The 144,179-nt window shown below is 36.6% G+C and overlaps 2 protein-coding genes and 2 long non-coding RNA genes across 4 annotated transcripts; 2 read left to right on the top strand and 2 right to left on the bottom strand.

Annotated features, from left to right (window-relative positions):
- Positions 1–45,128: 45,128 nt before the first annotated feature.
- Positions 45,129–46,824, bottom strand: LOC123383394. The gene is made up of 2 exons (XR_006593082.1): positions 46,109–46,824; positions 45,129–45,422 (listed from the first exon to the last, which is right to left on the bottom strand). It is a non-coding gene; the product is annotated as an uncharacterized LOC123383394 (long non-coding RNA).
- A 523-nt stretch (positions 46,825–47,347) lies between these two features.
- FAM133A (family with sequence similarity 133 member A) lies at positions 47,348–99,137 on the bottom strand. The gene is given in 6 exon segments (XM_023249049.2): positions 47,348–48,184; positions 48,187–48,331; positions 48,333–48,717; positions 62,808–62,893; positions 98,139–98,208; positions 98,981–99,137. Coding segments are annotated over 3 exon segments (666 nt in total). The 5' UTR covers positions 48,588–48,717; positions 62,808–62,893; positions 98,139–98,208; positions 98,981–99,137; the 3' UTR covers positions 47,348–47,918.
- Positions 99,138–99,349: 212 nt separating this feature from the next.
- On the top strand, positions 99,350–120,929 carry LOC102899601. The gene is made up of 3 exons (XR_442479.4): positions 99,350–99,488; positions 106,437–106,524; positions 120,801–120,929. It is a non-coding gene; the product is annotated as an uncharacterized LOC102899601 (long non-coding RNA).
- Positions 99,487–101,850, top strand: NAP1L3 (nucleosome assembly protein 1 like 3). Its single transcript, XM_004000694.6, has one exon. The coding sequence runs from the start codon at positions 99,567–99,569 to the stop codon at positions 101,001–101,003; it is 1,437 nt and encodes a 478-aa protein (XP_004000743.3). The 5' UTR covers positions 99,487–99,566; the 3' UTR covers positions 101,004–101,850.
- Positions 120,930–144,179: the final 23,250 nt, after the last annotated feature.

The following is a 144,179-nucleotide window of genomic DNA, read 5'->3' as shown; positions in this document are numbered from 1 at the left end:
AGGAGGGGGAATAAATGTCCATTAGGCAGAGAGGCTAAAAGGCTTAATCCAGAGAGAGAGAAAGGAAAATAAAGAAGGAGGCGGGGAAAACAAAATGAAGATAAAATTACCCGGACAGAGAAACTATATGGCTTGATTATTGCAGAGAGAGAGAAAAGAGTGTAAAGATGGAGGTGTTGAACCTGTATCAAGACAATGGATTAAATATGCCTGTTAGGCAGACCAACAACCAGAGTGAGGAGCCTAGGGGAGGGAAGAGATAAGGAGGAGAAATCACAGCGAGGGGGGGTGGGTGGGTGGGGAAGAATATATCTACATATCCAGAATTGACCTAGAGTTAATCCAGGCAATCCTGTAGCACTTGTTGGGAGTAGCTGTCTGCAGGGTCTGTGCCACTCTGATGGATAGGCAGTTACCCAGTGCAAGGGGGCTTGGTTTGGCCTATTCTGAACCCACCTCCATTATGAGCCCTGGGAGTGATCCCTGAGGCCCGCCTTACTTGTGGTGGTGGTGGTGGTGGTGGTGGGGTAATGTTGATCTCTCTCCCAGTCTCTTCTCCATGGAGCCAGACACTGTGGACTCTGTTTGAGTTGTCTTCACTGTGCCACATGCGCAGAAGAGGCAGTCCTTCTTGCTCCACCAACTTCTCTGACCCTGCACTTGGCTAGGATTCAAAGTCCCGCTCCCTTCGCTCTGGCGCTGGGGAAGTGCCTCTCAGTGTGGCAATATGTGGTCCCGGCTGGCTTTGTGCCGTTGCACTTCAGGGAGGACCGACTTCTATTGCGCACTGAGAGCTACTGCCCTTGCGTGAGCCCCCAGGGTGGCAGATGCAGGCAAGCTTTGTCTTTTCCCACAACACTCCAGGGAAATGGCCACCTTATCCTCCTGCAGACTGAGCCTTCGGCCCAGCCACTGTGCCCTGGGGTGGTGGACACAAGCAGGTTCTGTGCTATCATGAAGCCCTCCAGGGAGGGAACCACTTTCTCCAGCTGCGAACTGAGCCTCTGACTTACCACCGCACCCAGGGCTGGCTCCCTTCCTCCCCAGGTGCACGAAAAAGGAAACCAGTTCCAGTCCAAAGAAAGCCATATAGTTAGAGATCGGATCCCTCTCAGTCTCAGTCCAAGGTCTTTCTCTTGTCCAGTTATGGTCTTGCCTGGAAATTTTGAAATTTAAAGAATGTCAGTTGTTCCTGATGTATATTTGTTTAAATATATTTACTGTGCTTTGTGGTGTCGCAACACCAATTTAACTCTCATAACTTTTGGTGTCTGTTCCTAATAAATACAGCAAGTTTTTTTAAATTTAAATTTTATTTTTTCAATCTCTTTATTTTCTTTAACTTTGGGGAAGGAGGAGAGTTTTAAAAAAAGACAGGAGAAATTAACATTTGTTGGACATCTACTATATACTAAGCACATACTTAGGAAACTTACATACTTTATCTACTTTAATCTTCACATCACTCCCATAAAATAGATACCAACTCCATTGTACAGATAAGAAACTTAACGCTCAGAGAAATTAAGTAAAAGTTACATAAGTTCTCATCACTAATAAGTTGTAGAGGCAAGATTCAAACCTGGGTCTTGGAATGAACCCATATTCTTTCAAATGAAACCTGGTCTTTTCACATGATAGCTTTGTAAGGGGATATATAAATTATGTGTCTCAGTTTCCTTAACTTATGTCTCAGTTTCCTCAACTTTGGAATGGAGACAAAAGTATTATTTTACCTACCCCTTTGCGTTACTGTAAGGATGGGGCAATCCGATCCATGTAATAAGTGCCTGGGACATAATTAGTGTTCAATACACAATTGTTATTATTATCATACTTATTGTTACTGAAAACATGTTAGGAGAATGAAGTCCATTTGTTTGTTTCAGATATTTGTCAGTGCTACAGAAGTGGGGTGGCTTGTAACTTTTTTAAAATAAATAGTAATTGATCATTTTCTTTGTACCACCGTTATTCTAGGCACTTTTGCATATGCCATTGATAAAATATGGAAATGAAAAGAAATGGGGCTAGAGATAACTTGTATAACCAGATGATTACTATATACTAGTAACTTATTGAATCTACATGAACTTTTGCCCTATTCACATGACAAGGTGTCTAGCACATGAATTCAAAATTCCATTATTTTTTTACTTTCATTTGGTAACAATCATTTTATTCATTTATCTGAAACATTTCAGAACCTACCTCCTGAAGAAGTGCTCATCCCAATGCATACATTTTTCATATGGAAAACTGAGACTGTTTTATGAGCTTTTTTTCCATAAAAGAAATAATCTGTTGGAGCGCCTGGGTGGCTCAGTCGGTTAAGCGCCTAACTTCGAGTCAGGTCATGATCTCATGGTTTGTGGGTTTGAGCCCCGCATCGGGCTCTGTGCTGACAGTCCGGAGCCTGGAGCCTGTTTCGGATTCTGTGTCTTCCTCTCTCTCTGCCCCTCCCCCAGTCACGCTCTGTCTCCCTCTGCCTCAAAAATAAATAAACATTAAAAAATATTTAAAAAAAGAAATAATCTGTAATTAGCTTCATTGTGTTTTCTCTACTTGCTTTATGAACAGGTTTAGGAGAATATATCTTATATGCATGAGAAAACTCCTGCCATGTACTTGAATTTTAATTAAAAACATCTAGTAATAAGCATCAAAATATATGATTTATGCTACAATTATTTCCTTTAAACTTCCATAAAGATGCTGGTTTAAAAAACCATTTGAATTACTATTTTTACACCTGAAACTAATATATCACTGTATGTTATCTAACTGGAATTAAAATTAAAAAAATAACTCATCTGAAAATTGACCTATATGAAATAGATTTGAGAGTTCAGAAATCTCTTAGTTATCTAGTTGTAAATAGTTTTATCATCCTCTGTGAGTGAAAAACTAATTATCTAGCTTATTTTTTGTTTGTTTGATTACTATCTGTTTGTAAACACCCTCCATCCATATCCCAGACTAACCTCCATGAGAACAGTGTTTTTGTTGTGTTCAGTAATGTATCCTCTGAGCCTAGAATAGTACCTTAGCAATAGTAGAAACTCAATACCTACTTGTTGAAGGAATTAATCCAATGCCAACATACTAAGAATGTTTCACTTTCTAAAATGCATTACTTCACCAACACTTGTACTAAATGCCAATACTCAATTATTCTATTATCAGCCTGCATATCACAGTGTTTCAAAATGCTTGGGCACCTTGCATTTTCCTTTGTGACTTTTCATTGCCCTTTATGTATGGGAAGACTCATCTGGAAGATATTGAAAAGAATACAGAACTAGGAGTTCACAGAGCATGATTTCAGTTCTGATTCCATTCACTGCATATCCTTAGGCAAGTCACTTTTCCTCTGTGTCTTTGTGCATCTGTAAAATCTGTAGAATGAAAGTTTTTCTAACACCTTCTCCTGATGCCTATGGAGAACAATGAAAATATGAGAGCATCCATAGGTGGCTAGCATTATGTCCGACACACAATAGGCACTTAATATTATTTTCCTCTCATCCTTCTTCCTCCTTTCCTTTTTATGTAAGAAATTATTAGTTCAATGTGCAACATTGTAAATATGTTGGTCTTTAATTGACATTTGCAACAACTGGCAAGGTTTGTGACTTGTTTTTGACCCATCAAGGTGTCATTATCTATATAAATAACCGTTTGTATTCTTATGAAAATTTGAAGGAGGAAGAGGTTAAAGGCATATCTACTCTCTTTTTTGAGCCACAAAAATACTGGTTTCAGGTCCTCAGCAAACAAAATAAAGCCTTGTTGATATTATTATTCTCATCTTCACAATCAAATAGCCTCCATAAATGGAGTACAATATAATGGAAATGTGTACTACATTGGGATTTGAGTAATCCTAATTTGGCATTAGTCTGGCATTTACTGGTCATATGACCAGACAAATTTGTTAATCTCTCTGTACCTCACCTTCCTCCTCTGCAAAATAGATTATATCTTGTGTCTAGTTAGCATCTCTACAAGAGAAATAATGAAATAATATATGTAAAATCATTATTATGCCACATAGATGGAAGACATTACCAGTCTGAATATATCTCTGTTCAGCAGTTAATTTATGCTATATTTCTCTTACCAACATTTATTTGTATATAATGTTTCTTTAGCTCTTGTCTCTGTCTACCCTTCACCTGCATTAAAGACTATACTACTTTATGAAAGAGATTTTAATTTCAATTAAATAAACTCACTATATATCCCAGTTTGGGTGTCTGAAAATACCACAAGTAATCAATAAATTGTTCTATAACATGTAGCATTTACTTGTTCTAAAATATAAAAATTGTAAAACATTATAACTAATATATATAAATAAATTTCTTATAATATATTCAAATATTGATAAATTTACTATATATTTATTAGTTGAATTAAACAAAATAAGTTTCATGGAATTTTCTGTCATAAACTATACATACTGCATTTCAAGATATGATACTAAGCCATTTGTTAATCAGAAAATATATTTCAAGAAGAAAATATCATCAAAGTCTATACAAGATATATCCATTTGAAAATATAATCCATTTAATAATAGATTTATTTACTGCCACTTTGTTTTGGACAAAAAGTATAAATTAAACAGACAGTGTTTCCTCATGGCCATATTACATGACATTTGCTCAAAATCTGTCCAATACTTAAAAATAAGAAAGGTCATAAAGAAATAAAAGCAAAATTCCAAGAGGTTCAACTCAAAAGTCAACCTCACTTTGTTTAGTTTAATGAGTCCATATTTACCTATCAGGGCAATTCCTTTCATTTAAATTGTGGTGTTTCCCAATCATTTTTAATGTTACTATGTAAATTGCTAAGATTAGGTCCAGAAATTGCACTACTAGGTATTTACCCAAGGGAAAAAAATACATATTCAAAGAGGTACATGCATCCCGATGTTTATAGCAGCATTACCAACAATAGCCAAAATATGGAAAGAGCCCAAATGTCCATAAAATGATGAATAGATAAAGAAGATGTGGTATTATGTATACAATAGAATATTACTCAGCCACCAAAAAGAATGAAATCTTGCCATTTACGATGATGTAGATGGAGCTAGAATGTATTATGCTAAGTGACATAAGTGAGTCAGAGAAAGACAAATACCATATGATTTCACTCATATGTGGAATTTAAGAAACAAAAAAGATGAACATATGGGAAGGGAAAAAAAGAAAGAGGGAAACAAACCAGAAGAGACAATTATAGAGAACAAACTGAGGGTTGATGAAGGGAGGTTCGTGGTGGATGGACTAAATGGGTGATAGGTATTAAGGAGGGCACTTGTTATGAAGAGCACTTGGTGTTATATGGAACTGATTAATTACTCAATTCTACTTCTAAAACCAATATTACACTACATGTTAACTAGAATTTAAATACAAATTTGAAAAAAAAAGAAAATAAGTGAAATACTGGTCCACAGTCTTTTGTGTTTAGTGAAATAATTATGCAAATATTGCCACATCTTTCTAATATGGTAAATATAAATTTCATGATAAGTAATTCTACAAAAATCTATTAATATTTGGATTTCGTAGATTTTTCAGAAATATACAGAGGAACTACGGGCATAATTTTATTGTAGAAAAAAACTAGCATATAGCACCACTCCCAATTCAAAATCTCTGCTTTTCTATTTCAGCATATATTACGAAGTTATTTGCTTGCTTGCTGCAGGAAGTAAGAGACACTCAATTATTGGTAGTGATTTCCTTAGCTGAAAAATCTAAAATAAATTATTAAAACATTTGGCAGAATTCTTAAATGAGTTTGTGTATTACTGATTTATTTTGTACTAACACCTTAAAGACACATACACAATTGCTATTCAAATCATGGTTAATTATAATTATACTTCACAGATGTTTAGGAAAAATTAAAAACTGTAGTAATTTGGGGTTGAGCTGCCATGCAGATATTCTAATCCTTTGACTCTTTACCTTTCTTGCAAAAATAATTATCTAGTTTAGTATTTAGATGTGCAAATGCTTAGGCAATACTAAATCTTGCTTAAATACTAACAAAATAGGATAGACAGACTTATTGAAATTTGACTTTAAATATGCAGAAAATGTTACACATCAAAACACCATTTAATTAATTTCAACTGAAAGAGCATAGCAGTACTTCTCACACAGCAATGTGCATATTAATGAACTGGATCTTATTAAATTAAATTATAGATTCTGTTTCAGTCTGAGGTGGGGCCTGGGATTCTGCATTTCTAACAAATTCTCAAGTATGCTACTAATCTTGACACTTTGACAATGGACTAGAAGATAATATTAAGTGTTGTGAAAACAAATGTTGGCAATTATATAAGCATCTGGACAAAAAATAAGACAATCGTACATATACTCACTGGATTTTCCATCATATATAACACAGATGTGGGTTAGCTTCCAAGTTGATTGGATGTTTTGGTTTCATGCCTTTCCTCTAGGAAAATAATGAGATGCAATCTCAAAACCAAGACGAATGAGTCAAGCTTTACCAAGAGGACACACAGGTATAGAAAACTGTGGGAGTTTTGGAACTCAAGGGATCTGAGTTAGAATTCTGTGTTCTAGTTCCTAGCCAATGGCCTTGGGCAAGCCACATATGTTTTCTTATTTTTTTAATTATTTTAATGTTTATTTATCTATTTATTTTGAGAGAGAAAGAACATGAGCAGGGGAGGGGCAGAGAGAGGAGAGAGAGAATCCTAAGCAAGCTCTACACTGCCAGCACAGCGCCCGAGGTGGGGTTTGATCTCATGAAACATGAGATCATTACCTGAGCTACTTTCAAGATTTGGATGCTCAACCAACTGAGCAACCCAAGCACCCCAAGCCACATATGTTTTCTGAATAGCTGATTTTTATCCTTAAAGAAGAGATAATAATACCAGCTGAGTGTGTCAAATTTCCAGACACAGATCTAAGTTTTTTTTAAATGTTTTTACCTCATTTCATCTTTACAACTATATGAGATAGGTACTATTATAATCTTCATTTCATAGAATAGGAAATTAAAGGACTGAGAAGTGAAGTAAAAGGCTCAAAATCAAAATGCTAGTATGTAGTATATAAGTGGCATTCAGAGTCCAGCAGTTTAACTCCACAGCCCACTCTTAATCACTAGGCTATGTTGCCTTTGCACAGGTGCTGCCAGCATCAAAGCTAATTAAGAAATAGGGGCAATGAGGTGCAGCAGATAGACATCGAAATATCCCCCTCAGGAGCTAAGATGATGGCATAGTATGAGGACACTAGGCTTGCATACTTCCTTCAACACAGCTATATAACTATCAAATTGTTCTGAAGAACCAAGAAATCAACCCCAGGACTGATAGAACAAACTGAACAACCAGAGAGAGAGAAGAGGCCACACTGAGGAAGGTAAGAAGTGCAGAGATGTGGTTTTGGAGAGAAACAGATTGTAGGTGCTGCTGAGGGGAGGGAGCTCTGGTCATGGAGAAAGGTGAGAGAGAGTGGAATACACAGGGAAATGCACAAAGACAACACTTTCCCAAAGCTATTAGTTGGGGGAAATGAAAGGGACTGATTTTAGTGAGTTTTTGCAACAAGTGGAGCTCATATGCTGAGGTTTTAGAGATCCCTGGGCTTGGCTGGGATACAGACCTAGGTACACTACATTACTTCTGGAGAACAGGTAGGCAAGCAATCACAGGGCAGACTGCACAATCTGAGGATCTCCAAAGGCACACAGGGAGAGATTGATCTTACTTTTTGGAGGACATGTGTGAGAGGTAGCATTGCCTTTTGGGGTAAAAAAGAACCAACGGGTGCCATTTCTCTCCTCCACCCCTCAGCATAGGTGCAGAGACACCTGCTGAGGGTGGTTAGCCTGGACACTGGCTAAACTGCTTTGCTCAAAATCCCACAACTTTGCTCTCTGGTACAACTCTCCTTCTGGGTCAAGCATGCATCAGTCCCAGCTCAGTAAGACCCTTTCCCAGAGGATTGTGCAGGTTCTTGCCACATGAGTTCCCTAAAATTTGGAATATTAAAAGTCAGCTGGGATAGGCCACAAGGTGTGCACTGCATTGCTCCAAGCAGGCAAGTGACCCACAGGCAGACAGTGTAAAAACAGCAATCTGAAAAACATCTGGGATTAAAAGAGGAAATTATTTGCTCCTCTGAAAGCACTTCCCTGAGAACAGCAAGCATGGATTCCCTTATCTGGGACAAAGGAGCAGGCTAGCACCATTTCCCTCCCCCACCTCTCAGCATAAACCAAATTCAGTAAACAGCAGAGTACCAACACTGGCTGCCTAAACTGCTTACACCTAGTCTCATGTCCCTGTGCTCTGTTGATTCTGCTATTCTTGGGCAAGTGTGCCTAAGGACCAGTACAGCAACTCCTTCACCAGAAGATCACCACAAACCCTTGCACATGCCATGTCTACCAACCATAGTTCTGCAAAACTTCAATTCTAATGAAAATAGCATCAGTTCTCCTTTAACAAACCAACCAGACCAGATCTGGTTGAAATTCACCACACTCTGGCCAAGGTCCAAACACTGCCCACTGCAGACAAGGGGAACCTCTGCAAATGACTGACATAAGGGACAGAGCAGTCAGAACATAAGCAAAGTGCACACAGCATACACTAGAGTCACGTCCTGAGGGCCAGGCCCTGGACATTATATGCCCTCTTCATAAAGCCACTACTCTCAGGAACAGGAAAAATAGCAGGCCTTTCTAACACAGAAAAGAAGATAAAGACTTAGACAAAATGCCAAGACAAAGGAGTTCATCCCAAAAGAAAACAAGAAAAGTTCATGGCTAGGGATTCAATCAAAACAGATATAGGTAACATGCCTGATACAAAATTTAAAGATACATTCATATGGATACTAGCTGGGCTTGAGAAAAGCATGCAAGATATCAATGAGTCCATTACTGCAGAGATAAAAGAGCTAAAAAACAATCAGACCAAAATGAAAAATGCAACAACTGGGATTCATAATTGACTGATGTAATGACCACAAGGAAAGATGAATCAGAGGAATTAATAAGTGATATAAAAGATAGAATTATGGAAAATAATGAAGCTGAACAAAAAAAGAGAAAGATAAATTTGGGATCATGAGATTAGACATAGGGAACTCAATACTCCATCAAATATAATAACATTCATATTATAGGAGTCCCAGGAAAACAAGAGAGAGAAAAGGGAGTAGAAAGTTTATTCGAGGAAATTGTAACTGAAAACATCCCTAATCTGGGGAAGGAAACAGACATCCAAATCTAGGAGGCACAGAGAACTCCCATCACAATAAACAAAAGCAGGCCAACACAAAGACATATTACAGTTAAATTTTTAAAATACATTAATAAAGAAAAAATCCTAAAGGTAGCAATACAAAAGAAATCCCCAACTTACAAGGAAAGACCAATGAAAGTAGCAGCAGATTTCTCCAGAAAACTTGGCAATCCAGAAGAGAGTGGCATGATATGTTCAAAGTGCTGAATGGGAAAATCTACAGCCAAGGGTACTTTATCAAGTAAAGCTATCATTCAGACTAGAAGGATAGATAGTTTATGAGACAAACAAAAACTGAAGGACTTTGTGACCCCTAAACCAGCTCTGCAAGAAACATTAAACAGACTCGTTGAGTGGGAAGGAAAGACCAAAAGTGACAAAGACAACAAAGGAACAGAGAAAGTATCCAGAAACAAGGACAAGTAATAAAATGGCACTATATACATATCTGTCAATAATTACTCTGAATGTAAAAGGACTAAACACTCTGTTCAAAAGACATAGGATATCAGAATGGAATTAAAAACAAAACAAAACTAAACAAAAACAAACAACAACAAAAAAAACAAGGCTCATCTATATGCTGCTTACAAGAAACTCATTTGAGACCTAAAGACACCAGCAGATGGAAAAACATTTATCATGCAAATGGATGTCAAAAGAAATCCAGAGTAACAATACTTACTTCAGACAAACTAGATTTTAAACCAAAGATATAACAAGAGAGGAAGAGGGGCACTGTATCATAATAAAGGGGACTATTCAACAAGAAGAGCTAACAACTGTAAATATTTATTACACCAACTTTAAAGCACCAAAATATATAAAACAATTAATAACAAACATAAAGGACTCATGATAAGAATACAATAATAGTAGGGGACTTTAACATCCCACTTACAACAATGGAAAGATCATCTAAGCACAAAATCAACAAGCAAATAATGGCTTTGAATAACACACTGGATCGGATGGACTCAACAGTTATATTCAAAACATTTCATCCTAAAGCACAGGAATACACATTCTTTTCAAGTGAACATGGGACATGGTCCAGAACAGATCACACAATAGGCCACAAATAAGGCCTCAACAAGTACAATAGATTGAGATCATACCGTGCATATTTTCGGGCCATAACAGAATGAATCTTGAAGTGGACCACAAGAAAAAATTTGGAAAGACCAAACATACATTGAACTTAAGGAACATGCTACTGAAAATTGAATGGGTCAACCATTAATTCAAGAAGAAATTTAAAAATACATGGAAAAAATGTTAATGAAACCACGGCAGTCCAAAACCTTTTGGATGCAGCAAAAGTAGTCATAAGAGGGAAGTATATAGCAATACAGGTCCACCTCAAGAAGTAAGGAAAATCTCAAATACAAAACTAATGTTTCACCTATAGGAGCTAGAAAAAGAAAAACAAATGAAGCCCAAAGTCAGTAGAAGAAAGGAAATACTAAAGAATAGAATACAAATAAATGGTATAGAAACAAACAAACAAATAACAACAACAAAAACAGACTTCTCAAAATCAAAAGAGAAATAAAGTCACAAATAAAAAAGAAGAAATAACAACCAATACCACAGAAATAAAAACAATTAGAATATTATGAAAAATCATATGTCAACAAATTGGACAACATGGAAGAAATGGATCAATTCCTAAAAACATATACTACCAAAACTGAAACAAGAAGAAATTGAAAACATGAACAGACCCATATCCAGCAAAAAAATTGAATCAGTAATCAAAAATCTCCCAACAGGTGTGTCTGGGTGGCTCAGCTGGTTAAGTGTCTGACTCTTGGTTTCAGCTCAGGTCATGATCTCACAGTTTATGACATAGAGCCCTGCATTGTGTTCTGCACTGACAGTATGAAGCTGCTTGGGATTCTTTCCCTCTCTCTCTGCCCCTCCCCTGCTCACACACACACTCTGTCTCTCAAAAATAAACACATAGGGGCGCCTGGGTGGCGCAGTCGGTTGAGCGTCCGACTTCAGCCAGGTCACGATCTCGCGGTCCGGGTGTTCGAGCCCCGCGTCGGGCTCTGGGCTGATGGCTCAGAGCCTGGAGCCTGTTTCCGATTCTGTGTCTCCCTCTCTCTCTGCCCCTCCCCCGTTCATGCTCTGTCTCTCTCTGTCCCAAAAATATAAATAAACGTTTGAAAAAAAATTTAAAAAAAAAAATAATAAATAAATAAATAAACACATAAACTTAAAAAAAATCTCTCAACAAACAAAAGCCCAGGGCTGGATGGCTTCCCAGGGAAACTCTACCAAACATGTAAAGGAGTGTTAATATCTATTCTTTTCAAACTATTCCAAAAATTAGAAATGGAAGTGTTACTTCCAAACTCATTCTATGGGTCCAGCATTACCCTGAATCCAAAGTTTCCACTAAAAAATAGAGAACTACAGGCCAATATCCCTAATGAACATGGATGCAAAAATTCTCAACAAAATACTTGCAAGTTGAATCCAAAAGTACATTTAAGGAAGCATTCATCACAATCAAGTGGGATTTATTCCTGGTTTGCAAGGGTGGTTCAGTATTCACAAATCATTTAATGTGATATACCACATTAATAAAAGAAAGGATAAGAACCATATGATCCTCTCAATAAATGAAAAAAAATTGACAAAATATAGCATCCATTCTTTATAAAAACCCTCAACAAAGCAGAGACCCAGAGAACATATTTCAACATCATGAAGGTGATACATGAAAAGTCCACAGCTAAATTATCCTCAATGGGGATAAATTGAGTGCTTTTCCTCTATGGTCAGGATAAAGATGGATGTCCACTGTCACCATTGTTATTTAACATAATACTGGAAGTCCAACCCTCACCAATCAGACAACAAAAAAAAAAATAAAAGGCATTGAGACTGGCAAAAAAAGAAGTCAAACTTTCACTATTTGCAGATGACATGATACTCCACATAGAAAACCCTTTAAAAGACTCCCCATCAAAAAAAAAAAAAAACTGCTAGAACTGATACACAAATTCAGCAAAGTTGCAGGATACAAAAGCAACATACAGAAATCTGTCACATTTCTCTCCATCAATAATAAAGTAGCAGAAGGAGAAATCAAGAAATTGATGTCTTTTACAACTGCACAAAAACCCGTAAGATACCTAGGAATAAACTTAACCAAAAAGGAAAAATATCTGTACTCTGAAAAATATAGAACACTTATGAAAGAAATTGAAGATGACACACAAAAAATGGAAAATAATCCATGTTCATGGCTTGGAAGAACAAATATTGTCCTATAATGTCTATACTACCCAAAGCAATCTACACATTTAAATAATCCCTGTCAAAATACCACCAGCATTTCCCACAGAGCTAGGAAAAGCAATCCTAAAATTTGTGTGGAACCACAAAAGACCACTTATGTTGAACAAGATGAATCTTGAAAAAGAAAAGAAAAGCTGGAGGCATCACAATTTCGGACTTCAAGTTATATTACAAAACTGTAGGGATCAAGACAGAATGGTACTGGCACAAAAACAGACACATAGATCAATGGAACAGAATAGAAAACCCTGAAATGAACCCACTACTATATGGTCAATTAATCTAAGACAACGCAGAAAAGAATATCCAATGGAAAAAGACAGGCTCTTCAACAAATATTGTTGGGGAAAACTGGATATCAAAATGCAAAAAAATGATACTGGACCACTTTCTTATGCCATACAAAAAAATAAATTCAAATGTATGAGAAACCTAAATGTGAGACATTAAGCCATTAAAATCCTCAAGGAGAACACAGGCAGTAACCTTTTTGACCTTGGCCATAACAACTTCTTACTAGGTATGTCTCCTGAGGCAAGGGGAGCAAAGCAAAAATAAACTTGGGACTTCATCAAGATAAAATGCCTCTGCACAGCAAAGGAAACAATAAAATTAAAAGGCAACCTTCAGAATGGGAGAAGATATTTTCAAAGCACATATCTGATAAAGGGATACTCAAAGAAATTATAAAACTCAACACCAAAACCCAAATAATCCAGTTAAAGAAATGGCCAAAAACATGAATAGACAATGTCAAAAGAAGACATACAGATGGCTAATGACACATAAAATGATGCTCAACATCACTCATTATCAGGCTGTGGGAGATGCAGGAGAGAAGCATCAAAGGAAGAGACTTCAAAAGGGAAGGGCTGGAGAAGGTGCAAGGCCTTAGGACATGTTTACACAGCTGAAGGCAGCTAGCTGCTGCTTGTAAGGAAGGCCTAGAGCCATTAACGTTGTCCAGGGCCTGATCCTCCTTCACACCTGACCCTTCCTAGTGTTATAGAAACCAATTAACTTGAAATTCAACCTTGAAAAGCTAAACCATTAGATTGATTAACACACTTGCTTAGCTGACTTTATGCATGTGGTCTTTAGCAATTATCCTAATAAAAAGGAGCTTCATTCTGGAGAGGCCTCGTTCTGACTGGAGTATGAGGACCTTCACTTAACTGCACTTTGCGGACTTGCCTTTTGTGACTTCGACCATACTCCCTGCAACATCAGGTAAATACAAGTCAAAATCACAATAAGATATAACCTCACACCAGTCAGAAGGTAAAATTAACAACATAGGAAACAACAGATATTGGTGAGGATATGGAGAAAGGAGAACACTCTTACACTATTGGTAGGAATGAAAACTGGTGCAGCAACTTTAGAAAATATTATGGAGGTGCCTCAGAAAGTGAGAAATAGAACTACTCTATGATCCAGCTATTGCACTACTAGGCATTTTCCCAAAGGTTACAAAAATACTGATTTAAAGGGATAAATGCCACCCAGTGTTTATAGCAGCATTATCAACAATAGCCAAATTATGTAAAGAGCCCAAGTGTCCAGTGACATTTGGATATGGATAAAGATGTCCAGTGACTGATGGATGAAGAAGAGGTGATAAAGAGGTGAGGTATATATACATACACACAATGGAATATTACTCAGCCATAAAATGAAAATATCAAATAAAATCTTATCATTTGCAATAACGTGTATGAATGCAATAATGTGGATAGAGTATTAGGCAAAGCAAAATAAGTCAGCCAAAGAAAGACAAATACTGTATCATTTCACTCATATGTGAAATTTAAGAAACAAAACAAATAACATAGGAAAAAGAGAGGCAAACCAGAAAACAAACTCAACTATAGAGACCAAACTGAGGGTTCCTTGAGAAGAGGTGTGCTGGAGGATGGGTTAAATGGGTGATGCATTAAGGAGGGCAGTAGTAGCTGTGAGCACAGGGTGTTGTATATAAGTTACCAATCACTAAATTCTACACCCGAAATTAATATTACACTATATATCAATCAATGGGAATTTAAATAAAAACCTGAAGAAGAAAGATCTTCTTTATACCTTATAAAACTGATATTGAATACTATGGCCTCCATGAGAGGTAAAGTATCGTTCTTAGCACTGAATCCCTACTTAGACAGACTCATGTGCTTGGGTAACAAGTAGCCATAGAACGTCTAGGCCTTGTACAGAGGGGCTTGGCCTTACTGCAAAGCATATGCAGACAGAACCCAAACAGGATAGGTGAAGTAATCACTGAGCTACACACACACTCAGTTCCTTCTCCTAAACTCATTATTCAGAAAAGTGACTAATGGAGTTCCCTCCACATGGAAGAAAACAAAAGAGGTAGGGAATAAATGTTCCCCCCCAACAGTAAGATTCTACCCCTTTCTGCTACCAATTAGTCAGCCATTTATTACGAACAATCAAGAGAGATAACTGATCCTGAGTAAGGTACAAAATGCTAGCAGGAAAATAAACCTATCTAATCTTACACACAATTAAATGATCTGCTCAGTTTTAAAATTCAGAAAGGATGATCTATTAGCAAAATCTTTTGCACTTTGGGACTATTAAAAGTGTCATTTGACATCATTAATTAACATTCCTACAATGTGTTTCTAAGCTTTTATAACTACTCTAAATTTGAGGGGAAATTTTCTATTAAGAGAACTCATATATATATATTTTTCCAATTAGAAAAGAGTAAAAACAAATGAATTGGTAAATAAAGTCTCAGAACAATATGAAGACACTGAGAATACGTAAGCTAACAAGTTTATTTACCTATTGGTTGTTATACATTGGACCTTATCATTGTTCAGGGCTGCTTCACTGAACACTAACCTGTCAACATTGCTTTGGGTGTTTTTATTTCCTTATTCCTACTATATTTATTCTTTAAGCTTATCTAGTTCTCTGGTCCCTTCATCTTTTCCTTTTTCCTCAAGTCATCAGCCCCCTTCTAATATCACTTTCCTCCCTATTCAATTCTAACCCTAGGATCCATCTCTTCAACTACTCTCATGTTAGCATCCTCTGCTACCTTGTTTCTACATATTTGCACTGATATTGACCTTCAAATTCCAAAACCTGGATAAATTCGACATATTAACTCACTGAATCCTACGTTAGGTCACTGAGATTGGCCATCTTCCCATAAATATGATTATTTGTACAATTACAAATACATAGATTCCAACCACAGCTGAGCTCTCAGCAAAGCAGGTTAATTTGTTCAAGTGTCCCTGGGAAGATCCTTCTTCCATTTCCCACATAATCTATTCTTCACAATTTTCTACTCATCTCAGAGAAGAATGGAAATCATCACAATTCTCTATTCATCTCAGAAAATAGATGTCTTCAGGAAAAACTACTGCAATTTCGTGTTTCCAACCTGCAAACTTATCTGTGCCTATGTATAACATTATTTCTATTGGTTCAGTCTTTTTCTTTCCAAGATGAATGTTTCTGCCAATGCTCTGAGATATATTCTTTCTTGTCTCCTCTGAAATATTGCTTTAACTACTTTTTTTCCTTTACTGTATCTTCAACCTATCCTCTATTTTCTGTCTGGTTTACTTTGGCCTATAAATATTTTAAAGTCTCTGTACACCAAAAATATTAAGTCCTTGAGCCTTCTGTGCCCTCTTCTAGTTACTAGTCCCTCTCCATTTTCCTTAACTATTAACCTTAAAAGGATTTTCTATACTCACTCTTAATATTCCCCTCACCTTTCATTTGGTCTACATTTCCATATAGTCTAGCTTTTCTCCCACTACTACATCAAACCTGTACCATTCATCTTCAATATATCAGTCAGGGACCCAGCAGAAAATAGATAGCATCCTAAAATTTGATAATTTAATGATAACTCAGTAAAGGGATTATTTATAAGGATATGGGCTTAGGTGTAGGGAAACAACTGTAGAATCTTAGGGTTAGTAATAGTGTGGTCACTTTACCACCCTTCTACCTGAAGAGGCAAGAGAAGGAAGCAGTTCCTAAAATCCTGGAAGTGGAGAAAACTGTTTGCAGATAGACACTGGGCAGAGGCAGTGACTTTCCATCATTTTTCTGTCATGAAAATGTCTAGTATATTCTGACACAGGGAGGGAGGGAGTAAGATGAATAAATATCCAAATCTAACTCTTCTCTTTCCCTGAAATCTCCTTCAAGGGCTCCCCAGCATTTGAACCTAAATCAAAGTCCATTGATGAGGTTTATACACATCAGACACCCAGGCACAGATCAGAGTGCAATGGAGAAAGGTAAATGATGGATCTGGAGAGGCCTACAAAAGATAATTTAGCACATCTATGTTCCCAGATCCAATGACCACCTTGTAATTCTTAACTTTTTAAATATCTGCAACATTTGACCCTGTGGTTTTATCTGATCATTTTAAAACTCTCCCCTCCAATGATTTACAAATTTTTGCCCTTTAATATATATCTGACCTCCCTGATGGCTCTTTGAATTTTTTGTCACCTTTTCTTTCTTTCCCTTCCTACCTCTTACCTATGGTATATCCCAGGATTTTTCCCTCAGCCTACTTGTCTCAAAATGTGGTCCTTAGTTTGATCCCAGTCACATATAATATTTCAACCTGTGTGCTGAAAAATCCCAAATCCATTTCTCTTGGACATAATTTTTCCTGGAGCAACAACCTGTTTTTAATTCTTAATAGTCTAATTTCAACTTTTCCATTTTCAACAATTTTCAGTTCCTTATTGGACATTGTTTTCCAGATGTCCCACAAATAACTCCATTTCAACAGGTCCAAAATATAATCTTTATTTTTACTGAAGTAAAGCTATTCGTTTACAAACCAGCTCTTCTTCCTGTGTTCCCTATTTCAGTCAATGGAAACAATTATTCCACTATCTGTCAAAGCCAAAAACTGGGTGATACTTTGTCAGTTCCATCTCCTTTACCCCACATGCCTGAGCAATTCTTAGGTCATTTAGACACTACCAATATAAAATTTCATATCTATTTTCTCTTCTCTATCATACGGCTACTCTCTTACATTAAGTCCTTATTTCTCCCCTGGACTATTGTTGTAGTCTTCTGATTTTCTTGACTTCAAATGTCATTCTCTATTTATTGTGCTGCAGAATTATCCCTTAAAAAGGCAAATATATTCATGAAATTGTCCTTTGGGAGCAAAATGGACAAGGTCTTTTCTGATTTAGCCATTGCCTATCAATATAACCTAATCACCATTCTCTATGCAGATGTTCAATGAATATTTGTGTAATAAATATATAATTAATGACATTCAGCTGCTTATAATAATTGCTACCATATGTAGAGGAATTACTAGGTGTTAGGCACTGTGAAAAATGCTAGATGTGAGGTTTATTTCACTTAAACCTTATGACAATTCTGTGATACACATATAGTTTTCCCTGTTTTACAAATGAGGAAATGCAGCTCAATAAAGTTATATACCTAAAGTAATAAAGCTGGGAATTGACAAAGGCTGCAGTGTAATCCAAGCTGTCTGAGCCCAAAGCTTATGTATCTGGCAGTATACACATGGCTTTATAGATCCATAGCTTTGGAGTCAGATTGCCTAAACTTTGTTCTGTGTTTGGAAACCTTCTAATAGTTATGATGATTAAAAGAAACTATGTCGAACCCTTATAAAAGTGCCTGTCACTTGGTAAGTATGCCAAAAATGTTAGCTACTGTTATTAGACTGTAGGCTTTAATGATTTCTGGGACCTGAAAGAGTTAATTGATTTCTAAAGCATCTACATTGATTACTTTTCTCCCCTTATTTTTCCATTGCTTTTCTGTAGGAAACTTGATCAAGAATGGTGCTGATCCTTATTCTGCATACAAGGCAGGTTTTGCCTGAAAAGGGACTGCATGTAGTCTCGTTAGGAATTCAAGACCACATTCACCTGCAGCCTCACAGTGAGAACTTATCTTTTTGAGCAATCAATTTGCAAGACAACTTGAAAGCCCCAAGTCCAGGTATAGTTACTCATTTTGTAGGTATGGGGAGGGGGGATTGCAGTTTTTGTTAGTCTATTTGTTTGTCTTTGAAGGAAAGGAAAGGAAGTGCCAAACTGTCTTTATGAATATTTGGAGAAAAGTATAATACATCAATATTAAATCAATTTGTGGATAGTATTGGACACACACACACACACACACACACACACCTCCTTTCTTTTTCTTAGCCCACTCTGTCTTTATAGCATGAATTAATCATCTACCATCATGACTACTTACACAATACAGAAACAGCAGTAGCCTGTGTCCTTCTGTCACTGACAAGAGCTCTGGATCTCCTGCTGCCTAATGAGAGGGCAGCACAGTTGAATAACCGTAACATTTGCTTTTTACCAAGTGCATATTTGTTTTCAATGCCTTGTCCCAGAGTCTCCTGAAAAATGGTGCGCTTCAGTTTTTACTAATGAAATAAATTAACCATGCATACTCCTCTTTCTTTTTCTTTTTTTTTTTTTGTTTGTTTGTTTGTTTTGGCTTAAGAATTAAACCAAACAGTTTCCTAGCAGGTTTTCAGTAAAATCCATTTCTGGCCAAAACTCATTTTTTAGATATTATTATTCCCTTTTATCCCTCTCTCCTGTAAGCTCAAATAAAACAGTTAATTAAAAAAACATTTCTTGCTCCCTTCCATTATGCCAGACACTGCACTTGTCACTGAGTATTCAGGAGATTGGATCTACTTCCTGCCATGAAGGAGCTTACACTTTAGAAAAAACCAGTTGCTGTCTCTTAGGTAGCTTAATACCCAAGGGATCAGTGAAATCAGTCATCTTGAAGTCACTTAGAGATAGGTGCACCCAGAAGAATACATCATCATATTGCTTTACTTTTAATTGCTTAGGAGATAAGCACCAACCCAATGCATTAACAACATAAAGTTTTTATAAGTTGAATCAGTATCATTATAATAAGATGAGCCATAAATAGTCAAAGTTTTTGTATGACTAGAATTTTAAACAATTCTTATTCCATATCAGTGTAATGGTTACTTCCACTTATCTCAAAGAATAGACTGGAATACAATGATGTGCTAATACATACTGTGGTGTTCACCAGAAAGTTTTGACCCAATTCAGTGTTTCATCATTAAAAAGTCCATCATTCTCCTATGATGAGAATGTGTTCCTTTTCATATATATTTTTATGTTGGTTCAGAGTGATTCTCAGGTGGATAAATGAGATGGAGGTTGGATACAGTTGCGTGGGTACTCCCCTTTTCTTCAATTCCCCATGTTATCCAAGAAAATGTTTTTGTTTAAAGATAGCTAGTTTGTATCTTTACCATTATACCATCTTTGGTCCACCTTTGGACCATGAACCAAAGCAAAAGTCACTAGGTTAACAGGAAAATAAATTGAACAGCTTCTACAACTGGATCTGAATAAAAATATAAATTATGTCACAGTGACCTTTGACACAGCTTATCTTATCTTTTTATTTTTTTGGAAGAAGGATTGGAAAACTTTATTTTATACACCTGATTAGCCATACTGCCTAATTTTCAATAGACTATTATAACTTATATTTTAAAGTTTTTTTTAAACAGCCTTTACACCAGATTCTATTTAATGTTTATTTTTGAGAGAGAGACAGAGACAGAGACAGAGAGACAGAGCATGAGTTGGGTAGAGTCAGAGAGAGGGAGACACAGAATCCAAAGCAGGCTCCAGACTCTGAGCTGTCAGCACAGAGCCTGATGTGGGGCTCTAACCAATGCACAGTGACATCATGACCTGAGTTGAAGTCAGATGCTTAAGAGACTGAGCCACCCAGACATCCAAGTTTTAAAGTTTTTATTTAAATTCCATTTAGTTAACATACAGTGTAATATTAGTTTCAGGTGTACAATATAGGGATTCAGCATTTCCGTACATCACCTGGTGTTCATCACAAGTGCACTCATTAATCTTCCGTACATCACCTGGTGTTCATCACAAGTGCACTCTTTAATCTCTATCACCTATTTCACCCACTTCCCACCTGTCGTAGACTCAAAGTCTAAAGTTCTCTTTTGACCAGCAAAAGAGCAGACACAGGATTAAAGCGAGAGATGGCTAATGTCTGCGGAAAGACAAGAGCCCCAAATAAGGGTCCTTGCCCTGTATTTATTCATATCAGAAGGCTTACAAACGTGATGGGCATGTACAAAGAGACAAAGAAACTGGAAACATTAACTTGGGGGCATGAGGGAAGTGGGGGGTTTTGAAGATATACAGTGTTTGGAGTTTGGGTCAAGATAAAACAAATTCCAGGCACCAGGTAGTCAGTAGGAAGGTTTCCAGCAGACAGAAGGCAGCACCTCTGTTTATCTTAGTTAGCCTAGGGGATAAGACAGATAGGGGAAATCACCTCAGGGTTAATAAGGCACCTTTTCTTTTGTTAACTGTCTCTTCTCTGGGCTGCTTTGCTTGCTGCAGCACAGCAGTCCATAGTCCAATTCACCAATTTACCTAACCTGGCCCTATTCTCCTCTGAAAGCAGATTTTCTGCTATAGTACTAAATTGGGGGTGCTTCCACCCTGAATATCTAATCTTGTTTATTTCATATACCTATGTATTGGGCACCTTTGAGCCATTCCTATTTTAGGACTTTGCCTCTCCCTCTCTATTCTGGGGGCTCTTCACCACCTCTCTATTTTGGGGTGCATTTGTACCTCCCTATTCTGGCACCTTTGAGCATCCCTATTCTCAGTGTGCCTTTGCAACCCCTATTCTTGGGGTGTCAATCTGATTTATCCAAACTCGGGTGTGAGCATTTTATGACTTTGTATTTCTTTATGCCTTGTTAACCCATTGGTGTAAACCCAGGGGATTCCTAAGCTTATCCCCCACACTCACCCACCTCTTATATTTTAAAATATTTGTCAGACTTTATTTCTCTTATATCATTAGATATCAAGTGCCTTCCTGCTACACTTATTGCTCTTCTATTCCAGAAAAAGAAAGCATCGTATATACTCATGAATACCAATAAAGAAGTTTTATATATCAATAATTAGATTTCAAAAGAAGAATTTTCAGAAGATACAATATTTAACCAGGTGTTTCTCATACCACATCATGCAGCTGGCCATTTTTCATTAGGTTAGTCCTTATAACATATTAGATCTGGGTTCTGACCAACAGTTGTTTAGGAAGAAAGTCTCTGGGCTGCTGGACTACAAAGCACTTATTGGTCCCTAGTGAGTCAGGCCCAACTAGGATACAAATGAGTTGGTGGATATAAGTCTCCCTTCCTCATAGAAGCACACCATATATCTGATGGTCATGCAGAATGAGGATCTGACCACATCAGATGCACACCAAAACACAGACTCTGCCTTCTATCCCATTATATTTGGGAAAAGCCATATTGAAACTTTAAGATGTATTGCCAAATAAGTCCCTGGCATTCAAACTTTCAAGTTTTTTTATTGAAATCTATAGTAAGAAATATATTTTATATCTTGAATCATTAAATACACACATACACAAAAAATTAAAGTTCCACAAAGGAATACTTATCATTATTGCTTAAGATATACTCATATCTCATTTTTAATTTTTATTTAAAAATAAAAAAGAATTTTCATGACCTACTAAATTGATTTACAATCTACTAATAACCCCAACCCACATTATTAAGAAACACTGATATTACTAATATGAGGTAATTCCATTCCACACAAGACCTACAAGTTTCCTTGTTCTCTTTCTTAGTGAGTCATGAACCACACAGTGGCCCTGCTCATTGATTACTAAATATCATGACTAAAAACTGGAGGTACCTCATTGACTACCTGACTTATTACTAGGGAATTAGAAGAACAAAAGTCTCTTAATTACAAGGCTAATTATCGCAGACTTATTCCACCCTATGTTCTATAACATTATTAAGGACTATGATTCTTTTTTTTTTTTGTAAATCATCTTAGATAGTAAGAAAATACATGCTGAAAAGCTGTTTTTTTAAGTTTTTGAGGTAAAATTTTTGTAAAATAAAATTTTCCCTTTTAAGTATAGAGTTCAATGAGTTTTGATAAATGTATACAGTCAACAATGTAATTAGCATCATACACAATATATAGACTATTTTCATCATCCCAGAAAGTTTCCTTGTGCTCCATTCTAATAAATTCACTCTATGAACACCCAGGCTCTGGAAACTGCTGCTCTGATTTTTGTCCCTACAGTTTTGCCTTTTCTAGAATCACATATAAATGGAATCATACAGTATTCAGTCTTTTGTGTCTGGCTTTTATCACTTAGCATAATAGTTTTAAGATTCATTTATGTTATCACTTAGCATAATACTTTTAAGATCCATTTATGTTAAAACGACAATGAGATACCATGTCACACCTGTCAGAATGGCTAAAATCGATAACTCAGAAAGTAACAGATGTTGGTGAGGACGCAGAGAAAGGGGAGACCTTTTGCACTGTTGGTGGGAATGCAAACCGGTGTATCTACTCTGAAGAACAGTGTGGAGGTTCCTCAAAAAATTAAAAATAGAACTACCCTATGACTCAGCAATTGCACTACTAGGTATTTATCCAACGGGCATAAAAATGATGACTCAAAGGGGCACATGCCCCCCAATGTTTATAGCAGCACTATCAACAACAGCCAAATTATGGAAAGAGCCCAAATGTCCATTGACTGATGAATGAATAAAGAAGGTGGTGTGTGTGTGTGTGTGTGTGTGTGTGTGTGTGTGTGCGAAATAAGTCAGTCGGAGAAAGATATCATAGGATTTTACTCACACGTGGAATTTGAGAATCTCAACAGATGAACTTAGGGGAAGGGAAGGAAAATAAGATAAAACAGAGAGGGAGGCAAACCAAGGGAAATAAGATAAAACAGAGAGGGAGGCAAACCATAAGAGACTTTTAAATACAGAGAACAAACTGAGAGCTGCTGGAGGGGTCATGGTGGGGAGGGGGGTTAAACACGTATGGGCATTAAGGAGGGCACTTCTTGGGATGAGCACTGGGTGTCATATGCAACAGATGAATTCACTGGATTCTACTACTCCTGAAGCCAAGACTACAATGTATGTTAACAAACTTGAATTTAAATTTTAAAAAAGAGAGATTCATTTATGTTATTGCATGTCACTGCTGACATTGTATGAACATAACTCAGTTTTTTATCCATTATCCACTTACTATTGATAGACAGTCGGGCTGCTTCCACTATGTGACTATTATGAATAATGATGTTATGGACATTCACATAAGGTCTCAGTATGGAAATGTGTTTCATTTTCTCTTCTGTAATTACCTACGAGTACAATGGCTGGATCATACGATAAGTATATTTTTAACAATTTAAGAAGCTGCCAAAGTGTTTATCACAGTGAATATGCAATCTTTCATTCCCACTAGCAATGAATTACTAATTACTCCACATCCTTGCCAAAACTTGGCGTTTTCTGTCTTTTTAATTTTAACCATTCTAGTTGTGCATAGTGATGTTTCATTGGGAATTTTGACTAGTTTTTTATAATAGTATTTGAGAAAGAAAACTTAATTAACATATACACTACAATTGTCATATTTAAATAATTGAAGGCAGGGTGCCTGGGTGATTCAGTCGGTTCAGTGTCCAACTTTGGCTCAGGTCATGATCTCGTGGTTTGTGAGTTGAAGCCCGGTGTAGGGCTCTGTGCTGACAGCTCAGAGCCTGAAGCCTGCTTCAAACTCTGTGTCTCCCTCTCTTTCTTCCCCTCCCCCACTCCCACTCTGGTCCTCTGTGTCTTTCAAAAATAAATAAACATTTAAAAAATGTAAATAATTGAAGGCACTCATTCCATTACAAAAGCTAGCCAGATGACAGAGCTTATTGCTAAAACATCATTCCAAATCTCTCTTCTTATGATGCAATGGCTTTGAAGCCCCAAAAAATACATTGATTTTCAGTACATCTCCTTTTTGAATACTGCATTGTTAAATCTTAAATATTTTGCAGGTGTACAATTAAAGCCTGTGATCTGCCTTTTCAGAATGTGAGGTTTGTTGTTGTTTTTAATATTTGATAGGTTTAAGCATGTAATAGGGAATAGGTCACAAATCTTAGTCCCAATTAAAACAAAACCACACCAAAAAGAGCAAAATCAGAACCTAATAATTGTTTTGTGATGAAAATGCTATCTAAATTGAGAAGGTTTAGAATTGAAGTGGATTATGGAAAATGAAATTTGAATGGAATTTTATCTTAAATGCTAGGACAAGGAACCAAATATTGAATGACTTTTAAAGCAGACTCCAGACTGAGCTATCAGCACAGAGTCTGATGTGGGGCTCGAGCCCACGAACCATGACACCATGACCTAAGCCAAAGTCTGACCCTCAACTGACTGAGCCATCCAGGCATCCCTTACTTGTTGATATTTGTGTATGCATACAACTTCATGTATTGCTGTCCATATTTTGTCTGTTACTGGCTTTGCCCACATAATAAATATTTCTTTAGCAAAATCTTCTACTGAAAATTCCCCCGTCTGTAATTTCTTGATGTAGCTACCCCCTGATCACTATTTTAACCTTATCTATGTTATTTGTCTCAGCACAGACATTACTTGACCCAGCTCCCATTTTGAGTTAGGTGGCCCTCCTCTGTGATCCTATAGCTATCTGTGCTTAGCTCATCACACCTACCAATACTGTTTACCTTGCACTCTAATGGTATATCTACTTGTCCATTTCCCCTACCAAACTAGAAATTCTTTGAAGACAGAGACCCAGTTATTTTTTTCACCATTGCACCAACTAAACCAGGTACAGTACTGAGTGCATAGTGGATACTGAATAAATATTTGCTTGGTGAATCAATCATTTCTACTCATTTATGGCTGGTGCATTTAACAGGAGTATTCAATGTCTTGCAAAGATGTGTTGAATACTGAAATTTTAATCAGGCCATGTATTGAAATAGTCCTTGGATAAGGTATCAGTTACTTTCTTATCCAAGAGTAATCCTGCCTTCACACCCTACCCCACTTCCTCTTATGTCTGCCTTAATGTTTTAAGTGTCCATGGAGAGTTTTAATAATGCACTTAACTCAATCTCAGAAAGAGAGGAACTTGATCCAAGGTTTCTGTAAATTTGGTATCAGTCACCCTTAAATATTTCAGATATACCTTCTTTGACTAAGGTCTTTCTTTCCTCTATATTTATTTGTTCCCCAGGTCCTATTTTAAGATGCATACAATCCATTTTGTATCTCTAAGTCAGCTTTGTGTTTGTCTATAATGTCTCTGTGTATAACTTAGAGTTTGCGGCTTGACGTGGAAGAATGCAAAGAAAGCATGAATGTGAAATTTTTAGACTCCTTCTATATCCCCTTAGGTCTGTATATTTGGCACACAACAGAAGTCATTGTCTGATTATGTGAATTCTCCTTAAGAACTGCTTCTCTCATTTCGGCAAAATCTTCTTTCCTGCACGGTGTTCTCCTTACCAAATAATTGTCAAACTGAATAGATTCTTAGAACTGAGACCATTTAGATAAATGTGTTATTAAAAAAGCAAAAAAAAAAAAAAACAAAAAAAACCAAAACCTCCCAAACCCTGAAATTCACAGAGCTAAAAAGAAAATTTAGATCATTTTTACTTTAAAATCTGATAAACAATGTTACTTCCATTCATTTAAGAAGCTGATGTAATCAATGGCCAGAAAAAAATTGATTCTAAGTCTCAGTCAATAGCAGCTAGCAAATGGTTCTAACAAGTACCCTTCAAAACGTGTTGCATTTAAAACAAACTTTTCTTTATGATTTTTTCTTTCAAATGATTACATTTTGAAGCAATATTTGCTGTTGATATAAACATAGTTAAGAAACTGCTTGTTATGTGTGTCAACACTCCAAGTGGTTGTGTCCTAATGTATCAATCAGAAGAATAAGGAAATAGTGGGTAAGAAACCAGAAGACTTACAAATTAACTAATAGGATATTTTATATTACTATGGCCTAATTAGCACAAGAATAAATATCTCAGCAACTGAGTGATAGAAGGTAGAGGAGGGTTAGTAATGAATCCACCAGACTGAGAAGGTGCTTTGAGACGAAAAAATAAAGCAAGCCACCGCATATCATTTACACTGTATTTATTTATTTATTTATTTATTTATTTATTTGTTATTTTGTTATGTATTAATTATTTTTTTCTCAAGTTAGCTAACATACAGTGTAGTCTTAGCTTCAGGACTAGATTCCAGTGATTCATCACTTACATACAACACCCAGTGCTCATCCCAACCAGTGCCCTCGTCAAGGCCCATCACCCATTTTCCCCACCATTCCAACCCCCATTCCCATCAACCCTCAGTTTGTTCTCTGTATTTAAAAGTCTTTTATAATTTGTCTCCCTTTCTGTTTTTATCTTATTTTTCTTTCCCTTTCCCTATGTTCATCTGTTAAGTTTCTCAATTTCCACACATGAGTGAAATCATATGATATCTGTCTTTCTCTGACTGGCTTATTTCATTTAGCATAATACCCTCCAGTTCCATCCACATTGTTGCAAATGGCAAGACTTCATTCTTTTTCATCACCGAGTAGTACTCCATTGGGTGTGTGCGTGTGTGTGTGCGTGTGTGTTTGTGTGTATCACATCTTTTTTTATCCACTCATCAGTCAATGGACATTTGGGCTCTTTCCATAGTTTGGCTATTGTTGATAGTGCTGCTATAAACATTGGGGAGGATATGCCCCCTCGAATCATCATGTTTGTATCCTTTGGATAAATTTCTAGTAATGCAATTGCTGGGTGGTAGGATAGTTCTATTTTCAATTTTTTTGAGGAACCTCCATACTATTCTCCAGAGTGGCTGCACTAGTTTGCATTCCAACCAATAGTGCAAGAGGGTTCCCCTGTCTCCACATCCTAACCAACATCTGTTGTTTCCTGAGCTGTCATTTTAGCCACTCTGACCACTATGAGTTGGCATCTCAGTGTGGTTTTGATTTGTATTTACCTGATGATGAATGATGTTGAGCATCTTTTCATGTGTCTGTTTGCCATCTGGAGGTCTTCTTTGGATAAGTGTCTATTCGTGTCTTCTGCCCATTTCTTCCTTGGATTATTTGTTTTTTGGGGGTATTTAGTTTGGTAAGGTTTTTTTAACAGATTTTTGATACTAACCCTTTATCTTATATGTCATTGCAAATATCTTCTCCCATTCTGTCGGTTGCATTTTAGTTTTGTTGGGATTGTTTACTTTGTTGTACAGAAGCTTTTTATCTTCATGAGGTCCCAATAGTTCATTTTTGCTTTTATTTCCCTTGCTTCTAGAGATATGTCAAGTGAGAATTTGCTTCTGCCAAGGTCGAAGAGGTTGCTGCTTTGTTTATCCTGTTCGATTTTGATGGTTTCCTGTTTCAAATTGAGGTTTTTCATCTATTTTGAATTTATTTTTTGTATGGTGTAAGAATGTGGCCCAGTTTCATTCTTCTGCATGTTGCTTTCCGGTTTTCCCAGCACCATTTGCTAAAGAGACTGCTTTTTCCCCCACTTTGGGTACTCTTTCCTACTTTGTCAAAGATTAATTGGCCATATACTTGTGGGTCCATTTTTGGGTTTTCTATTCTGATCCATTAGTCTATGGGTCTGTTTCTGTGCCAATACCATACTGTCTTGATGATTACAGCTTTGTAATAAAGGCTAAATTTTGGGATTGTGATGCCTCCAGCTTTGGTTTTCTTTCTCAACATTACCCTGGATATTAAGGGTCTCTTGTGTTTCCATACAAATTTTATGATTGTTCTAGCTCTGTGAAGAATGCTGGTGCTATTTTGATTGGGATTGCATTGAATGTATAGATTGCTTTGGGTAGTATAGACATTTTAACACTATTTGTATTTCCAACCCATGAGCACAAAATGTTTTTCCATTTCTTTGTGTCTTCTTCAATTGCCTTCATAAGTTTTCAGTGTACAGATCTTTTACCTCTTTGGTTAGGTTTATTCCTAGATATTTTATGGGTTTTGACACAACTGTAAATGGGTTTGATTCCCTAATATTTCTTTGAGTTGCTTCATTATTGGCATATAGAAATGCAACCGATTTCTGTGCATGGATTTTACATTCTGCAACTTTGCTAAATTCATGTATCAGTTCCAGCAGTTTTTTTTTTTTTTATGGAATCTTTCAGATTTTCCATGTAGAGTATCATGCCATCTGTAAAGAGTGAAGGTTTAACTTCTTCTTCACCAGTTTGGGTCCCTTTTATTTTCTTTTGTTGTCTGATTGCTGAGAGTAGGAGTTCCAACACTACGATAAACAACAGTAGTGAGAGTGGACATCCCTGTCATGTTCCTGATCTCAGGGGCAAAGCTGTCAGTTTCTTTCCCATTGAGGATTATATTAGCTGTGGGAATTTCATATAGCTTTTATGATGTTATGGTATCTTTCAATACTGACTTTCTTTAGGTTTTTTATTAAGAAAGGATGCTGTATTTTGTCAAATGCTTTTTCTGCATCTATTGACAGGATCATATGGTTCTTACCCTTTCTTCTATTAATGTGATGTATGTATCATGTAGATTGATTTGTGAATATTGGACCATCCCTGCAGCCCAGGAATGAATTTCATTTGATCATGTTGAATAATTCTTTTAATATACTGTTGTATTTGATTTGCTAGTATCTTGCTGAGGAGTTTTCCATCCATGTTCATCAGGGATATTGGTCTGTAATTCTCCATTTTAGTGGGGTCTTTGGTTTGGGAATCAGGGGAATGCTGGCTTCATAGAAATAATCTGGAAGTTTTCCTTCCATTTCTATTTTTTTTTGGAAGATTTTGAGAAGAATAGGTATTAACTCTTTTTTAAATGTCTGATAGAATTCCCCTTGAAGACATATGGCCCAGGACTCTTATTTGTTGGGAGATTTTTCGATAACCAATTCCGTTTCTTCGCTGGTTATGGTCTGGTCAAATTTTCTAATTCTTCCTGTTGCAGTTTTGATAGTGTGTGAGTGTCTAGCAATTTGTACATTTCTTCCAGATTAGCAAGTTTTTTGGCATATAATTTTCATAATATTATTTAATAATTATTTGTATTTCTGTGGTGTTGGTTGTGATTTATCCACTTTCATTTGTGATTTTATCTACTTGGGTCCTCTCTCTTCGTTTTGAGGAGTGTCGCTATGGATTTATCAATATTCCCTTTATTCTTTCAAAAAATTAGCTCTGAGTTTCACTGATATGCTCTACTGTATTTTTAGATTGTATATTGTTTATTTCTGGTCTAATGTTTATTATTTCTCTTCTTCTGCTGGCTTTGGACTTTCTTTGCTGTTGTCTTTCAACTTTGTTGTAAGTTTTGTCATGAATGGATTTTGCACTTTGTTAAAAGCTTTTTATGCATCTATTGAAATGGTCATATTGTTTTTATACTTTCTCTTGTTAATGAGATGTATCACTTTGATTGATTTGCTAATATTGAACCACTTTTTCATCCCTGGAATATATTGCACTTGATTGGAGTGCATATAGCAGTCTATATTAGATTGAAAGTAACTTAAGTTTGAACCCATTCTAAAAGCAATACATTTTTACTCCTCCTTCCATGTTTTATGTATATGATGTCAAACTACATATCTTTTTATTTTGTGAATCCCTTGACTGATCTTTATAGATGTAATTGATTTCACTGCTTTTGTGTTTTTATTTCTTTCTGGTTTTATGTGATTAATCTACTAGTTTTATTATATTGGTTGTACCTGTGAACTTTCTCTTTCCCTAAATGTTTTTACTCTTGATTATGGCCTTTTCTCTCCACTCAAGGAATTCCCTGTAACATTTCTTGTAAGGCTGATTATTGGTGATTAATCCTTAAACTTTTATTGGTCTGGGAAACTATCTCTCCTAGTCTGACTGATAGCCTTGTTTGATAGAGGATTCTTGGCTGCAGGTTTTTTTGCTTTAAACACTTTGAATATATCACACCACCCACTTTGTCCTGCAGTTTCTGATGAAAAATCAGCTGATAACTACGGGGTTTCCTTCGTGTAACATTTTGTCTTCTTGCTTTAAAATTTTTCTCTTTATCACTACTTTCTGCAATTCATTATGTGTTTTCCTGTGGACCTCCTTAGTTTGATTTTGTTGGGGGCTTTCTGTGCCTCCTGGATCTGGGTGTCTGTTTCCTGCTCCAGACTAAGGAAGTTTTTAGCTATTCTTTCTTTCTTTTTTTAAAATTTTACTTATTTTAATTTTTAATGTTTATTTATTAGAGAGAGAGAAAGAGAGAATGAATGGGGGAGGAGCAGAGAGATAGAGAGACACAGAATCTAAAACAGACTCCAGGCTCTCAGCTGTCAGCACAGAGCCTGATGCTGGGCTCGAACTCACAAACTATGAGATCATTAAGTGAGCTGAAGTGGGATGCTCAACCAACTGGGCCGCCCAGGGGCCCCAGCTATTATTTCTTCAAATAAATTTTCTGTTCACTTTTATCTCCCTTCTTCTGGGATCCCAAAATATGAATGTTATTATGCTTAAAGATGTCATTGAGTTCTCTTAACCTATTCCCAATTTTTACTAATATTTTTTTTTGTTTTCTTTTCACTGTTCTGCTTGGTTGCTTTTCATTACCCTGTCTTCTAGCTTGCTGATCCATTCTTCTGTTTCCTCTAGTCTACTATTTGTTCCGGCTGGTGTATTTTTAATTTCAGTTATTTAGTTCTTATCTTTGATGGTTTCTTTTTAATGTTTTCTATACCTTTTTTGAATGTCTGAGGTCCTCCACTCTTTTCTCAAGTACAGAAAGTATCTTTATGATCATTATTTAGAATTCTCTATCAGGAATATTGCTTATATCCATTTCATTTAGCTCTTTTGCTATGATTTTGTCCTATTATTTTATTTGGGACATATTGCTCTGTCTCCTCAGTATGTCTAAATCTCTATGTTTGTTTCTATATATTCAGAAAGCCAGCTATGTCTTTTGATCTTAAAGTAGTGGCCTTATGAAAAAGAGTTCCTATAGTGTCTTGTAAAGTATCTCCTCTTCACCACAACCTGGCACTTCAGGACTATCTCCTATGTGTGTTATGTGCACTTTATAGTTGTCACAGAGTCATCTTTGCCTTCAGTCCTGTTGACTAAAATGGTCCTCTTCGACTTTAATGGGTAGTATTTGGTCCCTGTGCTGTTAAGGGGCATGTCTGGGGCCTCCTTGGTCTTACAGTTGGGTCAGATCAGATACGTGTCCTCCATCCATTTGCTGGAACTGCATTTGCACCAAACTGTAGGGCTTTCTCCCAATGTTGTTCCCTGAGGGGCTTTCTTTGGTGGTCAGGGCCTTCAGCCAAAGTAGATATCTGCCCCCAGTCTGTCTGCTGTATTCGCAGGGACCCAAAACTGCAAGGATTTCTCCTTGTAATATCCCCTATCAGGTTTTTGTTGGTGGGCAAGACTGGCAGTCAGAGTAGATGTTTATCCCTGGCCCACTGCTTGGCTGTAGTGGAACTGTTATTTGTGGTTATTTTCCCCTTTCCACAGGGCAGGAGTCCCTTTGGAGTGGTATTTGTCACTTGTTGGAGCTGCTTGCAAAATAAAATGTGTCAAGCACCACTTTCGTGGGACTCCTGCCAAGTGGGGCAAGTTGGATGGGGCAGTACACAGGAGAAAACAGGGTTGTGGTGTGTAGTGTTAGCAATGTATGTGCCAGTCCCTACTGTGGCTGCTTGCAAGATAAGGCCTGGATGGAGCTGCTCTGTGGAGAGTCCCAGGGAATGGGGCAGGTTAGATGGGGAAGTCCACAGGAGAACATGGGTGTGGGGCACACAGTGTTAGCAAGCTATGTTGACAGTGTTCCTGGTGGTTCCCACAGGTATCTGGCTATCTAGTCTGAAGGAGGAATGGAATGGCGCCAACCAGCTTTTTTGTTTTTGGAGAAGCCTCCTAAAGATTCCTGTCCCTCTCATGAATTTTCTTAGATTAGTACATAAATCTTATTCCATATACCCCAGGAGCTTTTCAAATTGCTGCTTCTATGCTGTATCTTGGCAGGGTTGTTTTTCATGCTGTATTTTTAATGGCGGGGACTAAGTTTCTAGTCAACATCCAGCTCCTCCAGAGTCAAGCCCACTGAGTTTTAAAGTTCCCAGCATTAAGCTCCACTTATTATAAGGTAAGCTCCTCTGGTTTTCAAAGTCAAATTTCATGAGAACTCATCTTACTAGTGCAGGTCCCCTATGTCTGGGGTGCATGGTGTAGAGTATGTTCCTTTCCCTTCCTTGTATTTGTAGTGTCCCTCCCATTTGTGATTATCCTCACTGGTAGTTTGGTTCTAGACTGGGACTCTGCCCTTCCTCCCATTTTCAGTGTGGCTTCTTTTCTACAAATAACTGTGGACGGTCTGTTCTGCCAGTGTTCAGTTCATTTTCTGGGTTAGTGACACTGATGTGGCTCTTTTCTATGTGTATCTGTGGGATGAGGTGATCTTATGATCCTCCTACTTGGCTATCTTCCAGGGTCCATTAATATCTTTATAGTTGTAGCCTGATTGGCTTTTCTACAGGCAAAGGCTTATACAAGTCTGTGGAAGTATCCACACAGGTCAGCACATATTTGCTCCCTTTAGATACTGGCAATGGGCCTATGTAATCTTTTCGCCAGCAAGAAACAGGGTATGTAGTCTTCCCAGTGTGTCCTGGAGTGTGGTACAGTGGCCATTGCCTGAGGCAGCACTGTGGCCAGTTTTTGTCAGTGCTTGTAGATTGGAATATTTTAAAAGCCGATGTTGTCTTTTTACTATTTCCCAAGTCATTTTGGGACAGTGGTGTCTTGATTTACAGTGGATCCATTTCTGCTGCATCAGGCTCAGCATTTCCTCCAGCAGAAGGGCTCATGCCTGGACTAGAGCTTCTGCCTAATGATTGCCTGGTATTGTGGATGTGGAGTTGAGCAGACACATGCCAGAATTAGATGCCTGAATTGGGTTTAGGTCATACTTCCCAATTCCCAATTATCTTCACATAGTTCCACTCTCCACAGGGGTCTATTTAATATAGAGCAGGCTTCATTGTGCCACTGGAGCATGCATGTTGCTAACCCTTTCCACACTCCCCAGCTGTCAGTAGCCAAATTAATGGGCATGAGTTCATTCATCAACAAAATCCATACTGCTCTCAATTTTGCCTACTCAAACCAAAGTGCATAAGAATCCAGTTGTATAGGAGAGGAATGCCAAATAGGTGGGTTTTCCTGGCAACTGCTGTCAGTGTACCATGTGCCTGCTAGAGGTAAGACCACCCCTTTCTTTGCTTGGGTGAGGGGAGGCATAATGCCGGCAACTTCTGGAAGTTGGGCTTGGTCAACATAGGTGACTTGCCCTAGTAATGAGTGTAGTTCATGAGATAGTAGGCTGATGTTGTAATTTCTCTTCTGCTGTGTAAGCATGCCATTTCTTTAAGGTGATTACCTGGGTACACCCTTAGGCTTGCTGAATATGTCCTTAATATATCCTCCTACCAGCAAAATGATTCATATCATCATGGGCATGTTGGCAGTCAGTCCTTCCATCTGTTGCAGTGCAAGATTATGCAGCTAATAGTTGTTTCTTGATTGGACTATACCTGGCTTCTGTTCTCTTCCATAATTGAGACCAGAATCATAATGGGATTTGTTTCCCATTTTGTGATTGCCACAAGCCCCAGTTAAACCCTTGTGGATATGAGCTTATATCTAATTAACAAACTACATCTAGCATGAATATCCCCAGGGCCTGTACTTGTTTCACTACCATTTTTTACCTTTAAGAAAGCCTCTTGTTGGTTAGAACCCCAATCCCATCGGTTTCCCTTTTGTAACCAAGGCATATAAGAGTCTTAATATCTGTGCTAGAAGGGAAATAAAAGGTCTCCCATAACTTAATAAACCAACAAAACCTGTAATTCCTTTACCATTTCAGGGATTATGGAATGCTTCTTTGTATTGGTAACTGCCTCCAGCATCACTTTTGTTTTACCTGACCAGATGATGCCCTGGAACTTTACTGATTGACTCAACACTTGGATCTTGTTGGTATTTACCTCTCATCCTCCTGTCTTTAAGTAGGCCTGTAAAGACATAACTGTTTGAGACAGGAAAGATAAGTTATCACCAGTTAAAAGCACCATTTCCTCTGGCAGTACCATTTTCTCAAATCTCTGGCTACCATCCTGTGACAAATTCGGAGATTATGGAGATACCCTTAGGGCAATGCCTGTAAGGTCGATTGTTTCCTCTTCCATGGGAAGGCAAGTTGGTTTTGGGATTCAAGTCCTAATAGAATACTGAAAAAGGTGTTAGAAAAGTGTAGTACATACTGATATGTCTTAGTGGATGTCCTGTTTTTTTTCTAACCAAAAGGATATATTAGGTACCCCATGGGGCTGACTGCAAGATATTGTCTTTCATACAAGAGGAAAATAATTCTTTCTCTGTTCACATATAATTTCTTGTAGTTCTTCTACTGAGATCCAGCATAATGGAAGGGAGGGAACAGCCCCTTTGTTAGGCTGGGTTATCTTTTTTTTAACTTTTTAATTTTTATTTTTTTAATATAATTTATTTACAAATTGGTTTCCATACAACACCCAGTGCTCATCCCAACAAGTGCCCTCCTCAATGTCCATCACACACTTTCCCCTCTCCCCCACCCCCTATCAACCCTCAGTTTGTTCTCAGTATCCAAGAGTCTCTTAAAATAGCCAAATGATGGAAAGAGCCTAACTGTCCATTGACTGATGAATGGATAAAGAAGATGTGGTTGATATATACAATGGAATACTACATAGCAATGAGAAAGAATGAAATCTGGCCATTTGCAGCAATGTGAATGGAACTGGAGGGTATTATGATAAGTGAAATAAGTCAGTCAGAGAAAGACAGATACATTATATTTTCACTCATAGGTGGATCTTGAGAAACTTAACAGAAGACCATGGGGGAGACTAAGGGGAAAAAAAGTTACAGAAAGACCAGGTTATCTTAATGCTATCTTAATGCTCCAGTCAGTCAAATTAGCTGAGCACCTGCAATTCTTGGCTAGGTCCGGTTATCTTAAGGCTAGCATTTATCCAGACAATCAAATTAGCTGAGCACCTGCATTTCTTGCTCATGCCTGTGGCACATATCAGCTGCAGGGTAGACTGAGTAGTGACTGAGGCCATTTCTAACATCTCAAACCCATTTAACATAGTACCATCTCTCCCAGAATCCCATAGTTGCAACATCCAATCTGCCACCACCTCTCAGCCTCCCTTCTCAAAGTAGCTGGCTAGCTACACCAATTCAGTGGCAGAATATTCCCTCATAGTCATCTTCTAAATGGTGGGAACTTCCTCTCGGCCATCTCTTGACTCCAAGATGAACTTGGTCTTTGTTTGACTCAAAGGATATGCCTGAAAATCATTTTCCTCCTATATTATAATGTCTTCCTCATCAGAGGAGTCATCATTCCAAGGATCTTATGCCTCAGGGACACAACTCTCCTGAGATACAATAGTTTTCACTTCGATGTGAGTCAGTTCATACCCATACATCCCTGCTTTGCCACATGCCACAATCTCTAAGTATTCCTCCCTGTTTTGTTCCAATTTTCTCCTTACTCATAATTGTCTTCCCATGACATCTCAAAATGTTTAGATCAATGGCCAAGCTATTGCCACAATAGTTTGGTCACTTTCCCTTCTCCATTTCTCCCCACCTTTTTGGATAGGATATCCAACAACCCCTTGGGCATTTCTAGGGCATCCCCCTAGTCATGCACTGCTCCAAAATGCTCAAAAGACCTGGCCAAATTTCCCCACACAGTGTGACTAGCCAGTTTGGGATTTCCCCCATGGACAATGGGCTTTCCTTCAGCACACCCCCTTTACCTTTGCTTGTTTCATTGTTGGTCTTCTGGCTGGTTCACCAATTATTAGAAGGTGGAGGAGAGTCAATAATGTACCCTCCAGGGTCACCTGGGTGGCTCAGTCAGTTGAGCTTCAAACTTTGGCTTGGGTCATGATCTTGCAGTTCGTGGGTTCGAGCCCCATGTCAGGTTCTGTGCTGACAGCTCAGAGCCTGGTGTCTGCTCCAATGGGTTTAAGCCTCATGTCAGGCTCTATGCTGACAATTTGGAGCCTGGTGTCTGCTTCAGATTACATGTCTCCCTCTCTCTCTGCACATCCCCTGCTCATGCTCTGTCTGTCTCTCTCTCTTTCTCTCAAAAATAAATAAATGTTAAAAAAATTAAAAAAATATAATGTACCCCCCCCGAACTGAGAAGATACTTTAAGACTGAAAAATGAAGCAAGCTATTCAATACACAACTTTATTCAGGATAGCTGGCTGACAGGATAGATCTGGAAGCAAGATATATGATTCAGGAGGTACAGAACCATTCTCTGACCCATTTTACATGGAGTCTGGGCCTTAAACCTCAGCTTTTATGGAGTGAGAGGCATGGTGGTGTGGTCACAGGGCAAATATCTAAAGCAGTGCAATCTGTGCACCAGGGAATGTCTAGTAGTTATATAAAGTGGGGCTTTCTATGTGCCAGTCATCTCTCCTAGTTATCTTAAGTTGGGTCTTCTGTGTGCCAGTCAACTCTACTAGTTATCTGAAATGGAGCTTTTTAGGGATTAGAACAAGACTTAGTGCATTCCACTCAAGGCATATATTAACCTCCATGGGGCCTGGGAAAATAGCCCTAAGTGAAGTCATTGCACAGGCATGAACAAGATGGAGGGCCAAAGATGTAGTCAGTGTTGTCAGCACTTGTGCAATGAGTATGGAAAACAAACCTAGAAAACGGTGGAGTCCAACAGAGTAAATAAATTGTGGTGTGTGTGTGTGTGTGTGTGTGTGTGTGTAGATTGTCAAGGACAAGAAAAGAAGAAAAGTTAAAGAAAAGCCCACAGGTTTATGCTAAGAAGAAATGGTCTAAAGAGCAGCACATCATGAGGGGAGATTTAAGGAACAGAGCTTGAGAGATCTTGGAAGATGGCAGTGTTGGAGGACGCTGGACTCACCTCATCCTGCTGATCACTTAGATTCCACCCACATCTGCCTAAATAACCCAGAAAACTTCCAGAAGACTAGCAGAATGGACTCTCTGGAGCTAAGCATAGACAAGAGCCAACAGAAGAGGCCAAAATTCCAAAAGGAACCAGTTCCCCTCAACGAACTTGCTTGCACCACACAAATGCCCAACACTGTGCTTCTATGGATCCATCACTCCAATAGGCCTGCCTCCCTCTGGTGCTGCAGGGTCCCTCCCTCAGGGGACCACCTATGACAAAGCGAGCTAAGCCTGCCCTCCTACCCCTGTGCACCTTTGGGATACACCCCAGCTAATACGGCCTTGGCCAGATCCCATCGAAGCAGCACCACAAGCCTGGCAAGTAGCTCAGATAAGGAACACACCACTCCACAGTAACTCCTGCTCCTGGGAGAGGGGAAGATAAGGTACAAAGCAGACTGACTGTGGCCCCAGCTGTGAGCTGGGGGCAGACATCTGGTCTGACTGCTGCCCCTCCCACCAACAAAAGTTACTCTGGACAGCACAGGGGAATTCTCTGCAGTTTGGAGCTACCGCAGTGACTACCCAAAATGACAACATGGGGGAATTCTCCTCAAAAGAAACTCCAGAAAGTAGAGACAGCTAACGAATTGATCAAAACTGATTTAAGCAATATAATGGAACAAGAATTTAGAATAATAATCATAAAATTAATGCTGGGCTTGAAAAAAAGCATAGAGGACAGCAAAGAATCTATTGCTACAGAGATCAAGGGACTAAGAAATAGTCATGAGGAGCTTAAAAATGCTGTAAATGAGGTGCAAAATAAAATGGAGGCAGCCATAGCATGGATTGAAGAGGCAGAGGAGAGAATAGGTGAATTAGAAGATAAAATTATGCAAAAAGAGGAAGCCGAGGAAAAGAGAGCTAAAGAAATACAGGAGTATGAGGGGAGAATTAAAGAACTAAGTGAGAAATCAAATGGAACAATATCCATATCATAGGAATTCCAGAAGAAGCGAGAGAGAAAGGGGCTGAAGGTGTACTTGAACAAATCATAGCTGAGAACTTCCCTGATCTGGGGAAGGAAAAAGGTATTGGAATCCAAGAGGCACAGAGAACTCCCTTTAGACATAACTTGAATCAATCTTCTGCACAACATATAGTGAAACTGGCAAAATACAAGGAAAAAGATAAAATTCTGAAAGTAGCTAGGGATAAACAGGCTCAAACTTACAAAGGTAGACACATAAGAATAGTAGCAGACCTATCTACTGAAACTTGGCAGGCCAGAAAAGGAATGGCAGGAAATCTTCAATGTAATGAACAGAAAAAATATGCAGCCGAGAATCCCTTATCCAGCAAGTCTGTCGTTCAGAATAGAAGGAGAGATAAAGGTCTTCCCAAACAAACAAAAACTGAAGGAATTCATCACCACTAAACCAGCCCTACAAGAGACCCTAAGGGGAACTCTGTAAGTGAAATGTTGCAAGGACCATAAAGTACCAGAGACATCACTACAAGCATGAAACATACAGACATCACAATGACTCTAAATCCATATCTTTCAATAATAACACTGAATGTAAATGCACTAAATGCTCCAACCAAAAGACATAGGGTATCAGAATGGATAAAAAAAGCAAGACCCATCTATTTGCTGTCTACAAGAGACTCATTTTAGACCTGAGGACACCTTCAGATTGAAAGTGAGGGGATGGAGAACTATCTATCATGCTACTGGAACTCAAAAGAAAGCTGGAGTAGCCATACTTATATCAGACAAACTAGACTTTAAAGTAAAGGCTGTAACAAGAGATGAAGAAGGGAATTATATAATAATTGCAGGGTCTGTCCATCAGGAAGAGCTAACAATTATAAATGTCTATGTGCCAAATACGGGAGCCCCCAAATTTATAAAACAATTAATCACAAACATAAGCAACCTTATTGATAAGAATGTGGCCATTGCAGGGACTTTAATACTCCACTTATAGCAATGGATAGATCATGTAGACACAGGATCAATAAAGAAACAAGGGCCCTGAATGATACATTGGATCAGATGGACTGGACAGATATATTTAGAACTCTGCATCCCAACGCAACAGAATATACTTTCTTCTCTAATGCACATGGAACATTTTCCAAGATAGATCACATACTGGGTCACAAAACAGCCTTTCATAAGTATACAATAATTGAGATCATACCATGCACACTTTTAGACCACAATGCTATGAAACTTGAAATCAACCACAGGAAAAAGTCTGGAAAACCTCCAAAAGCATGGAGGTTAAAGAACACCCTACTAAAGAAGGAATGGGTCAACCAGAAAATGATAGAAGAAATTTAAAAATACATGGAAACAAATGAAAATGAAAATATAACAATCCAAATGCTTTGGGATGCAGCGAAGGCAACCCTGAGAGGAAATTACATTGCAATACAGGCCTATCTCAAGAAACAAGAAAAAACCCAAATACAAAATCTAACAGCACACCTAAAGGAAATAGAAACAGAACAGCAAAGACACCCCAAACCCAGCAGCAGAAGAGAAGTAATAAAGATCAGACCAGAAATAAACAATATAGAATCTAAAAAAAAAAAAAAAAAAACTGTAGAGAAGATCAATGAAACCAAGAATTGGTTTTTTGAAAAAAATAAACAAAATTGATAAACCTCTAGCCAGGCTTCTCAAAAAGAAAAGGGAGATGACCTGAATAGATAAAATCATGAATGAAAATGGAATTATTACAACCAATCCCTCAGAAATACAAGCAATTACCAGGGAATGCTATGAAAAATTATATGCCAACAAACTGGACAACCTGGAAGAAATGGACAAATTCCTAAACACCCACACACTCCCAAAACTCAAACAGGAAGAAATATAAAGCTTAAACAGACCCACAACCAGTGAAGAAATTGAATCAGTCATCAAGAATCTCCCAACAAATAAGAGTCCTGGACCAGATGGCTTCCCAGGGGACTTCTACCAGACATTTAAAACAGAGATAATACGTATCCTTCTCAAGCTGTTCTAAATACATTTGACTGAGAACAGAGACAAATTAATTGCAATGTTGGTATACAACTGTTATTCATTCTACACTTTAATAAAACAGAATATTAAAATATGGAACCAAAGTGAGTTTCTAATGAACGATTAGGCCACCCACGAAAAAAAAAAAAGCTCTTTGAAGCAATTCCATGGGAGTCAAGCTATCAGGTGATAGTCTGAATGATGGGAACTCTAACCTCATAGTCTGTGTGACTATAACTCAGTAGGATGCAGAAACCAAATGCAGAGACTCCAACTATCCAGGGTTTTCTCCTTGTGTGGAGAAAACCTGGCTTTTACAAGGTCATATTTTGATTAGCTATTCTTAGATAGTATTACTAAAAATATCTGGTGAAGATTTATTGAAAAATGAATTCCATTTAAATATTTGATGACTTCCTATAACCATTTCAAGTGATAAAAGTAGTTATTTTAAAGGTTGATAAGTTGGTTTCTATTTATATTTTTGTAAGTTTCCATAGAGCTATAGCATTCTGATTTCTCAGTAAGGTAGAATGAGTGATCATTTTGTAGTATATAAAGTAATTTTATAAACCACATTTCAGCTCAAATTCAAGAGAAAAATAAGAGATTTACTTCCCCCAGATGGGCAACAAGGTGCAAAAATAGCAATTAGATCATTTATAATCGCAACATTACTAATAATGATAACCACTTAATTTTAGTAAACATCTTCTGGGAAAAGTTCTGAAAATACCATATAGTGTTCTTGATTATACCATTTAGAAAAGTAGCTTATTGGAGGAAATATTACTATAGAAAAGTAGCTTATTGGAGGGAATATTACCAATCCAAACTCTCCTCAAAACACTTCTATTCTTGCCAAGTTTCTGAGCACAAAAACATACTAATATTGTATTATTGTTATCAGCCTCCATTGCAAAAATTGATCCAATTTCCTCTTATGAATCCTTTGAACATTTTACATCCAGGAAATATAATCCTTCAAATAATCTGCTGCATCATCAGGATTTTTAAAGTAGTGCAAGGCATATTAATGGTGCCAAAAATATCTATGAAAGGTGTTGTTTCTCCTGGTTCTAGCCGAAACTTGGTAGGATGTACTAGATTTTCTTTTATCTTATCTTGGCATAAAAATTCTTTATACATGCTACAAAATGAATGTACCTGGAAAATACTATGTTCCAATAAAGAAACCTGCCACAAAAGACCATATATTGTATAGTACCATTTATATGAAAATTTCAGAACAGGGTGATCTATAGAGACAGAAAATATGTCAGTAGTTGCTTCTTTTGGTGGGGTAAGTTAGAGAGACTGGGGGTAGTAGGGAGGACAGGATATGGAGTTTCTTTTTGAGGTGATTAAAATGTCCTAACATTTATTGTAGTTGTGATTGCATATATCAGTGTGTATACTAAAAACATTGAATTGTATATTTTACAAAGGTGAAGTATATATCTCAATAAAGTCTTTTAAAAAGTGAGACAGTTGACCCTTGAACAGCATGGGTTTGAACTGAACAGGTATTCTTACACACAGATTTTCCTTGTTAAATACAATACAGTGCTGGGTAAATGTATTTTCCTTATGATTTTCTTACTAACATCTTTTACTTTATTGTAAGAATACATATAATATAAAAATATGTATTTTTTAAAAAAAATAATGTTTATTTGTGGGAGAGAGAGACAGAGTATAAGCGGGAGAGGGGCAGAAAGAGAGGGGTACACAGAATCTGAAGCAGGCTCCAGTCTCTGAGCTATCAGCACAGAGCCTGATGTGAGGCTCAAACTCACAAACCGTGAGATCATGACTTGAGCTGAAATCGGTTGCTCAACTGATTGAGCCACCCAGGCGCCCCAACATAAAAATATATGTTAATTGACTATGTTATCAGTAAAGCTTCAGGTCAACAGTAGGCTATTAGTAGTTAAGTTTTGGGGGAGTCAAAAGTTGTACACAAATTTTTCACTGCACAGTGGTTAGTGCCACTAAATCCCCAAGTGGTTCAAGGGTCAACTGTACATAGTGTTGCATTGCATTCACTCATATTCTATCTCCCAGGACCTAACCAGCTAACTCAAGTAAAATAATGAGGAATCTGTGATATGCAATATACTGTGTAGCATAATTGCAAAAGATAAAAGATGAAACAGCCTCTAACTTTAAGGAGTAGGGGGGTGATATATTAAAAATAACTATACTAATGATGATGATGGTGGTGGTGGTGATGATGATGATGATGATGATGATAGGAGGAAAAAGGAGAAATAACATTTACTGAGAATTTACTATATGCCAGAAATTGTGTTAAATGCTTTAAATGTTATTATGTCTTATTCTCATAACAATCCTAGAGATATACACTATTAATTTTGAGTTTGTACCTAAGGAAATTGAGACACAAAGAAATGAACTAAGGGTCACATATCAAGAAATGGAAGAGTGAGAATTTCAACCTAGTGCTTAGCCAAAAGCCCGTGTTTTTAACAACCAGAGTCTATAAGTATATAGATTATATACTTATATAATACAAGGTAGATTAAGGTAAGTGTTATGAAAGAAACAAGTAAAAGTGATTGAGCCATTTGAAGAAAGAACATATCCTGTTTGCAGCTCAGGAAAGATTAGGAAATTCAGTTCAGTTGAAAAATACATAGGTATTTTTGAATGATAATTTTTCTGAGTCATAAAGTAGCTACAAACCTACACAAATATTTTTTGTAAAATAAATATGATCAAACAGAAAATGACTACAGAATTACAATTTGCAACTTTCTCCTCAGATAAAGTTATGATAAAGAAAAGAACTATTATTCCAAGATGCAAAACCAGAAACCCAAATTTTATTCACTCATCTTAAGTCCAATCTAATGTCATCTTCAGCCTGAGATCTTTCAAATTCTTCTTTTGGTGCTTACAATTACATTCTTAATCTAGATTGTATTGATTTTTCTCTTCTCTCATCTAATTTCTTATTTTCTCATTGTTTCTCTTCCCATAGTCAAAGTTAGCTGAATGTTATGTCTAAAGCTCTTTTTTTAAGTTTTTATTTTAAATCCAGTTAGTTAACATACAGTGTTATATCAGTTTCAGGCGTACAATATAGTGATTTAACACTTCCATACACCACCCTGTGCTTATTGCAACAGGCGTACTCCTTAATTCCCATCACCTATTTAACCCTTCCCCCTCCCCCATCCCTCTCCCCTGTGGTAACCAACAGTTTGTCCTCTATAGTGAAGAGACTGTTATTGGTTTGCCTCCTTCCCTTTCCCCTTTGCTCATTTGTTTCTTAAATTCCACGTATAAATGAAACCATATGGTATTCGTCTTTCTCTGACTTATTTCACTTAGAATAATACTCTCTAGCTCCATCCATGTTGGAAATAAAAAGATTTCATTCTTTTTTATAAGTTTATTTATTTTGAGAGGGGGAGGAACAGACAGACAGAGGGAGAAGAATTCCAAGCAGGATCCCCCCCCCCCCCCCCATCAGCACAGAGCCTGAAGCAGGGCTTGATTTCAGGATCAGGGCTTGATCTCAGGAACTGTGAGATAATGACCTGAGCCAAAATCAAGAGTCAGATGCTTAACTGACTGAGCCACCCAGGTGCCCCAAGATTCCATTCTTTTCTATGGTGCAGTAGTATTCCATTGTAGATATATACCACATCTTTTTTGTCCATCCATCAGTTGATGGATATTTGGGCTCTTTCCACAATTTGGCTATTGGTTATAATGCTGCTATAAACATCAGGGTGCATGTACCCCTTTGAATTAGTATTTTTGTATTCTTTGGGTAAATGCCTAGTAGTGCAATTGCTGAATCATAGGGTGGTTCTACTTTTAACTTTGTTATGAGTCATATAAAGTGAGTCACTAATAACAATTTTACTGCTTTTCACATAAGGGTAAATTATTTTGTTTTCAATCTGAAGGCTACCTATTGAATGTTCACCTAAATCTATTTAATCTATTGTCCTGTACATAGTTTCGTATCATTTCACCATATCATCTATACTTACATCTAAAAAATAGCATTCTTCTTCCTTATCAAGTCCCCATGAGTGCTTTTAAATTTTTCTTCTAAACCCTTTATTGGAAGATTATTTTGGCTATATTCAGAGGAATAATGAAATAGTTTTGCTTTTTAGACAGCATTGTTGATAACCATAAAATGTTGTGCTAGACCATCCTCTTCCTCAGTCATTAAACACCAATGCAAATAAAATAACATTTCCTTCTATTATGACATAAATGATCACCTCTGAAACAAGTTGAAAAAAGATGTGATAGAAGTAAGTTATTTATTTAAATAACAAAATAGACATTCTAGAATGCTACAATATTAGATTAGGTTAGGTGAAGCTGTGGTAATAAAAAAGACCCAAAATCTCAGTGGCTTAACACATAACAGTTTATTTCTTACTCTCAAAAGTTTCACTGCAAGTCCATCAGCTCTCCAAGGCAGGTCCCTTGTAAAGAGTAACTTAGAGATACAGGTTGCATCCATCTCATAGATACACCATTTGGAGTACATTGCTTTCAGGTCACCATGGCAGGTAAAGAGAGGGCTGGAAGGTCACGCAGGACTTTTTCTGCTCCAGTATTGAAATGACACCTCATTTCTGTTTACAATCTCTGTAATCCCTCTGCTAGAAGTAGTCAAATGGCATTACCTAAGTACAAGGGGCTGGGAAGTAAATGAGAGCACACAGATATTTGGTAAGCTGTTAATGTCTTTACCATATTCTACAAATAATATAAGCTTCTTTCATATGTTAATCAAAACCAAATTTGAAAAATTCTATATGGATATAAGATATCCCTTAACTATAATATTTTTATCAGCATATATAGTGCTGTTGTTTTTTTTTAGAAAACAACTAAAGTTATGAAGCTTTAAGGTGATCTATCATGATATTAAATATATAATGTTCCAAGAAACTTACTGAGAGAACTGCAAAAAATTGGGGAGCCAATATTTATTTACTTGATATTTTCTATCTTTATAATAACTTTACCTGTGATTCAAGGAGGTTGATATGAAATCAGCTATTAAAAAGTAGCTATTGATTCCCTCATCATGCCAAAATATTTTGTAAATATGTTACAATTAGCACATCCTCTGTAACAGGTGGGTTTTTTTGAGACATCAATTTATAATTAATATTACTCTGACATATCAATATGTAAAATAAAAATAATTCTCAACTCATTTCAGAGTTAGTGCTAAACATTAATCAGCAACAAACATGAGGCACCATTTAATAAAATATAACACAGGAAGATCAATGATGTCATTATCTTCTAAATTCAACTCCTATTTTAAATCAATACTAATGCTTAAGATACTGAACTTCTAAACAGAATACTTACTAAGATTTTGGAAATAGTTTCGTGTAACAAGACACATAGCGTACTAGAGGTCTGGCACTTAACTTGCTTGCAGTAAACAAGCTTCAATATGAATGAAATATAGTAATGAAATATAGTAAGATTAAGAAATTACAAACTTGTATCCTAAGCATAAATCATATAAAAAGGATTAATGGTTGTATAGAATATCCCTGGATAATCAAAGATTAATAGTATAAAACATGCAAAATATTTCACATCTTTATTAATAAAAAAGATACCAGGGTTTATATAAAATGATTCCCCTCCAAATGGCATCAAAGTTAATTCAAACAATGTAACACTCTAATGCTAAACAGTATTCAGTACTATTGAAGTGGAGGTAAATTTCATAGAACTGGGGGTTTACTTATCTTCTTGTTCACATGAAGGAGCATACAACATCCCAGAATTTCACCAAATAAGAATAGAATGGCTGTTGCACTGGCAAAGATAGGATGTGTAAAGATCAAAGGCACACACTATTCAGCTAGCTAAAGTTATAGCAAACTCTTTTTTCCCCCACAGGCCCTTTCCTCATGTAAACTAAAGTTTATTAAGAAGTAAAATAAACTAATTTTCAAAAGTAAGGATTTATAGCATTCCCTGATAATTGCTTGTATCTCTGAGGGATTGGTTATAATAATTCCATTTTCATTCATGATTTTATCTATTTGGTTCATCTGCCTTTTCTTTTTGAGAAGCCTGGCTAGAGGTTTATCAATTTTGTTTATTTTTTCAAAAAACCAACTCTTGGTTTCGTTGATCTGCTCTACAGTTTTTTTAGATTCTATATTGTTTATTTCTGCTCTGATCTTTATTATTTCTTTTCTTCTGCTGGGTTTAGGCTGCCTTTGCTGTTCTGCTTCTAGTTCCTTTAGGTGTGCTGTTAGATTTTGTATTTGGGATTTTTCTTGTTTCTGGAGATAGGCCTGGATTGCAATGTATTTTCCTCTCAGGACTGCCTTCACTGCATCCCAAAGCATTTGGATTGTTGTATTTTCATTTTCGTTTGTTTCCATATATTTTTTAAATTTCTTCTCTAATTGCCTGGTTGACCCATTCCTTCTTTAGTAGGGTGTTCTTTAACCTCCATGTTTTTGGAGGTTTCCCAGACTTTTTCCTGTGGTTGATTTCAAGCTTCATAGCATTGTGGTCTGAAAGTATGCATGGTATGATTTCAGTTCTTGTATACTTATGAAGGGCTGTTTTGTGACCCAGTATATGATCTATCTTGGAGAATGTTCCATGTGCACTCGAGAAGAAAGTATATTCTGTTGCTTTGGGATGCAGAGTTCTAAATAGATCTGTCAAGTCCATCTGATCCAATGTATCATTCAGGACACTTAAAAGTAAGGATTTAGAGATATCATTAAGTCCATGCTTCAAAAATGTCAACTATAGTCATCTAGATATTTCTAATTACATTTTATATGTGTATCCAAATTACACACTTTTAAATAAGATACATTCCGGGGGGTCAAATTATTATCTAAAACATTTAAATTCAATTCCAAACGTCTTAACCACTAATATGAACAACAGGGTTTTAGCTCCCAGAAGAATTAACCAATGGAAGGAAAAACACACAAACTAACAAAATTATATATTTGTGCTGCAGGCAGTGATTATGGCCCTTTCTGGCACAGTGGCATATGACTGACACTCAGTCCAGGAATAATTCTATTAGCACAGGGAAATTCATGCATTTTTGTAAATATGCCCTAACATTCACAGTTGAAGTTTCCTTAAGTGCTTGCTTTTTTAAATGGGAAAATCTTAATTTTTTATGTTATCCTGACTTGTGACTTGAACCTGACTTCTTTTTCTTCTTCTTACTATGTTTCTTGTGATGTTTCTTCTTCTTTGCTTTTTCTGTTGCTTTTTCTCACTCTTCATGTCTCTTCTTTTTTGCTTGAACTTCCACTTCATAATCTGATTCTGATGAGGATTCTAATAAGAAAGGTTTATCTTCAGGATAAGTCTTCTTTCTTTTTTTGCTGAGTCTTCTAATATACTTTTCTTTCTCTGTTTCATCCTTTGACTTTTCTTTTTTACAGATTCCTTGCTTTCTGATTCAGATTCATATGTAGAGCTTTCTGATGACCTGTATGAACAGTTCTTTTCCTTTTTTCATTGTTTCTTTTCCTCATTCTCAGAATCAGAGCTTGATGAAGAAGATGAATACTGATAAGATTTCTTCTTTTTCTTTCTTTCTTTTTTGTCTGGATGAACTTTCATTTTCACTTATTAATTTCTCTCTGCTTTTTTCTAATTATTTTTTCCAATTCTCATTCATTTTTTCTTCAAATTAAGCTAATGCCTTGGAGCCTTTCTTTTTATTTTCTAATTGTTTCTTCACTTCTTCCCAGGTGGGCCTTGGTCGATTCAGATAATCTTGTATTGTTGGGCCTACAGATTGAGTTGGGCCCCTCCATCTGGCCATTGATATAGGATTCATAAAGTCCACTCAATTATCCCACTTCCCCATGGAGTCTGAAGGCTCCAAGAGCAGACCCTCAATTCTAAGGAGAATAAAAATAAACCCTCCTTCAGTTCTTCATTTACTGGTATATCAAGCAGGCTCTATTCTGTTAGAGAAACAGATGGAATGGTTACAAAACACCTTTAATGTAAAAAAAATAATAATAATCTTAATTGTTCACTATCGTTTACATAGTACAATAGACATTTTCAAAATCTTAGACCTTGAGAACAAAGAATATACACATTTAAGACTTTTGCATACTTTTTATATTGTGGTATGAATATAACATTTTATATATCTCATAAGGTTCTCACTTATCTAAAAGTTTTACTAAATATTTCTTTTTATATTGTATGATACTTACCTTTTTTTCTTTTTTATTCAGCCTTATATAGTATAAAAAGAGAGAGAGAAAAATTTCTATAGCTGAAATCTGTACCAGGCAGATGTTCCCCAACTTAGAAAAGTGCAGCAGAATCCACTCCACTCTGACAGAAACCTAGGAGTTATATATGGAAAACTCTCTACTTCATCTCTCACATATAATTCATCACTACATCCTGCTGTTTTAAACCTTGACAATAGGTCTCATATCCATTCACTTATTTCCAAATATATGGTCATCAATTTAGTCGAAGCACTATCACTTGGACTATTAATCTCTAGTATCAATTAAGTGTTATTTGCCAGGGACTGCTTAGTGTTTTCAAATGGCTTATCTCATTCAATCTCTAGACTAATGCTAAGAGGTTGATTCTTTTATTATCCCTATTGCACAGATGAATAAACTGAGGCTTAGAGAATTTGAGTAACTTGCATAATGTAACAGCTAATAATTGTTAGAACTAGGATTTAAACCAAGGGAGCATGACTTCAGTGTCTTTTTTTTTTCAATATATGAAATTAATTGTCAAATTTGTTTCCATACAACACCCAGTGCTCATCCCAAAAGGTGCCCTCCTCAATACCCATCACCCACCCTCCCCTCCCTCCCACCCCCCATCAACCCTCAGTTTGTTCTCAGTTTTTAAGAGTCTCTTATGCGCTCTCTCCCTGGTATCTCACCACTGCGTCAGTGCAGTTAGACATCAGCAAATTAATGAGAGGAGAGAGGAGGCCCCTGCTCTTGGGCACACACAGGAACTTACTCCAGCTCCAGACACACCGTAAACACTTTCATCTAATGGAAGATAAGCTGTGAAATCGGATTTCTGAACCACAAGACACTTGTGTAAAAACTGCATTCCATGCCAGGCCTGAAATGTTCCAAAGCTCAGTTCGCTATCAGCATCCCAGGTGGTCCAATTAATAAAGAGCTAGTGTGGGGCCACTAGCACAAACAAGGCAGCTCCTTAGAACCTGAACTTCCTATTTGTTCCATTCCTTGGGTAGATAACGCCTGTTAATTACTCTGGAGGTTTTGTTAGAACATTCTATCTGGTCTCGCTGAATCAAGCTCTCCTCTCCAGATTGCCCTATATGGGGAACTGAAAATAATCCTCGTTTCAATGTATTTTCTTTTAGAAATTATTTTGGCGAGGAGAGAGGGAAGATGGTGGCGTAGGAGGACACTGGACTCACCGCGCGTCCCGCTGATCACTTAGATTCCACCTACACCTGCCTAAATAACCCAGAAAACCAACAGAGGATTAGCAGAATGAAGTCTCCGGAGCCAAGCCCAGACGAGAGGCCCACGGAAGAGGGGCCCCTCCTGAAGTGGATCACCTAAGGAGAAGCGAGATAAGCCTGCCCCTCCTGCCCCCATGCAACTTGCCTAACCACCCCAGCTAATACGCCAGATCCCCAGCATCACAAGCCTGGCAGTGTGCAAGTAGCCCAAATGGCCACGCCACCCCACAGTGAATCCGCCCCTAGGAGAGGGGAAGAGAAGGCACACACCAGTCTGACTGTGGCCTCAGCGGTGGGCTGGGGGCAGACATCAGGTCGGTCTGCAGCCCTGCCCACCAACTCCAGTTATACACAACAGCACAGGGGAAGTGCCCTGCAGGTCCTCACCACTCCAGTGAGTGACCAAACGGAAGAATTCCCCTCAGAAGAATCTCCAGGAAATAACAACAGCTAATGAACTGATCAAAATGAATTTAAACAATATAACAGAAAGTGAATTTAGAATAATAGTCATAAAATTAATCACTGGGCTTGAAAACAGTATAGAGGACAGCAGAGAATCTCTTGCTACAGAGATCAAGGGACTAAGGAACAGTCAGGAGGAGCTGAAAAGCGTTTTAAACGAAATGCAAAACAAAAAGGAAATGACGACAGCTCGGATTGAAGAGGCAGAGGAGAGAATAGGTGAACTAGAAGATAAAGTTATGGAAAAAGAGGAAGCTGAGAAAAAGAGAGATAAAAAAATCCAGGAGTATGAGGGGAAAATTAGAGAACTAAGTGATGCACTAAAAAGAAATAATATACGCATAATTGGTATCCCAGAGGAGGAAGAGAGAGGGAAAGGTGCTGAAGGGGTACTTGAAGAAATAATAGCTGAGAACTTCCCTGAACTGGGGAAGGAAAAAGGCATTGAAATCCAAGAGGCACAGAGAACTCCCTTCAGACGTAACTTGAATCGATCTTCTGCACGACATATCATAGTGAAACTGGCAAAATACAAGGATAAAAAGAAAATTCTGAAAGCATCAAGGGATAAACGTGCCCTCACATATAAAGGGAGACCTATAAGACTCGTGACTGATGTCTCTTTTGAAACTTGGCAGGCCAGAAAGAATTGGCACGAGATCTTCAGTGTGCTAGACAGAAAAAATATGCAGCCCAGAATCCTTTATGCAGCAAGTCTGTTGTTTAGAATAGAAGGAGAGATAAAGGTCTTCCCAAACAAACAAAAACTGAAGGAATTTGTCACCACTAAACCAGCCCTACAAGAGATCCTAAGGGGGACCCTGTGAGACAAAGTCCCAGAGACATCACTACAAGCATAAAACATACAGACATCACAATGACTCTAAACCCATACCTTTCTATAATAACACTGAATGTAAACGGATTAAATGTGCCAACCAAAAGACATAGGGTATCAGAATGGATAACAAAAAACAAGACCCATCTATTTGCTGTCTACAAGAGACTCATTTTAGACCTGAGGACACCTTCAGATTGAGAGTGAGGGGATGGAGAAGTATTTATCATGCTACTGGAAGCCAAAAGAAAGCTAGAGTAGCCATACTTATGTCAGAAAAACTAGACTTGAAATTAAAGGCTGTAACAAGAGATGAAGAAGGGCATTATATAATAATTACAGGGTCTATCCATCAGGAAGAGCTAACAATTATAAATGTCTATGCGCCGAATACCGGAGCCCCCAAATATATAAAACAATTACTCATAAACATAAGCAACCTTATTGATAAGAATGTGGTAATTGCAGGGGACTTTAACACCCCACTTACAGAAATGGATAGATCATCTAGACACACGGTCAATAAAGAAACAAGGGCCCTGAATGATACATTGGATCAGATGGACTTGACAGATATATTTAGAACTCTGCATCCCAAAGCAACAACCCAGAATAGAATATACTTTCTTCTCGAGTGCACACGGAACATTCTCCAAGATAGATCATATACTGGGTCACAAAACAGCCCTTCATAAGTTTACAAGAATTGAAATTATACCATGCATACTTTCAGACCACAATGCTATGAGGCTTGAAATCAACCACAGGAAAAAGTCTGGAAAACCTCCAAAAGCATGGATGCTGAAGAACACCCTACTAAAGAATGAGTGGGTCAATGAGGCAATTAGAGAAGAAATTAAAAAATATATGGAAACAAACAAAAATGAAAATACAACAATCCAAACGCTTTGGGACGCTGCGAAGGTAGTCCTGAGAGGAAAACACATTGAAATCCAGGCCTATCTCCAGAAAGAAGAAAAATCCCAAATACAAAATCTAACAGCACACCTAAAGGAAATAGAAGCAGAACAGCAAAGGCAGCCTAAACCCAGCAGAAGAAGAGAAATAATAAAGATCAGAGCAGAAATAAACAATATAGAATCTAAAAAAATTGTAGAGCAGATCAACGAAACCAAGAGTTGGTTTTTTGAAAAAATAAACAAAATTGACAAATCTCTAGCCAGGCTCCTCAAAAAGAAAAGGGAGATGACCCAAATAGATAAAATCATGAATGAAAAAGGAATTATTACAACCAATCCCTCAGAGATACAAACAATTATCAGGGAATACTATGAAAAATTATGTCAACAAACTGGACAACCTGGAAGAAATGGACAAATTCCTAAACACCCACACTCTTCCAAAACTCAATCAGGAGGAAATAGAAAGCTTGAACAGACCCTTAACCAGCGAAGACATTGAATCGGTTATCAAAAATCTCCCAACAAATAAGAGTCCAGGACCAGATGGCTTCTACCAGGAGAGTTCTACCAGACGTTTAACACAGAGATAATACCTATCCTTCTCAAACTATTGCAAGAAATAGAAGGGGAAGGAAAATTTCCACTCATTCTATGAAGCCAGTATTACTTTGATTCCTAAACCAGACAGAGACTGAGTAAAAAAAGAGAACTACAGGCCAATATCCCTGATGAATATGGATGCAAAATTCTCAATAAGATACTAGCAAATCGAATTCAACAGCATATAAAAAGAATGACTCACCATGATCAAGTGGGATTCATTGCTGGGATGCAGGGCTGGTTCAACATTTGCAAATCAATCAACGTGATACATCACATTAATAAAAAAAAAAAAAGAGAAGAACCATATGATCTTGTCAATCGATGCAGAAAAGGCCTTTGACAAAATCCAGCACCCTTTCTTAATAAAAACCCTTGAGAAAGTTGGGATAGAAGGAACATACTTAAAGATCATAAAAGCCATTTATGAAAAGCCCATAGCTAACGTCATCCTCAATGGGGAAAAACTGAGAGCTTTTTCCCTGAGATGAGGAACACGACAGGGATGCCCACTCTCACCGCTGTTGTTTAACATAGTGTTGGAAGTTCTAGCCTCAGCAATCAGACAACAAAAGGAAAACAAAGACATCAAAATTGGCAAACATGAAGTCAAGCTTTCCCTTTTTGCAGATGACATGATACTATACATGGAAAATCCGATAGACTCCACCAAAAGTCTGCTAGAACTGATACAGGAATTCAGCAAAGTTGCAGGATACAAAATCAATGTACAGAAATCAGTTGCATTCTTACACACTAACAATGAAGCAACAGAAAGACAAATAAAGACATTGATCCCATTCACAATTGCACCAAGAAGCATAAAATACCTAGGAATAAATCTAACCAAAGATGTAAAAGATCTGTATGCTGAAAACTAGAGAAAGCTTATGAAAGTAATTGAAGAAGACTTAAAGAAATGGAAAGACATTCCCTGCTCATGGATTGGAAGAATAAATATTGTCAAAATGGCAATACTACCCAAAGCAATCTACACATTGAATGCAATCCCAATCAAAATTGCACCAGCATTCTTCTCAAAACTAGAACAAGCAATCCTAAAATTCATATGGAACCACAAAAGGCCCCGAATAGACAAAGTAATTTTGAAGAAGAAGACCAAAGCAGGAGGCATCACCATCCCAGACTTTCGCCTCTACTACAAAGCTGTCATCATCAAGACAGCATGGTATTGGCACAAAAGCAGACACAGAGACCACTGGAATAGAATAGAAACCCCAGAACTAGACCCACAAACGTATGGCCAACTCATCTTTGACAAAGCAGTACAGAACATCCAATGGAAAAAAGACAGTCTCTTTAACAAATGGTGCTGGGAGAACTGGACAGCAACATGCAGAAGGTTGAAACTAGACCACTTTCACACACCATTCACAAAAATAAACTCAAAATGGATAAAGGACCTGAATGTGAGACAGGAAACCATCAAAACCCTAGAGGAGAAAGCAGGAAAAGACCTGTCTGACCTCAGCCGTAGCAATCTCTTACTCGACACATCCCCAAAGGCAAGGGAATTAAAAGCAAAAGTGAATTACTGGGACCTTATGAAGATAAAAAGCTTCTGCACAGCAAAGGAAACAACCAACAAAACTAAAAGGCAACCAATGGAATGGGAAAAGATATTTGCAAATGGCATATCAGACAAAGGGCTAGTATCCAAAATCTATAAAGAGCTCACCAAACTCCACACCGGAAATACAAATAACTCAGTGAAGAAATGGGCAGAAAACATGAATAGACACTTCTCTAAAGAAGACATCCGGATGGCCAACAGGCACATGAAAAGATGTTCAGCGTCGCTCCTTATCAGGGAAATACAAATCAAAACCATACTCAGATATCACCTCACGCCAGTCAGAGTGGCCAAAATGAACAAATCAGGAGACTATAGATGCTGGAGAGGATGTGGAGAAACGGGAACCCTCTTGCACTGTTGGTGGGAATGCAAATTGGTGCAGCCGCTCTGGAAAGCAGTGTGGAGGTTCCTCAGAAAATTAAAAATAGACCTACCCTATGACCCAGCAATAGCACTGCTAGGAATTTATCCAAGGGATACAGGAGTACTGATGCATAGGGCCACTTGTACCCCAACGTTCATAGCAGCACTCTCAACAATAGCCAAATTATGGAAAGAGCCTAAATGTCCATCAACTGATGAATGGAATAAGAAATTGTGGTTTATATACACAATGGAGTACTATATGGCAATGAGAAAGAACGAAATATGGCCCTTTGTAGCAACGTGGATGGAACTGGAGAGTGTGATGCTAAGTGAAATAAGCCATACAGAGAAAGACAGATACCATATGGTTTCACTCTTATGTGGATCCTGAGAAACTTAACAGGAACCCATGGGGGAGGGGAAGGAAAAAAAAAAAAAGAGGTTAGAGTGGGAGAGAGCCAAAGCAGAAGAGGCTCTTAAAAACTGAGAACAAACTGAGGGTTGATGGGGGGTTGGAGGGAGGAGAGGGTGGGTGATGGGTATCAAAGAGGGCACCTTTTGGGATGAGCACTGGGTGTTGTATGGAAACCAATTTGACAATAAATTTCATATATAAAAAAAAAGTTGTAATTCCTGTATCTGCTGTACCCAGTTTCCCTTTTTTCTTTCTCTTATTTCCCTTATATCCTACATTAATATGGAACACTTGCAACAACTGATGAGACAATGCTGATGTATATTAACTAATGTCCATTGAGTATTCAAATTTCCTTAGCTTTTAGCTGATTTTTTTTGTTGTTGTCGTTGTTAGTTTGTTGTTTGTGTGTGTGTGTGTGTGTGTGTGTGTGTGTGTGTGTGTGTTTATCACAGGAATCAACCCAGAATACGGTGGTACATTTAGTCATCATGTCTCCCAGGCTTCTTGTGATTATGGAAGTTTCTCAGAATTTCCTTGGTTTTGATGACCTTGACTGTTTTGAGGAGTACTGATCAGATATTTATTAGAATCCTCTTCAATTTGGGTGTCCCTGATGTTTTTCTCATGGTTGGAATTAGGTTTAGGTTCTTGGAAGAAAGAACACAGGTAAATTACCATTTTCATTACTTCATCTCAAGGGTACATACGTTGATCACCTAACTGAGGAGTGTTCGTCTGATTTCTCCACTGTAAGATTATACTCCTTGTCCATACTATACTCTTTGAAAGGAAGTCAATTTTTGCAGCCCACACTTAAGGAATGGAGATTTACCCTCCACCTCCTTGGAGGAGTATCTATATTAATTACTTGAAATTTGTGTGTATGGGAGATTTATCCATTCATAATCACTGATTCAGTTTTTCAATCATTTTTATCCATATGGGTCAAGAGTACTGATTTTTATAATTTGGTGAATATTTCAGTAGTACTTTATTTTGCTGCCAAAATAGTTCTAGTTTTGGCCTTTGGGACCTCTTTTAGTTGGCTTCTGTGTCCTTTTGACATGGCCTCATCATTTTTTTCCTTAAGCACTCCCTACTTTCTGGCTAAGACACTCCAGGATATTTTGTATACCACCCGCATTAGCCCTAGAATCCTATCAGGGAATCATTGCACTAGGTCTTCTCAGTAGACAGGGCCAGGAAGTATATGAAGTGGTTTTAATTCATTCAATCACATATGAAGTTTGAAATAAATACATGACATTTGAATATAAAGTATTTACAGATGGTATGCAGCAAACTATGTTGACTATAATATGACATCCAGGTCATATGACTGAGTCATCATTAACAGAGTCTATGTTATGATTATTTCCTGATTAATAGGAAAGGAGCTCTACTACATATTTCTGAAATTTCTTGAAAAGTCTAATAGTCTAAAAAAAAAAGAGCAAAGGTCCTCAGAACTAGCTCTGCCCCTTTAGCATTTGCCCTAGTCAACCAGCCATGAACAAAATAACAGTACCGTTTATAGTGTCAATGTCAATGTTTTAAGAAACCCTATGTAGAAAACCATTATATACAATGTTTTAAGAAACCCTATTAAGAAACCATTGTATACATAAGTATAAAATTCAACTACGCATTTTCCAAGAAAATGCATTTGGCAAGTTTTGGATACTCACTAGCAACTTTCTTGAGTCTTCCTTAACAACAAATTTTGCCCTACAATGTGTGTTTAGATGTGATATGACTATATGTGATGTAACTAACATATCCTTGGAGCACTGAAAATTCTAGTTCTTCTATTCAAGGAGTCCTCTTACATAAACCAAAGCTATTTGGATACTAGTTTCTTTCCATCTGTATGATGAGTCCTATGAAAATACACCTCAAAAATAAGGTTTGCTACATATCTTCTCCATACTCACCCGGTTTCTATTTAACAAATGTCTCATTGTATGAATTTTGTAGAAACCCTTGACAAGATCCCTCAAGTCCTAAAGTTTATTGAGTTTGTTTGTTTGTTTGTTTGTTTATTTATTTATTTATTTATTTATTTATTTATTTTTAGCACTGAACATCTAAAATCAGTTTGCTCACATTTGGCCAGAGCGTAAATGGAATATCATTAATATATGAGACTTTCAAAGTGAGATAGAACTGCATCTATCACATATTCCTTACAATTTAATCTACATGTTTGTGTTAAAAAGTGATATACTCTTTATTAGAGAATTTTGATATGTTTCTTGAGTAAATACACTGTGTACCCAAAGTCATTTGTAATCTAAAATCTGCCAAATATTCCCTAGGATCTAGTTGTGCCAGGATACACTTGTCCCTAAGCATAGAAAGCAAAATACCAGGGGAACTCTTTGTTATTCTGCCAGAGAACACAGTTCAAAACCACATCTATTTATGCATGGCTTTAAATAGCCTTACTTGGTTTTACATGAATCAATGTTTCAGTCACTACCTTCTGTACCCTGCTACCCTAACACAATATTTAAATGTATTTCTGAAAACAGAACAGATAATTTGATGTAATGTATACAGATGAATATACTGGCTATGAAATAGCTAAAAGCATCAAAGTTAGTTACTGAATCTGGGTACATTTACATGAATCACATCTCTTCTCATATTTGAAATTACTACATGTGCAAATTTCCTAATAATTCAAATGCCAGAGCATATAGAATTATTTGTTACAATAGCTAAATTATGATGCTTATCAGAAACGATAATAAGTTGTGCTCAGAAGCATCACAAACTAAAAATTTGTATTAGAATTACGTTATTATATTAGAATCAAAGGGGACTACATTTCTGAATGTAGTCCCAAAGAAGAAGTCCCCAGAAGATTCAGAAATCCATGACTGGCCTGATTTGAAAACATATGTGGGAAAATAACTCAGTATGGAAAGGAAAAAACAAAACAAAACAGATTTCAATTCAGGAATAACACTGAAGAAGGGTTGGCTTGATGAAGGCAGATAAAATGTAGGGAAAATTCACTAGGCAGGCTACTTCACACATACAGCAAATCATCATTAGAATTCATTATCATTACAGTTGAAAGCCTAGCTTTCCCATTTACTTGCTGAAGCTCTCAGACAAATCATATAACCTCTCTGTGTCTCAGTTCTCATTTCTGAAAATTAACATATGATCATTCTTTTTTATAATCTCATTCCCTGCCAGGTTCAAATGGAATACTGTTTGGCTCTCATTCACTGTTCATGGTGAATACTGAATAGTGAATTCACCATGAACAGATACTGTTCCAAGTAGTTTACATGGTTTATCATTTAATTCCCATGAAGTAGATGCCATTATTTTCCCCATTTGACAGATGAAGAAACTCAGTATCCAGAAGGTTAAGTAATATGTCCAAGGTTTCATAGCTAGTAAGTGCTAGAACCAAGATTAGACACCTAGCAGCCTGATTTAAAACCTGCATTATTAAAGAATGTTATAGCATGAAAAGTGGCCATAAATTCTAGTTGAGAACTCTAATGAAAATATGATGGTTATTTGTAGTTGTACCTCTATCCCTCAAGTTCAGAAGGTCACAGGACAAGTACTTACTTGAAAGGGCAGAAGAGAGTCTAATGTTAATAAAATTTAAATTGGTTGATAGTATCAGTTTCTATAAATTGGGACAACTTGAATCAGGAGTTCTACTAATTTGTTAAATCAATCTAAAATTTTCAGATACATGAAGCATACATCTCTCTTTGGGTGTGAATGGGGATGGAAGTCTAGCCTAAACTAGTCAATGTTTCTTTTTGTATTACCAATACCACTAAATTTTATGATTATGAAGATTAACTTGAGAAAATGGAAATATATAGAAAACTTTAAAACACCATTGTTTTCAACTTCTTTCCTTGCCCAACCTGATGATTACCAGAATTGTTAAAATGGACTGATTCAAGTTTTCCTTCTCTTTTCAAACTTGCAAGTGTGGCAATGCATAAGGAACAGTGTTAACTATAATCAGCAAAAAATAAAATGGAAACTATCCCAGTCAGCCTGGATTATCTACAAACTCTACTAAGAGTTTCTTCCTTTTAGATTACAGATTACTTACTACCTAGCTCTGTTCCTTTGTATGACTGTATATGTTTCTGTATTTGTAGATTGTCATTTCTTTTTTTCTTAATATTTACTTATTTATTTTGAGAGAGAGGGAGAGGGAGAGAGAGAATGAACAGAGAGGGCCAGAGAGAGAGGGAGAGAGAGAATCCCAAGAAGGCTCTGCACTGTCAGCACAGAGTTGAACATGGGGCTCGATCTCACAAACCATGAGATCATGACCTCAGCTGAAATGAAGAGTCAGACACCTAACTGAATGAACCACTCAGGTGCCCTGACTGTTCTAATTTCCTTTTCCCTCACTGTACTGCAGATCCCTAAAGATAAAAGAATAGCATGTGCCCAAACTACTATGCTCTATCTACTGTGTTAGCAGATATTCTGAGTGACAGAATTTGCTAACTTGACACTTAAAAACATATCATATCACTTATTTTCACCTATTTGTTATATAATTGCCAGTTTTTATGTAGTATTCAGAAATATAGGAAAGTTCCACACTGGGAACTCAGCTGTTTTTACTTAGACTCTTCTGAATCATTTTACCATTTTACTGACACTGAAATAATCTGCCTATATAACTGCCTAAATCTGAAGATTCAGAAATCTGAAGGTTCAAGTACGTTTGTTTGATTCACTCCAAACTCAGTAATTCTAGATAACTTTCTCTCTATACAAGAAGTCAATTCTAACCTGAAATTATTCAACCACCTTGAATAGAAGCATACAGATTACTTAATGCAATCCCTTAAATCTTTTGATAGGCAGTCCTTCCAAAACCTTGTAATCTTTTTGGATTAATCTATTCTAAAATGTTTGAGCATGAAATTCCTCATCATGGAAATAAAGTTTGTATCCTAAAAATTAATGAAACATCTAAAATGTTTATCCATGCTAAAATGGAAGAAAACTTACTTTCATCAGTACAAATTACTGGCCTAGAAAATAAATCATGGTTCTAGAACTTTATTCTGACTATACTAAAATTTAAAATAACTTAAACTAAGGTTCAACCTATATGGCAGAAATACATAATCTGAATGAAGGCGATTCACTTATTCACATAACAAATATATACTGAGATTGTACTATGAGATAGGCACTAGTGTTAAACAAGACAGATCAAGTCCGTGACTTCATGAGGTGTACATTTTAGAAGAGGAAGATAATTACAAATTTGGGCTTTATTCCAAGTATGTCATAATACATGTAATCAAGACTCTAATAGAAAATACTAGGTGGGGGATATTGAAGAACAAGTTAAATGACATAATGAAGAAACACATAGATAAATCCAAAATATGGGACATTCTATAAAACAAACAGCTTGTCTTTTATAACAATTACATGGAAGAAAATGAAGATGATTCTAGAAAAAAAAGAAGTTTTAATGAGACATAATTAAATGCATGAACTTTGATTTTATCCTGGTTCAATAAAAAACAGGTATATGAGGTTTCTTTTTAGGAGTGATGAAAATGTTCTAAAATTAGATTGTGGTAACAACTGTACAACTTCTGTAAATTTACAGTAAATCACTGACTCTTACATTTAAAATTATATCCCACAAAGCTGTTAAAAAAGATTTTGAGGGGACACTGAAGATACCTAATATTGATGGGTATTAAATGATATCACGAAATTATTTTTAATTATCTCAAATATTATAATATTGATAGTACAGAAGACAACGTCCTTATTTTTAAGTGATGCATGCTGAAAAATTTGCATTCGAAGTATCATGTCTGTAACTTACTTTTAAATTGTGCAGCAAAACAGAGAACGCAAATACAGCAAAATGATGTTAGTTCTTGACTCTAGGTTGTGAGTATATAGGTATTAATTGCAAAAGGCTTTCAAGTTTTCTACATTCTTGAAAATTTAATAATAAAAAATTGTATATTAATTTTCAAGAGGGAAAAAAAGATGGGTGCCTGGGTGGCTCAGTCAGTTAAGCGTCCAAGTTCAGCTTAGGTCATGATCTTGATGTTCATGAGTTTTGAGCCCCAGTCCTGCTCTGTGCTGAGAGCTCTGAGCCTGAAGCCTGCTTTGGATTCTGTGTCTCCCTCTCTCTCTCTGATGCACTCATGCTGTGTCTCTCTGTCCCAAAAATAAAAAAAAAACAATTTAAAAAGAGGAAAAAAAGAGAGCCATTTGAAGACATTAAGTAAGGAGTGATATCTGTTGTTTTGGGGCATCTTAAATTGGATTTGTCTACTGTATGATCTGATAAGTTATACAAAAATCCCTCAGTTGCTGAAAACTGAATAAATTGAATATATTGGGAAATAACTGATTATGAAGCTACAATATAGACTTGGCCTAATGTTCTGTCTCCAGCAGGATAAATAGTGAACAAGCAATTCACCTATTTTGCTTCCTGTCTCTTTCACCTTTAACTTTTCAATTCTGGCTGGTTCACTTTTTTCAAAATCAAGGATCCCTAATGCTTTTGGCATTAAAAAAAGACAAAGTGAATTTACAGGCTCCAGTCTAAATAATCTCATCAGTCTACCTAATCTCATCACTGCTTATCTCTTCCTCCTTACCTTCTGCCTCACTTATCTTCCTTCCTCTCTCACCTCAAAATCAATGGCTTTCTTTTCATATCTCAGATATGACACATTCTCCCCTAACCAGAGTCTTTGCCTGTACTATTTCCCCTCCTAAGTGCAACTTAAATATCATTCATTTAGAGAAACTTGTCTTGATGTTCTTGAAAAAGCTAGGTCTGACAATTATACTCTCTGATGGAACTTTGTACTGTTACTTTTAATATTCATTGCAATGATAATTATCTAATTATTTGTGCAATCACTTAATATAATTTCCTCCCACTAGATTATGAGTTTTATAAGGAAAGGATTCTGTGTGTATTGTGCTCACTAATGAAGATTTCAGGAAAACATTAGCATATAAATATGTTATTGTTTCACTTACAAAACAACAGAAAACCACCTTTCAACCCCATTTCTCCTATTATCTAACACTCCATTTCTCTGTTACCCTTCTTTAGAAAAACCTGTGGAAAGGGATGTTCATACATTGTTTTCAAGTCTTCTTATTCTCTCTTGAACACACACCAATTTGGGGTTTTGATCTCAACCACTTCATGAGGACTTTTGTTGTCTAGGTCACTAATGACCTCTATGTCACTAAATTTAATGATCAATTTTCATTCTTTATGTTAATCTCATCAACTGACATCAATTGACAGAGTGAATGACTCCCTTTTCCTTGAAACATTTACCTCAGTTGGCTTCCAGGATTAAACACACTCTTGGTCTTCCTCTCACCTTCCCACCTTTTTGTTCCTTCCAGTTTCCTTTTCAGGTTCTTTCACATTGACCAAAAAAATAAGAAAAAATAAGATAATATTTGTTAAAGTTCTTGCACTAAACTGGTGGTAAGTTTTAGGTTATAGAACTAAAACTTAACGTAACAGAAAATGTAATAACCGAATTTGAAAAAGTATGCTAACCAAAACAAAAGACTCTTTTACTCAAAGCAATAATCTACCTTAAAGTGTTATGATTAGCACTTTAACCATTATTATTACTTAATCAATTGTAAATAACTACTATAAGTAACTATAGGTTGCTCCCTGTTAATCACACTTTCCTACCTATACACCTAATACATTCTTCCTCATTGTTGAAATTCCTCTACTCTCAAAGGAATCATTGTTCTGAAACCCAATTTCTTTAAACAAAATTCTGCTCCAACATCTGGACCCCTAATTTTATATTTCTATAGTGCTTTCAAATTTACAGAGTAAATTATTCATAAAAGCAATATTGGAGTAAATTTTATGAAATAATTTAACAATCCATCACAATCTATGGAACAAATTAATTTTCTATCTTCTTTGATGTCTCTAAACTTTTATGACCAAAATGGAATGACCCACAAAAACTTTTCTGATAGCAAAAAACAGATATTACTATAAGACTATAACTCAAAATGGGGCCCCAGGACCCATGGGGTTCTCCAAGATCCTCTCAGGGGTCTGCAAGGTTTTCATTTTTCCAATTATGTTATTTGTATGAGGCCTTATTTTACTCATATACTTCAACCAAAATATCATATCACAACAGATTAAATGCAGAAACATATATGAGAATTATTGTCAGTATTAAAGAAGTTTAAAAATATGAAATGATACATACTGTTCACTAAATATTTTTAATTTGGAAGATATAATTACTTTTAATAAAATGTTATCCAGTTAAAATACAATTGTCTTATTACTGGTATTTTTAAATGAGTTAATAAGCATTTTAAACATTTCTTAGTTCTCATCTTTAATATCATAAATATCAATAGCTATTTTTATCAGATATTATTTACCATATAAACAAATGTACTTTGGGGTTCTCAGTAATTTGTCATGAAGTAAAGGAATCCTGAAACCAAAAACATTGAGAACCATTTTCATTGAGAAAATGTTTCTGAGTCTGTGAACTGACCATGTGCATCACAGCCATCTGGGATACTTGTTAAAAATATATATTTCTGGACTTCAGAGACCCAGGGGTCATGAACTTACATTTTTAAAGCAGCTCTCAGGTGACTCTTATGCATACTAATACTAGAAAATTCTAATAAAGAGGTATATTGACTTTGGAGTTTGATGGATTCCAACCCTAGTTGTGCTGCTTCCTTGTTATAACCCCAGCCTATACCACTCTTGCCTGATTCCCTAATCTTACTTTTTGTCCCTCCCTCCATCTCCTGAATCCTCTTCCAACTGCACATTCTCAACTAAATAGTTCCTCTTTTATAGAGGAAGCCCAAAACTTTCTATGTAACAGGAATTTAGAAGCAGCAATCTAGTTCTTAAAGAAAGGGGCCTAAAGTTGCACTTCTAAAGCAAGCACATTGCTTTTACTCAGGTTGTTTTACTGGGGATGACTAGGGAGCTATCTGGTGGGGGCATAATATTTCCTAGGCTACTCATTGGCATTACCACTTACCTATATGCTTCTGCTCCTAAACAGGGTAAACCTCCTCAAAGGATTTTATTTACTGTTCTTTACTTCGAAGCACATGGAACCATGAAGCTGGCAGCCATTTTGTCTTTCCTTAGCCCCACCCCAAATCAATTATCCACCTAATGCTGCCATCTTCTACTTCCTCAATGTTTACTGTGATTTGCATACATTGTTCCTACGAATCAGAGGCCTGGAACTGTTTATGATGTTATCAATTTAGCCAATTAACAGAAACCAATGAAATTTTGCCCAGCGGTGAAAAAACACTTTCAGCACCACAGGGTTATTTAAAGACATCAAAATTCTCTGTAGAACAGTGCTGCTCAAGGTATAGTACACCAACCTTCAAGATCAGAATCATATACGATGTTTTTAAAAAATGCAGATTACTGTGCTCCATTCCAGACTAAGTGTATCAAAATCTCTGGCAGTGAGTGAAATCTAGGAATTTGTAATTTTAATAATTTCCTCAGGTTATTACACTATAAAGTCTGAAAACCATTGCCATAAGGGAAATTTCAATCAGAAACAATAAAAATAGGAAAAATAAGCATATTCTGTTTCACTACCTGTTTTATTGATCGTAAATGTATGTCACCCATGTGCCCTTCCACACAGATTTAATATTTCCTTCCTTCTGTGTAAACATTATTTACTATTCCATCAGTGTTCCAGTAGTATCAGGACTAGGGAAGTTAATTCAAACTACAGTTACAAGATATCAATGTATAAAACAGAATGCCCATCTATTAGTTTATAATGGGAAATATTTGTAAACACAGGGATGCTCAGTTTGATAACCAGCATATTCTGAATCTATCAGATAATACATATACAAAAATAAATTATAATAAGACATTACCACGGTGAGCCAGGAATCATTAGAATAGTCAGTAGATATTCTTAATGACTACTGCTTTAATAGTTAATTTGATCTGCCTATCCATCTCCAACATAGGGTTGAGGACTAGAGTATTTCAATCTGATAATTAGGGCATTTCCTTTCCTATACATTGCTGGAAACTCACAGCTAGCTCTCCAATTTTCTCTAATACAGTAATTTTCTTTCTGATAATTCAGTCTTCTGAATTAAATGATTAGATTTTACCTTTTAAATTTATCAACACATTCTATTCACGCTTCCCTGCAACTCAACCAAAACTCTTGGTGTTTCCAAATCAAATTATCTACTCACAAGCAGTCTTGGGTTAATTCTGCAAGTGGTTTATCTTACTGTGACTCTTCATTTTTCTTAATTTCACCTCGAATTTCTAACCTTAATTTCCTTGATTTTATAAGACACTCAGAATTTCTAACCTTAATTTCACCTTGATTTTATAAGATACTCAGAATTTTGCAAATATAAATAATAAATTTGCAAAGAGTTCTTAAGAATATTCAGTATGCTGTCTATATTATATTCTAATGTTTAAAAGTATCAGGACAGAAGTTTCATATTATAATTCTTATATTATGGTAATTGGAGAATATTTTTGAAATTTTTTCCTGTGTTAAAAGGCACTGTATAAAGATGGCAAGTAAGCACATGAAAAGATCTTCAACAACATATGCCATCAGAGAAATATAAATTAAACCAGCAACAAGATATCACTACACACCTATTAGAATGCCCAAAATGTAGGACACTGACAACACCAAACATTGTCAAGGATGTGGAGCAACAGGAACTCTCATACATTGCTGGCAGAAATGTAAACTGGTATAGCCACTTTGGAAGACAGTTTGGCAATTGCCAAACTAAATATACTCTTACCAAATGATTTAGCAACTGTGCTCCTTGGTATATACCTTAAAGAGTTAAAAATTTATGTCTGTACAGCTATCTGGACATACATGTGTAGAGTAGCTTTATTCACAATTGCCAAAACTTGGAAGCAACCAAGATGTCCTTCAGTATGTGAATGGATAAATAAAGTGTGATACATCCATACACTGGAATACTATTCAGCAATAAAAAGAAATAAGCTATCAAGGCATTAAAGGACATGAAAGAAATTTAAATGCATATTACTAAGGGAAGTAAGTCAATCTGAAGAGGCTATATACTGTATAATCCCAACAATATGACATTCTGAAAAAGGTAAAAGTATGGAGACAATAAAAATATCAGTGGTTTCCAGTGGTAACAAAATGAAAAGGCAGAGCACAGAATTTTTAGGACAGTGAAACACTCTGTATGATACTATAATAGTGGATATATGTCATTATACATTTATCTAAACCCACAAAAACCAAGAGAAAACCCTAAGGTAAACTATAAACTGGATAATTACGATGTGTTAGGAAAGGTTCATCCTTGGTAAAAGAAATAAAAAATACTATTCTGGCAAGTGATATTGGCAATGGGGGAGCCTATACAGGTATGGAGGGCAGAGGGTGTATGGGAAATCTCTGTACCCCACTCTCAATTTTGTTGTAAAGTTAAAACTGCTCTAAAAAATTAGTCTTAGAAAAGACATTCCAAACAAAACTATTACAGATAATAAACATGCTATATTATCTTTCTCAAAAGATGTTCAACCATATTGGCATTTCCATCTTTTTGCATTTCTATTCCAGTTTCTTTCCATCCTTTATTCACCTTCTAAATGTAATGAGATGATCCCTGTTCTGCCAACCCAATGCAATACTTTTATGTAGACAGTCATTCTTTTCTTTTTAAAATTACCCTTAGATTTTTTAAAAGTTCTAAAATATGGGTGTTATTTTTAATAGATAATAATCATCATTTGAATTTTTTTATTTTTTTAGTGTTTTTATTTATTTTTGAGACAGAGACAGACAGAGCATGAGCAGGAGAGGGGCAGAGAGAAAGGGAGACACAGATTCTGAAGCAGGCTCCAGGCTCTGAGCTCCCAGAACAGAGCCCGACGCAGGGCTCGAACTCACGGACTGTGAGATCATGACCTGAGCCGAAGTTGGACGCTTAACCAACTGAGACACGCAGGCACCCCATCATCTGAATTTTTATGACAATTAAATTTATAATCCATTTATCTATGTAATTTTTTGTTTAGTCTTTGCTTAGGCCTTATAGATTGTGGAAATATTTCAAAAGGGCAGCCTAAAGGTAGCAAATGCTAATCTTTGTTGTTACTTCAAAGTTATAAGAACTTGTTGTGAAACCTTTATTAAAAGCATTAGTTATAAAAAGTAACAACAGTAAAATCAGTACTAAAATGCATGCAAATGTGCTAAATTAAGAAGGGCCTTGGACTTAGAAAAGAGTTCTAATGCTACATCTCACTTATGCTAGTTATATAAACTTAGGATGGTCTTTTAGCCTGTGTGAAGCTCTGATAAAATAAGAAAAGCTGTCTCTATTTTATGAGTTTTGGTGAAAATCAAATAAGGTAGTATATATGAACATACTTCAATAAGGTAAATGTGTCAGGCTTATATAATTTCATATTGTTAGAATTGTTAGTATTATCATGGTATCATGAGGGTATAATAGGAGGACCTATAACCATATTTAACAAAAGTTTCAAAGAAAATTCTGAAATTAAATAATATATATCTGAATGACATTACACACACATACACAATGGTAAATATTTAGGAGGGTCCTATAAATAATGCAGATTACTATGCAAATGCTGTGCACCAAGTATGCTCTACTTGCATACATATTTTTCTTTACCCTATTCTCTGTCCAGTATATCATCCACACTGCCAATTCTAGTTACCTTCCCTAAAAAAAAAAAAAAAAAAAAAAAAAACCTCATTTGGTTACTCCTTAATATTTATTTAATTACATTTGAATTCCCTAGTTAGGCAGAAAGATCTTTGCCTTGATCTAACCTCATCTCCCCTTAACTCTCTTCCTCTTATTCTCTCTTCTTCTTCCATATATCACTGAGATCCTTATGCTTTCGTCACAAAAGGTAGCTTACTAGTCTTCAAATATTCCAAGAACTTGCCTAACTCTTTGACTTTACACAAACATGTTTCTTTGCCTAGAATATTTTCCCTTTAATTCCTGACTTTCCAGATCCTCCTGGAAGGAAATAATGTCTTTCTCTCTTATATTCCTATGCTATATTCATTCATTCATTTATCCTATATTTATTGAGTGCTTACTATGTGCCCAGGACTGTGCTAGAAAGTACTGGTGACATTGCACAGTTATGGTCCCTAAACTCATAGATTTTATAAAATGCTCATATTAAATAAATAATCCACAAATAACTACATAATTAAAACTGTAATAGTGCTATAGGGGCACCTGGTGGCTCAGTCGGATAAGCATCTGACTTCGGCTCAGGTCATGATCTCGCGGTTTTTGAGTTCGAGCCCCGCTTCAGGCTCTGTGCTGACAGCTCAGAGCCTAGAGCCTGCTTCAGATTCTGTGTCTCCCTCTCTCTGGCCCTACCCCTCTCACACTCTGTCTCTGTCTCTCTCAAAAATAAATAAACATTAACAAAATTTTAAATTGTAATAGTGCCATAAAGAAAATGTATAGAGTTTGATGCACTTAACTAATACTTAGTCTATGGGATCAGGGAAGACCTCTCTTTGAAAGTAGGATTTAAAATAAGACTTGAAAGATGAATAGTCTTTGGCCAGGTAAAGTAGATTGGGTCTTGTTCTGGGCAGAAGGAAATCATATGTGAAGGTATAGGAATTAGCTTGGCTCCTTCAAGAAACATTAGGACAATATGACTGGAGGGTAATAATCAATGATTATGGTGGCATGACATGATGCTGGAGAAATGGGCAGGAGCATGATCATGAAGAAACTCGTGGGCAAAAGTAAATATTTTGAAGTTTTTCCACAAGGCCATGAGAAGAGTTCTGAATAAAGGAGAAAGAGAGATATATTTAAATTTGCATTTTATAAAAATTATTCTCTCTGTAAACAATAATAGATAGGTAAGACTGTATTCAAAAGGAATGTCAATCTAGGTGAGAGATGCTGTTTACTTGGACTATTTTGGGACTAGAATGTCACATCTCTGAAATGACACCCTTAATTAAACATCATACTATATGCCAGGCGGGAAGCCACTGAAAATTTTAAGCAGAGAAGTGATGTGATCATACTTTCATCTTTAAAAGATCATTTTCCCCCTTGTGTGGAGAAATAATATTAGTGGGCTAGGATGGTATGCAGGATGATAAGTTAGGCAGTAGTCCAGGTATGATAGTTTAAATTTTCTTAATGTTTATTTGTTTTTGAGGTAGGGGAGGGGTAGAAAGACAGGGGGCAGAGGATCTGAAGTGGGCTCTGTGCTGACAGCACTGAGCTTGGTGTGGGTTCAAACTCACAAACCATAAGATCATGACCTGAGCCGAAGTTGGACACTCAAGACTGAGCCCCCCAGATGACCCCCAGGGTAGGATAGTTTAGAATGCAGTGGTTGCAATTAATGATGATAATCTGGACTATGACCTTGGAACTAGAGTAGGAGACAAATGGAAATATATGAGATACGATTTTTGGAGGTAGAACTAAGAGGACTGATTGAGATGGGGCTCACTAAAGAGGATTAGTAGCAAAGGGTGGGTGAGCAAATTCATTTTCACACATGTTAATTTTGGGATGCCTGCTAGATATCTAAGTAGAGGTTTTGAATAGTCAATTGATAATATGAGTCTGGGGCTCAAAATAGATACACACTTGGTTGTCTACCTTATACTTCAATTAGTTTAGACTCTAACACTACATGGAGAATTTTGGTAAGACAGCAATAAAGGTTTATTCATCTATTATTTCCTGTGGAATCAAACATACATAGGAGAGGAGCTAATATGGTAGCATAGTAGGAGGGCCATAGACTAGGCTTGTCCTTCAAACACAGATAACTGTCAAATCATTCTGAATACCCAAGAAATCGACCTGAGGACAGAACAAACTCCACATCTAGAATGAGAGAACAGGCCACAACATGGAAGGTAGGAAGTACAGAGACATGGTTTGGGGAAGAAGGGATCATGGGTGCTGTGGAGGGGAGGGAGCCCTGGTCACAAAGAAAGGCAAGACAGAAAGGAGCACACAGGGAAACACACAAGGAGAACACTTCCCCAATGCCATTGGCTGGGGAAAAAAAAGGGGAGGTCCGATTTTGGTGAGTTTCTAATACCAGCAGAGCTCAAATACTTGAGTTTTAAATGTCTGCAGGCTTGGCTGGGATAGAGACCTGAGGGTGCTGGAGTAAAGGCAGGCAAGCAACTCTGAGCAGATGGTGAAATCTGAGGATTGTCTAAGGTGCACTGGGCGGGGGGTGGGGGGGGAGACTGTTCCCTTTTCTTAGAGCACATCTGTGAGGGGTAGTTTCCACAGAGACATCTCTCCAGGGACAAAGGAGCCTGTGGGAGCAATTTCCCTCCTCTACCCCTCAGCATAGACACAGAGACACCTGCTGAGGGCTTCTCATCCCAACAATGGCTGTTTAGCTTGCTTGCACCAAATCCCATAACCCTGTGTTTTGGCACTACTGCCCTTCTCTGTCAAACCTGCATCCATCCCAGCACAGCAAGACCCTCCCCTAGAAGATGAGTACAGGTCCCCACCATGGCAAGTCCTTAAAGTTTGGAGTTGTAAAAGTCACTAGACTTGGTTGGGATTGAGCTCACAGTACACTGTATTGTTCCAGGCACACAAGCAACTTGAAGACAGCTTAAAAATGGAGACCTGAAAAATGGCTGGGACACACAAAGGGAGATTATTTGCTCTTCTCTGAGTGCTTACTTGAGAGCAGCAATCAAGAGCGCACTTTCTGGGGACAAAGGAGCTGGCTGGCATGATTTCCCTCCCCTGCCTCTCAGCATAAACTAGCTTCAGTAAACAGCACAGAACCTATACTAGCTGCCTAATCTGCTTACACCAAGTCCTGCCCCCCTGCACTCTGCTGATATTGTGTTTCTCCTGCAAGTGTGCCTAAGTCCCAGTGCAGTAGGCTGCTTCCCCAGAAGACCAGCAGATACTCTTACACACACCACATCACCCACAAAGTCCTGAAGGGCATCATTTCTAGTGCAAGAAGCATCAAATCTCCTGTAACAAGCAGACCAGAGTACATCTAGTTAAAAGTCACCACAGTCTGGTCAATGTCCAAACACTGCCCACTGCAGGCAAGGAGAACCTCTGCAGACAACTGACCTAAGGAACAGAGTAGCCAAAACACAGCAATAGAGTGACCACAATAGTGGAAGAAGCAGAAGCACAAATAAGTGATATAGAAGATAAAATAATGGAAAATAATGAAGCTGAACAAAAGAATGGAGAATTCTGCAACATGAGAACATACTCAGTGATGCCATCAAATGTAGTAACACTCATATAATAGGAGTCTCAGAAGAAGAGAAAGGGGGCAGAAGGTTTATTGAGGAAATAATAGCTGAAAACTTCCCTAATGTGGGGAATAAAACCAACATCCAAATCCACAAGGCACAGAGAACTCTGATCAAATTCAACAAAAGGAGGCCAATACCAAGAAATGTTGTAGTAATATTTGCAAAATATACTGATATAAAAAAAAATCCTAAAAGCAGCGAGACAAAAGAAGTCCCTTAATCACAAGGGAAAACCTGTAATGCTAGCTGCAGATCTCTCCACAGGAACTTGGTAAGCCAAAGGAAGTGGCATGATATATCAAACATGCTGATTGGGAAAAATCTGCAGCCAAGAATACTCTATCCAGGAAGTCTATCATTCAGACTAGAAGGAGAGATAAAGAACTTCCCAAACAAACAAAAACTAAAGGGGGTCCAATCCACTAAATCATCTCTGCAAGAAATATTAAAGAGGACTCTTTGAGTGGGAAGTAAAGACCAAAAGTGACAAAGACAATAAGAGAGAAAATCCAGAAATGCCAAAACAAGTAATAAAATGGCACTGAATACACACCTATCAATAATTACTCTGAATATAAATCAAAAGACATACGGTGCCAGAATGGATAAAAAAACAAGATCCACCTATATGCTGCCTATAAGAGATTAATTTTAGACCTAAGGACACTTGCAGTTTGGAAGTGAAGGGATGGAGAAATATTTGCCATGCAAATGGATGTCAAAAGAAAGCCAGAGTAGCAATATTTATATCAGACAAACTAGATTTTTTTAATGTTTATTTATTTTTGAGATAGAGAGCACCAGTGGGGGAAAGGCAGAGAAAGAGGGGGGACAGAGGATCCAAAGTGAGCCCCATGCTGACAACAAAGAGCCTGATGAGGGGCTCAAACTCATGAACTGTGAGATCATGACCTGAGTTGAAGTCAGATGCTCGACTGACTAAGCCACCTAAGCACCCCAAACTATATTTTCAACCAAAGACTGTAACAAGAGATGAAGAAGGACACTATATCATAATAAAGGGGAATTCCAAAAAGATCTAATAATTGTACATATTTATGGCTTCAACATGGAAAACACTCAAATATATAACATAATTAATAACAAACATAAGGGAATTCATTGATAATAATACAAAAATAATAAGGTACTTTAACAACCCACTGACATCAAAGGACAGATCATCTAAGAAAATCAACAAGGAAACAATGGCTTTGAATAACACTACTGGACCAGGTGGACTTAACAGAAATGTTCACAATGTTTTATCCTAATGCAACAGAATACATATTCTTTTCAAGTGACATGAAACATTACCTGAGATAGATCACAGACTAGGTCATAAATCAGGCTTCAACAAGTACAAAAGACTGAGATCATGCCATGCATATTTTCTGACCACAACTCAATGAAAAACTTGAAGTCAACCACAAGAAAAATTTTGGTAAGACCACAAATATATGGAACTTAAATAACATGCTACTAAACACTGAATGGGTAAACCAGGAAATCAAAGAATAAATTTAAAAAGATACGAAAACAAATGAAAATGAAGACATGATGGGCCTGCAAAAACAGTCCTAAGAGGAAAATATATAGCAATAAAGGTCTACCTCAAGAAGCAAGAAAAATCTCAAATAAACAACCTAACCTTACATGTGAAGGAGATAAAGAACAAATGAAGCCTCAATCCAGCAGAGCAAGAGAAATAATTAAGATTAGAGCAGGAATTACTGATATGGAACCTAAAACACAATAGAACAAATCAATGAAACCAGGAGCTGGTTCGTTGAAAGAATTAATAAAATTGATAAACTCCTAGCCATACTTTGAAAAGAAAAGAGAAAGGGCCCAAATAAATAAAATCACAAATGAGAGAGGAGGGATCACAACCAACACCACAGAAATACAATTATAAGAGAATATTATGAAAAACTATATGCTAACAAATTGGACAACCTGGAAGAAATAAATTAATTTTTAGAAACATATAACCTACCAGAACTGAAATGGGAATCAATAGAAAATTGGAACAGACCAAAGACCAGCAAAGATTGAATCAGTAATCAGAAATCTCCCAACAACAAAAGTCCAGGGTCAGATGGCTTCACAAGTGAATTCTACCAAACATTTTTAATACCTATTTTTCTCAAACTATTCAAGAAAATAGAAATGAAAGGAAAGCTTCCAAATTCAATCTATGAGGCCAGCATTACCATAATTCCAAACTAGACAAAGACTCCACCAAAAAAGAGAACTACAGGCTAATATCCCTGATGAACATGGATGCAAATATTCTCAACAAAATACTAGCAAACTGAATCCAAGAGTATATTGAAAGAATCATTCACCATGATCAAGTGGGATTCATTCCTGGGCTGCGAGGGTGTTTTGATACTCACAAATCAATCAATATGATACACCACATTAATTTAAAAAAGTATAAGAAAATTTTCTCTCAATAGATGCAGAAAAATCATCTGACAAAGTACAGTGTCCGTTCATGATAAAAACCCTCAACAAAGTAAGGATATTGAGAACATACTTCAACATCACAAAGGTCATATAAAAATATCCATAGCTAATATCATCCTCAATGGGGAAAAACTGAGTACTTTTCCTGCAAGGTTAGGAACAAGACAGAGATGTTCACTCTCACCACTGTTATTTAACATAGTACTAGAATTCCTAGGCTCATCAATCATACAACAAAAATAAATAAGATGCATCCAAATCATCAAGGAAGAAGTCAAACTTTCATTATTTGCAGATGACATACTATATATATATATATATATATATAACCCAAAAGAATCCACCAAAAATTGCTAGAACTGATACATAAATTCAGTAAAGCCATAGGATACAAAATCAAAGTATGGAAACCTGTTGCATTTCTATACACCAATAATGAAGCAGAAAGAGAAATCAAGGAAACTATCCCATTTACAATTTCACGAAAAAACCGTTAAGATACCTAGGAATATATCTAACCAAAGATGTAAAAGATATGTACTCTGAAAACTATAAACACTGATTAAAGAAACTGATGGTGAAACAAAGAAATGGAAACACATCCCATGCTAATGGATTGGAAGAAAAAATATTGTCACAATGCCTATGCTACCCAAGACAATCTACACATTCAATGCAATTTCTATCAAAATACCACCAGCATTTTTCACAGAACTAGAGCACACAATCCTAAAATTTGTATGGAACCACAAAAGGCCCAAATAGCCAAAGCAACCTTGAAAAAGAAAAGCAAAGTTGGAAGCATCACTATTCTGGACTTCAAGTTATATTATAAAGCTGGTGACAAGACAGTATGGGACTGGCAGAAAAACAGACACAGAGATTAATGGAACAGAATAGAAAACCCAGAAATGAACCCACAACTGTATGGTCAATTAACCCTTGACAAAAAAGGAAAGGATATCCAATGGAAAAAGACACTCTTCAACAAATGGTGTGGGAAAACTTGATGGCAACATGCAAAACAATGAAACTGGACCACTTTCTTCCTCCATACATAAAAATAAATTCAAAATGGATGAAATACCTAAATATGATACAGGAAACCATCAAAATTCTAGAGGAGAACAAGGCAGTAATGTCCTTGACATCAGCCATAACAACTTCTTACTAGACATGTCACTGGAGGCAAGGGAAACAAAAGCAAAAATAAATTAATGGGACTTCATCAAAAGAAAAATTTCTGCACAGTTAAGGAAACAATCAAGAAACTAAAAGGCAACCTACACAATGGGAAAAGATATTTGCAAATGACACATCTGATAAAGTGTTAGTATCCAAAATATATAAAGAACTTATTAAATTGAACACCCAAAAAATAATCTAGTTAAAAAATGGGCAGAAGACATGAGTAGACATTTTTCCAAAGAAGACATACAGATGGCTAACAGACACATGAAAAGATGCTCAACATCACTGATCATCAGGGTAATACAAATCATAACTACAGTGAGATATCACCTCACACCAGTAAGAATGGCTAAAATTAATAACACAGGAAACAACAGTGTTGAGGAAGATGCAGAGAAAGGCGAAACCTCTTACACTGTTTGTGGGAACACAAACCTGTGCAGGCACTCTGGAAAACAGTATGAAGATTCCTCAAAAATTTAAAAATAGAACTATCCTATGATATAGCATTTGCACTACTAGTATCTACCCAAAGGATATAAAAATACTGATTCAAAGGGATACATGATCTTGAATATTTATAGCAACATTACCAATAATGTTTATAGCAACATTATCAATAATGGCCAAATTATGGAAAGATCCCAAATGTCCATCGACTGAGGAATGGATGAAGAATATATGGTGCGTGTGTGTGTGTATACATACATACATACATACATAATGAATATTACTCATCCATCAAAAAGGATGAAGTCTTGCCATTTAGCAAATGTGGATGGAGCTAGAGAGTATTACACTAAGCAAAATAAGTGAGTAATAGAAAGGCAAATACTATCTTAGTTCACTCATACATAGAATTTAAGAAGCAAATCAGATGAACATATGGAGAGGAAAAAAAAAATAGAGAGGGAAGCAAACCATAGAGGACTCTGAACATTAGAGAACAAACTAAAGTTTGGTGGAGGAAGGCGGGTGGAGGATGGGCTACATGTGTGATGGGTATTAAGTAGGGCATGTGTTTTGATGAGCATTGGGTGTTATATGTAAGTGAGGAATCACTGAATTCTATTCCTGAAACCAATATTACACTATATGTTACCTAGAATTTAAATAAAAATTAATATATATATATATATATATATATATATATGGATTCTGCAAAAAAAAAAGTCAGTCAAAGACAAATACCATATACTTTCACTCACATGTGGAATGTAAATTTAAAAAATGAACATAGGGAAAAAGAGAGAGGAAACCAAGAAACAGACTCTAAACTATAGAAAGCAATCTGATGGTTACTGGAGGGGAGCTGGGCAGGAGATGGGTTAAATAGGTAATTGGTATTAAGGAGGGCAATTGTTATGAGGAGCAGCGGGTGTTGTATGTAAGTGATAAATCACTAAATTCTACACCTAAAACTAAGATACAAGTGTTTGGAAACTTATGTATAGAGGCATATGAGAACAGACCTGTTTTTACCCCATTGTAAATGCGCTATTTATGTAAAAATAAAAATCATATATATATATATATATATATATATATATATATATATATTTGCTTTATATATCTATTCATTTGAATTAAATTATATACTTAATCTCAGTCATTTTTATCACAACTCTAAACATAATTAATGCAAAGTAAAAAAATATCCAATCCTATATGTTTTATCTTTAAAGGACAAGTGGTAGTTTTATATGTTTTCTGACTGAACTTGCATAGATCAGTTGATATCATGTCACTGGGCTTTTGGAGTTAAAAGTGTTTGGAACACAATTCTCATGGTACATGGTACCATGGCTCATGGTACTTGATACACGATACATCGTTCTCAAAGTTCATGGTAGTACTTCTGTCATTCTCTTGGGTGAGGAGATAAGGAAATCTTCTCCCTGGAAAGCACTATAAACCTGGACAAAGTTAACAAAAGCAACCACTTCAGCACTCTGGAAATTGACCAAAATAATATATCCATCCTACAAGTGTTTATTCTTGAAAAATTGCTGACTGTGGGAGACAAAGTGTGGGAATCTATGGCACTAGGGCCTGGACCTGCTCCCATACTCCCAATCCCCAGTTCGTTCAGCTCAAGAGTTCTGACTACCAAAATATGATCTCAGTTCTTTGTAGAAATTGACATTGACAAGCTGATCCTAAAATTCATATGGAAATATAAGGTACCAGAGCAGCCAAAACATACTTGAAAAAGTGGAACAAAATTGGAGTATTCACACTTCCCAATTTCAAAATGTAAAAGCCAGTTAATAAGACAGTGTGGTATTGGTATAAAGAGGAATTTAGAGAAATAGAACAGAATTGAGAGTTTATAAATAAATCCTTACATTTATGGTCAATTTATTTCTCACAAAGGTACCAAGACAATTCATTGGTGAAAAGGATAGCCTTTTCATCAAATGGTGCTAGGATAATTAGATACCCAATTAAAAAAGCAGAGAAGAAAATTATACCCTTATTTCATACTATATACAAAAAAAAATTAACTCAAAATGGATCACAGACCCAAATTTAAGAACTAAAACTATAAAATTTCTAGAAGAAAATCCAGAAGAAAAAAATTATGACCTTGGGTAGGGCAGAGAATTCTTATATACAATATTAAAAGTATGATCCATAGAAGAAAAAAATGAGAAATTAGACTTTATCAACTTTTGCTCTTCAAAGTCACCAGTAAGAAAATAAAAATACAAGCCACAGACTAGAAGAAAGTTTTTGCAAATCACAAATCTGATATAGGACTTATATAGAGAATATTTGAATAATACAACTCAATAATTATTAGGAAGAAAAAAGCCCAATTTAACAAATGGGCAAATAATTCAAATACACATTCTACCAAAGAAGATATATGGACGGCTAAAATAAGACGTGAAAAGATATGCAACATCATTAGCCATTAGGAAAATGTAAATCAAAACTCCAACAAGAAACTGCTACATATCCACCAGAATGGCTAGAATCAAAAAAAAACAAATGATACCAAATGCTGAAGAGGATGGGGAGAAAGTGGACCACTTGTGCGCTGCTGGTGGGAATGGTAAGGACACTCTGGAAAATATTTTGGCGGTTTCTTAGCAAGTTAAACACAAATTTACCACACAAATATCAGCAATTTTACTCCTAGGAATCTAACCATGAGAAATGAAAGTATATGTCCACAGAGAGACATGTGTAAATATTCATAATAACATTACTCATAATAGCAAAAACTGGAAAAATCCAAATGTCCATCACCTATTAATTAAAAGGAACAAGCTATTGATACATGCTACAACAAGGATATACCTCAAAAACAGTAAAAGAAACTAAACACAATGGACCATATATTGTATGATTCCATTTATATGAAATGTACACAAAAAGCAAATTTACAGACAGAAAACAGAAGAGTTTTTGCTTAAGAGGGGTATGGTTGAACAAATCTATTAATTTACAGAAATAATTGAATTAAACACCAATAAGCGTGAATTTTATAGTATATAGATTACATTTTAATAAATTTGTTGAGGGGTACTTGGGTGGTTCAGTCCATTAAGTGTCTGACTTTGGCTCAGGTCCTGATCTCACGGTTTGTGAGTTTAGCCCTGCGTCAGGCTCTCTGCTGACATCTCAGAGCCTTGGAGCCTGCTTCAGATTCTGTCTGTCTGTCTGTCTCTCTCTCTCTTTCCTTTTCCCACTTGTGCTCTCTCTCTCTCTCTCTCTCTCTCTCTCAAAAGTAAATAAACATTAAAAAATTAATAAATCTATTTAAAAATACAGGAATATAGTAAATGGAAGCATTTGGTGTACTTTAAGGCCTCCATTTGGCTTTCTTTCTTAATGTTTATTTCTTTATTTTGAGAGAAAAAGAGAAAGGGGGGCGGGAGGGGGAAGGAGACAGAGAGAGAGAGAGAGAGAGAGAGAGAGAGAGAGAGAGAGAGAGAGAGAGATAGAGTGTCCCAACCAGGCTCTGTGCTGTCAGCACAGAGCTGGATGCAGGGCTCGATCCCACCAACCATGAGATCATAACCCAAGCCAAAATCAAGAGCCAGACACCTAACTGAATGAGCCACTCAGGCACTCCTTCATTTGTCTTTCTTTAGGCCTACTGTATGTACTAATTTTTGTAATTTCTCCATCTAGACTAACACTCCTCACACACCAATGAATCACAATCCTTTATCTCCTATATGTAGGCTTTGACTGCTAAGCCCTTTTCCAAGTTCTAATTCTCATATATCCAGTTACCTATCATACTGCTTGCAAAAGTTAACAAACTCTTCTCTACCTTTTACCTCAATAAATTTTCCTGAACCTCAATTTTCTCATAACTATTAGTGTTACTTATGTCTGTTCTGTATTTCTCACAACTTCAGTGTTATTTTCAGTCTCATTACCTTTTTTGACTTTTCTTTTAACTGTTAATTTATTGATTCAATGAAAGTTTTTTTTTAATCTCCTGTACATTCAGTTATGCTTTAAGTATCACATTTGTAGCACTTTCAGTCTCCAAATGAAAATATTCATCCTTTGTCTAATCTCATCATTACATAATTTTTCTGAGCTTCTGTAATACTTGGTTGGGGTTGTTTTCATGAACACATCCATAGTACTTAAAAGTATATATTTAAAAAAATAACATTTATTTATTTATTTATTTATTTATTTATTTATTTATTTTTAATTTATTTTTTTAACTTACATCCAAGTTAGTATATAGTGCAACAATGATTTCAGGAGTATATTCCTTAATGCCCCGTACCCATTTAGCCTATTCCCCCTCCCACAACCGCTCCAGTAACCCTCTGTTTGTTCTCCATATTTAAGAGTCTCTTATGTTTTGTCCCACTCCCTGTTTTTAATATTATTTTTGCTTCCCTTCCCTTATGTTCATCTTTTTTGTATCTTAAAGTCCTCATTTGACTGAAGGCAGTCTCATTACCTTAATCCCCAAATTAAATTGGAAATTTAGTCAAACTAATTTTTCCCCAAAGCGTTTCTTAAGTTTCCCCTTTCCACTATCTAATCAAGAATCCTAGCATGTCTTGATGGCTTTAGGGCCTTATATATAGATGTTAAAGCAATTTCCCTCAATTATTATCTTTTATATTATGTCCTTGAAAACCTATAGTACTTTTTTTTTTAGTTGTCAGTGCCATTGATTTATTCAGAATATTTCCATGAATATTTATAAGATCGTAGTGTATCATGGGTCAAAGGGATTTTTGAGACTTTGGAGTCTGGAGTCCAGATTCCTATATTTATCATGAACTGAGGCTCAGTGATATTAAGACTTGACTATGTTTACTTAAGCAGATAAAGGTGAATATCTAGATGTAAATATCACTGAATTAAAAGAATGGAAAATCTGAATTGGCTGCCATGGAAAGGTAAAAGCACTAAGGATGGAAAACCTATAGTACTTTTTTTAAGTTTTTTTTTTTAAAGTTTATGTATTTATTTTGACAGGGAGAGAGAGAACACAAGCAGGGGAGGAGCAGAGAGAGAGGGAAAGAGAGAATTCCAAGCAGGCTCCACACTGTCAGCAAAAACCCAAATGTGGGGCTTGATCCCATGAACCATGAGATCATGCCCTGAGCCTAAATCACGAGTTGGACGCTCAACCAACTGAACCATCCAGGTGCCCCAAAGCCTACAGTACTTTTAAGTATACATGTACATATTTTTTTTCTGTCAACCAAATATATCTGTTGGAAAAATTTTAAAAAGCAACCATGGAGTACACCACCTACATCCAACTATAATTAGTACCTTGTTGATTATAATTCCAGATATTTTGATGTGTTTTTATGTCCTTTATTTAAAAAAATAAATTCATGTACATAATATTTTGTAACCTGTTTTTGTGGCTGAATACTATATTTTGATCATATTTCTAAGTCACTAAATAATCATCACTGTGGGTAGCAGATTAATGTTCCATTATATAAATAAACATCATTCCATTTAGTGAAGCTATTGCTGTTCCCTCTAAATTTATAAATTTATTTTTCAAATACTTCACCAACCCTGTGTTCTCTAATACTATCTTTTATTATTTTCCAACATGAACCCTTCATCCTAGACAAGGCAATCTGCTTGTCCCTCACATCTATCTAGTTAATTCCTGCTTTTTATATATTCTTATACTCTTAGTGTGGATATCAAACATTTTCACATGATAGTTTTTACTTATTAATATAATTGCTCTTGAGGTGCTTCATGTTCTTACCTTTTTTCTCTCCTAAATTAAACTGCAAGCTTTATCAAAGGCAACTTTACAGTTTTTATCTTTTTTCTGCACCCTCAAAACAATTGCCACACTGCTGAGTATAGAGTGTGTGATCATTAAATGAACATTGATTGAAATTAATAATTCATATTCTTGTATCCATTTACCAGAAGTTTATGAGCACTTACTGTGTGCATGATACTGGGTTAAATGCCATCAAGGAAACAAAGAAAATATGATACATTATCTCTCTTCTCAAGGAGTTACAATCTAGATAGGAGAAAAAAGGCACAAGATGGGTTAGATAGTACAAAACCACTATTCAAAAAAGATGTCAAGAAATAATACATGATTAAGAGAAAATGAGAAAAAGAAAATCAGTGATTCAGGGATCAGAAAAAGAGCTAAACTAAGCTTTAAAAGAGATAAATAGGATATTAATAAAAAGTGAGAGAGGTTGAGAGCATTTCAGACAGGGAAAATGGACTGAGTAAGAAGGACAGAGCTGGATATTCAGGGTTTGCAGAGGATTCAGGGGAAAATTAAGTTTGAAAAGGCAGTTTGATGACAGAAAGTGAATGACCATGAATGCCTGACTAAGTTGTCTAGACTTTGTCTTGTTAAAATAGCCATTTACTGAGCACCTATGTGACTGGTGGTTTACATGCATAGTGGGCATTTGTTATGTGCTGGATATCAGGCATCCATTTTTTCAGTCTCATAGTACTTATTTTCCTTTGAGAAAAGTCCAGTGGGACTATAACTAGAAGTCTTACACTCCCATAGTGAAGGGACAAACAATTAAATTGAAAATGACTGAAGCTCCAGTGTATCTCATCCTCAACATCATGGTTAGACAATACTGGTTATGAAAACCTTGCGTTTTCTGCTTCCTAGGTATCCAAAGCTATTTCAGTTCCTGTCTATTCCTGGACCTGATTCATTAGCCTTCCACAGAATTTGTAAGACCATGTTATTTTTTCCAATGAATCAAATTTTGAGTAAGACAACCAGCACTAGTTTATATTGCTTACAACTCAAAAGTCCTAATTGATATACATTATTTTCCACATTTCACTGATAAGAAGACTGGATTAATGAGATTAAATAAAACCCCAAGGCCATATAGCTAGCAAGTAGCAAATGTAGTTATGTTTGACTCTGGAATCTAAATTCAATAAAATTACCTACTAGAGGTTACATGGCGGGACCAAGATTCAAACTCTAATCCGTCTGACTCCAAAGCTGGTGTTCTTTTCCTTATGCTATTCTGCCCTGCAATGGGGATTCAGTGCGATTTTCAATAAGGGTATGATATAAAATGGAATTTTAGAAAGGTTAATTTCACAGCAGAATATACTTTGAAGGGAAGCAAGAGAGCTTGAGGTAGTAAGAAAAATGACAAAGAAGAGGTAAATAATCCAGATGGGAAATGACAGCAGTCTGAAACAGTGAAATAACAGTTGGAATGCAAGACAGTAGAGAAGGAAATAGTAATTTGAATACTTTATCAGTTGTGATGCTATCTCTCTGAAATGTACATCCCATTACTTGCATAACTTCAGTGGAGTAATTTCAAATTTCAGTCCCATAAGCATATGTCTTTTACTGAACTAAACAGAATCTCTTAGTATACTCATACTATAAACTTATAAGCAAATGTAAACCATTTGCACCTAAAATATATAAACATCCTTTGCAGAAAAAAAATGTAATGTGCCTAGTGATTTTATGAGCAAGCAACATTTTATGGATTGAAGTTTCAAGTTATCACAAACCCACAGGAAAAAAAATATCAAAAATCCAAAGATATTTATAGGAAATAGCTTATTTTTTCCTCATAAAGATAAAAATAAAGTTGTCAAAGAATGGTTGATCTACTCATGATCTTCGTTTTCTAGGCAACATAAGTCACTAAAAGTAAGAGACATTTTCACCATTAAAAATAGCTGTACAAGTAAATAGGAAAAATGAGATGAATTTCAAAACAAGAGGAAATGATTTGAATGAAAAAAAAAAAAAAACTTAGAGGGGGGATCCAGCCCAAGATGGCAACGTAGGAAGACTCTGAATCCACCTCATCCATGGAACACACCAAATTATATCTATTTATAGAACAATTCCTCTTGAACATCTGAGGGTCAACTGAACAGCTTCTGTACAACAAAAGATAGAATGACAAAAAAAAAAAAAAAAAGAACAGCAAGAGAGACAGAGACATGGTAACAAAGGGAACCCCAACCCTCTACCTTGTGAATTTCATTGGGGTGGGATAGTACTGAGGGGCTGAGAACAGATTCCTATGTCCTTGGGCACAATAAAAAAAAAAAAAAAAAAGTCTTGGGTTTAAAAAAAACAACTAGCATATAAAAAAGTCAACCCCAGAATTCTGCCAAACAGCAGAGGACCTGCAGGAATGCACTACAGGTCAGCGGGATTGAGCAGCGACATGGGTTTATGCTCTCTCTCCACCTTAAAAATGGATACTGGAGTAGGAACTTATCACCATAGCTGGCTTGCCACCTCAGCAAACCCCAGGTCCACAAGCCGACACCAGCCCTGGTCACACCGAGGCACAGAAAAAAGCCACGGTTTAATAGAGCAAATAGCATACAAAAGAGCCAGCCTTAGAACTCCACCAGAATGGCAGGGAAAGCTGCCTACACTTCCACCCCCACCTTGAAAGCACAGATAGGTGCACAGTACCGGCACCCAAACTGGCCTGCCACCTCAGTAAGCCTTAGGTCCCTAGTCCACACCAGCTACAGCCATCCCACCAAGGTGGCCACAAGGCAGTGCACACCAGGGTACCCCTGGTTAGCACTCTCTGTAGCCCCAGCTTTCATGCCAAGGTGAAACAGGTGCAAAGAACCCTGGAACATCTCCAGGCCTATACCACTTTGGCTTCAGAAGGCTTGCGAGGGCACCCCCGAAGCAGAGTGCTCTAGAGCCACCTAGCTGATGTCCCCTTTAGACCCAGTTGCCCTGCCAGGGAGACACTGTATGGAGTACTCTGGGAATCCCTGGCCCTTTTCTGCATCAGTTCCAGCCATTCTGCCGGGCACCCCCTGCATGAAGTACCCTAGAACACTTCTGTCCATACCAGCCTCAGTTCCAGTTGCCAGGCAAGGGCACCTCCTGCATTGAGCACCTTGGGCATCCTGGCCCGCACCTAATTTAGCTTCAGCTGTCCTGTCAGGTTGCCTTCAGTTCAGAGAGCCATGGGACACCCTGGCTTGCAACCACTTCAGCTTCACTTGTCCTGCCAGGGCACATTTTTTCAGAGAGCCCAGGGGCCACAGTAGCCCATGCTCACTTTAGCTTTAGCTGTTGTTCCAGGGTTCCCCCTGCACAGAGCAGCCCAGAACCTCCTGAATGATACAGTGCCTTGGCTGTATATACCACTTCATGGAACACTCTATGAAGAGAGTCCTGGAACATCCCAGTTTACACTCACTTCAGCTTCAGGTATCCTGCCAAACTGCCCTCTGTTCATAGAGCCCTGGGTATGCCCAGCATGCACCCACTTTAGTTTTAACTATCCTGCCAGGGAACCCTCTGCACAGAGAACACAGGGACATCCTACTTGTATACTACCTTGCTCCAGAAATTCTGCCAGGGCACCCCTTGCACAGAATACATGGGATACCCCAGTTTGTACCCAGAGTACCCTCTGCATGGAGAGTTCCAGGTGCTCCCAGCCTGCTCACCACCTCAGCTTCAGCAGCTCCACCAGGGTACTCGCAGCATGGAGTGCCCCAGGATCCCCCAACTTTCATCTACTTCAGCTTTAGTTGTCCTGCCAGGGTGCCTGCTGCATGGAAATCCCTAGGATGTGATGGCCCACAATATGCCTCAGTATCAGCCACCTCACCAGGGCACCCTCTGGGTGGAGAGTTCCAGGATGTTCCAGATAATATCACTTTAGCTTCAGCTATACTGCCAAGGTGCTCTCTGCATGTAGATCCTTGAGACATCCCAGCTTATGTCCTCTTTAGCCTTAGCTGTCTTACCAGGGTACCTGCTGCATGGAGAGCCAAAGGAGCACACTAAACTGTACACATCAGCTTTAATTGTGCTGCCAGAATGTCCGCTGAGTGGAGTCCTATGACCCCCAGCCGATGCACACCATACATCCAGCTAGCTAGCAAAAATAACCAAGCATAGTCTACATAGGGGATGACCATACACTAGGCCATTCCTTCAAGTTTAGGCGAAGTAGCTGTTCCACCTAATCCATTGAAACAAACAGAGAAAGTCAAGGAAAATGAGGAGACAGAGGAATATGCTCCAAAAGAAAGAACAAGACAAAACCTCAGAAAAAGATCTAAATGAAACAGAAAGCAATATGCCTGATAAAGAATTTAAAATAATGATTGTAAAGATGTTCACGAGGCTGGAAAGAAGAGTGGAAGAACTTAGTGAGACTACCAAAAAAGAGATAAAGAATATAGAAAGGAACCAATGTTAGTTGAAGATCACCATAACTGAAATACAAAACATACTGGAGGGAATTAACTATAGATTACCAGATGCAGAAGAATGAATCAGTGATTGGGAAACAGAGTAATGGAAAGCATAAAAGTTGAACAGCAAAGTGAGAACAGAGTGAAAAAAAAGTGAGGATAGGTTATGAGATCCCTTGGATAACATCAAGCAAAGAAACATTTGTATTATAGGGGTCCCAGAAGAAGAAGAAGAGAAAGAGGTAGAAATTTTATTTGAATAAATAATAAATAATAAATATAATTAATTAATTAAATAAATAAAATAAAAATAATAGTTCCCTAACCTGGTAAAGAACATAAACATCCAGGTTCAAGAAACACAGGGAGTTGCAAAGAGGTGAACCCAAAAAGGTCCACACCATGACACATAATAATTAAAATATCAAAGGTTAAAGATAAACAGAGAATTTTTAAAGCAGCAAGAGAGAAGCCTGAAGTCACCTGCAAGGAAAATCCTATAAGGCTATTAGCTGATATTTCAGCAGAAATTTTGCATGTCACCAGGGAGTGGCATGATATATTCAATGTACGGAAAGGAGAAAAAAAAAATACAACCAAGAATATACTACCCACAAGGTGATCATTCAGGTTTGAAGAACAAATCAGACAAACAAATGATAAAGGGGTTTATCACCACTAAACCAGGATTACAAGAAATTTTAAAGGGATTTATTTACATTTTTAAACTTTAACATTTATCTGAGAGAGACAGCACGAGTGGGGGAGGAGCAGAGAGAGAGGGGACAGAGGATCTGAAGTGGGCTCTGAACTGACAGCAGAGTGCATGATGTGGGGCTCAAACTAATGAAATATTAGATCAAGATCTGATCCAAAGTCAGAGGTTTAACTGACTGAGCGACCCAGGTGCCCTGACCCAAGTGCCAGGACTAATTTAAATGGAAAATAAATTGCCATAATTAACTAGATACAAGAAAATCATGAGTAAAAATATGTAAAATAAGATAGCATATACATAAAACATGGAAGGAGTAAAAAATAACTTCTTTTGAATGTGTTTGAACTCAAAAGACCATCAAATTAATATAGAGAGTTATATACTTGGGATGTTATGTATGAACCTCATAGAAATGAAAAACCATGGAAATGACAAACCCAAAACCTAAAATAGATATACAAAAAATAAAGAGAAAGAAAGCCAAACATAACACTACAGGAACTCATCAATCACAAAGAAAGAAAGAAAAGAAAACGGGTAGAGAAGAACTATAAAACAACCAGAAAACAAATAACTAATAGTTACTTTAAATGTAAATAGCCTAAATGCTCCAATAAAAAGACATAGGGTGACAAAGTGAATAAAAAAGCAAGGCCCATCTATATGCTGCCTATAAGAGACTCACCTCAATGGAAGCCAAAAAAATAAATAAACAAAGCTAAAGTAGCAATAATTAGATCAGACAAATCAGACTTTAAAATAAACACTAAAAAATAAGGACAATATTTAATGATAAAGGGATCAATCCAAAAAGAGGATAGAACACTTGTAAATATCTCTGAACCCAACACTGGAGCATGTACATACACAAAGCAAATGTTAACAAACATAAAAAAAGAGATTGATGGTAATAAAATAATAGTAGGGGACTTTAATACCCCACTTACATCAATGGATACATCAACCAAGCAGAAAACCAATAAGTAAGCAGCGACTTTTTTTGTTATGTTTATTCTGTTTTGAGAGAAACAGAGAGACAGAGTGTGAGTGGGGAAGCAAAGAGAGAGGGAGACACAGAACCTGAAGCAGGCTCCAGGCTCTGAGCACATAGCCTGACATGGGGCTCAAACTCACAAACTATGAGATCATGACCTGAGCTGAAGTCAGCCACCTAACCAACTGAGCCACCCAAGCGCCCTGTAAGCAGTGACTTTGAATGACACATTAGACCAGATGTACATAACAGATATTTACAGTGCATTCCATCCAAAAACAACAGAATACACATTCTTTTCCAGTGAACATGGGACATTTACCAGAATACATCACATGTAAGGCCACAAAACCAGCCTCAATAAAATTAAGAAGATTGAAATCATACGATACCTCTTTTCTAACCACAATGGTATGAAACTAGAAAGCAATCACAAGAAAAAAAATGAAAAAATCACAAACACATGGAGGCTAAACATGATACTAAAAAATAGGTCAATAAACAATCAAAGAGGAAATTAAAAAAATACATGGAGACAAGTGAAAACACAATGTTCTGAAAACTCTGGGATGCAGCAAAAGCAGTTCTAAGAGAGAATAAAAAGGCACACAGCCCTAGTTAAGAAATAAGATAAAGCTCAAATAAACAATCTAAACTTACACCTAAAGGAACTAGGAAAAAAAGAATAATCAAAGCCCAAGGTATACAGAAGGAAGGAAATAACAAAGGTCAGAGCAGAAATAAATTACATAGAGACAAAAAACAGACAAACAAACCAACCAAAAACAACAAAACAAAACAAAAAAAATCAATGAAACCAAGAGCTGGTTCTTTGAAAAGATAAATAAATTGATAGACCCTTAGCCAGACTCATCAACAAAAAAAGAGAAAGGACCCAAATAAAAAAAATCAGAAATGAGGAAAAGAAGTAACAACTGACACTACAAAAATACAAAGGATTATAAGAGAATACTACAAAAAATTATATGCCAGCAAACTGGACAACTTAGAAAAAATGGATAAATTCCTAGTAACATATAAATTACCAAACTTGAAACAGGAAGAAATAGAAAACTTGAACAGACTGATAACCAGCAAAGAAATTGAATCGCCAATAAAAATCTACCAACAAACAAAAGTCCAGGGTCAGATGGCTTCACAGGGGAATTCTGAATTTAAAGAGTTAATACCTTATTCTCCTCAAACTATTCCAAAAAACAGAAGAGGAAAGAAAGCTTCCAAGTACATTCTGTAAGGCCAGCATTACCTTTATAACAAAACCAGAAAGACACCACAAAAAAGGAAAACTACAGGCCAATATGCCTGATAAACATGCATGCAAAAATCCTCAAAATATATTGGCAAACCAAATCCAACAATACATTAAAAGGATCATTCACCATGATGAAATGAGATTTATCCTGGGATGCAAGGATGGTTCAATATTCACAAATCAATCAAAGTGACATACCACATCAACAAAACAAAGGATAAAAATCATATGATCATCTACATAGGTGCAGAAAAAGCATTTGACAAAATACTACACTCATTCATGGTAAGAACTCTCATCAAAGTGGGTTTAGAGGGAACATACCTCAATCTAATAAAGGTGTATATGAAAAACTCACAGCTAATATCAATGGTGAATCTGAGAGCTTTTCCTTTAAGATCAGGAACAAGACAAGGATGTCCATTTTTGCCACTTTTACTCAACCTAGTATTGGAAGTCTTAGTCACAGCAATCATTCCAAAAAAAAAAAAAAAAAAAAAAAGAGGCATTCATATGAGGAAAGAAGTTTCACCAGTTGTGGGGCACCTGGGTGGCTCAGTTGGTTAAGCGTCCGACTTCAGCTCAGGTCATGATCTCACAGTCCGGGAGTTCCAGCCCCGTGTCGGCCTCTGTGCTGACAGCTCAGAGCCTGGAGTCTGCTTCAGATTCTGTGTCTCCCTCTCTCTCTGCCCCTCCCCTGCTCATGCTCTATCTGTCTCTGTCTCAAAAAAAAAAAAAAAAAAAATTAAAAAAAAAGGGTCACCAGTTGTGGATAACATGATACTAATACATAGAAAATCCTACAGAATCCACAAAAAAACTAGAAGTAATATAAATGAATTCAGTAAAGTTGTAGGATCCAAAGTTAATACCTATAAATCATTAGGGTTTTATACACTAATAATGAAGCAGCAAAAAAGGGAAATTAAATAAATAATTCTATTTTAATTGCACCAAAACAATAAAATATCTAGGAATAAACTTAACCAAGGAGGTGAAAGAACTGTATCTGAAAAATATAAAGCACCGATGAAAGAAATTAAGTACAGCACAAACAAATGGAAAGATACTCCATGCTCATGGTTTGAAAGCATTAATATTGTTAAAATGTCCATACTACCAAAAGAAATCTATAGTTTCAATGCATTCCCTACCAAAATATCAACAGAATCTTTCACAAAACCGAATCAAATGACACTAAAATGTGTATGGAACCACAAAAGACCCCAAATTAATAAGCAACCTTGAAAAAGAAAAACAAAACTGGAGACATCACAATTTCAGATTTCAAGATAAACTATAAAGCTCTCATAATGAAAACAATATGGCACTGGTACAAAAATAGACACATAGATCAATGCAACTGGATGGACAGCCCAGAAATAAATCCATACTTATACAGCCAACTAATCTACGACAAAAGAAGCAAGAATATACAATGAGGAAAAGGCAGTCAGGCAGTCTCTTCAGTCCTGTTGCTTGTAGTGACAAATACCTGGAAAAACACAGAATGTCCATCCAATAGGTAAGGCCTCAGTTTCCCCAATATGTGTATGGTTATTGGGCTAAATGATTTCTAAAATCTCTTCCACCTTCAACAAGGATAATATTTTCACACAGCTGTGAGTTAGGCTTGAGACCATTACTCTAAACAAGATGAAAAAAAAAAATAGGAAAATCTAAGGCATTTGGTGGATATTTAAAATTGTCACAATGCATAGTACTCTAACCACATAAAAAGTTAAAAAAAATGTTATTAATATCAAGAATAGAAGTCACTATTTAAGACATTGCGAATTACTTTATTATATTTTCATATATATGTAGTTAATCGTATGCAAATATTATATTCTTAATCTTTATAATGGAATAAAAAATAAATGGCATCAAAAATAAACATGAGATACAAATTTGAGGTTTAGGTAATGAAGATTGAGTAATTTAGGGCTGTCAGGAAGTTTAAAAGCTCTCAAGAAAGAAAGGATGCTGTGTGAGGTGTAAAATATTAAAACAATATTTGGCTTGGAATATTATTTGTGTCGTGCTGATTTTTCTTCCTTTGAAATAACAGGAGAACTTCTGTAGGCAGATAATGCCAACCAGGATGAGTGGCTATTTGACCTTAGAACTATCAAGATCTAATACTATTATTAATATCAAGGAGTTGCCAATATCCATGAAATATCTACTTTCATGCATATTATAGATGGAAAATTCATATTTGTAGATTCCTGTGCTGCTTCCATAAGAGAAGTCACAGCATACTGACTTCATAGAAATGCTGAGTGGCTTGAGACTATATACTAAGAAAGGTTTCTTTAAAACACTACCTTGATAAATAATAATACAAAAAGTAGTAAACAATATTGAATTGTAGTTCTATGTCCCATTCTTAGCCCCATTTTAGAGAGGGAGAACAGAAGTAATAAAAGTGAGGTAGCTTGTCCAATATCTAATGCAACTAGTAAGAAAAAAAAAAAAAAAGGATTCAAGCCCAGCAATTCTGACTCCAGCACCTACACTAACAATCTGGTCATAATGTCTCAGTAAGGAAATCAAATGCTAAGGTTTGATGATTATTTGGATTCTCCTCTTTATACTCTAAAAAAGGTTTTTGTGAATTACATGTATGTTGTTTGATACAAAAATGACCATCACCTCTGAAGAGCTGTGGAACATGTATTTGTTCCTACCAGCAGGAATATTTGCAGTATCTTAAGACTCATTTTTCCTCAGAGGATGCACTAAATCAAATTAATTAAATATATCTGGGTATTCTGGATAAAATTTGGCAGAGAATATCCATTTGGGCTTATTCTACATTGTCCAAATATAATGAAAAATTTAAAAATAGTTATTGTGGTCATATATACATGCAAAGACATTTAAATACTTCAAAAATTTTCCTCCTTTAAAAAATTTAAAGTTTATTTATTTATTTTGAGAGATATAGAGAGAGTAAGTGGGTGAGGGGCAGAGAGAGCAGGGGAAAGAGAGAATCCCAAGCAGGCTCTGTACTATCAGCGTGGAGCCCTATGTATGGCTCCAATCCATGAACCATGGGTTCATGACCTGAGCCAAAACCAAGAGTCGGTCGCTTAACCAACTGAGCCACCTAGGCAACCCCTTCCGTTTTTAGTAACATTAAATAAAATGCTTCCAAAGTTGCAATAAAAAAGATTTGCTTTATTTGAGTTTTAATGTGAGAATTCTTCAAATGAGCACCAATGGAAAAAGATCCTTGAATGCCCTTGTAAAAGTGTTCCTCTGCAATGTGGATTTACGTTTTTGAACATGTATGCTATTGTTAAGTTGAAAACTAGCATTAGAACAATATCCAAATTAGTAACTGATTCACCTACTCTGCCATTGCATTAATTGTAAGTGCCCTTTCAAACACCATGAAGTTAAGGCTATAATGCCAGAAATGTAATTCACAAATATTTCCTTTAAAAATCAAATTTTATAGCTATATGCCATACTCTACTCATTTGTGTGTGTCCTTATTTTAGGAATGAGTATGGAATGAGATAATTTTGCTTTGAAACTCACAGTATGAAATAATAACCAATTATTCACAACAATTCTGTCTTTAATTATAATTTATTAATAGCCTGAAAATGCTTTCTACTTACATTTAACAAAGAGATCTTTCTTATCAAAGGTTGAGAAAAGCACAGGCATTATTCGTGCTCTTGAATAATACTAGCTACCATTCCTGTGGCTGGGCTGTAGACAGCCATACACTGGCAACTCCACAAAATAGAAAAGCATTTCTGTTTCTTGTTTTGATTTGTTTTCTAGGTTAACATTGCTGTTATTTTCCTTTTCTGTCAGATATTTGGGAGCAGAAATGAAAGGCCAAGGATGAAGACCTAGCTACTGTAATTGCCTCCACTATCATGAAATTCTATTATCCCACAATTTGGTTCTCATTCCCTCCCAAATATAAACATAGCTAACAAATATTTACAAATTAGGAAGTTAAAATAAGCACACAATGGAACAGAATAGAGAGCCCAACATACACCCACACATATATTGACAATTTTTGATGAAGATACAAAGGTAATTCAGTAGAGAAAGGATAGTTTTTCAACAAATGATGGTGGGACAACTAGATGTCCATATGTAAAAAAAAAAAAAAAAAAGGAATTTCAATCCATATCTTGTACCATATACAAAAATAGATCCAATCTGAATGTGAAACTAAGCATAAAAATTCTAAAAGAGCATAGAAGAATGTCTTAGTGATCTTGGGATAAGCAAAGATTTCTTAGAGATGACACCAAAAACATGGTTCATAAAAGGAAAAAAAAAGATGATAAATTGGACTCTATCAAAATTACAAACTTCTGTTCTCTGAAAAGCTACGAAACGTACTGTTAAGAGAATAAAAATAAAATCCATGGATTGGTAAAAAATACTTGCAGAGCTTTTATCTCCTAAGGACTTGTATCCAGAGTATATAACAAATTCTCAAATCTCGATAGTAAGACCAGAACCCAATAGAAAAATGGGCAATATATGAATAGACAGTTCACCAAAGAAGTTATGTGGATGGTAAATCACTACAAAAAAGGTGTTTAACATCATCAGTCATTAGGGAAATGCAAAGTAAAACCACGATGAGATGCTACTACATACCTATTAAAATTGCTAAATTTAAAAAGACCAACGGTACCAAGTGTTGGCATTTCTGATACGAATGCAAAATTGTACAACCACTTTGGAAAACAGTTAATTTCTTAAAAAGTTAAACACAAACATAGCATGTGACTCCTCAGTTCATTTATATAACATTCTAGAAAGTGCAAACTAGTCTATTACATAACATTCTAGAAAAGTGCAAACTAGTCTATAGAAACAGAAAGTAGATCAGTAGTTGCCAAGGTAGAGACAAGGAGAGGCATAATGAAACTTTTGGGGGTGATAAAAATTTTCATTTTCTTGACCGTGGTGATGAATTCACAGGTGTACAGATTTATTAAAACATCATATTGTACACTGTATGTACAGTTGTATCTACTATAGTTCAATAAAATTGTTTCTAACAAGAATTACCTTAGGGGCACCTGGGTGGCTCAGCTGGTTGAGCATCTAACTCTTGATTTTGGCTCAGGTCAAGATCCCAGAGTCATAGGATTGAGCCCCGTGTGAGGCTCCATGCTGAGCCTGCTTAAGATTCTCTCTCTCTCTCCCTCTGCTCCTCCCCTGCTCATGCACAAGCATGGGTACATGCATGAGTGAGCACTCTCTCAGAAATAAATAAATAAATAAATAAATAAATAAATAAATAAATAGAGAGAGAGAGAGAGAGAGAGAGAATTAACTTACATGTTCAGATAAAATCTGTCTAGATGAACAAGAACAACAACAACAACAAAGTCCACCAATAAATGAAATTGCAATGCTTGGCTTCTTAAATATCTACAACAAAGATAATTCTGTAACACTTATTGTGTATTACATACATGTGTTTGTGTGACAGGCATGATAGTTGGGGTTGTATATATGTTCATAACAGGGAAGATATAAACAGATGTCAAAGAGCCATGTTCAGCCTGAATATACCAATAGATTCTGTGTTAAGCATCATTTCATGTAGAAGTATGAATATTTGACCCCAAAAAAGAATGTCATAAAATAATGAAATGGTGAACATATCACTATGCAACTAAAGATAGCTTTATGAAAAAAATAAGCATATTATATACTAGAATACTTATAAAAATATTCACTATAGAAAATATATGCTATAATGCATACATTAAATTCATTATATAAATAAAATACTTATTTTCTTTTAGGAAACTGCCATAATAAAATTAACAATAGACAAAAAAGCTACAAAAATAAAAGTGTGTTATAAGATACCTAAGGTAGTGCATACACATCAAAAGTAGAGCACTGTAGTTAGAAGTCACCAATAGTCTTTGGCTTGGGAAAAAATACTTACAAATAGAAAAATCAAAATAGTTCATTAATATATTATCTTTGTATGAGTTTTTTTTTTTTTACAAGTTTTTCTCTTTTTATTCTGTTTCATTTCAAACTTCTTTGATCAGTGTGATTAAGCACGAATTCTTGAAAGACATTATTCAGATGACAATTTAAAATGAAATTGAGTAATTTAAAATAAAAGCTTTAGTTAAGTCACATTTGTCCAATATTGTAAGTCAGAACAGAGATATTTTCTAAGTGAGTCACAGTTGTTTTAAATCAAGACCACAATTATTTAACCTGTAGGATCTCACCACTGATTAACTTCTTTCTTTTTTTTTTTTTAATTTTTTTTCAACGTTTATTTATTTTTGGGACAGAGAGAGACAGAGCATAAACGGGGGAGGGGCAGAGAGAGAGGGAGACACAGAATCGGAAACAGGCTCCAGGCTCTGAGCCATCAGCCCAGAGCCCGACGCGGGGCTCGAACTCACGGACCGCGAGATCGTGACCTGGCTGAAGTCGGACGCTCAACCGACTGCACCACCCAGGCACCCCATCTTCTTTCTTAATTCAGTGGAAAAGCAAGTGAAGGATATGAATAGGCATTTCTCAAATGGACAATAAAAATATGAAAAGACATTGAATCTTACCGCTAACCTAAGAAATACAAATACATAATGATAAGAAATTAATTTGGAGGGGCACTTGAGTGGCTCAGTCGGTTAAGCGTCCAACTCTTGATTTCAGCTCAGGTTATGACCACACAGTTCCATGGGATCAAGCCCTGCATCCGGCTCCTCACTGACAGCACAGAGCCTGCTTGGGATTCTCTCTCTAACCTCTTTCCCACTCACATGCTCTCTCTCTCAAAATAAATAAACATTTTTTAAAAGAAATTAATCTGGAGATTTTCATTAAAGATGTGAATAGTGATTACTCTCAGTGTGTTTTTAGTTACTTTTCTTGTTTGGATTTCAACATATTATCTAACCTTTTTTCAATGCATATCATTTTCATAAAATATAAAGTTTTCAAAAAAAACCTGCCAGTACCTCATTAGTTGTTTATAGAAAAATTATGGCCAACAGATCAGAGAACAGAATTCAGAAACAGAACCAAACATTTTAGTTAATATGATAGAGTTGGTATCTCAAATAAGTATGAGTCAGAGAGATTACCAAACAAACAGCACAAAACAATTAGCTAGCTAATAAAAATATATTTAAAAATATTTGAGGGGTGCTGGGTGACTTAGTCGGTTAAGCATCCAACTTGATTTTGGCTCAGGTCATGATCTCATGGTTAATGGGATCAAGGCCCTCATCAAATTCTGTACTGACAGTGTGGCAACCTGCTTCAGATTCTCTCTCTGCCCCTCTGCCACTCATTCTCTCCCTCTCTCTTTCTCTCTCAAAGTAAATAAACTTAAAAAAAAAAATTGAATCCCTAACTCAATACTTACTCCAAAATATTAATTCCTGATGATACAAAATTTAACATGTAAATGAAACCTTTAACATACTATCAAAATATAAGAGCATTCATTAAAAAAGTATATCTATCATTTTAAATGAAAATAATAAGTTTCAGGACAATATTTATGGCATAAACCTACTGATTTAAATAATTGTTTCCATAGTATATGTTGTGATTAAAATTATGAAATGAAAGAATACACACTCAGTTTAGTTTTTTTAAATATTTTTTTAATGTTTATTAAGTTTTGAGAGAGAGAGAGAAAGAGAGACAGAGCAGGGGAGGGGCAGAGAGAGAAGGAGACACAGAATCCAAAGCAGGCTCCAGGCTCTGAGCTGTCAGTACAGAATCCCATATGGGGCTTGAATTCATGAACGTGTGAGAAACCTAAGCCAAAGTCAGAAGCTTAACCAACTGAGACACCCAGGCACCCCTCACACTCAGTTAAGTTTTATTCACCATTAAACTGCCATCCTCTACCACATGTGCCTAACACACGGCAGGCACAAAAATATATTAGTTGAAGGACAAAATTAACTCTTAGCATTGTTTGTAGGAGTGTAAACTGTGATAACTTTTCTGGAGAGAAGTTTGGCAATATGTGTCAAAGAATAAAATGAACACAATTTACTCCTGCATTCCCATAATTTTCACGAGCGCATACAGTAGGTATCCAAGGCTAATTTTTTTATAGTAGGAAAAAAAATGTGTATGCTAGTAGAAAAATGATGTGGGAAGTAGCTGCCCTACAACAGGAATATGGTTAAATATTAAATAAATAAACATTTCCATGGAATATGTATCTATTTTAAAATTAGGTGTTTATCATTTACCATGAAAATATAGCCACAACTGATAAATGAGCAGATTACAAAACAAAATATGTTATACAGATAAAACAGTATATATAAACAGGCAGGTATGTAGATGTACAGAGAAATTTCTGGGAGAAAATGCACCAAAATGTTAAAAATGGTTATCATTTGGTTGATAAGATTGTGTATATATACCATCATTGGAATTTTCTATATTTTTTTCTTTATAATGCTTATATACCTTGAAGATCAAAAATAAACAATAAAAGTAAATTTATTTACAAAATAGAAAGTGTTTCCTAACTTTTTAAAAATATGTGACTAAATGACAAAGCCCAAATTCTATAATAAAAAAGTAATGTAAAGATTAATCTAACTTTAAAATTTTTCCACATTTGAAGTGAATAATTCATCATATTTTATATTTTAATTTACTACTTGTGTTCTGTGAGCAGGTTTAGACAGTGAATTTAATTAATTAGGTTATTTTCTGCATTAGTATATCAAATGACGTCTAGGTTTTGTTTTTTTTGTTTGTTTGTTTTTACTTCCACAGAAAGATCAAGGTATCTTCCAATGAACTCTTTAAGAGACTATTAATATATCCTGTGAATTTTTATTCAAATATAGATAGGTAATTGTGGTCATTCATAAAAAGGGGCTAAATATGTTTCTTACCTTTTAATGAAAAGTAAACACTGGTCTTTTTTGTTGTACCAAGGGAAGTGTTCTGTAGCAGAAAACAATCCTGTAAATAAAAATAAGATACCTGTTTTTAAACCTCATTTTACAAAAGTTTATTTACATATTACTGGACTGGTAAATCATACTTTAGTGTGGCCAGAATATTACAATGTTAGAAGGAAACTGGTGGTAGACGACATTGTAAAGTATACCCTGACAGAGGATGCACTTTCATCAGCACAAATTCCCTCACCCATCCTGTTGTTAATGGAATTGAAAACTGCTCCACAAAAGTATAGAGCAAACCGTCTGCTTTTAAATAATACTACTTAACATCTGAATGTCCTTGCACTTCATCTCCAAGGTTGTTGCAAGCTTTGAGAACAGCTAGAAGCAAGTCGGCAGCAAGATTGGAGTATATTATATGCCAGTTAAAAAAAAAAGAAATGCAGTAAAAATAGTCTAACTGACTCACAGCATCGCCACCCTTGTAGATGGATATAAATCAGGCTTGCCCAACACCACAGACAGTACTTACTAAAAACTGTTAGGTGGAACTCAATATGCCTGCTTTCTAGCCCCTCCCCCCTTTGCCAATAAAAGACTCCCTTTTCTCTCCAGTGTAAAAATACACGCTAATAGGATATTTAGATATAGTTTTAAAAAAATTCCATATTCACACTACCCAATGATGCCATTTGAAGTATTTTCATCCAATTTTTTAAAAACAGATTTTTGTCAAGAGGCTCCTGACAAACCAAACGGGAATTCAGGATGAAATGATAGGAGAAAGATACTCCTCTTCCCTTGTTAGGAACCATGGATAGTATTTTTACCTCATATCTAAGCTTTTATTATTTTTATTTTTTGAATTATAAAACTATAAAGATATAATTTTCAGGGGAAATAAACGTCTTCCACGAGTGTGTGCCTCAGCTACCAGGCAGCGTCTGGGAAGATGGGCGGAGCCTGGAGAGCGGCGCGTGCGTTTGGTCATTCAATAGGCTTAGACATTGTCAATCAAGTTTGCCCAGCAAATGAGGTGAGAGCTAAAAGGCACACTGGGAACTAAATTGACTCCAGGTGGGTCCGCAAGGGGTGGGAGCTCGCGATCTAAACCGCGAAGAGATATTGGGGTCTTACACTACGCCATTAGAGTGCGGCACTTCTCTGTCCGCTGCAGCTGCTGTAAGAGTCCTTGCCACCGCCGCTCTTGCCCAGGCCTCTACTGCGGCTTCCACCTCTGCGGGATCACAGCAGCCCAGCCCAACCCCGTCCTGCGCTACTGCTGCCTTCGCCGCTGCCACCTCCTCAGCCTCGGCCTCCGCCACCACCCAAGCATCCGTGAGTCATTTTCTGCCCATCTCTGGTCGCGCGGTCTCAGCGGTAGTCACCACATTAAGAGGTTTGCAGGGTTGCAAAATGGCAGAAGCGGATCTTAACACGGTTTCGGAACCTGCCGCCCAAAGGGTTGCTGAAGAGAAGATGGCTAGCTCCTCTAGTGATTCTGGGGAGGAATCTGACTGCAGTAGCTCTAGCAGCAGCACTAGTTGCAGCAGCAGTTGCAGCAGCAGCAGCAGCAGCAGCAGCGGCCGCAGCCGCTTATATAGAAAGAGGAGGGTATCTGGGCCTTCCAGAAAAGCACGACGGGCTCCTTTGGGTAAAAGTTTCGTGGATAGGCTGCCTCGGGCCGTTAGAAATCGTGTGCAGGCGCTCAGAAATATTCAAGATGAATGTGACAAGGTAGACATCCTGTTCTTAAAGGCAATTCACGATCTCGAAAGAAAATATGCCGAACTCAATAAGCCTCTATACGATCGGCGATTTCAAATAATCAATGCAGAATATGAACCTACAGAAGAAGAATATGAGTGGAATTCAGAGGATGAGGTGTTCAGCAGTGATGAGGAGGTGCAGGAAGACAGCCCTAGTGAAATGCCTGCTTTAGAGGGTGAGGAAGAAGATAACGAGCCTAAAGGAAAACCTGAGGTAAAGGCTGAAGAAAATGAGGTTCCAAAAGAAATTCCTGAGACAAAGGCTGAAGAAAAAGCAGAGTCTAAAGATTTTCTGGGGACAAAGCCTGAAGTGAAAGAAGACCCTAAAGTAGACCCTCAGGTAAAGGCAGAAGATAAAGAACAGACTAGAGCAACAGAAGCTAAGGCAAAGGCTGCCATAATAGAGGCTCCTAAAAGAATTCCTGAGGCCAGGCCTAAAGAAAGAGTGAATCTTAAAAGAGCTCGTAAGGGAAAGCCTAAAAAAGATCCTAAAGGCATTCCTGACTATTGGCTGACTGTTTTAAAGAATGTTGACAAGCTCGGGCCCATGATTCAGAAGTATGATGCACCCATTCTGAAGTTCTTGTCAGATATTAGCCTAAAGTTCTCAAAACCTGGCCAGCCTATAAGTTACACATTTGAATTTTATTTTCTACCCAATCCATACTTCAGAAATGAGGTGCTGACCAAGACATATATAATAAAGTCAAAACCAGATCACAAGGATCCCTTCTTCTCTTGGGGATGGGAAATCCAAGATTGCAAGGGCTGTAAAATAGATTGGAGAAGAGGAAAGGATGTTACTGTGACAACCACCCAGAGTCGAACAACTGCTACTGGAGAAATTGAAAGTCAGCCAAGACTGGTTCCTAATGCATCATTCTTCAATTTCTTTAGCCCTCCTGAGATTCCTAAGATTGGAAAACTAGAGCCACGAGAAGATGCTATCCTTGATGAGGACTTTGAAATTGGTCAAACTTTACATGATAATGTCATCCTGAAATCGATCTATTACTATAGAGGAGAAGTCAAATGTACCTATGAAGATAGTACAAATTATGGAAACAGGAAATATCGAAAATAAAAACAAGAAGCTGCTTGAAAGAATTTTCAAGAATCTCAAAACTTCAATCAGAAGTGAAGCAGGTTTATATAGCCTTAGGCGAGATGGGAGGGGGGCACTGCTCTATAGCCTCAACACTAGCATTCCTTATAGTCTTGTGTTTTCATATTTTCTTGGTAGTCTGAAAATGGTCTTACAGTGTCTAAGTATCAGTTTATCTAGCCTGTTGTAGTGTAATATTCTTCAAAATATATAAATGTTGCAGTTATCTAAAGCATGCTCATTTTGTGCTATAAAGTTCTGATTTTTGTGAAGTCTTTTTGTCATGTTCCTATTAGAATGTAGCTGTGAAAACTGTCAGAATTGTCATTTGAGACACATATTTGCTTGAAAAAAACAGTTCCTGAAGTACCAACGCAAGTGTTTTTTTATTTCCAGCCTGGAAGACTAAAAGTTTAAATCTGCTTGCACTAGCTGTGCCTTCATTACTTTGCTATAGAAATATGGTACTTACATTGACTAGAACAGCTTAACAGTGAAATTTGCTTAAAAAAGATTAGCATACATTTAAGAATGTCCATCGAGCCCATATAGGATATGACTGTGAGCTTATTTATGTGACATAGTGGTCTATAAATTAATAATTAAGTTATTGTTTACCACTGAAGTGTTAGTGACATGGTATTTTTTAAAAGTTTCCTCATATTATACTGTGTAATTGTAAACTGAGGTTACTAACCACATTTTCTTTGTAATATGTTCTACTTTATCTTTCACTAAGATGATCACTTTATATCAATTGATATTTTTTCATGTTCTATTGCATCCTAAAATGCCAAATAAAGTGTATCATGCAATAAAAATCTAACATTTTTTCCTAATTATAAAAAATGTAGGTCTTCTCAAAAAAGTGGAAAATACTGAGAAAAGGGGAAATTTAAGAAATATATAACTATTACATTCTGATTTGTTTCCCAGATCTTAGCTCTTCTTTGGAAGATACACATTCAAGTGATTGGAGAGAAATGGGACAGAGGAGGAAGGCTAAGGGGGAGGAGGAGAAAGAGAGGGTAGAGGGGGAGGGAAAAGGAGAAGGAAGAGGGAGAGGAGGCTGGAAGGAGAAGAGGGTGGTTGGAAGGGAAGGGAGAGTGGAGAAAGAAGGGAAAGGGCTTGAGGGGAAAGGGAAGAGGGTGGGGAATGAAAAGGATGGGAGGTAGTGGGGATAGGGCAGAAGGGGAAAAAGGGAAGGAGTGCCTCACTGAGAAAATACATCTATATAAGCTGTTGCTTTCACTTCCAAGAGTAGGATGGGCAAATGACCTAGGATGAACAAGTGACCCAGGCCCACCTTCCGCCTGACTTGGGAGAAGGTCACACTCTTAGATGTGGCATTTTTTTAAAATAGGTGTCTCAGGCTTTCACCTCTTCAATACCATGCATCTGGTTACAGGGTAATGAGATCCTGCGATTTTGGGGTTGAAATTAGTGTGAAGAGGAGGTCCCTTAAAACTCAGCTTACCAGAGAGTTTTGCACAGGGCACAAAGGCACAAGCACAACAAATGGTAAAGTAGTATCTTCTTTCACATTTGCCATTTTCCTGTCCACATATATCTTCCATCAAAACCTTAAGGAAAGAGCTAAAGCAGGAAGAAGACAGGATTTGGGGGTTTCTGGCTCTTTAGGCATAAAATTACCTAATAGTCTTTCCAAATCCCATCATACATAGTTTAATATCTTGCTTTTATCCCTGTTTAACAATAGCCCAGACCGTGTCTACAATGTAAAAATATTACAATATATGGCACTATATTTAACCAATCTGGGGTGTTTGGATATTTAGGTTTTTATTTCTGAGATATTTGCATCCATCAAGAAAGGGTATGGGAATAGATTTACTAATATAGCAGGGCCAAAACGAAGGCTATAATAAATATGGTGTACCTGGTTCACTGTTGGGGAGGTTCCCAAATCAGATATATACTGTGCTTGTCAGACATCACAGATATAGCAGAGCCCTTAAAACTCCTATATGGAATGCAAAATCCTTATCGCATCTTAGATCACTTACTTAAGTATTTAGCCCCTACCCGTTCTGTATTTTCCAATATTAAAGGAAGACATCTCAGAATATTTGCAACAAAGAAGCAGAAATGCAGAAAATAAAAGTCATTCAGAAGCACGCTACAGGAAGATATCGTGTTTGTAGATTGGTGTATTTTCTCCCAGTCTGTCTCTTGATTAGGTTTTATCACAACTTCTTGGCTCAAATCAAAAGGTTAATTCAAGCTGGGTGGGTGTAAGAAAGCGCGGTGGAAAAACAGCTTATTGGTATATTTACCGTTACCGCTTAGGGGGCTGGTGGGAGGGTAGAGGAAAGGGAGGGGCGGGGTAATTGCCAAAGCTTTTTACATTAGTAAAGCTAGAATCACAGAAATGCAAACTGTCTGTGCTAGGTGCTTCTACCACCGTGGCTAGTGAAGGTGGCTACAGCCGGGAAACCGCTGGGCTTGCACGTTTGTTGGGCTGCAGGTTTGTCCGTCACACTTGCCCAACCAATGAACAATGCTGGAAGGAGGAGCCTACTGGGAATGAACCCCGTGAGCGGAGAGCAAAAGCTTGGGGAGAGCTTTTACTCAGTCTTCTGTGACTTCTTTCTGGCGCGCTGTTTTCCCTTTGCTGTCATTTAAGGCTGAGGCAAGCTGCCCTCTTCCTTGTTCCCACCCCGACCGAGGAGGACCCCCACCACCACCAAGTGCCCCCCTTTCCCACATCCTCCTTTGTGAGTTCTTTCCCGTCCTGGATTAGGCAATGAGCGTCCATGGTAGTCACTTTAAAAGTTTGCTCTTTTCCTTTAACCTTGCTGACTGATGACGAAGAATGTGACTAAGCAGCAGCAGGGATTGCTGAAGAGATCATGGAAGAAACTCTGGATCGAAGTGAACAAAGTGAAAATACAGATAGTCAAATGAAGCAAATTACCCATTATGTCGCAGTCTAGCGATACTGGTGCCCCTGCCCCCCCCAAAAAAAACACTTAAGGGACCATATGACAAGATAGAAGCCAAATGTGAAAAGGAATTGCAGGCTTTTGGAAAAAGTATAAACTCTTACTTGATGAGGTAGGTGTTTGTGCCAACTAGTGCATGTATTAGGACAACCTGCAGTATAATAACTTTAATACACGTAGGGATTACTTCAGATGTTTTGTGAGTTTTGTAGAGTATATTTTTTAAATAAAAAATGAAATATTTAAATATTAAAACAGCATTTAGAAGTATACTTTTCTTCAAGAGATACAGAACACAACAAATTCTCCAAACCATCTTTTCTCATTGCTATGCAGTTTAGTCCTTATAATTTTTTTTGTATTATAGATTTTAGAGAGTGGGAAAATTATTAGAATTCTTCACTGAAGCTAATATTTACCTGGCGGGGGGGGGGGGGATATACTTGGAAAGCCAATCAATTCAAGTATGTGTTTTGCCTCCAGCTCAGAAGTAAAAGAGTTTAAGTCAACTTAGCCCAGGTGTGCCTTTATTATTGTGCTATAAAAATGTGGTTTACTATGATATGGTACCTAACAAAATTTTATCACTTGAATAAAGTAGCATAGAGTTAAGAATTTTCAAAAACACATTAATATCAAGTCTCTGAGATCACTTCTTAAATTTTTGTGTGACACAGGATTTATAAAGAAAAACATAATGAAGCTGTTTTTCCCTGGTAGTGCTGAGAAAAGTTAGTGTTTGCGAGCGTTTTTCTCAGCTGTACTCATGAGTTATGTAAACTAAAGTGATTAATTATATTTTGTTTGAACTGTGCTTCACTGAAAGTTGTAACTTTATTACTGTTCTATTACATCCTCTGATTATAAAGTATGTTCATTATAAAAAATTTGGAAAATATACTGAAAAGCATAAAAATTATTTTAAACAGTTATGCCTTCAAAGATAACGACAATTTGCACGAAAATGTCTATATCTTTATTAATATTGTTGCATCCACACGACTCCTGAAACACAATGCAACCGGCACCAGTGACAGTCACAACAAAATTTACTGCAGCGAGAGGCAAGGCCAGCCGATCAGGACTGACACTCTTAACCAGAGTGCGGTCCAACAGCCAGGGTACAGAGTTTTTATAGCTGACCACATTGTCTTATCATCACCTGGGGACAGAACAAAGAAATAGTTCCCAGATGGGGGTGGAAACAGTTCAGGCGTGCCCTTGCCCCAATCCAATCAAACACTAAACCAGTTGATTTCCCTTAAACTTTTGTTCCCTTGATTGATAGGACAAGGCTGTTATCTCTTAATCTACAATGTTAAAACAAAGCTATTATTTCTTAAAGCTACAGGTTAGCCCTATACTACAATTTAACCCTTACAATATAACTACAATTTTATCACTTTCACTTTTCATTTAATATATTTTGGAGCCCTGTGCATGCAAAGTGTATTCCTTTTAACATATATTAAATGGATATGCCATAACTTATTGTATCTGCTGCTTTTCATGGGCATTTAGGTTAGGAGCATTTTTTTCTAATTGGTTAGTAATTATGAACACTATTTGAATTAAGGAAAAATGTTGCATATGTTGAAACATTTTCGCTTTTGATTTTGTTCATTTTTTTTTCTTTTTCCCTGCAGAAGAGTTTTAATGTTAATACAGTCACATTTATCCTTTTTCCCCCTATTATAGATTTTGGGTATTTGGCTTAGATCTTTCCACACCAAGATCATTTTTTTTTTTACTTGATCATGTTTTCTTACAGAATTATTTAATTTCATTTAAAGCTTTAATCCTTCTGGAATAATTTTGATGTAAAGATTGAGATACCTGTACCATTTTTTTTTCTCAACACAACTCACTAGTTGTTTCAACACCATTTATTGAGTATTAAATATCCAATGTAAATAATTGACACCTTTATTATATAATCCATTACCTCATGTGTTTGTGTCTATTCGTGGACTGTTACGTTCAAAATGGTTATTCTTGTGCTAGTATAAATCTTTTTAAAAAAATCTCTGATGTACATTTTAAGATTTTTTATTATACATTTTTAAAGTTTTTTTGGGGGAAATTTTCTCCTATTTATTTTTCCAGATGAGCTGCAGTATTGCTTTTTTTCACACTTCGTCCCCAAAGCCTATGGATATTTTGATTTGGGGTTTGTTTGAATTTGTAGATAGATTTAGAGAGAATCGGGAATTTCATATTATTCAGTCTTTTTATCCAAGGACAAGATGTGTCTTTCCATTTAATCAAGTCTTTCTTATATCCTTCAGTAGAATGTTAAAGTTTACCTGTTAAAATAGGCTTTTCAAAAATTTTCAGAACCTTTTCCTTAATTTCTTCTTCCTTAGTCTGCCTTTTGCTTATGTTGTTTTGCTTCTTATTTTTAAATCATCTATGCTTAGGGGTTGTCTCATTTTTTTTTTTTCAGTTTTGAATGGGGGCAACTGTTTGCTGAAGTGTGATGTGTGAAGAGGTGGAAAGAAATGAACTCAAGCATCTCAGAAGTTTCAATTCAGGTTTGTATAATATCATTCTCTCTCTAAATTGCTAATATCTCTTGCCTGAGGCCATTTCTATCAATTTATGGTGTTCTCTCCATTGCCAGCTTTGGAATGAACAGCAGATCAGTATGATTCAGTGAAATGTCTTGAGTTAGAAGTGCTCTGTGGCGATCTAGTAGTTAATTTCTGCTCAACTGACTGACCAGCATCTTTAGTTACTTGTTGTTTGTCTTTCTCATATTGAAGCAATCTCCAGAAAATAAAGATGATATACTGGTATAATTTTCTTCTTTACTTCAGTTCCACTTTTGTTCTGTGTTATGGAGGTGATGAAATTTTGGGGTGATGGTGGGGTTCAGAGCTGATGGGCAAGAAAGAATTCTCGAAGATGTGTTTGGTGTAAAAAGATGATTGTATTAAAGCACAGGGACAGGACCCATGGGCAGAAAGAACTGCACTGGGGTTGTGAAGAGTGACTGATTATATACCTTCAGGTTGGGAAGAGGTTAGGGACAGCGTAAGTCTCTAAGGAATTTTGGAAGCAAGGTTTCCAGGACCTTGAGGGGCTAGCTGTTGTTAGGAAAACATCATTTATTACTACTTCGTAAAGCCTCAGTCATGAACCCTTCAGATGTGTAAACAGTAAAACTTCAGTCATGAGACCCTTCAGATGTATATCAGGGGTCATATGCTTGGAGTACAATTGCCAACATATACTTTGTGGTTAAAGATAAAGGAGGTTTGCAAAGGAATTCTTATGTGTTCGGGGAGACTCACAGGATCCTGGGGTGTTAGGATAATGTTAAGCCAAGATTCCCTTTTGCCCCTAGAAAAGTGTCATCATCTAGGCAGCTGAGCTCCTAGAGGAAGGTCACTCTACCTGTTTCAAGGACTTGTCAATGGGCTGTAGTCAGTAAGGGAATTTAATTTTTCATTTTCCTTTGTTTCCCACATCACCATGGCAAGGAATTAAACCCCCTTAACATCTTGATAAGGGTGATATTAGGGCTCTAGGGAAAGGAGTGTATAGGCTTCTGGAAATTAGGGTATAGATGACATTGCCTTTTTCTTGCAGTTTACTAAATTATACATAAACTGAAAGAGATTCCTGTCCTGCATGACTGTGGTCTGTATCAGTCAGCCATTTGTTTTCTTTACTTACCTTTGTTTATGGGCAGTCAGGAGTGTCCGAGGAATATCATACATATCCTACCTGGGGGTGGGTGCTTTTAGCATGTACTTTGCCCTCAGCTTGCCCCATGCTTCCTCATCAGAGCTGTTTCCAAAAGGGGTTATTTTTTTGCTGCTTTCACTATCTGCCACAGGCCTAAATCAAATATTTAGGGCTTGAGACCTGTGAAACCTGCCTGAGACCTGTGAAAGCAAGCATTGATTCATAGTCTTGCATTTTTTTTTTTGGATAAAATTTCATTGAAACTGAAAGATATTCTTTCCAGTGTGTGTCAGATGATTCTGATGCACATGCAGGATTGAGAACCACAAAGCAATATAGAGAAGAATCTCTGAGAGGGACGTATATAATGCTCTCTAAATGTATTGACCTCAGAAAACTTTTTCTGCAGCACAGCTATTAACAACTCTCCTAATTCAGTAGGAGTACCTGTTTGGTGAATTTGGCTTTGGCTAAATATGTAAATTAGCCCAGATTCATTTATTGGTAAAAGCCTCCCTTAACACTTAAAGAAAAAAAAAAAAAAACTTTTGCTAAAAAAAACCAAAAACTTTTTTTGAGACCTTCTTTAAAGAACCCATAGAAACTTGCAAATACAGTATAGAAAGGTCCTGTATGCCCTACATCCAGCTGTCCCAAATGGTTAACACCTTACATGACTATAGTACTATACCCAAACCAGGATGTTAAGTTGGTACAATTTACAAACCTCATTCAGATTTTGACACATTTTACACGCATTCATGTGTGTATGTGTGTGTGTGCATGTGTATGTCCACATAGTTCTATGCAGTTTTACTACATGTACAGATTCATGGAACTACCACTGCAATTACGATTCAGAAGTGTTCCATCATCACAAATTAATACTAACATACTAATGTTCTCCCTCTTGTCCCTAATGCTTGGCAACCATTAATTTGTTTTCTGTCTTGATATGAAAAAGTTATACAGATGGTTATATAAATGGAATTATACAGTATGTAACCTTTTTTGAGAGTGGCCTGTTTTCACTCAGCAAAATAACCTTAACGTCCATCCAAGTTGTACCTGTACTAATAGCTGTTCTTTTTATTGCTGGGTAGTATTCCAGTGTGTTAATCACTGATCTGTGACTATGCTATAGGAGAATAAAACTGGGTGAAAAGCAAACAGGACTTCCAGTGGCCAGGACCTCCCATAGGGACAGAAGAAGGAATTACAAGGTCTTTCTTTGTAAAATTTGAAAGTTTAATAGTATCAATAGAAAATGCTTATGTGATGCTTACTATGTACCAGGAATATACAAATTATTATTTATGTAATCTTGCTACAATCTTTTTTTTTTTTTAAGAGAGAGAGAGTGCACACATTACAGCAGGGGAGGGGGCAGAGGGAGGGGGAAAGAGAGAATCTTAAGCAGGCTCCACGCCCATCACAGGTTCCACTACCCTTGAGATCATGACCTGAAAGGAAATCAAGAGTCTGATGCTTAACGGATTGAGCCACTTAGGCAGCCCTCTTGCTACAATCTTGAATTGGTACAATTATTATTTCTTTCTAATAAATGGAGAAACTGAGGTACAGAGAGGTTAAGTAACCTGTCCAAGTTCACACAAATGGTAATTGACAAAGCCAGGTTTTAAACTTGGCTGTCTGGCTTGGGTCCATGTTTTTAACTGCTCTACTGTACCACTCTCTACCATGCTTTACCACCTAAAAAAGCACCTTCTTTGTCCATACTCAAGACTACACACAAAGGCTCAGGGAAGCAGCAGAGAAAAAATAAGTATAACCTGCAGACAAAGTGGTTGTTCATCTATTGAGGAAAACTAAGAATTTCATCTTATCTAGCAGTGGTGCCCCCTGAATCCACTTGTAACTCATGTCTGAGTAACTTTGTCAAGGTTTATAGCTTAATTAGACCACTGGGTGGAGCTTAGCCCCTGGGTCATATCCATCATATTCAGGGGTAAGATGAGAAATGGCTTAGTAAATTTATATTTTGGTTAAGTTCAGGATTATCTATTACCATTAAAGATTTATTTTACCTTTCCAACTTCTTACATATTTATCATTCCCTGTTTTCCTGTAGTCAGCAGCAATAAAGAGCCTTTTAAATCAGTCAACTGTAAGAAGGGAAGAGAAACTGAAGAGATTTACTCCTAAGCATCCTTGAGCATAACCCAAGGGGACATTTATAGGATTTGAGCATTGTAGAGGATGAAAGCAGGGATTTGAAGTCTGTGATAGGCTTGGTTTGACTCCCACTTTTGTCACTTACTGGCTTTGTGACCTTATGCAAGTTGCTTAATCCCTCTAATCCTCATTTTTCATATCTACAAAATGTGGCTGTTATCTTACTACATCATAGAATTATTGTAAGGCTTAAATGAGATATTGTTTATCAAATACTTAGCATACTTACTGGTGTGCAGTAACCATTCAAATAATAATAATTGTGATTGCTATAATTAGAATAAATTAGTTTTAGTTGGAATTCCAATGAAATATAATGATATTAAAGATTTTACAATAGGTATTCACACATCCAGTTATGTCCATCTTTGAGGAAAAAAATCTTCTTTCATGGGTTTCATGTAATCATTACAGTTTTTTCTTGTCTTTTTCCTCCCTAAATCAGTTCCTGGTAAACACCTACCTGCCTGCATCATTACTATATCTTCAGTCTTTCAAGATCATTTTGAATTTTTATCCATTTCTTTAAAGAGCCAGTACTCTACCCAATCTGTTTTCTTACCAAAAGACTATGAAATAAACACTTTTCTTTAGTAATATTGAATACAACTGGATCATTTCCAGAACCCAGTTGCCCATTTCTATGTAAAATAGGGATTTGCAAACTATTTCCAGTGTGGAATGCTTTTTATACAACCTCTTCTAGTTTTAGCCAGAGTATTAATAGGGGTCACAGAAAACAGGTTAGTGATATTTTGACGTGGTTTCTAAAAATGCTCTTTTGGTCAGAAAGTTTATTCTTAAGAATTGCTTGTAAAAGTTTAAGAGAGCATGAGAGGTGAGAAGTGAAAGGCAATGAACAGCATATCAGATGAGATCTACTTAAAACATTTGCACCACATCCCATAAAAAATGAAATTTGAGGAGAGTAAAAATATTTCATGTAATATTTCCCTTCAAATACCACCACTATTTACAACTTCAGGTAAAATATCATGATGTCAGATTTGCTGAATTTGTTATTAACTCACATTAGCCGGTCTTGCTTTAAGGAAAAAAACATCTCTTTAAATCCAATAAAAAAGATTTCAGGAATAAGATGCATTACTTATAATTATTTAAGTATAATTCAAGTTTTAATAGAGTTCTTCACTTTTTGGATTGAAAAACAAATAAAAGCACAAAGACCAGTAAGTCACTTAAATTTTTTGCTGTTATTTCTGGCTGGGTTCAGGGTGCAAGGAAAGCATTCCAAAAATATAACATACTTTTAAATATTGGAAGAATTGGATTTTCTTAGCCTAATTATCATGTCAGCGGGTTGCCAATTAATTGTTTGATATTCCTTTATGCAAAGTCTGCAGCTGTATTTAATTAAGGTGAAGAGTTAGAGAAAGAACATAGCTATTTTTTAAAAATCTGTATAAATGATGAGGTTTAAGAAAATGAATTCAGTTTTGTAACTGAATCTATACTAAGCAGCACATGGTAATTTATCAGAAAATTTCTCCAGTTTAGGGAAATCCCTGGTTGATTTTCTAGACAATGGTTTTAGAAATAAGTCTTTTCAAATATGTTTAGGTTTGTTTAGCTTGTGTTATTAAACATTCTCACAAGTCTAATAGTGAAAAAGAATAACTTGACAAGACCCAACAAAAAAAATGCTATATCTTAAATTACATGTTGGAAGAAGTATTATCCCAACAATTTGATTTTCATTTCATTTTCATGAGGAAGCAAGAGATCAGAAATGATACCTCAATTACCATAATAATTTTATGTGAAAAGAGTATATTTAGTTTTTTTTATTTGATGCAGAAACACTGGTTTGATATTAAATATGGCTTAAATCTCTGTATTGTTCTAATATTTTTAGTAAACAAAAAGTATTTGTGTATAGTAAAGAGCAGTTGAGTCAGAGTTTTGTTACTCAGGGTAGATTAATTTCCATCCACCAAAAATGCATCATGTGATATTTTTTTAAAAATACCAGAATTTATTGATGTTTAAGATTTTTTTCTTGGCATGTCTTCTCTATCTATCAACCTGCTTTGTGGTAGTTATTTGGAGGGTACCTTGTACCTAAGGAAAGGTAGAAGAAAGAGTACTGGGTGGCATTCCTTATCTAATTTTTGGATCTGTCTTGATAGTCTTAACTTAAAATCATATCATTTATAAAACAATATATAGGATGAATGACAAACTTAAGAAAACTTGTAAAAGAGTGAAAGAGGCAATTCCAAAAAATATTTTTATATGTATATTAGCCTTTTGGCTAATAAATATGAGAAATCTCACCTTCACTACGAATAAAAGAGATGAAAATTAAAATAATGATGAGATACTGATGTTTACCTGTTTTGTTGGAAAAATTAAAATTTAAAAGTTGCTATCATTCTTCCATAATGTGAAGAAAATTCCATGTCAGATACTGCAATGGAAAGGTTTGTACATATTTCCTGGAGTATTATTTGGCAGTAGTTAATAAAAACCTTAAAAAATGTGCATATTCCTTGCTGCAGCTGGGTGGCTCAGTTGGTTAAGCTGCCAACTCTTGATTTTAGCTCAGGTCATGATCTCATGGTTTGGTTAGTGAGATCGAGCCCCACGTTGGGCTCTGCCCTGACAGTACTGAGCCTGCTTGGGATTCTGGCCTCATCTCTCTGTCCCTCCCCTATTCTCTCTCTCTCTCAAAAATAAATAAATGAGCATGAAAAATATTTTCAAAATGTGCATATTTCTGGGGTGCCTGTGTTGCTCAGTTGGTTGAACTTCTTTCTTTGACTCAGGTTATGATTTTGTGGTTCATGAATTCAAGCCCCTTTTCAGGCTTGGTGTGGACAACTCAGAGCCTTAGAGCCTACTTCAGATTCTGTGTCTCCCTCTCTCTCTGCCTTTCCCTGATTCTCTCTCTCTCTCTTTCTCTTTCTTTCAAAAAAAATTAAAAAAAAATAATTAAAAATGTGCATATTCCTATTGTTTAACATAGTGTTGGAGTTCTAGCATCGACAATCAGACAATAAAAGGAAATCAAAGATATCAAAATTGGCAAAGATGAAGTCAAGCTTTCACTTTTTGCAGATGATATGGTATTATACATGGAAAACCCAATAGACTCCAACAAAAGTCTACTAGAACCGCTACATGAATTCAGCAAAGTCACAGGATATAAAATCAATGTACAGAAATCAGTTGCCATTCTTATACACTAATAATGAAGCAACAGAAAGAAAAATAAAGAAACTAATCCCATTCATAATTGCACCAAGAATCATAAAATACCTAGGAATCAACCCAACCAAAGATGTAAAAGATCTGTATGCTGAAAACTATAGAAAGCTTATGAAGGAAATTGAAGAAGATATAAAGAAATAGAAAAACATCCCATGCTCATGGATTGGGAGAATAAATATTGTTAAAATGTCATTACTACCCAAAGGTATCTACACATTCAATGCAATCCCAATCAAAATTGAACCAGAATTCTTCTCAAAGCTAGAACAAGCAATCCTAAAATTTGTATAGAACCGCAAAAGACCCCGAATAGCCAAAGTAATATTGAAGAAGACCAAAGTTGGAGGCATCACAATCTCAGACTTTAGCCTCTACTCCAAAGCTGTAATCATCAAGACAGCATGGTATTGGCACAAAAGCAGACACATAGGCCAATGGAATAGAATTGAAACCCCAGAACTAGACCCACAAAAGTATGGCCAACTCATCTTTGACAAAGCAGGAAAGCATATCCAATGGAAAAAAGACAGTCTCTTTAACAAATGGTGCTGGGAGAAGTGGACAGCAACATACAGAAGAATGAAACTAGATAACTTTCTCACACCATTCACAAAAATAAACTCAAAATGGATAAAGGACCTGAATGTGAGACGGGAAACCATCAAAACCCTAGAGTAGACAGCTGGCAACAACCTCTCTGACCTCTGCTGCAGCAGTTTCTTACTGGGCATATCTCCAAAGGCAAGGGAATTAAAACCAAAAATGAACTATTTGGACCTCATGAAGAAAAAGCTTCTGCAGTGAAAAGGAAGTAATCAGCAAAACTAAAAGGCAACCGACGGAATGGGAAAAGATATTTACAAATGACATATCAGAAAAAGGGCTAGTATCCAAAATCTATAAAGAACTCACCAAACTCCACACCTGAAAAACAAATAATCCAGTGAAGAAATGGGCAGAGAACATGAATAGACACTTCTCTAAAGAAGACATCCAGATGGCAAACAGACACATGAAAAGATGTTCAATGTCACTCCTCATCAGGGAAATACAAATAAAAACCACACTCAGATATTACCTCACGCCAGTCAGAGTGGCTAAAATGAACAAATCAGGAGACTATAGATGCTGGAGAGGATGTGGAGACACGGGAACCCTCTTGCACTGTTGGTGGGAATGCAAATTGGTGCAGCCGCTCTGGAAAACAGTGTGGAGGTTCCTCAAAAAATTAAAAATAGATCTACCCTATGACCCAGCAATAGCACTGCTAGGAATTTACCCAAGGGATACAGGAGTGCTGATGCATAGGGGCACTTGTACCCCAATGTTTATAGCAGCACTTTCAACAATAGCCAAATTATGGAAGGAGCCAAAATGTCTATCAACTGACGAATGGATAAAGAAATTGTGGTTTATATACACAATGGAATACTACGTGGCAATGAGAAAGAATGCAATCTGGCCTTTTGTAGCAACATGGATGGAACTGGAGAGTGTTATGCTAAGTGAAATAAGTCATACAGAGAAAGACAGATACCATATGTTTTCACTCTTATGTGGATCCTGGAAACTTAACCGAAGACCATGGGGGAGTGGAAGGAAAAAAAAAAAAGTTAGAGAGGGAGGGAGCCAAACCATAAGAGACTCTTAAAAACAGAGAACAATCTGAGGGTTGATGGGGGGTGGGAGGGGGGGAAGGGTGGGTGATGTGTATTGAGGAGGGCACCTTTTGGAATGAGCACTGTGTGTTGTACGGAAACCAATTTGACAATAAATTACATATTTAAAAAAATGTGCATGTTCCTTGACCTAGCAAATCTTCAAGGAATTTATCTAAGAAAATAATAGCAAAACCAATTATAAGCATATTAATTTCAGGACACCTGGGTGGCTCAATTGGTTGAGCATCCAACTTAGGCTCAGGTCATGATCTAGCAATTAATGAGTTTGAGTCCTGGGTTGGGCTCTGTGCTGACAGCTCAGATCTAGAGCCTGCTTCAAATTCTGTATCTCCCTCTCTCTCTTCCCGCCCCCCTCCCCCGCTCACGCTCTGTCTCTCTCCAAAAATAAATAACAATATTTTTAAAAATTTAAAAAAGATGGGTACCTGGGTGGCTTAGTCAGTTAAGCATCTGACTTCGGCTCAGGGCATGATCTTGTGGTTTTTGAGTTCGAGCCCCGCTTTGGGCTCTGTGCTGACAGCTCAGAACCTGGAGCCTGTTTCAGATTCTGTGTCTCCCCCTCTCTCTGCCCCTCCCATGCTCATGCTCCGTCTCTGTCTCTTGATAATAAATAAACATGAAAAATAATTTTTTTTAATTAGAAAAAAGAATGTTAATTTCAGTGTTGCTTATAATACCAAAATGTCAGAAACAAGTTTAATGTCCAGAAAAAAGGATTCAATTTATATGTTTACTTTATTCAGACAGTTGAATAATATGAAGGCATTTAAGATAATATTACCGTTCTGTACTGACATTGAAAGTTAACTACGATAAGTTGTTTAATGAAAACGGTGTCAAAAATATGGAAATACGTGCATATATATGTAAATTATATATAGTACACAAAAATTCTGATACTAGTTATCTATATGTAATGGGGTGTAGGTAATTTATATTCATAATTTTGGGGATCCTAAATTTTATATCATGGCCAGAACTTACTGTTGTGATCAGGAAAAAATATAGTGGAAGAAAAAGAACATGTTAGAATTATAGACAATTATGTGGAGCTGTAGAGTCAGAAAACAAAGAATTATGAAGGCACATATTTGAGCTATGCAGTATTGGAGACTATTTTTAAAAATAATGTATTAAAATAATTCACACAGTTTATGACCCTTCATAGTGGTCACCTTAAGGCCAAACACAAATTCCAGTAATGTTGACGCTAAATGTTAGAGATGATCTACTTTCTCATTTCATAGGTAAGAAATCTTGGGCTCATTGTATCTACTTATTACCCAAGGTCACACAATAGGTAACTAGTGGGAAGTTCAGAAAACCATCTGCTTTCCCTTTCAATTTTTTGTGCAATTAACAGTTACTATAAAACCAAGTTTCTCTAACACTTCTGACTTTCAATGGTTACATTTTCCTTTAATACTCAAATAATGTAACTTCAGCCTTCATTCCCTCAAGTAACTTCACTAGTCTCTGCCTAGTTTCCTTTTCCAAGTATTTTGAGAAACCTAGAAAATACTTGGTTATATGTTCCAAAAGTGTGTCTGCTTGTCACTTTCTTAGAGCAAGTGCTTTAGACTTTTCCACTGGTCATACTGTGCTGTCTTACAACCACTTCTCCATGCTGCTGCCACTTATCCCAGTCCACATTACATTAAAAATTAACACATCACACCAAAAAGTAAACCCCTAAAACAGAGCTACTATCTGACTCTTATGCTTAACAAAATTTTAGTGATGATTTGGGAATAGAAGGAAATTATCAGACAAAAAAAGGAAATTTTATTTTTTTTTAATTTTTTTTTCAACGTTTATTTATTTTCTTTGGGACAGAGAGAGACAGAGCATGAACGGGGGAGGGGCAGAGAGAAAGGGAGACACAGAATCGGAAACAGGCTCCAGGCTCTGAGCCATCAGCCCAGAGCCGATGCGGGGCTCGAACTCACGGACCGGGAGATCGTGACCTGGCTGAAGTCGGACGCTTAACCAACTGCGCCACCCAGGCGCCCCCAAAAAAGGAAATTTTAAAACTAGCTATCAGAGATTCATTGTCTATGCCTCTGCACAAAGATTCCTTAATGGTAGTCCTTCCTTATGCCATACACGTTGCAAATGCCAACTTATTTCCCATTGGGAGAGTCCCCTTCACCCCCTCCTTTAAAGATGACGCTAGAGTTCCCATTTTTCTTGGGGATTAGAGAAAAAAATGAATATCTTTCTCTCTTCCTGTCAAAGGCCTGTTGTTTTCCCAGTGAGAAAGTTGAAAAACTCAATTCCTCCAAGATATAGTCCATCATTGCCACAACTGGTCTAGTCACCATGTTCTAGATAAAACCATTGTGATAGCGTATTTCTCAGTTTGGATTATTCATTTATATGTGAAGTATGTGAATTTCCCTCTGCAAATGGACAAAAAAAATTTTTTTAAGTTTATTTATTTTGAGAGAGAGCAAGTGTGAGCAGGGGAGGGGCAGAGAGAGAGAATCAGAGACAGGTTTCTTACACTGTCAGCAAAAAGCCCAATGTGGGGCTCAATTTCACGAACTGTGACATCATGACCTGATCATAACCAACTGAGTCATCAGGTGCCCCCAAATAATTTTTGATTGCAGGACCTAAACCATCCTTTCAACTGCCTTTCTCTCTCTTTGCGTCAGCTTGTCTTTCACTGTTTTCTAGTGTTCTACTTTATCTGTAGTTTTGTCTGCCTTCACTCCCCCTTCTCTTTTCACATGTTCTCTTACTTTTAATTTCCTGGACAGATGATTAAGTCAGTTAGACTTACCTACTTGTTTTCTATATCTTTTTTTTTTTTTTTTTGCAAAGTTAAGTCTACTGCAATCTGTAAAGATGAATTGAAAGTCTCAGGAGGATTGTTTTTAATTTTAATTTTATTTTGGGTAAGATAAATTTACCAACTAATCTAGTTATAAAAATCCTAGCTGAGAAAATGACTATCCAGCAGAGATTCTGTTTTCATAAAGATACAAAATACATTAACAGCATCACCCTCAGACAATGTATTCAGACAATTTAATTGTATTCAGACAATGCCTGAAAACTTCAAACATCCCCAGTATACACATCAGAATAAATTTTGATGTTGAACATAATTTATACCTTTTTTACATTCTTCACTTTAAGATTTCAAGTTATCTTGTTAGTAATTGACAAGATATGTTTTCTGTAGTTGCTAAACCCTTGAGACAAGTCTATAACTTTGTATTTTAAACAATACTGAAGTGAAAGGAACCCAGCATTTCTCCTGTCTACTCTCTCTCCCATTTTATATTCCCACCAGCACTATACGAACGATCCATTTCTCTATATATTTTCCAATACTTATTATCTCTCTTCATGATTCTAGCCATTCTAGAGGGTGTGAAATGATATCTCAAAATGGGTTTGATTTGAATTTCCTTGATTTTTATTTGATTTGAATTTCAATGGTACTGAACCAGATCTAAAAAAAGATATAGAATTATTGATTATTGATTGACTTTTCAAGGTGAAGAAGAAAGATTAGAAAATATGCTCCCTTTTAATAATAATAAACATCACTTACAAAGCCAAAAAATGTTTTGAATACCCCCCCTTTTAAAAAATACTGTCTCAGTACTGTTTACATGGCTAATTAAAAGTTGGGAATAACTGAAAGTCTGCACTTAGGACAAATCTTTATTTTCTTTCTCTCCACACCATTTTCATTTTTTCCTTAAGTTGAAGGATCTATTGCTTGGAAATATCCTTAGACAGAAGAGAGCTGATTAACATACCCCTCTTCTTTCTCCCTCTACTTTCTGTGCACCACTGGTGTACATTAGTTTTTTTATTGCTGCTGTAACAAATTACTACACGTTTAGCAGCTTAAAATAACACAAATTTATTATCTTACATTTCTGTAGGTCAAAAGTACAGTATGGGTCTCCTTAAGCTAAAATCAAGGTGTCAGCAAAGCTGGGTTCCCTTCTGGAGGCTCCAGGAGAACACTGTTTCTTTGCCCATTTAGGTTGTTGACAGAATGCAGTTACTCATGGTCATAGGATGATATCTCCATTTCCTTGGCTGGCTCTCAGCTCAGGTCTGTTCCCAGCTTCTAGAAGCCACTCATGTGTCTTGGTTCACAAACCCTTTCCTTCTTATTCAGAGCTGACAACTCCTCTGCCTTCCTTTTCCACTTTTATTTTTTAGTTTTTTAGCTTTATTGAAGTGTAATTGACAAAAAATTGTACAGTTTTTAAAGTTTACATCATGGTGATTTGATATATGTATATATTGTGAAAGGATTCCCACTTTCTAGATAATTAATATATCCGTTACCTCATGTAGTTATTTATTTACTTATTGTTTGCTAAAAACATTTAGGTTATACCCTCTTGGCAAACTTCAATTCTACAATACAGTGTTATCAACACTTTTTTTCATGAAATTGTTTTTTTCTCTTTTTGTATAGGTCCCCTATTTTAACCTATCTTTTGTTTCTCTACCTACGTTATAGTATTCTGTAGGCTTTGTTTGTTTTATGTCTTGTGTAAGGATCTGTATTTCTCCCTTAAAAAGTTATTAATTGCATGCTTACTTCACCCTGGAGAATGGTAGAGAGGAGAGAGGTTTGCACTGTGGTTGGTGATAATTCTTTCAATGAGAGTTCCCATTTCAATATAGGTCGTTTATTTGGGTCCATCACAGCAATTTCTTACTTCTCTGATATTTTAGGTGATTTCCCACCCCCACCATACTCCCATCAGTTGCTTAAGTAGCTCTGGGCTAAAGGAGAGGGAGGTCAGAGATTTACTATTTTGTTGGTTAGTGTTTTTCCAATATACCGTGTCAGTGAAAAACTCATTCTGAGAAGCAATATTTAAGGAGTAATTACCCACACAACTCTACTGGGTCTACTGCTCAGTTGGTTATTATAAGGAACTCTTCTTCAGCAATTCTTTGCAGGGGGAATATTTAATGTCAGAGCTTTAATGGCCTTGTAGTCATGAGTCCATCATGTTACTGTTCTGTCAGTTAGCTTTTGCAATTTTTCCACACAACCTTTTCCTGCCTGCCCTAGTAGTGTTGTGTTAGGAGGACTAGTTGTAGCAACTACCACTTTGATGACATAACCAGTGTGATGGTTAATTTTATGTGTCAACTTTACTGGGTCATGAGGTGCCCTGATATTTGGTCCAACATTATTCTTGGTGTGCCAGTGAGAGCATTTTGGGATGAGATTCACATTTGAATTGGTAGACTGAGCAAAGCAGATTTCTCTCTCTAATGTGATTGGGCCTTACCCAATCAGTTAAAGGATGAGATTAGAACAAAAAGACTGACTGTCCCAGAAGTAAGAGGGAGTTCCTTCTGCCTCACTGCCTTGGAGCTAGAACATCATTTTTCTCCTGCCTTTGGACTGAAACTGGAATATCAACTCTATCTGGATCTCAAGCCTGCTGGCCTTTGGACTGGAATTGCACCAGCATCTCTCCCAGTTCTCAAGCCTTTGCACTTGGACTGACACTATGCCAATGGCTCTTCTTGGTCTCCAGCTTGCTGACTGAAGGCCTTGGGACTTGTCAGCCTCTAAATTTTTAAGACAATTCCTTATAATAAATCTCTTTGTGTGTGTAGTATACATATATATTTTTATTTTTATTTATTTGTATATACATATATACATATATTACATACACGTACATACATACACAAATATAAAATCTCCTATTGGTTCTATTTCTCTGCAGAACCCTGACTACTACAGCCAGTATACTCATTTCTCTTTATGGTAACTCCTCTCCCCACCCCCACCTTGGGAAAACTTTTTTTTTCTCGCATAACTCTTATGCAACCTATAACCACCCTTCTGATAGACGCTAATCTCGGTGAGTCTTGGAGGTACACTATCCCCCACCCTTCTAAGTAATGTTTTACTTTGTATATATGTTAAGGCTCTAGTCTCTCTACCACTACATAAGGAGTAGCCCTCCACTCACTATTTATTTTGCATTTTCTAGGCAATTCCAGTTGTGAAAGCAATATTTGGTCCTCCCTTATGTCTCCTGGCATCATAATTGGAAGTCAACTCTGATTTAGCTGGCATGTTTTCTCACTGAAAAAGAATAAATAAACCACATGTTTCATCAGTGCCTTGCTTTCTTCTCTGGCAGTGCCTCTGCTACACATACAAGTGAGAAAACTGGTTTTGGAGTTCAACAGAACTAAATTCAAGGCCAAGATATGTGAGACACCTTATTTTCTTTCAAAGTCAGTGGTTCATTAATAAATGGGGATAATAATAGCACCTGGCTCATAAATTTGTACTGAATAAACAAGACAATGTGTATAATGCTTAGCACAAAGTCTTTGCCACATAGTAAATAATCAATACATTTTAACTATAATTAGTACTAATAGTATTATTATTCAGTAGACTAAGGCTATCAATGAAATTCTGTCCCTGTTACTAGATTGTTTCTTTATCTCTAAGATATATTTATTAGTCCTATATATGAAATGATTCTCTAGGAAATCTAGCTCATTTTTTACATCTATCTACAGAGAATACATGTATTTATTGACAAGATTTGGAATAGGTTTTTAGTAAACAAAGCTAATCTTTTAGAACCTCTGATGAATCACGTTAAAAAACAGGAAGAGTTATTTATGGTACTAGGAGAAGCAATATTTCTTTTAAAGTACATGCCTAAGATTTTCTACATGAAAATTCTGATAAACTATGAGGAAATTACAAATTCAATATTCCAAAATTGACAACTGTATTATTAAGTCTCATAAAACAACCCCTGTCCTTGAGTTTCTAAGCAAAGAAAAAGTTATTAATGATGTTATATTCTAGTTGTTCAAGTAGATCTTTGCTTGCATTTTGACCAAAGTCAACACTTATGCATGGATAAGCTTTAAAAGTTTTTTTTTCTTTTATTAATGTTTATTTTTGACAGAGAGAGAGCGCGCGCGCGCGCGCGTGCATGAGTGGGGGAGGGGCAGAGAGAGAGGGAGACACAGAATCCAAAGCAGGCTCCAGGCTCTGAGCTGTCAGCACAGAGCCCCACGCGGGGCTCCAACTCACAGACCGCGAGATCATGACCTGAGCCAAAGTCAGACGCTCAACCAACTGAGCCAACCAGGGTCCCCAAAAGTTTTTTCTATATACACACACATGTGTTCACAGTATTGAATAGAAATCAAAATGGAACAAATTTTGATGCTGATCATCATTCATACTTTTTTTTTTTTTTTTACTTTCTTCACTCTAAAATGACCCAGACCTGGGATTCAAATACTGCGTCTCTAGTTATCAGTTACATCATCTTAGGCAAGGGAATCACTTTTAAAACAAGGGTATAGTTATGGATCATGTCTGTGTGTCCATATTCTTTATACTATTTATTTACTTTTGCAGTTAAATTGTGCACATATACATAGAGTAAAAGAAGTCATATTTTTAAACTGAATATATTGTGAGGCACTTGTTAGAGGGCAGGTCTTTAGCAAAAAGACAAGATAATTAGAAATGAGTAGCTCACATATTTCTAGACTTCTGGGTTCAAATATGTTTCCAATTGTTATTCAAAAAAAATCAGTTTGACTGTAACAGCCCCAAACCATGATTTTGTCTGCTTACATGAAAATATAGAAATGTTGTGATAGATCATCCTCAGGCAAGTAACATACCTGTTGAACAAAACATTTTCATGACTATTTCACAAGAGATACGTTGTCTCTCAAAATATATTTTCTACTATCAATTATCAATTCTGACTAAAGAATGTAACAAGTAGGTCTTATTTACTGTGACCCACTAAGATGACTGGGTAGGGTAAGTGGCATTGTGGTTTTTATCTGTGGATTCTTGCCATCCTCAGGGTTGTGCTGGACCATGGCAAATCAAGACAGCTGAATACATTATTCCTATTCTATTATCCAGTGTGTGTCACTATGCAGATATAGCTTAATAATAGTAACAGCAACATATTTTCTCTATATCCTCTAATACTTACATGATGAGTATATTCTATTTCACAGAAGTATTCCATTTTATTGGATATACTGGGAGGAGATGAATCTTTTCCTAGAAGCTGGACTTAGGATCTTTTCCAAAGTTTCTAGAATATAAATCTACGTAGACATTTGCGTGCAAATTGAAGATTTCCAGATTAGAAGTATGTCAGAGAAGCAAGTTCCATCAAATATCACTTTGGCCTTTTCCCCCTTTAACCAACTCTCTGAAAGTGATAAGCTTTTAGTAAAGGGAAGTTTTGACATTTAGAGAGAAACATTCATGGAGAAGCCTAGTGTGGAGAGGAAGAGTGTTCCAGGCAGTAATTATTATCTAATTTAGTGAGATAGTTCTGGCTTATTTTATATGACTGCATTTATGAGAATGTACACAGGCATTCTGACATGCTGTTTCATATTTGTCAGTCTCTCTAGAAGTCACAATATTCTTGTAATTTCTCTGTAGTAACATTTCTTTCAACCTTGTTGGCCCTTGGATCTGCATATGCAATTTTTGTAAGAGCTACTGCATAAGCTTTAATAAAAAGTCATAAGTCTTCCTCAATATCATGAGGAAATAGCATCATTTTGAATCTAGAAAATATATTGGTACAAGAAAATCCTCCATACTCCTGCTGTAGTTTTTACCTACTCCAGCAGTTAACATAAACTTGAATGCCTGCAATCTGTAGAAAAGAATAGTTGTTTGGCAGACATTTGATCCTGCCCTGATTGTGTGAACTTGGCAAGTTTTAACCTCTGAGTGCCAGGAATAGCTTATTAATCTGCTTTGTGTGAGTCTGTTAAGAAGATGAACTTTAGCCAAAAACATCCTACATCTATTATTATTGGTATAACAAAATCCCAGTATTATTTGTATGAGTAATAGAATCATACAGGGAGAATAAAGTAATATTATTTAGTGAGTGATTATGTTTTGTAACTTAAAATTTAAGTCTTCACTAATAACACTTGTTTTCATATTTGCATGGGGAGAACATACTATATATATTTTATTATTTTAGCCTTGCCATCCCAGGTACAGCAGACAAGTTAACTGGTGGATACCCCCAGGTGTCATTACTTCTTCAGGCGCAGGGCCACAAGGGGTCTCACTCAAACTTCCTGTCCTTCTTGGCATCATATGTGCATGCCAGTAACTCCAAACTACAGAAAGAGGGATGGATGGGCTGGGGAAGTCTGTATTCACACAAACATAGAGGTGTCAGAATCCCATGGGCAGGAAGTTGGTGAGAAGCAATGAGTGAATTAATTGGTCTTTCTGAACTGGCAGGCAGATTCCCTTGAAATGGTCTCAGGACTTGACTTCTTAGCACAACTTGGGGCACAGAGAGGGACATGTGAGGGAAACAAGGAGTAGCTGGTGTCTATCCATCTCCAAAAAAGAGTACCTAACTCCCCTGAGATCAGATCTCACAGGAACTCAAAGTGTCATAGAGACTCCAAAATTGCAGGGACTCTTTAGCCATGTCATTCAGGGCAGGGAATGAGGACATACAATATTGATGTGTGTTTTGAACATAGATCTGGACATTGTGTCAAATTATTTCCTGACAAATCTAGGCTTGAAACCTCACAATAATTTTGCCTACTTCACTTTCACACACACCCCAAGTGAATCAATTGCTAAACCTCTTCTTATATTTTCTTTATATTCTCAAGCCCATTTCTTTCCTTTGAGGGACCCTAGACTTTGTCTCATTTTAAATTCCAATTTGGCCATCTACTAATTGCATAACTTTGGGAAAAAATCTTTCTAAATCTCAATTTCTTTGTAAAATGTAGATAATAAGATGGTTGTGCTTCTGTATATCCCACAAAATGTAGGCAGGCTTTTATTCTGCGCAAATTTGTTAAATTAATGAGTGTATCTCTACCCAAATAAAAAAAAAATGACTCATCTTAATTTGGTACTGTGGCCCTAGGATTATTAACCAATGTCATTACAGACTTTTACTACTTGGCCTTAAATGTTGCCCTGCTTGCTATAACATTTTGCATGGCTTTCAATTTATCCTTTCTTTTTTTTTAAAGAGTCAACAGCCATCACAGCTGCAAGTATTTTTATTGCATACTTACTAGGTATCCAGCAGAGTTAGAAGTTATGTAGAATATGGAAGTGTATGCTGCTTTTCCTGTATTTAATGAACTCAGAATCTAATTATGGAGGTAGGAAACAAATAATTTATGCATGAAAATTTTAATAGCAATGCAAAATTGTCTGAAGGATACACAAGAAACTGTTAACAGTAATTACTTGAATGAGGAAGGGGGATTTACTGTTTGTGTATACACTAAGTCATACATTGTTATTGTTCATGTTTCTGTACTGTTATTACATAATTTTTTACATGATGTTTTTACATCGAATTCATTAAAATGTGATATATAAATATAGTTTATAGCTAAACTCATTTTTTTTAGCACAGAATATAAATGCATTTCCAAGGAGGGAGTGAACTCCTTCCCTCATTATTTATATGGAAAAATTTGGGGGTGCCTGGGTGGCTCAGTCAGTTAAGCATCTGACTTCAGTCATGATCTCATAGTGAGTTTGAGCCCTGTATTGGGCTCTGTACTGACAGCTCAAAGCATGAAGCCTACTTTTGAGTCTCTTTGTCTCTCTCTCTCTCTGCCACTCCCCCACCTGTGCACTTGCTCTCTCTCTCAAAAATAAATATAACTTTAAAAAAATATTAAAAAAATTGTGGAGCATTTCACCAATACCATTAATGGGGCTAGACTGTGGGGATGAAAAGGTGAAAAATGTCTTGCTTATTCTTTAAGAAAGCCTGTACTGGGGCAGGAAGATAGCCAACAAATACAGTAAAATTGAATAGGGACTATAGTTAGGGTATGCACATGTGGGTTCAGCTTTCTGCTTTGTCCTTCAAAGTCAATGGCAGCAGAAAGAATTACTCAGGACCCTACACAAGTCAAAAGAGATGAGAGGGAGGCTAAGGGAAGTCTCCCCAAGCTGCTCTCAAGCTCCCATATTTATTAAGCATACATTTTGGGAGACAATATATAATACATCAGTGGGCTACATGCCAGTAAGAACATATTGAAAATATTCACAAAACCAAGTTAAGGCGTTCCCAAGACTTCAAAAGAGCAGATGTAGAAAACAGGGTAGGAAACAGGATAAAATATCCCATGTGATAACATGATCTAAGGAATTTATGAGCACAGGCAGGACCTAACCCCTAGAAATACATTAACTAAATAAGATACTTTCCCTAGATATACATGAACTAGATAGGCAAAGTGCAGCCTGCTGTTTTCAGCAAGACCAGAAAGCAGTGTTCTGCTTTGTAATGGGTTCCCTATAATCTCCTAAGCGAGTATACGGCTGATTGATTTTCCACATGCACATGGAATACATGGGAACACATTTGAGAGTCTTATTCATTAAATCACTTAAAATTTTGTGCTGGGCTCTATACTGAATAGAGAGACTCTCCTCTAGAAGTACATTATAAAAGAGCAGTGCAAAATCTTTGATGTAGCTTGGAAAGCCAGCATAAACAAACAAGACATATTTCACCCTGCCTTACCTAGCCCATATCATTATTTGTCTTAAAAAAATAATACCCCAGTTCTAGCATGCCAATAATGTTTTGACCAGGTCACCTGATCACCACAGCAGTTTCATCTAAATCCCACAGTTTACTCTTCTGAAAGTCCCTGCTATTGGCTGATTAGCCTCTGAGGAAGATGAAATACATAGATATTACAAATTCCAGGGAGAGAAATTGGGTTTATCTCATGTACTGGATAATTACATTGACAGCTGTTGCAACAGAAATGTTGGTATAATAAAAAAAAATTAAGTCCTAGCTAAGAACTTATTTATTTTAGTCAATATCCAGTCTGAAAATGTCTGTTCCAGTGTGCCACAAGATTTAAGCTAGATGAATTGCAATAATTTCTAATGTGTTTTCTCTGAAAATCTAGATACATATATTTTTAAGAGTTTGTTTTATGTTAGTTTTTATACAACTAGTTTGGTTTGACCTATTTATGCTTAAAATAAAGAACAATTATGAATTTTTTCCTGTGGGGAAATGATTTCCGAGATTTTCACAGCCTAATCACAGTTCCCCACTGAAAGTATACATTGCACATACTTGCCAGAATATTTTTAGAGGCAGAAGAAGATATACAAGGTACTTCAATTGTATAGTGGTTCAATGTTGAAAATGAAGGTTCTAGTCATTATTTAGTGAGAAACTGTCACAGAGGATGAAAGTTAAAACTTGAAATCAGTTAACTCAGTTCAATACTCAGCTATAGTAAGTTTGTTGTTATTGTTGGTAGTAATCTTCTGCACTCTTTTCTCCTACAATAAAACCAGCATGCAAAGCTTTAGTTTCATGAATAAAATAGATGAGAATTTATCCAAACCAGTTTTAGTAAGTACACAATGAATTGCAGATAGACAAAAGTCTGGCAACATACTCTGTTTACATAAATTACAGGAACAAGATTTGTGATTCTCTATATTTCATACATGGTATTCAAAGTTTATTAAACCTTCATCAATGCTGTTACCTACAAAATAGGTAAACAAGAAGTTTTAGAGATAAATCCCAACCTTGAAAACAGAAACTTTATTATAATTGATCCATGGTGCCCGCTCTTAGAGATGGAAAATGTCACCAGTCTTGGCAAGGATGTGGAGAATTTGGAACCCTTGTGCACTGTTGGTGGGAATGCAAAATTGCGCAGTTGCTATAGAAAACGGTATGGAGGATCCTCAAAAAATTAAAAACAGAACTACCATAAGATCTACCAACCCCACATCTCTTTCACTTTCAAAAAATTGAAATCAGGATCTGAAAGATATCTTTGTACTCCCAAGTTTATTGCAACATTATTCACAGCAGCTAAGATGTAGAAACAACCTAAATGTACATCAACAAATGAATGGGTAAAGAAGATGTGGTATATACATACAATGGAATATTATTCAGCCTTAAAAAGGAAGGAAGCTCTGCTTAATGCAACAACATGGATAAAGCTTGAAGTAAAATGTTAAGTAAAATAAGTTAGTCATAGAGGACAAATACTGCATGATTACACTTACATGAAGTGTCTAAAATAGTCAAACTTCTAGAAGCTAGAGAATAGAATGCTGGTTGCCAGGGGCAGGGAAATGTAGAAAATGGGGAGTTGCTTATCAACAGGTGTAAAGTTTCAGTTATGCAAAATGAATAGGTTCTAGAGATCTGCTGTACAACACTGTGCATATATTTAACAATACTGTATTATACACTTAAAGGTCTGTTAAGAAGGTAGATCTCATTGTAAGTGTTTTTACCATAATATAAATCATTTTAAAAGGGTAGAGAAAGGCAAGTTTTACTCCAAGTCCATTATAGTACCTTTTCATTAATCAGGTTAATGCTATCAGTATTTTTAATCTTAAAAATATATGTGTTCTCTTGTAGGTATCATAACATATCAGGCATTTTTCCTGTTGTTTCATATGTTAATCTTAATTGTTTTAGAACTCAAGCTTCTTTTTTTTCCTACTTTGTTGAAATATAATTGACATATTAATTTTAGGTGTACAACATAATGATTTGATACACATATGTATTGTGGAATGATTACTACAGTAAATTTAATGGACATCTATCACCTCACATAGTTACATTTTCTTCTTGTGATGAGAACTCTTAAGATCTGCTTTGTTAGCAACTTTCAAATTTATAATACAGTATTGTTAACTGTAGTCACTATGCTGTACATTACATACATACATACATACCTAGCACTTAGTTATAACTGGAAGTTTTTACCTTTTGACCACCTTCAACCAGGCCTCTTTCTGACTTAAAATGGATCTTATAACAACGGACCAGGATGTTTAGGAATCTCTGTGGCAAGAAATACAAAATTCAGTAATCCAACTGTTTAATTTTACTTAAAATTCTGAAATACAGATATCTAAACAAGAAGAATATGAACACAGTAGCATCCGTCATTTTGGTTTCTAAGAGCTGAATACCTCTATATTCCATACCACAGTAGTCTGAAATAATTTGGACTCAGCCTAAAAGCACACACATAAATAGTTGTCCATAATTTTTATATTGCTAGACCACATGTCTGCTGAATACTGTATGACATTGAACTATTATATTTCTTTATATTTTCCTGAGGCATATGTGCATTTAGGTTGCCTAAGTAGAAGATAGCATGTTTAAATTATTTACATATATAAATATACATATATTCCATTGCTAAAAGCGTAAGGTATTAAAAAATTTTTATAATAGGAAGTTATATATTCAGACTAAGTGTGACATCAAACTTGTGAATTTAGAAAAGTGAAACCTATTTTGAAACCAGATTTAAATGTTTGTTGCTTTAAAGTTTTGTCTTAAAAATGTATGGAAGATGTTTAATATTATACTGAAACAACCTAACAAGCTGAATTATATGACAGATATATAACAGCTGGTAGGAAGTGTTTAATTCTACACAAAAGTAGAATTTATTATTATCTAATATGTGTTTATCTAACATTTATTAAGATGTGCCAAAAGCTCTGTGCTAAGTTCCTAAGACTTCAGCACTTAGCACTTTGCATGCTGTGTTAGTTAAATGGAATATATTGTGATTCTACGGGTAGAAAGAAGTATAGGAGGCATGGATGAAATCAATGTGCCAGAAGTATTGCTTCACTTTCTATAATAACGTAATCTCTGCCTCTTAGCCTCCCATTCCACAAGTTAGTGGAAATTTAAATTTTCATGTTTAGGGTTCCCTACCCTATGGAGATTATGTCACACTTTTAGAGTCTTATGCCATAACAATATTTTAGGTAAGAGTCTGTTTTTCAGATATCTGACTATTCCGATACCACAGAGATGCCCATTATCCCAGCCTAAGTGACTATCAAGTATTGGGAAAAACACCTGATTTTGTGCCAAATCTGGACACAAACTTTGCAGAGGCTTGAACTCCCGTGCCAGGGGTCACATGCACGCATGCACATACACACATACACACACCAGCAATTCCTCTCCAGGAGTTTTTACCTCTTGTACAGTGCTGATAAGAAATAGAACTCAGGGAACCTCAGGAATCTTTCTCTCTCCTCCTCCAGACATTAGAAGTTGTTTTTTTTTTTTTTTTATTTCCTACTTTCTCTGGTTTGTATATATATGGCCATACTTCAGAAGAACCCAGGAATTTCATTTGTTCAGTGCAATGTAGCAGTCAGGTGTTTAGGCCCTTGAATCAGGTAATATCTAAGTTCAAATTCCCACTTCTACCAATTGCTGACTGTATGACTTTAGGCAAGTAATCCTACCTGTCTGGATCCTCATCTTGTAGAGTAAAAAAAAAAAAATGCCTACTTCATAGGGATGTTGTAAGGATGAGATAATTCGATGTATGACCAACTTGCTTTTTCACACATTTTCTCACAAAGATCATTCTTCCTTTATAACTATAGTGCTGTGTGTGTGTGTGTGTGTGTGTGTGTGTGTGCGCATCTTTTCTAGGCATAGGAACCTTTTCTTTCTTTGATCCTGATATCTGAATCTGGTTCACACAACCAGGCTGGTCTTTTCAAGCTGTGCTTTCCTCATGTGTATGGACATGGGGATAAAATTTCAAAAAAATGTAGTTTTTGCAGGATCCTTATCATTGTCTACCTATAAATTTCCTTCAGGGTATAACCACCCCAAATTGATCCAAATCAAGTTAAGGATGGTGACCTGAAGTGACAACGTGAGGAGTAAACAAAGAAGTTTCAGAGCCATATGTCAGATCCAGCTGGATAAAAGACCTACTACCGTGCAAAGTGCAGCTGTAGGTCGCAGCTGTAAGAGATAAGAGCCTCTTCCACCCTTGCACTGCAACTGCACATTACAGCTACCCAGATGAGAGCTCTACACACCCCTGTGCCATAGCCCCACCACAGCAAGAACACACAAGCAGTTCACATAGGGGATGTCCCTTAAATGCTTGGTGGCTAGTGGGGAAACATGATTCCAAGGCCCATGAGGCTTCTCATATACAAGGCAAATCCTTTAAGACACAAAGAGATAGCTGATTTGCCTAATACATAGGAACAAACACAAAGAAAACAGCAAAATAAGGAGGCAGAATAATATGCTTCAAATGAATAGATAAGACAAAACCTATGAAAAAGATCTTTATGAAATAGAGATAAGCAATCTACATGAAAAATAATTTAAAGTGATGGTCATGAAGATTTTCAGTGCACTTGGAAGCATAATGAGTGACCACACTGAGAACTTTGACAAAGAGATAGAAATACAGTTCACCCTTCAATGACTCAGAGGTCAGGGTGCTGACACAGAGTTGACAATCTATGTATATCTTTTGACTCCCCAAAAATGTAACTAGTGATAGCACTACTGACCATAAGACTTACCAGTAACAGGAACAATTGATTAAGACATATTTTGCATGTTATATGCATTATATACTATATTAGTACAATAAAGTAAGCTGGAAAAAAGAAAATTTTATTAAGAAAATGATAAAAAAGAAGAAAATACATTTATAATATCATATAGTTCCTTCACAGTTAAAATCCATATTGTTCAAAAATCAGATATAATAAGAAAGTACCAGACAAGTTACAGAGCTGAAAAATACAATAACTGAACTGAGAACCAGCACACTGGATGAAGATGAAGAACAGATCTGCAAGCTGGAAGACAAAACAATGGAACTCACTTAGACAAAACAGCATAAAAGGAAGAGGAATTCTAAAAGTGAAGATACTTAAGGGATTTTCAGGACAACATCAAGCAGAATAACATTCACATTATAGGGATGCTGGAAGGAGAAGAGAGGGAGAGCCAAAAAACTTATTTGAAGAAATGATGCCTGAAAACTTCCCTAATCTGGGAAAGAAAACAGATGTCTAAGTCCAGGAAGCCCAGAGAGTTCCAAATAAGAAAAATCCAAAGAGATCCACATCAAGACACATCATGCTTAAAATGGTAAAAGTTGAAGATAGAATTTTAAAAGCATCAAGAGGAAAACAACTTGTTATGCATAAGGGATACCCTATAAGATTATCAGCAGATTTTTCAGCAGAAACTTTGCAGGTCATAAAGAAGTGGTGTGACATATTCAAAGGGCTGGAAACAAAAACAAAACAAAATTTTTCTAGCCAAGAATTTTCTACTTGGCAAGGCTATCATTTAGAATTGAAGGGGGAGATTAAAAGTTTTAAAGACAAACAAAAACAAAAGGAACTCATCTCCAGGGCAACTGGGTGGCTCAGTCAGTTAAGCATTTTACTCTTGATTTTGGCTCTGATTGTAATCTAACAATTAGTGAGAGCAAGCCCTGCATTGGGCTCCCTGCTGAGAACACAGAGCCTGCTTGGGATTCTCTCTCTCCCTCTGCTCATCCCCTGCTCATACTCTCTCTTTCTCTCTTTTTCTCTCTCTCAAAATAAATAAATAAACTTTAAAAAAAGGAAGTCATCACCACTAAACCAGTCTTACAAGAAATGTTAAAGGGATATCTTTAAGCTGAAAAGAAATAGCACTAATTAATAACAAGAAAACATATGAAAGTAAAAATATCACTGGAAATGATACATATATAGTAAATATAGTTTATCAATCACTTATATAGCAAGTATGAAATTTAAAGGACAAAAGTAGTAAAATTAACTAAAACTATAATAATTATTTAAGGGATCCATAAAATAAATATTTGTGAAATGTGATTAAAAATACAAAATGTAGCAATGGGAGTAAAAATGTAAAGTTTTGGAATGTGTTCATATTTAACTTCCTTTCAACTTAAAATATACTGTTAGAGGTGCCTGGGTGGTTCAGTTAGTTAAGCACCTGACTCTTGATTTCTGCTCAGGTCATGAACTCATGGTCATGAGATTGAGCCCCACATTAGGATCTGTGCTGGATGTGGAACCTGTTCAGGATTCACTCTCTCCCTCTCCTTTTCTGCCCCTCCCCTGCTCTCTCTCAAATGTGTTCTCTCTTTCAAGAAAGAAAGAAAGATCAGTCAAATAAAACTGACGTATATATAGGATGCTACTTGGGAACCTCAGGGCAACCACCAAGCAAAACTTTATAGTAATGAGAAACCCATCAAACCACAAGGGAGGAGAGAAGGAGAAGAAGAAAGGAACAGAAGGAAAGTACAAAAACATCCATAAAACAATTAACAAAATTACAATAAGTACATCCTAATCAATAATTATGTAATATGTAAATGGACTAAATTCTTCAATCAAAAACCATAGAATGTTTGAATAAGCTAAAAAAGACACATCTATATATTACTTACAAGAGACTTACTTTAGAAATGAGGACACACAGAGACTGAAAGTGAAAGAATGGAAAAAGATACTCCATACATATAGAAACAAAAAGACAGTTGGTATAATAGTCATATCATACAAAATAGACTTTAAAGCAAAGACTATAGTAAAAGATAAAGAAGACCATTACATAATGATAAAGCAATCAATCCAATAAAAGATATACCACATAAATTTATATGCACCTAACATAGGAGTACCAAATATATAAAGCAAATATTAATGGAGATAAGGTGGAAATTGACAGCAATAAATTACCAGTGGAGGATTTTAACACCTCACTTACATCATTGGATAAATCATCTAGACAGAAAATCTGTAAAGATAAGTCAACCTTAAAAAAACATATTAAACTAGATGGACTTAATAGACATATGCAGAACACTTTATCCAAAATCAACAGAATACACATTCTCCTCAGGTGCATATAGAACATATGCAAGGAGAGATCAAATGTTAGGTGACACACACACACAAGTCTCAATAAATTCAAGTTATTGAAATTATATCCAGCATTGTTTTTGACCACAATGGCATATAATTAATCAATTACAAGAAGAAAGCGAAAAAACACAAAAATGTAGAGATTAAGCAACATGCTACTGACCAGTCATCAAAGAAATCAAAGGAGAAATAAAAAATACCTATGGACATATGAAAGAAAACACAGCATATAAAAATCTATGAGATGCAGAAAAAGTGGTTCTGAAAGGGAAGTTCATAACAATAAAGAAACAATGAAGGGACACCTGGGTGGCTCTGTTGATTGAGCATCTGACTTCCACTAAAATCATGATCTCACAGTTTGTGAGTTTGAACCCTGCCTCAAGCTCTTTGCTTGAGCCTGGAACCTGCTTTGGATTCTGTGTCTCCCTCTCTCTCTTGCCCCTCCCTTACATGTAATCTCTCTCTCTCTCTCTCTCTCTCTCTCTCTCATAAACATTAATTTTTTTAAAAAAAGAAAAAATAAAGAAAAAATCAGATAAACAGTTTAATTTTACACTTAAAGGAACTAAAAAAAAATGAATAACAAAGCCCCAAATTAGTAGAAGGAAGAAAATAATAAAGATCAATGGAAATATAGAGAGAATGAAAAATGAATAGAAAATGTCAATAAAACAAAGAGCTGGTTCATTGAAAATATAAACGAAACTGACAAACAATTAGTTAGACTCACTATGAAAAAGAGAAGTCTCAAATATATAAAATCAGAAATGAAAAGAAAGTTAAAACTGATAACACAGAACTACAAAGGATCATTAAAAACTGTAAACAACTCTGTGCCAAGAAATTGGACAACCTAGTAAAAGAATTGATACATTCCTAGAAACATAAAATCTTCCAAAACTGAATCATGAAGAAATAGAAAATGTGAATAGATTGATTTCTATTAAGGAGATTGATTATGTAACCAAAGTCTTCCTCCAAAATTGAAGCCCGGAACCAGATGGCTTTACTGGTAAGTTCTAAAAAACATTCAAAGATTTAATACCTATTCTTTTTTTTATATATATATGAAATTTATTGACAAATTGGTTTCCATACAACACCCAGTGCTCATCCCAAAAGGTGCCCTCCTCAATACCCATCACCCACCCTCTCCTCCCTCCCATCCCCCATCAACCCTCAGTTTGTTCTCAGTTTTTAACAGTCTCTTATGCTTTGGCTCTCTCCCACTCTAACCTCTTTTTTTTTTTTCCTTCCCCTCCCCCATGGGTTCCTGTTAAGTTTCTCAGGATCCACATAAGAGTGAAACCATATGGTATCTGTCTTCCTCTGTATGGCTTATTTCACTTAGCATCACACTCTCCAGTTCCATCCACGTTGCTACAAAAGGCCCTATTTCATTTTTTCTCATTGCCATGTAGTATTCCATTGTGTATATAAACCACAACTTCTTTATCCATTCATCAGTTGATGGACATTTAGGCTCTTTCCATAATTTGGCTATTGTTGAGAGTGCTGCTATGAACATTGGGGTACAAGTGGCCCTATGCATCAGTACTCCTGTATCCCTTGGATAAATTCCTAGCAGTGCTATTGCTGGGTCATAGGGTAGGTCTATTTTTCATTTTCTGAGGAACCTCCACACTGCTTTCCAGAGCGGCTGCACCAATTTGCATTCCCACCAACAGTGCAAGAGGGTTCCCGTTTCTCCAAATCCTCTCCAGCATCTATAGTCTCCTGATTTGTTCATTTTGGCCACTCTGACTGGCGTGAGGTGATACCTGAGTGTGGTTTTGATTTGTATTTCCCTGATAAGGAGCGACGCTGAACATCTTTTCATGTGCCTGTTGGCCATCCGGATGTCTTCTTTAGAGAAGTGTCTATTCATGTTTTCTGCCCATTTCTTCACTGGGTTATTTGTTTTTCGGGTGTGGAGTTTGGTGAGCTCTTTATAGATTTTGGATACTAGCCCTTTGTCCGATATGTCATTTGCGAATATCTTTTCCCATTCCGTTGGTTGCCTTTTAGTTTTGTTGGTTGTTTCCTTTGCTGTGCAGAAGCTTTTTATCTTCATAAGGTCCCAGTAATTCACTTTTGCTTTTAATTCCCTTGCCTTTGGGGATGTGTCAAGTAAGAGATTGCTACGGCTGAGGTCAGAGAGGTCTTTTCCTGCTTTCTCCTCTAAGGTTTTGATGGTGTCCTGTCTCACATTTAGGTCCTTTATCCATTTTGAGTTTATTTTTGTGAATGGTGTGAGAAAGTGGTCTAGTTTCAACCTTCTGCATGTTGCTGTCCAGTTCTCCCAGCACCATTTGTTAAAGAGGCTGTCTTTTTTCCATTGGATGTTCTGTACTGCTTTGTCAAAGATGAGTTGGCCATACGTTTGTGGGTCTAGTTCTGGGGTTTCTATTCTATCCCATTGGTCTATGTGTCTGTTTTTGTGCCAATACCATGCTGTCTTGATGATGACAGCTTTGGAGTAGAGGCTAAAGTCTGGGATTGTGATGCCTCTTGCTTTGGTCTTCTTCTTCAAAATTACTTTGGCTATTCGGGGCCTTTTGTGGTTCCATACAAATTTTAGGATTGCTTGTTCTAGTTTCGAGAAGAATGCTGGTGCAATTTTGATTGGGATTGCATTGAATGTGTAGATAGCTTTGGGTAGTATTGACATTTTGACAATATTTATTTTTCCAATCCATGAGCAGGGAATGTCTTTCCATTTCTTTAAATCTTCTTCAATTTCCTTCATAAGCTTTCTATAGTTTTCAGCATACAGATCCTTTACATCTTTGGTTAGATTTATTCCTAGGTATTTTATGCTTCTTGGTGCAATTGTGAATGGGATCAGTTTCTTTATTTGTCTTTCTGTTGCTTCATTGTTAGTGTATAAGAATGCAATTGATTTTGTATCCTGCAACTTTGCTGAATTCCTGTATTAGTTCTAGCAGACTTTTGGTGGAGTCTATCGGATTTTCCATATATAATATCATGTCATCTGCAAAAAGCGAAAGCTTGACTTCATCTTTGCCAATTTGGATGCCTTTGATTTCCGTTTGTTGTCTGATTGCTGATGCTAGAACTTCCAGCACTATGTTAAACAGCAGCGGTGAGAGTGGGCATCCTTGTCATGTTCCTGATCTCAGGGAAAAAGCTCTCAGTTTTTCCCCATTGAGGATGACGTTAGCTGTGGGCTTTTCATAAATGGCTTTTATGATCTTTAAGTATGTTCCTTCTATCCCGACTTTCTCAAGGGTTTTTATTAAGAAAGGGTGCTGGATTTTGTCAAAGGCCTTTTCTGTATCGATTGACAGGATCATATGGTTCTTCTCTTTTTTTTTGTTTATGTGATGTATCACGTTGATTGATTTGCGAATGTTGAACCAGCCCTGCATCCCAGGAATGAATCCCACTTGATCATGGTGAAGAATTCTTTTTATATGCCGTTGAATTCAATTTGCTAGTATCTTATTGAGAATTTTTGCATCCATATTCATCAGGGATATTGGCCTGTAGTTCTCTTTTTTTACTGGGTCTCTGTCTGGTTTAGGAATCAAAGTAATACTGGCTTCATAGAATGAGTCTGGAAGTTTTCCTTCCCTTTCTATTTCTTGGAATACCTTGAGAAGGATAGGTATGATCTCTGCTTTAAACGTCTGGTAGAACTCCCCTGGGAAGCCATCTGGTCCTGGACTCTTAGTTGGGAGATTTTTGATAACCGATTCAATTTCTTCGCTGGTTATGGGTCTCCTCAAGCTTTCTATTTCCTCCTGATTGAGTTTTGGAAGAGTGTGGGTGTTCAGGAATTTGTCCATTTCTTCCAGGTTGTCCAATTTGTTGGCATATAATTTTTCATAGTATTCCCTGATAATTGTTTGTATCTCTGAGGGATTGGTTGTAATCATTCCATTTTCATTCATGATTTTATCTATTTGGGTCATCTCCCTTTTCTTTTTGAGAAGCCTGGCTAGAGGTTTGTCCATTTTGTTTATTTTTTCAAAAAACCAACTCTTGGTTTCGTTGATCTGCTCTACAGTTTTTTTAGATTCTATATTGTTTATTTCTGCTCTGATCTTTATTATTTCTCTTCTTCTGCTGGGTTTAGGCTGCCTTTGCTGTTCTGCTTCTAGTTCCTTTAGGTGTGCTCTTAGATTTTCTAATTGGGATTTTTCTTGTTTCTGGAGATAGGCCTGGATTGCAATGTATTTTCCTCTCAGGACTGCCTTTGCTGCGTCCCAAAGCGTTTGGATTGTTGTATTTTCATTTTCGTTTGTTTCCATATATTTTTTAATTTCTTCTCTAATTGCCTGGTTGACCCACTCATTCGTTAGTAGGGTGTTCTTTAACCTCCACGCTTTTGGAGGTTTTCCAGACTTTTTTCTGTGGTTGATTTCAAGCTTCATAGCATTGTGGTCTGAAAGTATGCATGGTATAATTTCAATTCTTGTAAACTTATGAAGGGCTGTTTTGTGACCCAGTATATGATCTATCTTGGAGAATGTTCCGTGTGCACTCGAGAAGAAAGTATATTCTATTCTGGGTTGTTGCTTTGGGATGCAGAGTTGTAAATATATCTGTCAAGTCCATCTGATCCAATGTCTCATTCAGGGCCCTTGTTTCTTTATTGACCGTGTGTCTAGATGATCTGTCCATTTCTGTAAGTGGGGTGTTAAAGTCCCCTGCAATTACCACATTCTTATCAATAAGGTTGCTTATGTTTATGAGTAATTGTTTTATATATTTGGGGGCTCCGGTATTTGGTGCATAGACATTTATAATTGTTAGCTCTTCCTGATGGATAGACCCTGTAACTATTATATAATGTCCTTCTTCATCTCTTGTTACAGCCTTTAATTTAAAGTCTAGTTTGTCTGATATAAGTATGGCTACTCTAGCTTTCTTTTGGCTTCCAGTAGCATGATAAATAGTTCTCCATCTCCTCACTCTCAATCTAAAGGTGTCCTCAGGTCTAAAATGAGTCTCTTGTAGACAGCAAATAGATGGGTCTTGTTTTTTGTATCCATTCTGATACCGTATGTCTTTTGCTTGGCGCATTTAATCCATTTACATTCAGTGTCATTATAGAAAGATACGGGTTTAGAGTCATTGTGATGTCTGTATGTTTTATGCTTGTAGTGATGTCTCTGGGACTTTGTCTCACAGGGTCCCCCTTAGGATCTCTTGTAGGGCTGGTTTAGTGGTGACAAATTCCTTCAGTTTTTGTTTGTTTGGGAAGACCTTTATCTCTCCTTCTATTCTAAATGACAGACTTGCTGGATAAAGGATTCTCGGCTGCATATTTTTTCTATCTAGCACCCTGAAAATCACGTGCCAATTCTTTCTGGCCTGCCAAGTTTCAAAAGAGAGATCAGTCACGTGTCTTATAGGTCTCCCTTTATATGTGAGGGCACGTTTACCCCTTGCTAGTTTCAGGATTTTCTCTTTATCCTTGTATTTTGCCAGTTTCACTATGATATGTCGTGCAGAAGATCAATTCAAGTTACGTCTGAAGGGAGTTCTCTGTGCCTCTTGGATTTCAATGCCTTTTTCCTTCCCCAGTTCAGGGAAGTTCTCAGCTATTATTTCCTCAAGTACCCCTTCAGCACCTCTCCCTCTCTCTTCCTCCTCTGGGATACCAATTATGCGTATATTATTTCTTTTTAGTGTATCACTTAGTTCTCTAATTTTCCCCTCATACTCCTGGATTTTTTTAATCTCTCTTTTTCTCAGCTTCCTCTTTTTCCATAACTTTATCTTCTAGTTCACCTATTCTCTCCTCTGCCTCTTTAAGCCGAGCTGTGGTGGTTTCCATTTTGTTATGCATTTCGTTTAAAGCGTTTTTCAGCTCCTCGTGACTGTTCCTTAGTCCCTTGATCTCTGTAGCAAGAGATTCTCTGCTGTCCTGTATACTGTTTTCAAGCCCAGCAATTAATTTTATGAGTATTATTCTAAATTCACTTTCTGTTATATTATTTAAATCCTTTTTGATCAGCTCATTAGCTGTTGTTATTTCCTGGAGATTCTTCTGAGGGGAATTCTTCCGCTTCGTCATTTTGGATAGTCCCTGGCCTGGTGGGGACCTGCAGGGCACTTCCCCTGTGCTGTGGTGTATAACTGGTGTTGGTGGGCGGGGCCGCAGTCAGACCTGATGTCTGCCCCCAGCCCACCGCTGGGGCCACAGTCCGACTGGTGTGTGCCTTCTCTTCCCCTCTCCTAGGGGCGGCATTCACTGTGGGGTGGTGTGGCCCGTCTGGGCTACTTGCACACTGCCAGGCTTGTGATGCTGGTGATCTGGCGTATTAGCTGGGGTGGGTAGGCAAGGTGCACAGGGGCAGGAGGGGCAGGCTTAGCTCGCTTCTCCTTAGGTGATCCACTTCAGGAGGGGCCCTTTGACAGCAGGAGGGAGTCAGATCCACTGCCGGAGGTTTGGCTCCGCAGAAGCACAGAGTTGGGTGTTTGCGAGGAGCAAGCAATTTCCCTGGCAGGAACTGGTTCTCTTTTGGATTTTGGCTGGGGGATGGGCGGGGGAGATGGCGCTGGCGAGCGCCTTTGTCCCCACCAAACTGAGCTCTGTCGTCAGGGGGCTCAGCAGCTCTCCCTCCCTTTGTCCTCCAGCCTTCCCGCTTTCCGAGCAGAGCTGTTAACTTATGACCTCCCAGAGGCTAAGTCGCGCTTGTTGTGGGAACACAGTCCGTCAGGCCCCTCCGCTTTTGCAAGCCAGACTTGGGGGCTCTGCTTGGCTGGGGAGCCACCCCTCCACCCTGGCTCCCTCCCTCCAGTCCGTGGAGCGCACACCTCCTTGCCGCCCTTCCTACCCTCTTCCGTGGGCCTCTCGTCTGCGTTTGGCTCCAACGACTCTGTTCTGCTAAACCTCTGGCAGTTTTCTGGGTTATTTAGGTGGAATCTAAGTGATCAGCAGGACGTGCGGTGAGCCCAGCGTCCTCCTAAGCCGCCATCTTGCAAACCCCCTTAATACCTATTCTAAAACTGTTCCAATGTATCAAATTAGAGGAAATGCTTCCAAATTACTTTTATAAGGTCACCATTACCCTGATACAAAAACCAGACAGGAGGCCACAAAAAGATTAGGAGTCAATATCCCTGATAAATATAGATGTAAAAATCCTCAACAAAATATTAGCAAACTAAATTTAAAAATATATTAAGGGAATCATAAACCATGATCAGTTGGGATTTATTCCAGGAATGCATGAATGGTTTAATACCCATTTTCAATCACTGTGATATACCACCTTAACAAAATGAAAGATAATCATATGATCATCTCAACCAATGCAGGTAAAGCATTTGACAAAATTCAACATCGTGATAAAAATGCCCAACAAAGTGGTTATAGAAGGAATGTACCTCAACATAATAAAAATCATATATGACAAGCCCACAGCTAATCTCATTCTCAATGGTAAAAAACTGAAGGATTTTCATCTAACATCAGGAACTACACAAGGATGCCTACACTTACCACTTCTATTCAATATAGTACTGGAAGCCCTAAAGACAGCAATATAATAAGAAAAAGAAATAAAAGCCATCCAAATTGGAAAAGAAGTAAAAACTCACAATTTGTAGATGGCATGATATTATATATAGAAAATTATTTTTTTAAATTTTTTTATTTTTGAGAAAGAGAGAGACAGAGCATGAGCAGGGGAGGGGTAGAGAGAGAGGGAGACACAGGATCCAAAGAAGGCTCTAGGCTCTGAGCTGTCAGCACAGAGCCCAATGCGGGGCTCAAACTCATGAACCATGAGATCATGACCTGAGCCGAATCTGGTGCTCAACCTGACTGAGTCACCCAGGCGCCCCAATATTATATATACAAAATTCTAACATCTACACCAAAAGAAATTTTAGAACTAACCAATAAATTCAGTAAAGTTGCTGGGTACAAGATCAATATACAGAAATCTCCTATTTCTATGCACTAATAATGAACTATGTGAAAGGAGAATTAAGAAAGCAACCACATTTGCAATGGAACCAAAAAGAATAAAATACCTAGGAATAACTTTATCCAAAGGGGTGAATTCCTGTATGTTGAAAACCATAAGGCACTGAAAAAAGAAACTGAAGAAGACACAAATAATGAAAAGACATTCTGTGTTCATAAATTGGAAGAATTAATATTGTTAACATGTCCATACTACCCAGAGCAATCTACAGATTCAATGCAATCCCTGTCAAAATACCAACAGCATTTTTTCAAAGAACTAGAACAAATAATCCTAAAATTTGTATGAAACAACAACAAAACCAAATATTCAATATAGTCTTGGGAAAGAACAAAGCTGGAGGTATCCCATTTAATCATTTCAAACTACACTACAAAGCTATCGTAATCAAAACAGTATAATATTGGCATAAAAATAGACACATGGATCAATGGAACAGAATAGAGGCCCAGAAATAAACCTACATATATATGGACAATTAATTTATGACAAAAAAGCCAGGAATGTATGATGGAGAAAGAATAATCTATGCATAAATTGGTGCTGGAAAAGCTAAACAGTCACATGCAAATGAAACCACACCACTCTCTTACCCTATACAAAAAATTAACTCAAATGGTTTAAAGACTTGAATATGAACCCTTGAAACCATAAAATTCCTCGGAAAAAAAATCATAGGTGGCAACCACCTTGACATTGGTCTTAGCAATGTATTTGTGTATCTGATGCCAAAGGCAAGGGAAACAAAAGCAAAAATAAACAAATGGGATTATTTCAAACTACTTCATTATACACAATGAAGGGAGCCATCATCAAAATGAAAAGGCAACCCTCTGAATGGGAGAAGATATTTTCAAACTATATATCTGAAAATGGGTTGATATCCAAAATATATAAATATCATACAACTGAACAATGAAAATCAAATAACCTGATTTAAAAATGGGCAGATAATCTCAATGAATATTTTTCTAAAGAAGACATACAGATGATGAGCACTGGGTGATGTATGGAATTTTGAATCACTATATTATACACCTGAAACCAATATAACACCGTATTTTAACTAACTGAAATCAAAATAAAACTTTTAAAAAGAAGACATACAGATGACTAATAGATACATAAAAGATGCTCAATACCACTAATCATCAAGAAAATGCAAATCTAAACCACAGTGATATATCACCTTACATTAACCAGAATGACTATTATCAAAAGGACACAAAAACAAGTTTTGGTGAGGATGTGGAGAAAAGGAAACCCTTGTTCACTGTTGGTAGGGTTGTACATTGATGCAGCCACTATGAAAAACAATACTGGAGAGTCCTCAAAAAAAAATAAGAATTGATCTACCATATGATTCAGCTTTCCCACTTCTGGTTATTTGTCAAAAAATATGAAAACACTAATTCAAAAATATATATGCACCCCTATATTCATTGCAGCATTATTTATAATAGCCAAGATGTGGAAACAATATAAGTGTTCATCCTTAGATGAATGAGTACAGAAGCTATGAGATAAATGTATGTATGTATATGTATATATACACTTACCCATTTATCTATGGATGAATATTTGCATTGTTTTTGTATCTTGGCACTATATATCTTGGTACTATATATATATATAATTAATACTACTCAGCCATGAATAAGAACAAAATCTTGCTATCTGTGACAACATGGATAAAACTTGAGGGTATTATGCTAAATGAAATAAGCGAGACAGTGAAAGAAAAATACCACATTATTTCATGTATATTTGGAATCTAAAAAAAGGAATAGAATTACTATGAAAATATTTTTTCACATAATTAAGACATAAGATGCTCTATAGAGTATGAGGAATACTGAATGACATGATGGGTAAGCTCCTAACAATAAAGAGCTCAATATTTAAAAAAAAAATTGTTTATTTATTTTTTAGAGAGAGACAGAGAGAGCACAAGCTGCGGAGGGTCAGAGAGAGAAAGAGGGAGACACAGAATCTGAAGCAAGCTCCAGGCTCTGAGCTGTCAGCACAGAGCCTGATGTGGGGCTTGAAGCCATGAACCCTGAAATCCTACGCTAAACTGACTGAGCCACCCACGCTCCCTAAGAACTCAACATTCTTAAATGTAAAAAGCTAAAATAACTAAGTGAATGAAGTCGAAACATACTTTTCGATACAAAAAGGCCACAGAAATGATTTCTTCAAAGATTTTTTATGTTTGTAAATACATTTGAAATCTCAGAATTCGGATTCATTAGAAATGTTAGTGTCATGTAACCAAGTACTTGGCTGTTTCCCATGGAAATTTTTGAAGAAAATAAAATTCTAACCTATAAAAGATATTATATTTAAATTAAAATAAAATCCTATTATTCTTTTAAACAATTCCAAACAAGTAATTTGTTTTAATATTGTTCCTCCACATTTCTACAAACAATCCCAAATAAGAAACCATTTTTCCCCTTAGGGTAGAAACATAATTCCTCCACAATCTAGGCAAAAAGCAAGACCCTAACTATAACAGTGACACTTTTACTTAACTGCCCTTTTGATCTATGACAAATAAGTTCTCATTTCCTTATATCACA

Source organism: Felis catus, chromosome X (assembly GCF_018350175.1).
Source record: "Felis catus isolate Fca126 chromosome X, F.catus_Fca126_mat1.0, whole genome shotgun sequence".
In the NCBI taxonomy this organism is placed as follows: Eukaryota; Metazoa; Chordata; class Mammalia; order Carnivora; family Felidae; genus Felis; species Felis catus.
Note: the sequence above shows the minus strand (reverse complement) of the source record. Positions and strands in the feature narration are given on the sequence as shown.

Coding starts and splice junctions, on each gene's coding strand:
- NAP1L3 (XM_004000694.6), top strand. CDS start 99,567: ATGGCAGAAGCGGATCTTAACACGGTTTCGGAACCTGCCGCCCAAAGG.